Here is a 131669-nt window from a genome sequence, read left to right as displayed (position 1 = left end):
AAGGTGAGCATAATCTATACATACTAGCGGTCTTTCCACGTCCAAGCTAATGATAGCTTTCTAAGAATTCCTGCTTTATGGACAAAAAAAAAGATATTTTTTTTTGGTGACCTACTTCCACACCCACTATAGTACACTCATAGCATGAGAAAGGCGATCTCTATAGCCAAGGTCATAACGGTTTGAACGTTAAAATCGTCTCTCTGGGAATAGTCCTTTTCTTAAACAGCATTCCTAGGTTCAAACTTACAAAAAACTCCAAAATCCGTAATTTTTATAATCTCACTATTCTCACCACATTCACATACCTCCTCCTCATCCACTTTTCGCAGCCAAATTCGCAAACCACCACAAACCACAAACTACTCCCCACAAATATCAAAATCACCTCAACTTTATCGAAAAATAGCTGAACAGCCCACTCTAAAGAATCCACTTTTTCATATAGTCCCTCCCACAAACCACCAGTCCAACCCCACATTCACCTACCTACCCACCCACCTCATCAACTTTCCTGCACCCATCTCTTCACATCAACAACATCAACTACACCTTCTTTACAATAACAAAATGGCTGCCGTGCAGAGAGTAAAGCGATGCCCCGGCTGCCACCATACCAAGTTCATCCAGGACATGCTGGCCCTGCTGGGTGACCTTTCCTGTGAAAACTGTGGTATGGTCCAGGAAGAGAACCCCATTATATCCGAAGTCCAGTTTGGTGAATCCTCCACTGGTGCTGCCATGGTGCAGGGTGCCATGGTCGGTGCTGATCAGGTGAGAGCAAACTTCAGTATGAGAAATGCCATGGAGCTGAGAGAACAGACGCTTCTTAGTGCCAAGCTGAAAATCAAGAAATTGGGAAGCGCCATGAAGATTCCCGAGTACATTTTGGAGTCCGCAAGCGGCTGGTTCAAGCTTGCGTTGGTGCAGAACTTTGTCCAGGGTCGTCGTTCCCAGAACGTGATCGCCGCCTGCTTGTACGTGGCGTGTCGTCACGAAAAGACCCACCACTTGTTGATCGACTTCTCCTCGAGGCTCCAGATCTCGGTATTCTCGCTTGGTGCCACGTACCTCAAGCTCGTGAGAGCTTTGCAAATCCAGAAACTCCCGCTTGCCGACCCTTCCCTATTTATTCAACACTTTGCCGAAAGACTAGATTTTGGTGACCAGACAGCCAAAATCTGCAGAGACGCTACGAAACTTGCTCTGACGATGGCCAAGGACTGGATCTACGAGGGAAGACGGCCCGCCGGTATCGCCGGAGCGTGCCTTATGCTTGCGGCCAGAATGAACGATCAGAGAAGGTCCCACGGTGAAATCGTGGCCATTGCTCGTGTGGGCCAGGAAACCATCCAAAAGAGACTTAGCGAGTTTAGCAAAACGCAATCTGGTGCCATGACGCTTTCGCAGTTCCGTGAGTCGGAGGGCACTGAATCTTCGCTTCCACCCTCCTTCACTCAAAACCGTAGAATCGAGCTGAGAATCCTGAGCATCTTGAGCCAGCGGTCCCGTGTTGTCAAGCAGTATAAGAAACTCGCAAGCCGAAACAAGTTGTTTGACGTTTTGTTTGAGCAGGAAACCGATAAGAGGCCTGTGCCAAAGCTGGAATCTAATTCAGATATCGCAGCTCAGAAGTCTGAAGAGAGCGACAAGGAGAACACTAGGCAGGGCACGCCGAAGGACAGTGAAGAAGCAGCCGCTACAAACGAGAACAATGAGGAGGAAGGCGAAAGCGAGGTCGACAAAGATGCTAATGAAACGAATGAGAAGAGCCAAGAAGACAATGCTGAAGGAGAAGCTGATGCTTCAGCTAAAGCCAACGGCGAGAACGATGGCGAAAACAATGAAACCGCAAATGGTAATGAGGACGACGAAGATGACGAAGACGATGAGATCTTCGACCTCTTACCTGATGATGACCCTCCACCACAGCCCAAGGAGGATCAGCCCTACAAACCCACAACTAAAAGACTTTCAGGCCTTCGAACGGACTTTGGTCTCCGAAACCGCCTCCTGCGACCCACCTACGACGACAACTCCTTTGAAAAAGAGTATGATGCCTTGCCTGCAAAGCACGCTAGCCGTAGGAGACGTTCTACTACCGCCAGCGTGGTCAAGAAAGACGGTTTGTTGAGGTCAGTGTTGGCTGGAGGAGACCTCACAGAGAAAGATGTGGAAACAGCCTTGGAAATGATATGGAAGAATCAGCAAAAGACGCTTCAGCAGTCACTTTATCAAATTCCGCTGGAAAGTGAGGCCAGGAGCCTTTTCGTCCCAGAGGAGGAGGGCCCTGAATTTTCACCAACTCCTGAGGAAGTTAATAGGGATGAGGAGAGGCTAGCTAGGCAGATCGAGCTCAACAGACCCAGAAACTTGCTCAAGAACTTGCCTACCACGGATTCTCTTCTTAGCAAGGTCTCGGATGACCCTAATTTGGGTGATGACGAAGACGATGACGAAGTTGATTTCATGCTTCTCACTAAGGAGATGAGCGAAAGTAAAGAGAAGATCTGGACTTCTCTCAACTACGAGTTCTTGATCGCTCAGGAAAAGCGTGTTTTGAAACAGGCAGCTGATGAAATTGCTGGAAACACTTCGGGTCAGCAGCGCAAGAGGAGAAGAATCAAGGACACTTCAATGCATCCAGTTTTGAACGATGCTGCGGTTGCAAATGCCATTAGTCTGATAGGCGAGGACGGGAAAACCTCTACGCCTGCAGATAGTGCCAAGCAAATGTTGCAGGGTAAGGCATTTTCCAAGAAGATCAACTACGACTCTATTGGATCACTTTTCCGAAGCGCAGCTGCCGCTGAATCGTCGGTACTGCCAAAACCCAGTGTGTGAGCTTATCTGGACCAAGTTTGTGTGGTGGTGCACGGATGTTATTATCGCATCAAGGCCCCGATGAGCATCTCAGCTTTTTCACCAACATTGAAAACAACAGAAAATGGGCAAAAAGAGAAGAGCCGCTATCCTTCCGACCAACATTATTTTGTTGCAGAATGTCGTCCGCAGAGACCCTGGCTCGTACCATGAGGAGTTTCTCCAACAGTATTCCCACTATGAGTCGTTAAGAGACATTTTCTTGATGAACCCCACGCCCGACCAAGGAACAGAGTTTGGGGAGCTCATTGGCTTCGTTTCGGCGGTTTGTAACTGCTACCCTAAGGAGACAAAGGACTTTCCCGAGGAACTCAAGAATATTCTTCTCAACAATCACAGAGACTTGACTCCCGAGCTCCGAGAGAAGATCATCCAGTGTCTTACCATGCTTAGAAACAAGGGCATCATCACCGCTGAAACCTTGATTGCCACACTCTTCCCCCTCTTACGTGCATACTCCAGTTCGTCTCAGAACGCATCCACCAGTTCTCAAAACGCCAAAGCTGTCAGACGTCAGATCTACAGCACGCTTATCTCGCTTTTGAAGTCTATGAACACCGGTGCTAAGAATCAAAAGATCAACAGAACCACGCAAGCGTTGCTTTTTGAGTTGCTTGATCAAAGAGACTCCCAGGGTTTCTGGGCTACCAAACTCACTAGAGAGCTCTGGAGAAGAGGTATTTGGGACGACTCTAGAACCGTCGAAATCATGACTCAAGCTGCATTGCATCCTGACATCAAGGTCAGTACGTCCGGTGCCAAATTCTTCCTTGGTGCCGATAAGGAAAGACAGGAGAACTTTGAAAACGACCTGTCTGACGAAGAAGGGTTCGATATGGGCGCTTTGAAGCACAAGATGCAGATTAACAAGAAGTCGTCCAAGAGAAGCAAGAAGATGGAGCAGGCCATGAAGTCGATGAAGAAGAAGAACAGCAATAAGGGTTTGGCCACATACTTGAACTTTTCTGCCATTCACTTGCTTCGAGACCCCCAGGGTTTTGCTGAATCCCTCTACGACACGCACATGAGTAACAAGGCCGCCAACAAGTACGACTTGGAGCACAAGATCTTGTTCATGAACCTTGTATCGAGACTTATTGGTACGCATAAGCTTACAGTTTTGGGTATCTACTCATTCTTCCTCAAGTACTTGACGCCCAAGCAGAGAAATGTCACGCAAATCATGGCTGCCTCTGCCCAAGCCTCTCACGACTTGGTCCCCCCAGAGAACATCAACTCTGTTGTGCGCAAAATCGCCGATGAGTTCGTCAGTGACGGTGTTGCATCTGAAGTCGCTGCCGCTGGTATCAACACCATCAGAGAGATTTTGGCTCGTGCACCTCTAGCCATTGAAGCTCCTCTCTTGCAAGACTTGGTGGAGTACAAGGGCTCCAAGGCCAAGAACGTCATGATGGCTGCTAGATCACTCATCACGTTGTACAGAGAAGTTGCTCCAGAAATGTTGCAGAGGAAGGACCGTGGTAAGACCGCTTCTATGGAGCTTCAGCATGGAGAGAAGAAGGGGTTGCCGCAGTTTGGTATCGAATCCACCACCACCTCTATTCCTGGTATTGAGCTCTTGGCCAAATGGAGAAAGGAGCAAGGTTTGGAGGACGATGAGGACAAGGACGAAAACTGGGAGGTTGCCGACGAAGACAGTGATCTGGATGTCGAAGGTGACTGGGTCAACGTTGAATCTGATAAGGAGATTGATATTTCCGACTCTGAGGATGAAAAGAAGGATGAGAAGGACGACGAGGATGAGGACTCTGATCTTGAACTTTCTGATGACGAAGAAGGTGAGAAGGATGAAGCTGGTGCTCCTTTGAAGAAGAAGGCTAAGATCGCCAATGCCAAGGCAGAGGAGGCACTTGCTGCTGAAAAGGCCATGACAGAGATGCTTTCCAGCAGAATCCTTACACCTGCTGATTTCGCCAAGCTTGAAGAATTGAAGGCTCAGGCTGGTGTTGAGAAGATTCTCGGTAAGCAGCACAACGAAGAGGAGGTTGATCTGACTACGTTGGTTGGTAAGGTCAAGTACAAGCAGCTCAGAGAGGAGAGAATTGCCCATGCCAAGGAAGGAAAGGAAGACAGAGAGTTTGGTTCCAGAAGAGGCAAGAGAGAGGCACCTCATTCTACTACAAACAAGGAGAAGGCAAGAAAGAAGAACTTTATGATGATGATTCACAAGAAGGCTGTCCAGGGCAAGCAGAAGATGTCTCTCAGAGACAGACAGAAGGTGTTGAGGGCACACATCACGAAGCAGAAGAAAAAGGGACTTTAGATATGTACAATGATGAATATTCCGGTCAGCACCTGTAGCCAAACTACTCTCACAAGACTTTCAACAAATAGATTACATTGGCATTTACAATATATTACACAACAGCAGCGTGCCGAAGGATGGAAAACAGTGGATCAAAACAAAGAAGAATTGAAAGAGCGCCACAGGCAAATTACTGGCTCTGGGCCCCCTCGGGAGCCTTCTTCTTCTTCTTCTCGCCGGAGGCGTCCTTATCCTTCTTCTTCTTCTTCTTTTGCTGGGTCTGCTGGGCCTGGGACGATGGAGCGCTGGACTTGTCGCTGCTTTCTGTCTTGGCGGCTTCTTCAGCGACCTCGGCGGCAGCAGCAGCAATGGCGTTAGCGACTGTGGAGTTTTCCGCTGGAGCAGGCTTGGCCTTCTTCTTCTTTTCCTTAGGAGTGGCTGGGGTCTTCTTTTCGGCGGGCTTAGTCTCCTTCTTCTCAACGGGCTTCACCTCCTTTTTCTCCTCCTTCTTCTCAGCGGGCTTCTCCTCCTTGTCGGCGGCCTTTTCAGCAGGCTTCTCGGCCTCCTTCTTCTTGGATCCTGGCTTTGGGCCTGGTTTGGCGCCGGTCTTTCTTGGAGCGCCTGGAATTGGGATAGGAACGCCACCCTCGGCGGTCTTGGTAGCGTTGTAGGTCTCCAAGGCCTTCTTGTAGTCCTCAAACTCGCTCTCGTAGGCCTTCTGGAGGGCCTCCTTGTCCGGGCCGCTCAAATTGGCCCATCTCTCGGCGATGATCTGGTTGAGCTCGGTGGCAGGGTAGGTGGGGAGGCCGTTCTCGATGCGTTCTCTCTTCATCTGGTCACGAATGCTGAGGTTGAAGCGCAAGTAGGTGGTCAAGGGCTTCTTGGGCGCGTTGGGGTCTCTTTCGATCTTTCTCTTCTTGGGCTTTTCGGCCTTTTCTGGCTTTTCGGCCTGGGCTGGCTCGGCAGCAGACGATGGGGCGGTTTCAGCTGTGGTGGGGCTGGACGAGCCAGACTCGGCAGATTCAGTTTCCTGTTTCTCCACAGGCGCCTCGTCCTTGGGAGCCGGTCTCTTTCTCAGCTTTTTCTCGACCTTCTTGGGCTCCACAAACCCATTGGCCTTGACGTCCAGGGGCAAATCGGCCAAAGCAGCCTGGGTAGCACCTGTGATGGAGGCACTCAAAGCAGCCAATGAGGAGGCGGAATCGGAGGCATCGACGCCGGCGGCCTTGTAGAAATTGACTGTGGCGGTGGCGGCGTCCTTGGCGGCGTTGGAAAGCTCAAAAAACGACGCCACGAGGGCGTTTTTGGCCTGTTCTAGCGACATGGTGATGAAGAAAAGTGGTGGGGCAGAAAAAGGGAAAACGTCGGCGCCAGTCGCGCCAGGCTGGGTGGGATGGAAAAACGGGGATGGTCTGGGAAAGTAGGTGTTGTGGGTGGCAGGGGAGAAAAAGAGGAAGAAAAAGTGGGATATTTTGGGCTGAATTTTTGGGATCTGCTGTCCTTTTATAATTTTTTCCCGTTGGTGAGCGAGTTTACTGGGACTTTCTGTGGTGGAGGTGGGCTGGGTCCGGCACCTTCGCGGCACAACAAATAGCCTCCTGGCACCAGGCCACGGAATGGGGGCCCCATCAAACAGAGCATTAGAATGGGAATTTTTAAAATCTTTTTGGATATTTGAAATCCTAACAATCTCTACTTTTCAAATATGTAAAAATCTTCTTGAAATCCCCCCGAAAAGCCCGTTTTTACCTGCCCCTCCCCTCTCGCGTTGCGCCCGTGGCCCCGATTGTTATTTGCTCACGCCCGCGGGCTCGGGTTTCTCGCCGTCGTGGGGGCCCGCCCCTGGGCCATTTGTCGCCAATTTTTCGCCCGCCGCCGCGAAAACAAACAACTTTTGGCGCCAGTTTCTTGGAATCCGCCTGCGCTGCGGTGCCCGTGGAAAACAGATGGGCTTGTGCAAAAAAAAGTGCCAGTTGGGTGAAAAAAGTGGGAGAGGCTTTTGGGAAGAGCGATTGTAGAATTGGTGCTTTTTTGTAACTTGTTTTGTGGTTTGTGAATTAGAGTTTCGTGGTGGAGAATGGAATCTTGTGGTAGATGGTCTACGTTGGTCTAGCGAAAGTGTCTCACATTTGGTAGCCGCATCACGAAGACCTCGATTGGTGTCTGAGTTTTTCGGCTCAATATGATGAGCATTTATAGGAGGTACTTTGAGCAATGAGATGTCAAGAATGTAGAATTAGCGTTCTGGAGAAGGTGGATCACGAGCACTGGTGGTGATGGACTTAGTATGGCTGTTGGTTTCTAGGCATTGGCATTGATTGAAGAGGTGGTGAAGGATTTGATGAAATTGGAGAACCATTTGGGAATGTTGGAGGGCTATGATGTTCACGAAGCCATTGAATTTTCAGAAATCCACAGTGATACTTTCAACGCTGGACCTAGTCTTGATGCAGCTGCATAGCAATTGTTGCCTTCTTTTTTCTTTAGAATTCCATTTCCATCTTCAATGAAACTCATACGGTCAAAATTGACGAATAATTGAATATTAGGTCATCATTTTTATGCATAGTTCGGTACCTTTGATTGACGGTTTGTCACTTCCATTGTGCAACCACTGTCCATGAAAACTTGAATTTCGAGTCCAGGAACTCGATTTTGACGTAAACTCCTTTTATTTTACTCCAAAGAAATAGTATCTCTTTTCAATTGACAGGCAACCGAATATACGAAACTTATACGTACTGATAGCTTTCACATCACCATACCGTCACCACCTAGTTCCACCACCTACTCCATCCACCAATTGATGTCATCGCCAAATTCTCCTTCGTAAAATCGTCAAAATTTCCAGATATCAAACATAACAAAGTTTTACTCAATTGACTCTTCCTCAACCACCACAGTTGCAATTTCCACCACCTGGTGCGAAGTCATCTCGAAATCTGGGGTAATCTCAACTACATGTTTACACCTCTACGCCGCCTCTCCACAGGCAAACTCGCCGTGGCGTGCCCCGGCCAGGGCATCATTCCCCGAGGCTGCCTCTACAATTTCAAAAAACACGAAAATCTCATAAAGCCCTCGCTCCAGTTGGTGGATGAGGTGTTGAAGGAGAAGTTCTCCGAGAAACTCATAGAGCAACCTCCCACAGAAGCGGATCCCTGGAGCTTGAAAACATCCAGTGCCCAGCCGGCCATTCTTGCCGCCACGTACATCACGTACCAGCTTTTCCAGAAACTATACGGCATCGATTTGGTCAAAAACGACAAAACAGGCTACTTGCTAGGCCACTCTTTAGGAGAGTATTCCGCCTTGGTGCTCGGCGGAGTGCTTGATTTTGGACGAGCCGTGGAGGTGGTTCGAAAAAGAGGCCTTTTGATGGAACAATTGTTCGACAAAGGCGAGTACACCATGTTGGTGCTTGTGTTCAGACCCAAGAGCTTTGAAACGGTGGAGGCAGTGGCCAATAAACACGGTGTTCTCGCCTGTGTGAACAACTCTTCACAGATCCTGATCAGCGGTCCAATTGCGCTGGTGGAGGCTGCGTTGGCCGATATGCCCAAGGGCGCTGTTCTCAAGCTGGTGAAGCTTCCGGTGAAGATCCCGTTTCACAATTCGTTGTTGCAGAAGATAGAGCCGGAATTGGCCGAGCTAGCGCCCGAGCCGAAGACGCCGCTAAAACCGATTGTCTCGAATTTGACGGGCCAGGTGAGTGAAGGCCACTGTTTCTTGAATACGGTTCTGGACAACTCCAAGCCGGTTCTCTGGAAACAGTCCTTCGATTTTCTCAAGGAGCAGGGCGTCGAGGGTGTGGTTGGTTTGGGGCCTGGACAGGCGTTAGGTGACATGAACAAACGGTCTGGATTGGGTACTCATCCAGTGGTGAGTTTGGAGGATATGGAGGAGCTTGCAAGCAAGTGGGGGTCCCTCTAGGCGTGAGGTTGTGGGGGTCCGATGAAAGACAACTTTTGGGCAAAAAGTGAATAAGGTGCTTGGGAGGCCTTGATCTTGGTTATACTGAAGTGACGATATGAAAGAACCCTGAAGTTTGTGAACCTACATCACGTTGGTCTTTGAAAGTGCAAAAGAAGCAGATTTAGCTCCTCCATGGGTACTACGAAAGGAAGGTCGTGGTCTAGCTCCTTCATGGGTACTACGAAAGGAAGGTCGAGATCAAAAAAAGGCTTCCGATGGTGACATTCAATACTTAACAATTTACAATTTATAGAAAGCCTCGAGGACAGTACGTAGTCGAGGGCATATTTCCAGTAATCAGACAATTCAACAGTAACCTATTTCAACTCGATAGACTTAAACTTCCTAGTGTACCTGCCTCAACGGCTGTACCACGTCCGATGAAAATTCCCATATCCAGAAAGTACTTTGCATCTCGTTTATGCCTCTACATCAAAATCACGATATCCTCAAAATCTCCAAATTTTTCCAAAACGCCAATTTCCAAAAGCACGCCATTTTGACTCCTCCGTGGCAGCGATGCCATCTCATGTAATACGTCCAAAGTGTCTCCATCATAGCCGCCATGCAACCTATAAGCTATTGATTCGCAGCCAATGAACCTCGGTCATTCAGAGAGCCAAGACCGGTTGATTCATAAAAAATGAAATAAAGAACAACTCAACCAACGAATCATCAAATGAACTTTCCAAAATTGAAATAATTCCATAAATTGCCCAAAACCAAGGTACCACTTTGACTGGTCCACGAGGATCCGAGTCAGAGGCTTATCGCGTTGAGTCACCGAAAAAAGCCATCTTGAAAACGGCCACACCACAAGAAAAAGACAACCTTTTTCAGCCAAATCTAAACTTTCTCGTCTTCTCAAAAAGCCCCAATGCTCGGTTGGCGAATTGCCCCGCTGGCTGCCCCTCCTTTCGCTTATCACTTTCGTTGCATCTGCGTTGCGAGCCCTGCGTTTGACTCTGTGATTTTTCACCATCGATGGGTCAGTCCATTTAAACGACACAATGAATCCATGCTTTCAGCTCAATTGCAGTGTAGATAAACTGGGCTAGGCTTTAAATGTAGAAATAAAAAAAAGAAAAAAAGAAGAACCACAAACGACTCCCCATATTCTATACCACCGGGGGGAGTGCCGCACTGCTAATCAGCTCCAATAGACCCCCATCAAAAACCACCCCTTCCCCTCAAATCACAAAAAAAAACTATAAATACAGCAGAATCCCCCTCCCACATTCACCCAAAACCCTCCTTTCTCAAAAACCACCACGCCCGGCCCTCCCCCGCCATAACCACCGGTGGTCCGAGTCAGCGCGAAAAATAACCACTTTCTCAATCCTCCACTCCTTCGTTTCTTCTCCATACCACTTTTCTTTTCCATGCCAGCCCAGTTGATCGACGGCAAGGCCATTGCCCAGCAATTGCGGGCGCTGATCCACGAGGACATCGCTGCTTTCCAGAAAAAGCACGCTGATTTCCAGCCCTCCTTGACCATTCTCCAGGTTGGTGCCAGACCAGACTCGTCTACTTACGTGAAGATGAAGTTGAAGGCCGCCGAGGAGGCCAACATTATTTGCAACGTGGAGAACTTGCCCGAAAGCGTGACCGAGTCTGAGCTTTTGCAGAGAATCAGCGAGTTGAACGCCGACATCTCTGTGGACGGTATTTTGGTCCAGCTCCCCATTCCAGACCACTTGGACGAAACCAAGGTCACCAACGCTGTGGCCGCTTCCAAGGATGTGGATGGTTTCGGCCCCCACAACGTGGGCGAGTTGTCGAAAAAGGGCGGTTCCCCCACGTTTTTGCCTTGTACTCCCAAGGGAATCATGCAGTTGCTTGAGCAGCTGAAGGTGGACATTTCCGGCAAGAACGCCGTTGTTTTGGGCAGATCCGACATTGTGGGCCGCCCGATCGCCAACTTGTTGATCAAGGCCAACGCCAACGTGACCGTGTTGCACTCCAAGACCTCGAAAGAGCTGTTGCAGGCCCACTTGGCCCATGCCGATATCGTGGTGGTGGCCATTGGCGTGCCTGGCTTTGTCCAGGGCGACTGGCTCAAGGAGGGCTCTGTTGTGATTGACGTTGGTGCCAATTTCGTGCCTGACGAGTCCAAGAAGTCCGGTTCCAGAATGGTTGGTGATGTCGACTTTGAGTCTGCTAAGGAGAAGGCTGCTTTGCTTACGCCTGTTCCTGGCGGCGTGGGTCCCATGACCGTGGCCAACTTGTTGGACAATGTCGTGATTGCCGCCAAGGAGCACTACAGAGCCAACAACCAGACTCCTCAGTTCACTAACCCACTCAAGTTGAACTTGCAGAAGCCCGTTCCTTCCGATTTCGAGATCTCCAGAGCCCAGAAGCCCAAGAGAATCAACCAGGTGGCCGAGGAGGCCGGAATCTTGGACTCTGAGTTGGAGCCCTTTGGTTTCTACAAGGCCAAGGTCTCGTTGGACATCTTGAAGCGTTTGGAGAACAAGGTCAACGGTAAGTACGTTTTGGTGACCGGTATCACCCCTACGCCTCTTGGTGAGGGTAAATCCACCACCACCGTCGGTTTGGCCCAGGCTTTGGGTGCCCATCTCGGCAAAAACGTCTTTGCCAACGTCAGACAGCCTTCCATGGGTCCTACCTTCGGAATCAAGGGTGGTGCTGCCGGAGGCGGATACTCCCAGGTGATTCCTATGGACGAGTTCAACATGCACGTTACCGGTGATATTCACGCCATTTCCATGGCCAACAACTTGTTGGCGGCTGCCATTGACACCAGAATGTTCCACGAAAACACCCAGAAGGACGCCGCTTTGTACAGAAGATTGGTGCCTGCCAAGAAGGGCGAGAGAAAGTTCCCTGTGGGCTTTTTGGGCAGATTGAAGAAGTTGGGCATTGACAAGACCAACCCGGACGAATTGACCGAGGAGGAGGTTTCTCGTTTCGTCAGATTGGACATTGACCCCGACACCATCACCTGGAGAAGAGTGGTGGACTGCAACGACAGATTTGTCAGAGGCATCACCATCGGCGAGGCTCCTACCGAGAAGGGCATGACCAGAAAGACCGGATTTGACATTTCCGTCGCTTCCGAGTGTATGGCCATTTTGGCTCTCTCCACCTCTCTCCAGGACATGAGAGAGAGATTGGGCAAGATGGTTGTGGCTGCCTCCAAGGCCGGTGAGCCCATCACCTGTGAGGACATTGGCTGTGCCGGTGCCTTGACTGCTCTTTTGAAGGACGCCATCAAACCCAACATCATGCAGACTTTGGAAGGTACCCCTGTTTTCGTGCACGCTGGTCCTTTTGCCAACATCTCCATCGGTGCCTCTTCTGTTCTTGCCGACAAGATGGCCTTGAAATTGGCCGGTACCTCTTCCGATCTTTCTGAGGAAGAAAGAGCCGCTCAGGAAGGTTACGTTGTCACCGAGGCCGGTTTCGACTTCACCATGGGCGGAGAGAGATTCATGAACATCAAGTGCAGAGCCTCTGGTCTTGCTCCCGACGTGATTGTCATTGTGGCCACCGTCAGAGCGCTTAAGGTCCACGGAGGTGGTCCTGAGGTCAAGGCCGGTGCTCCATTGGCTGCCGAGTACACCCAGGAGAATGTTGATTTGTTGAGAGCCGGTTGCTCCAACTTGGGCAAGCACATTGAAAACGCCAGACAGTACGGTTTGCCTGTGGTGGTGGCCATCAACAAAATGTCGTCTGACTCCGACAAGGAGCACGAAGTCATTCGTGAAGAGGCCCTCAAGGCCGGCGCCGCCGATGCCATTGTCTCCAACCACTGGGAAGAAGGTGGCCAGGGTGCCGTGGACTTGGCCAGAGGTGTCATTGACGCTGCCAACTCGATCGACAAGGACTTTAAGTTTTTGTACGAGACAGAGCCCTCTGTGGCCGACAAGATCGACACCATTGCCAAAAAAATGTACGGCGCTGGCGAGGTCGAGTTCTTGCCCGAGGCCCAGAAGAAGATCGATCTTTACACCAAGCAGGGTTTCGGCAACTTGCCCATCTGTATTGCCAAAACCCAGTACTCCTTGTCGCACGACGCTGCGCTCAAGGGTGTGCCCACCGGGTTCAAGTTCCCTGTTAGAGACGTCAGAGCCTCTGTTGGAGCTGGATACTTGTATGCATTGGCTGCGGAGATCCAGACGATTCCTGGTTTGCCCACCCACTGTGGCTTCATGAACGTCGAGGTGAATGACGAGGGGGAGATTGACGGTTTGTTTTAGACGGCCACCGAGTTCAACACTAACGAGACTACGAAATAGGTTCAACACTAATGGAGTGATTACTGTAGGGAGGGGGCGATACTTTGAGTGCCCTAAGAGCGAGGGAAGCCATTGCACTGTAGACTGGGTATTCTGGGTTTGATGAGAAGCACCACTGTAAAGAGATAGATCGGTGATCCAAGAGTTGGTGAGCCATAGAAGGAGATTGGCCAAAAAGGATGAAAATCAACAGTTGAACGGTGAAACTCAGTTGAAGCTGGAAAAGTGCTTGTAAAGCTTAATTGGCGCTAGCAATGGATTCATCAGAGGCTCCATAAACTCAGCCACGAGTCTGAGAAATCCGAAATACTGACAGTCCATCAAAGTAAAGCAAGAAATGTAGAGGGGAAGTGTGACGTAAACCCACAAACCTCAAAGCTGTGACGTCTTCGGGTCTCCTCCAGCAAGTGTGGCATTTTCACTTTTGCCTTTTGACTTTGCCATTTACCGATTGGGCCGTCTCTGTCTTCTTATTAAGCAAAACCCATCGGCATGACATAATTCCGAAGACCCATCAGTAAACATTCCTTCGACAAATCCGTAAAAGCCTCGAATCGCTTCAATTGCCAGCCAACAAAAAAGCATGCAAATTCACCCTCCATCGCCTAAGCCATGTCCACCATCCACGGAATCTCTCGTATATAGATGGGGTACTTTCTGGTTGCCGTTTCTCGGATGCAATGCCGGACCCCACAGGCGTGGAAAGCAGGCTCATCTCTACGAATGGAGTAATCCACGAATAATGGAATGCACCGATTCCACGGCAAAATGATGCGGCGGTCGGTATGTTCTCATGATGTGCCGATGGGGTGACGAGATGGATTTCAAAGCAAAGCGCCCGAAACCCGTTTCTGCTGAATCGCCAAAAAAGGATCTTACCAAGATCCAATCTCGCCGTGCTTCAATAAGTCAGAAAACAATTTCTTGTGGAATCTTCGGAAGCACCTCGGAGAAATGTCCGAGAATCCGTGCTCGTGTGAAGGAATTGTTCCGACCCGCATCGAACCGACATCTCCTATTGCTTCGGGCTAGGCCCGTCAGGTGACACAATTCTGCCAAAGATAAGGCGATTTTTTGCAAAAACTCCCTGATAAGCCATTTTTCGACTAAGCCAGGTCCGCCCTAAAAAATCCAAAGCCGTGTTCCCCAGATATCTGACGTCAGAGGCCGTTTGGTCATACGGCGATTCGGCAGCACATGCAGCGCATGCAGCGCTAAACAGCGAAAAGGTCTCTTGTTCCTGCACGCAGACCCTGTCAAAACGGTGCCACTCGTCTGTGACAGAAAACGCCCTTATCTGGGATTCCCGCAAAATCGCCCCAGAAACTGCCGCTCCGCACTCCCGCTTATCTGCCTGTGTTGCGCCGCCCCCACTCCCGCAGCCGCCGATGCTTTTTTAACGCTCTTTCGCCTCGTTTTTTTTTCTTGGCCTTGAATCCGTCAGAAACCTGTCAAAATGGCTGCCAAAATCGATGAGAAAGTCGCCATTGCTGAAGAAGGCGCCGTCGGCGAGTATGTTTCCGAGCGGGACATGTCGTCTTTGGAAGGCACCGAGCCCACGGAGGACGAGATGAAGTCGCTCAGAAGGGTCGCCAGAAGAATCCCCTTGGCCTGTTGGCTTGTTGCTGTGGTGGAATTGGCAGAACGGTTTTCGTACTACGGCTTGTCGACGCCGTTCCAGAATTACATGCAATATCCCAAGCCTCGAGGCGTGTTGAACTTGAACCAGAACGGTGCCACGGCCTTGTCGTACTTCTGGCAGTTTTGGTGCTATGTCACCCCGATTTTTGGTGCCTGGGTCGCCGATACGTACTTGGGAAAGTACAACACCATCTGTATTTTCTGCGTGGTGTACATGGTTGGTATTTTGATTTTGTTCGTCACGTCGATTCCGTCCATTGCTGGTGAAAGCACCTCGCTTGGCGGTTTTGTCACTGCCGTTATCATTATCGGTCTCGGCACTGGTGGTGTGAAATCGAACGTTTCGCCCTTGATCGCCGACCAGATCCCCAAAACGAAGCCATCGGTGAAAACGTTGAAATCGGGCGAAAAGGTCATCGAGGACCCCAACCTCACCATCCAGAACGTCTTTATGTTCTTCTACCTTATGATCAATGTGGGCTCGCTTTCTGTCATTGCCACGACGGAATTGGAGAAAAACGTTGGTTTCTGGGCAGCCTACCTCTTGCCGCTTTGCTTCTTCGTCATTGCCCTTGCGGCGCTTTTCTTGGGTAAAAACGTCTACCACAAGGTGCCGGTGGGAGACAAGGTCATTGCCAGATCGTTCAAGTGTACTTTTATCGCCTTGAAAAAGTTCAACTACGACGCTGCCAGACCTTCGCTCAATCCGGAAAGAGAGTTCCCTTGGGACGACCAGTTTGTCGATGAGGTCCAGAGAGCCTTGTACGCTTGTAAGGTCTTCTGCATCTACCCGATTTACTGGTTGGTTTACGGCCAAATGACGAACAACTTCGTTTCGTCTGCCGGTCAAATGGAGCTCCACGGTCTCCCCAACGATATTCTCCAGGCCATTGACTCCATCACCATCATCATTTTCATCCCCGTGTGTGAGAGTATCGTGTATCCGTTCATCAGAAGATTCACACCCTTCAGAGCCATCACCAAGATTTTCTGGGGTTTCATGTTTGGCGCTGCTTCTATGGTTTACGCTGCCGTTTTGCAGCATTTCATCTATGCTGCTGGTCCCTGTTACGAGTTCCCCATGTCGTGTTCTCCTGAGTACGCTGACACTCCTAACAGAATCCACGTTGCGCTCCAGACCCCCGCTTATTTCTTGATTGGTATGTCTGAAATTTTGGCCTCCATTACCGGTTTGGAGTACGCTTATACTAAGGCTCCCGTGACGATGAAGTCGTTCATCATGTCGCTTTTCCTTTTGCAGAATGCCTTTGGTTCTGCTCTTGGTATCGCTCTTTCGCCTGTGTCCAAGGACCCCAAGATGGTCTGGACTTATACCGGTTTGGCCGTTTCGTGCTTTATTGCCGGCTGGGTCTTCTGGTTCCTCTTTAAGCATTACAACGACAAGGAGGACGAATGGAACGACTTGGAGTATGAGAAGGAGGGCGAGGGCTTGGAGCCTGTGGTTTCCTTGACGAAGTCTTTTAAATGAGTATAGAACACGTTAGATAATGAGCATGGGTATTGTAGGTGAGGTGGAGGAGCCACAGAGGAGGTTTTCCATAGAGGGGTTTTCATGGAGGAGGTTTTGAGGTAGTTATAAACCTCGAAGGTGATGTAGATTCCTGGCTGAAGCACCTCTTGATAGTCTCATGAACGAGTCGGTTTGAATGATTGTGGACATTGTAGTCTAGATGAGTTTTGCACCCAAATGCTCTAGATCTTTGGTGGACGTCAGTTTGCCAGTATAACTTGGCTAAGGACGTCCTCAGAATGCTGCAAGCGTTATAAGATGGGTTTAAAAATAAAACAAATAGTGGGTGTTGGTCGTTGTGAATCAGACTTGGGGTCCTGAAGACAATCCTCAAGATATTGACTGAGGGCCTTGAAGATACAGACTAATGGTCCTAAGAATATAGACCCGGGGTCCTCTGAAAAGCGGCTCCATAATCAAAATTGGCATTTACCACCGGTCCTCATAGATTTCAGCACATCCCTGGTCCAACCCAACCCTGTCCCCTACCATGCCTCACCATGAAACATTTGCACCCAATCAATTACTCGAGATCCACCTCGCCATACACCCCTAGTAATACCAATAACTCCCCTTCCATCGGCTTCCAATACCATTTTTTCTTCTTTTTCCTTCAATTCCCTCCCAATGGCTCTGTTTCATCAAACCCCCTGTAGACCTCCGCAACGCCGCAGTAACCGTTTTGCAGCCATTAAGAATCCTCCCCTTATCGGCCATCCAACCCCCGTCCGCATCGCATCAAAAAACACCATTATCTTACCATTTCGCTGCCTTTCACGATTTCCGATTTCGGCGTCTCCTCAGATCCGTTCGGCCTCGTGAGTCACAAAGCCTCGTGGTGCTTGAGCCTGCTTTTGGACCAAACCACACACCTCACAATCCGCCCAGAACCAATTCACAAACTTTTCTCAAATCTTCAAAGACGCCACCCCGAAAAACCTCCCTAACACCCCACCACTGGCTTATCTCTGTTGCTAATCTCTCCGATCATTTAGGCGCCGGCCCGGTTGCTGAACCTGCACCGTAGCGGGGGGCTAAACCGAAACCCGTACACCACGGTATCACCGGCCCCAATTCCCACAAGCTCTCCAAAGCATTTTCCAAAAATCAGTTGAATCCACCCCATTGTCTGATGCCCATGCCATGGTGGTGCTGTAACGGTGTCCTGCACACAGGCGTCTGCCTCACGACAAAGTGCGCTCTGCGTGCACTCAAAAGTCGCAGGCAAATCAAAAGCTCCAAAGTAAAAGCAGCCCTTCAAGCAACACCCTGTTTCTGCCAGACAAGCACCTGCTCTAGACACGCAAAATCGCCATGGCACACCGAATTCTCGCACGTGACGCGGCGCACATGGCCCGGAGACTTGCCGTTTCCAGAAGCATATCCGGCCTTGCCTCGGCTCCGATCAAGCCTGTTTCTGCCTCCTTCAAGGCAGCGTGGCAACCCCAGAAGATTGGGTTTTTCCAGCCCCACCGTTTCTACAGCGTTCTCTCGCTGCAGCCTGCCAAGTTGTTCAAGTACGATGACATGAAGAGAATTGTCGACGAGGCGAAGCCCGAGACCGTCATTCTCGATGTTAGAGAACCTGTTGAGTTCCAAGAAGGCCACATTCCTGGTGCCCGGAACGTCCCATTCAAGTCGTCGCCTGGCGCCTTGGACTTGTCTGAAGAAGACTTTGAGGACGCCTTTGGCTTTGAGAAGCCCTCCAAGGACCTGGAGCTTGTCTTCTACTGTTTGGGTGGCGTCAGATCCACCGCTGCCGAAGAATTGGCTCACTCCTTTGGATACAACAAGCGTGCCAACTACGTCGGCTCCTGGGAAGACTGGGTGGCCCACGAGAACCAGAGAAAGTAGTCTCCGGTGTTTGTATATACTAATTCACTAATCGATTCAGACGTTGACGAGTGGCTCTGTAGATGTGGTTTGGTTTGGAAGTTTGTGGAGTCGGTGGTAGTGGAGGAGGATGTAACAATGGTCTGTTGCAGCCTCACATGGACCCTTGCGCTTAAGGAGCATAACTTACTTGATGTGGATGGTGTTCCTCCTCCTGGCACGTTGTCAAAGTAGAGTGTAAGATTTTCTTTTGGCTTGCAAGGAAAAGACACTAGCCTGTGCTGAAATAGAGTAGATGAATTTCAGGAGTTCACCAACATCCAATGATGGCAGAATGGAATCGAATTCTCTTCCATTTTCAAGCATCTCTAACATTGATGCTGAGCCACGGATAAAAATTTCAACATGGGATCCCAATAATGTAAAAATCATGAAGTGCTTAGTAGAATCGTACTGATAGGAGTTTGCTTGGTCCATTATGCGAGTATACTAATGCGTTTCTCGGGTACTCAGTTGGGTACTTGATTAGGCCACTCACCAATAGAAAGCAGCTCTTCCTGAGGACCCGTTCTATCTTTGATTTCCTTTCTTTTCGAGATGTTATATGACAATGAGGTATATTGAGTTGTATACTTTTAAACCACCCGATGAACTACGTTTGGCAATGCAGACCACACATTGATCAAACGCGCACTTGTATCCGGGAAGAGCTCCAACCCTACTTCCTTATTGCATTTGATTGTAAGACCGGCTCTTCAGCTATAAGTATCAAGTCTGTAACTCAAAACTGCGGAATTGATCCATCATTCTTTGGATGTCGGTGCTTGACGGAATTCTATCAAAAGCTTTCAAATCTCGTAGTCGCTGACATAAAGATTGAGTGCATGCCCAATTAAGGAAATGGCCAAGATATGAGTAGCTGCTGCGGCAACCGCTATGGACTTTGGATATTGCGTTTCGAGGGGTAGAAGGTATACGATGAAGGACAAGCAGAGACATATCAAATTACCAACGGCTAAGGTCCATGCATCGAAAAACATCGGCAAATTCAAGCAAAGTTCAAGGGCAAAAGCAGTTGCTATGATTGTGAGAAACTTTTGAGTTATCGCCCATTTCTCCTGCAAACTTTCTTCGCGGCCTAGTTGGTAATTGAACCGCTGAATTGTGTAGCACGTCTGGTGTACTCTAGCCGGCCAATCTGCAATTTGAAGCTCATCCCATAGCTCTTGCAATGTATCAGGCCATTCTTGAGGCGCAATCCACATTGTGGTGGAAGGCTCGTATCTTTTCCAGATCATACGCATATGCAACTTCTTGAGATTTTCATCACGATTGCCCCATACGGCGTGTTCGTACCTTTTCCACATCTCTTCTACCTCTTCACCACAGAAGTCTTGTTCATTAGCTGGCGAACAAATTTCCTTCTCGAACGTGTGCCAGATGCTTTGTGCTGGTCCTTTACAGGCTTCGGGCTGCTTGTAACACACAAGTTCGAAGTCGCCTTTAAAAGGAGCAATGGTCTCATTGAAATAGCATCCGAGACATGCACCCAAAATAACAAAGAACAAAAGGAGTTGGGTGTAAGTTCTGAGCATGATCCACCTGTTCCTGAACTTTTGATAGGCGTCATTGTCAGAAGTATTCCTCAAGCTGTAATTTGCAAGCTCCCTCTTGTCAGTCTGAGCACCGGAGTCATTGCCGGAACTTTCCAAATCTGTAACTCTTGGAACAGGCTCAGAGTAGGGATTTTCGGCGTCAGAAGGGTGAGGCTGCTCAGGGGTTTGAGGACCAGAGGAATCGGACACCTCAACACTCTTCTCTTCCGAAGGGCCAGTGCGCTGGAGGGATTTCCATGGAGCGTCATCTAAGGGTGAATTCTCAGATGCCAGTTCAGAACTGGCTTGAGACCTGGTTGACTCCTTTCCCAGTGGTTCGGTTGGTTCCCTGTCTTTCATTTCCAAAAGGTAAGGGTGATCTGCTGCTGATATTGTGTTGATAAGATTTGCTGCCAACTACTTGAAGGTAGAAACCAGCTGAGAGGTTGAGGGTTACGTTACTCACTAGAGAAGAAAAAGTGGTATGTGGCAAAAACAAAAAGTGGGCGCTTCTTGCAGCTTTTATAGTCGCGACCACTCCGTCTATAGCCGAATACTCCGGAATCACCAGCATACTAGGGGTGTCAATCTATGCATTCAATGGTTCTAGACCCACGCTAGCGGATCGGAACGTGCCTCTTATGTATAGCTATCTGTGAACTCGCGTGCGGCTGACGTTCTAATTGTCATGCATGTCTGACGCGAGATCTCCTTCAGTGGGGCGCTTCATTTGCCTATTCATCAATTGAATGGGTTTAGTGACTTAATCATCAATATCTGGTTCATCATTGTAGGTATTTAAAGCACTATAAGGTTAAGAAAGCTCCATAGTTGAAAATAGCCTTATTCGCCATTATGTATGTTCTTAAAAGCTGCGAGTCCCTTGCATAAAAAATATTTGACTACTAAGAATTATGTGAGCCCTGTACGGACTCATAACCCAGGTACGAATAGCGGCCAAGTACTTTGCATTGTTGCCTTGGATTAAAATGATTCTTTTCTCTTTTTGTCGCCATCACCTGTCATTTTTGGTAGCGGATGCTTTCTCTTCATGCAAGTTTCTGTAAGCGAAACCCTACTTCAGTTTATATGCCGTACATCCTCAGTGGACATCCCAGTCAAACCTAACCAGGTTGCAAGCTTATCGAATCCTAAGAGAAAAGTGCAAACTAGATTAATTTTTGAACGGCGCATTGAATTACGGTTTATATGTATTGTTGAAAAGCTGCAGGGCTAAAATAATGTGATAGTGTGAACCGCAAATACCTCAATGTTAGATCATGGCCCCTGGTTTGAGCCATTACATACTCTGAAACAAGTATCTTTCATCAACAACCTGAAACGCCTGGGAGGTTTCAATCCAACATAGGTATGCCACCTGAAATGAGACCTTATCCCATGGGCTATAAAAGGACCAAGCCTTGCCATAAGTTGAGCCTCTTTAGGGAAGTATACACAAACAAGCTTATAACCTAACACTCAAGGACATATTATGCACTTCAAAAGTTGTGTGTTTGCCAGGGCAACAACCTATGGTCACAGACTTCCAAGCATATAGACGCTGGTTTCCCACTTGTAACTATGCAACGAACCATAGATGGAAAAGTGCAATTCACCCTTTAGATAGCAAAATCTCACATAGTAGGGGTCTACTTTATAGCGCTTTACGCCATGTGGAATCTTGACACCGATAATATCTCCGGGTAAAGTGGCGGCACAAGCACTCAGACTGCCGGGAACACTTTCCTTAAACTCACTCCAACATAGAGAAGCCAGTAGGTCTTCATCAAGCAAAACTGTCTCTGTCCGGTCGGCACACTCCAGCCACTGCACAAAAGTTAAATTGATATGCTTTAATTTGATTTCAATGTCACGGTCCACGCGAGCCTCATCGAACCTTTTTGCAAAAGTAAATGTTAACTTTATCAACTCTGAAACTCTCATCCCACCAGCTCCAATGACACCTCCAGTCCCCCATTTGGGCTGCCAGAAACTGTCATTGTCGGCTGATATGGCTTGAACATGGAGTAGATTACTGGGCCTCCTTAGAATGACGCAATACCCAACTCTTGCTCTGGGCTGATGAAGATTCCAAGCGATTGAAAGAACCCCAACAATACGATCGCCCAATACAAGGCATTTCGCAACATGAGGTTTGTTTGAGTTAGACCCTTGAATTTTTTTCAACAAAACCACAGGCTTTTCGGGCTCTTTTCTTTGCCATGGAAAGCGGAGCGGAAAAGGCTTATATGGAAAGAAGTCATCAACGTATAAGTTTGCTATGTATCCGGCAATGGCATAGTGTATGCAACCAAGTGAGCCGTTTCTTAGACACTGAAGCAGGTCATTGACGAAACTATATCTGCAATCGTGCATCATACGCTGGCAGTGGATCAAAAAGGGCATCAAACCTCGGGTATCCTCCAAATTCATAGCTTTAGTTTTGCAACCACGACCACGGAACGCATCAAAATATTTGACCGTGGATGAATCCACTCGCTCCAGCTGTTCTTGTGCAACATTGAGCTCAATGAATACAGACACGTTGAAATTCGGGATACTCTTGTGTGAGATTCTGACAGATACGTTCAAGCCATAGCTTCTCGTTAAGTCTTTGGTGAAAAACGTCGGGCCAATGTTTGGCAACTCGCAGGAGAACCAATCGGGCGATAACGAAAAAGAATCTCTCGAAAGCGGCAAAAATTCAAAGAGCAGTGTTCTTAGTAAATCCAGTCTGCGCACTTCTCGATAAATACGGCCTTCCTTGCGTACAGCTAGAAACTCTTGTAGTTCGAGACAGATTTCCGAAACGAAAAAGGGCTCGATCAACCTGTCATCCTTCTCGCTTTCACCGGATGCTTCAAGGTATAGTGATAAGAAATCTGAAACTGGCATACCAGGAAGCACGACACGGTGAAACGCATCTTGGTAAAACCAGGATGCTTCCTTGAACTCAACTTTGAGTTTGATAGAAGCTTCATTGGTTATCTCGTGCACAGAAGTCAAGTCCCTTTCGGAACCCACCCCGTTGAGCAGATGAGACATTGGGAATTTCGGACCAGGAAACAATCTCAACTCATCTCCATCCACGTAAAAGCACGACCCCATTGTTGGAATAGGCATCTCATGCCCTTCACGGATGTACTTTGTGTAACGAACTAAAAAAACAACCATTCTGTCGTCAAAATGAGGGCCCGCTCCGAAAGAAGTAACGCCTCTCCTTAACAACACATCATCCATTATGGACTTCAGCTCGGGGTCATGAGCCTCGTCGCTTCTCAACAATTGAAGCTCGAAAACCCGGTGAAACTTTTCCCCAATATTGTTGCCAGTTACCCGAAATGAAACGGCATTCTCCTCCATTACCTTGGTCAAATCCGCCACGAATTGGTTGAAGTCTCTCTTGTACCTGTAAAACTTGAAGACGGTATCTAGTTTCTTCGGAGGCTCTACTTCTTTGTCGGTATCACCTCGTCCGGTGAATGCTTGTAGGAGCCCCATCATTGCCCTTTGTGAAAAAGCAGCTCAACGAGCCCTGTTCGGGATCAGAGACCTTTTTATAGCTTTGGAAACGATCGGCAAATAATCTCGTGAAAAAGAAAAAAACCAGCCCTGTGACTTGGTATCGCAGACTTACCTAGCAGTCCCGAAAGCACCAGGAGTATGTTATAAACCACAGTCTAGCTTTCTTCGGCTCTAATTCAAACACGTTTGAAGTTTCCATCCTGAAACATGGCGCCGTATTCGCTGGTTATCCCCAAAGACTGCAGTAGCATGCAAAGCCATGCAACAAAAGATTTGCTTCAAATGACCAAAACCGCATCTCCCAAAAGCAACTTGCCCATCAACGGAACTCCATGGCCTTGAACTCCTTTCCCAACCGTCTCTTTCTCTTTCTCTCCATGACCTTCTCCCGCTGCGACGCCTTCAAGTTGTCAAACTTGGCCTTCTGGAGCATCTTACGCTGCTCGGATTTCTTCAAAAAATAGGGGTTCACCTGCTCGCCCTTGCGCATCTTGGCCATCTGGTCCTTCTTGTGGTCCTTGATGATCTTGTTGCCGAGGTCTCTGTTCTTCAACGTATCTAGCCTGGACTGGAGCGACTGGATCTTGAACTTGAGGTCCTCCACCTCACGCTGGGAAAGCTTTGAGCGTTCTTTCTTGTCGTTGAGAATACTCTGCATCTGCTTGATCTCGTTCTTTCTATAATCGTCCAAAAAGGCATAGTCGTTTCTGACCCTGTCCCAGTTAGCCTTGCCGTAGGCAGCATCAAAACGAACGTCCGTGTACAATGTGGTATCTTTTTTCAGCTTGAGTCCAGGGATCTCTCTGATTCTGCTTACTGGCTTTTTGGAGGAGCTTTCTGAAGGAGCATGCTTGTTTTTCTTCTTGTGCTGGTGCTTCTTCTTTCCTTTTTGGGATGTTTCTTCTTCGCTGTCAGAGTCACTCGACAGGTCCTCGCTGTCATCATCCTCCTCTTCCTCTTGTTGCTGCTGCCTTAGCTTTTTTTGAGCTGAACTGAGGGCTCCAAAGGAAAGTGATGAAAAGTCGTCGTCGCTTTCCTCGTTTCTTCTGTTTTGAATAACATCGCCAATCTCGTCTTCCGACTCGGAATCGTACTGTGGTTTGAATCTCTTGACCATGTTTTCTGGGGTGTACTTAGAAGATGGAGTAGTTGATCTCGATGCTCATCTCGCCTAGTGTGTAGGACCATGTCGATAAGAGAAAGATTGAAGTAAATCTACGGGGGATCTATTTGGTGATGAATAAAAATTGTATTGTTGGTTGATTGTTATCTGATTAGTTATTATGTGGTTTGGCTCAGGGCCTTAAGCCTTGGGTTGGTGTCAGATTGTTGAGGGTGCCAATTAGGCTGATACGACGGGACCTCGAACGTACAGTCTGTGCAGAGCAGTCCTATGACAATAAGATCGAGGAAATTTGGCTTGAAGCCTAATCGGTCGTTTTTTGGCCCTTGCGGGTGTCTGTCTTGCCACCAAGCGATTGACATGAAGGCGGATACCAGTCAGCACTTGGGGCCATCATTCTAGCGCAATCAGTGTATTCTACCAATACCAAAGTCCTCTGGCATAGGATGGAAGTGCAATTGGTTGGCCTTGTTTCGCTGTCTCAGTTCCAGAAGAGAAGTCTGCCATAGGTCCAACAACCTTCAAGCCACTGTCCAGCGGATGAAGCATTGAAGGACTTGATTGGCAGTCCACGCCATCAGCTTCAAAGGCCCCATTATGAGCATATTTTCACGGCCTAGATGCCGCTGCCTCGCTCTTCCTGGACCTTCAATACTGTGAGGCCTCCATCCAATACGGTAAATCCTTCATCCAATACGGAGAGTCCGTTCAAGCCAAAACGTCAATTGAAGCACGCCTTGGCGAAATTCAATCACTCCCCCCTTGCGCCATCAAACTAAAATCCCATGGAACTCGGCCCGCTTGTACTGGCTCGCTAGTGACTCCCATTGCACCAAGAAACGGTCACTCACGGGCAAAACCAACCGCCCCGACAAGCTCAAGCCACTCACACGAGCCAACGACTCCACGTAAACAATCCTCGTGCGGCAGAGCCCGACGAACTTCAACAAAAAGAGCACATACGCCACAGGCACACATGTTCCAGGACCGTTGATAAGCAAAACGTCAGGATACGACTCGTGGCGTAGAAGAGCACCAAAAGTCGATGCAATTGAAAACAACGTCGTCACAACCGACAGCAGCCACAGCTGGCCCACCTTACGGGCTCTTTTCAAGGTGATGTAGCTGGACTGGCTGTTCACAGAAGTCTCGAGTTTTCTAGCCTTTTCCAACGAAGTCGAGTCGCCCGACGACACAAGCCACGTTTTCTTCACCTTCTCCAACCGCAACGGCTGTAGAAGCCGTATCATCTCGCCAGTGTGGCCACCAGACCCTAGAAGGATCATAACGTGGCCTTCCAAAGGAGCCTTCTTCGACGGGTTGGAAGGATGCTGGAGAGCGGGAAGCACGTAGAGAAGACGTACTAATACAGCAAACACCGGGAGTAGCACTGCCACGGTTGCCGCCACCGCACCCAGATTCTCCAACATGGTAGTAGTAGTTGTTGAAGATGAGATGATGCGCATTAAGCGAGGCTATTTTAGGCAGCCAAGAAGAACCCGATTGTTTGACGGCGAAGAATGGAGGGGTGGAAGAATGGCGACAGAGGGGGTGATTATTGTTTGGAAGGAGAGGACGGGTTTGGGGTTTGTTTCATGGCTCTGTGGCTGAGCGCCTGCTGAGACAGGGTGAAACAGGGCCCAGCAGGCGTGAAACAGCGTGAAACACGGCGTGGAGATGGGGGAGGTGTTCACAGCGTTTTGACAACGTTGTCAAAAGGCAACGTGTTCATTGAATAAACAGTCATCTGGAGGAGTAATGGAGGAAGAGAGAAAAGCAGCACCAAGGGCGCTACCAGTAGCACAGCAGAATCAAAAGTATCAAAAGCACAAAAGAAGAATGGAGAGAAATCGATTCGTTATGGCGGACCCAGATTAGGCACGTTCAGTCGGCAAAGTCTCCCATGCTGTTATGTTAGTAACAATCCAATAGTGTGAAAGGTGTATGAATCAGGGTTAAAAAGCTCTGTAGTTGTTATTCCACATGGTGTTTCAGCTGAAGAAATTCGTTGAAAGGTCTCATCATCATACTGTTTGTGTAAACATACTTGTAGGTGTAGTTGGTGAAAAAAAATCCCATCGCTGCGCTTATTATGTGTGAGGGCAGGGTTACCCGGAACAGCCATCTCCAGGGCCGTCAGACAGAATACATATTTTGGATCGAATATACAATTTGCTTTTCTTTTTCTTTTGAATTAAAAGAGCAATTAGGTTGGATTTTGTGAGGTTGACGGTGGATCATTGTGAAGATGGTCAAGAATTCGTTCTCCTGGTAGTGTGAAGTCGTCGATTCTGCAAAAGAATGGATTCGGGTGAATACCTTGTGTTGCAGTGTTTTCCTGGAATTTGGTCATTCGAAACTTAAGTGATTTGAAGTCTCCTTTGGCGTCTTCTAGGGGCTTCAATTCAGGAATCAATGCCTCGTAGTTGGATGTACCAATTGACTACCTGAGACATCGAAAACCATAAATAATGCCTTTGAAAAGTTATTCGCTTTGTTCCTTTGTTTTTTTTTTATTTGTTTTCGGGCGATACTCCTGAGGTCTTGTTTTGGGATAATGGTGAACTTGTGGGACTTCTTGAGTGGAGTGGTTCGTAATCGAACGGGAGTATCACAGTGGTGAAGTATAAATCTTCTTATCAGCGGACTGCTTTTAAATTTGTCTAACAGACAGCTTTCTTATTAAGTGTAGACTGCAAAGTTGGTCTTACATTCTCTTGTCTCTCAATTGTATTCTGTTGAAGTGCTCAGCTTCAACTGTGGAAAGGCTGCTATATTGTGGTACAAATGTCTCCTTTAGTAGAAATAGCTATATCCACAAACTTCAAGAAAATGGAATCACTCAATTGACCTTAAATGGACGATCTCTTGGTCCTCTTCGATGCACCTCCCAAGTGTGGATCACAATCCACCAAGATCCTCTAACCACTTTCAAACAAAATAGCCCTCTAAGAACGTCATCACCCGTAAAATCCTCACACATACTCCTACAATCCCCCAAAATGACCCCCAAAATAACATTATCTCCCTGGACCACCGATGTCTCACACTAAACTCCCTCACCGACCCACGTTTCCCACAGTCAACTTTTCTGACTTCTCCCGTTTCCACCCCGTCGGAGTCAGAACATCCTACACCAACAACACCCCGTCCAAACTCTGTTTGCCCAACTTGCCCGTACTGACTTCTGGGTTGACTGCTTCGGACTCTGTAACGGTTTCGCAGCCAAACTCCACAGTAGCTCTGCAATCTTCAGACATCCACGAGGAAGTCGACAATTCCGGTGAATTTAAACTTTTACTAAATCATCAAAAGACACAGATTGACATATTTCCAGAAAAAAATAACTAGCCCACCCATTTAGCCTCACTTTGTTCAACAAGTCTTGACCTCGGCCCGGGGTATGGAGCCATGGGTTTTTCCGCGAACTCCAGGCCGGTGCGTGGGCTCCGAGTTGGGCCGGGGATCCCCACTCCAAAACCCCGCAAATGGACCCCTTTGAGCCAGGAAAAACACGAACTTGTAGCCTGAAGCTTGAGGTCTCTGAATATCAAATTAGATTTTTGCTACGACGTCTGGATGTCCAGATAATTGGGGGTTTCTCTCTGCAGGATTACGTAAGCAAGGACGATACGTGTCCGAGGGCAGTAGCGAGTTCGCGGAGCACTACTATAGGAGAAAAAAACCACCGAAAAAACAATCAGCACTTCACCAAAGCTTGCAGTCTTCTTTCCCGAAGTTCTATTCCAAGTTTGATTCCACCGAAAATTTCCACAATGTTGTCCAGAGTTTTCCGTGCTTCGAAAGTATGTATTGATTTTTGAGGAAATTGAGCGAAACGGGCCTCCTGGCTCTCCTTTACAATGATTGGTGGTTGACAAGATTGACCATGTTTTTGAACGATTGACCTAGCGGCACCGCCGGTTGTTGGTTTTTCGGTTCTGCTGGTGAAAGAGAAGCTAAAGAGAAGCAAATCCGGAGATTTTAGACTGAATTGCCGTGGTTCAGTTGATACTGATTGAGGTACCACAACGGCTTTCGGGCAATTCAGGAGTTTCAACTATGATTTGACGCTTTAAGCGCCACGGTGTCAAAGAGAAACGCTCTATCGGCTGCCTCTATCCAATTGAAAGCAATATGGAGATTTCCGTTGATTTGACCGTTGACTTCCTGGCAATCTCCGACCACCATCACAGCTCCTCCATTCAAAGGAGACTTCAAAGGAGACTTCTTTAGGAATGACTCCTGCCTCACGCTACATCCGCCCCCACACATACTAACGCCAGATCCAAAAGAGATTCCTCTCTCTTCACGAGTTCCGCTCCGCTGCCATCTTGGAGTCCTCCGGTGTTGGTGTGCCAAAGGGTTACGCCGCCACCACCCCACAGGGTGCCTTCGACGCCGCCCAGAAGTTGGGCACCAACGAGTTGGTGATCAAGGCCCAGGCTTTGACCGGTGGTAGAGGTAAGGGTCACTTTGACAACGGCTTCCAGGGCGGTGTCAAGTTGATCTCTTCTCCAGAGGAGGCCAAGGACTTGGCCGAGAAGATGTTGAACCACAAGTTGATCACCAAGCAGACCGGTGAGGCCGGTAAGGAGGTTACTGCTGTCTACATTGTCGAGAGAAGAGACGCCAAGACCGAGGCCTACTTGGCCATCTTGTTGGACAGAGCTACCCAATTGCCCATGATTGTGGCCTCCTCCCAGGGTGGTATGGACATTGAGGGTGTTGCTGCCAAGGACCCAGATGCCATCAAGACCTTCCACGTTGACTTGAACAAGGGTGTCACCGACGAGTTGGCCAAGGACGTTGCCTCTCAGTTGGGCTACTCTCAGGAGGCTATCCCAGAGGCCGCTGAGACCGTCAAGAACTTGTACAAGGTCTTCACCGAGAAGGACTGTACCCAGGTTGAGATCAACCCATTGTCCGAGACCCCAGACCACAAGGTTTTGGCCATGGACGCCAAGTTGGGCTTTGACGACAACGCTGAGTTCAGACAGAAGGAAGTTTTCTCCTGGAGAGACCCTACCCAGGAGGACGCCCAGGAGAGAGAGGCTTCCCAGTACGGCTTGAACTTCATCAAGTTGGACGGTAACATTGCCAACATTGTCAACGGTGCCGGTTTGGCCATGGCCACCATGGACATCATCAAGTTGTACGGTGGTGAGCCAGCCAACTTCTTGGACTGTGGTGGTACTGCTACTCCTCAGACCATTGAGAAGGCTTTCGAGTTGATCTTGTCTGACAAGAAGGTGAACGGTATTTTCGTGAACATCTTTGGTGGTATCGTGAGATGTGACTACGTTGCCGAGGGTTTGATTGCCGCTACCAAGAACTTCCAGTTGGACATCCCAGTTGTCGTCAGATTGCAGGGTACCAACATGCAGAAGGCTAAGGAGTTGATCAACAACTCTGGTCTCAAGTTGTACCCATTCGAGGACTTGGACCCAGCCGCCGAGAAGATTGTCTCTTTGGCCCCAAAGGCTTAAGCTAGACTTCATTAGCTACAAATACACATTAGAAGAGAGTGGGTAGGTGTAGAGCGACTGTAAGCCTCTTTTGGAGTTTATCGCCAATTGACTCAATTGATTTTATTGATTAAAACTTCCAGATCACCAAAACTCAATTGATTGAATCCAATGCTAGTAATCACGGCTCGTTCATTAAATGAGCTTCACTTAGAGGTAGAATGAGTGAGTAGTAAATGGCTTCTCAGATATACAGACAACCCGAATTTCGACGAAACCTGTCTAATGCTAACAGTTGTAATGGACTCTCTCCTTTTCACGGTCAATCAGCTCAATTGGCTCAATTGTCGTTCAAGAAACATTCAGAACATTCTTCTGATACTTTGTCGATAACTACGAGCACATATTGAATCTTCGGGTAATCCATTTTTTACTAGCTGCCAATTAATTCCACTCTATATTTCTTTCATCCAATTCCTTGCATTCCCCATAATACAATTTCTCTCCAACTCCAAAACCCAAAAACAGCATCAACCAACCTTCATCAACCTCCACTGCCATTCTCCCTCTCATAGTATACCTCACCTCAGGCTTAACCACCAAACATGTCCACCAATTTCCACACAAACACCCCAAATCACCAAAATAACCAAAAATGCCAAATCCCACCACCAAAGCAAAACAAACCCCACCTCCAAAAAAACCAAATAACCCACCAACCCCAGATCTCCCACCCCTCCACATCCCTCCATCCTGTGTCGTTTCGCAACCTGAATGTCGCGGTACGTTGCCACTATCAAAACTACATCTACAACGCCATGTTCCTCACCAGATCCGAATACGACAGAGGCGTGTCGACTTTTTCGCCGGAAGGCCGCCTTTTCCAGGTGGAGTATTCGCTTGAAGCCATCAAACTAGGGTCCACGGCGATTGGCGTGCTGACTTCGGAGGGTGTTATTTTGGGGGTGGAAAAGAGAGTCACTTCGCCGCTTTTGGAGAGCTCTTCCATCGAGAAAATCGTCGAAATCGACGCCCACATCGGCTGTGCCATGTCGGGTTTGACTGCCGACGCCAGGCTGATGATTGACCATGCTAGAGTGGCGTCCTTGAGCCATAACTTGTACTACGACGAGGACATGCAAGTGGAGAGCTTGACGCAGTCAGTTTGCGACTTGGCGTTGCGTTTTGGCGAAGGTGCTTCGGGTGAAAAGCGTTTGATGTCGAGACCGTTCGGCGTGGCGCTTTTGATCGCTGGAATTGACGAAAACGGGCCTCAGTTATACCACGCAGAACCCTCTGGTACTTTCTACCGCTACGACGCCAAGGCCATTGGCTCGGGCTCGGAGGGCGCTCAGACGGAGTTGCAGAACGAGTACCACAAGTCGTTGACGCTCAAGGAGGCCGAGCTCTTGACGCTCAAGATCTTGAAACAGGTGATGGAGGAGAAGTTGGACTGCAAGAACGCTCAATTGGCGTCTGTGACGAAGGAGGGCGGCTTCAAGGTCTACGACGACGCCAAGACCGACGAGCTCATCAAGGAGTTGAACGAGACCGTCACCGACGACACCCAGATCTAATCTAATGAGCACGATACATCAATATACATACGAAGTAGGTCGAGTGTAGGCTGGATCTAGGTGAGTGCAGTTGATTGCGGTGCCAGCAATCAGTCTTGCTACGGAATAGGAGAATGATGCTTGTCATCAGTTCTGGTAGATTCTACATCCTACTTTCATCATACTACAACCCTCGCAATCACACCATGTAATTGAATATACTACCTCCCGACGGAAGCCTCCAATTGCGTGGCAAACCCCAGCAAATGGTGATTCTCGCTGACACTGGTGCTGCGGAGAAGGAACAACATGTCACTCACCGCCTGGTTAAATGTCTCTGTGTAAGCATCCACAATCTGCTTGAACGAAGCTGCTCTCAGACCAATGAGCTCGGGGTTCACCTCCAGGTCTGCAAATCGCTCGGGCATGTCTCGTCTGAACGCAGCAAACTGTCTCTCGTCCATCAACACCAACGACTTCTTGAGCCTGCTCATGTAGTTGTTGATGTGGATAACAACATTTAACACGTTGTGTAGACTCAGTAGAAGCTTTCCGTCAGTCACCATGGCATCCCGCAACATGTTGTTGAGGTACGTGCCGACGTGGTTTTTCAAATCTTGTACGTCATCAAAGCTCTCCTCTGAATGCGTAGAGGAGCCTTGCTTGTTGCTCATGGCATTTATCTTTGCATCAAACACATCGTTGCCATTGAAGAAAGATTTGATGAAGTTCTTCTCGCTTCTAGAGCTTTGTTGGGGAACAACTTGCTGTGATGCACTGACAGAAAACTTTTCGAGGATCGAAAGTAACGTCAGGAAATTATCCTCAACGATCAGATAATTGAAATAGCTTTGAAGAAGATTCATGAATCCCTTCACGTTCGCATTAAGTGCTCTGCACTTCACCACACTGGTCTTCACGGATGGATGGAATCCTCTGTATCTCCACACAGTGGAGAAGTTAATTTCTTTCCAGGTCCTGTCCGTGGCCATGTTTGCGTATTTCAAGAGCATCTGGAGCTTGAAAAGAAGCTGGTATTCAAACACAAAGTTGTCACCAACTATGAGATTGATGGGAAATGGAAGACTCAAGTCAATGTTCACGCTTGCTACAGTGTACTGATCAATAGCGTCAACATCATGCAGCGAGCGAGTCCTCTCGGACTCAGACAGAGACGCCTGTCGTCTGGACAAAGATTGACTCACGATTCTTTTGATGGCGTTCAGTACAGAGTCTGTGTCTTTCATCTCTTTATCGGCGTCAAAGGACTCAATGGCGATGATTTCCTCTGCAAGCTCGTAGAAATTGTTAGTGTCCACGCTGAACCCCTCGCAGTGAGGAATAATGTCCGAAATAGTTGGTTCGCCATATGATGGCTCGTCAGAAGGTTTACGAACGACCTGGTCATATAGCCGCTGGACTCTGGCGGTAGGTACCGCGTGTTTATCCCTCGAAAGATCGTGAAAAGCAGCGGTGATAAACTTGTCAATTTGAAACGACTTGTTCAAAAGGTAGGTCTCGTGTAGGTTCTCAATGAGGGTCTGGAATTGGTAGCCTTCTAACAAAAGCCTCAAAAGAAGCTTATTCGCCATTTTGTAGCTGTGAATAATCTTCAAGTGAAGGTCTGGCGAAAACAAACTGTCAATTGGGTTGGAGGAGACTTGGGCAAACTCAGGAAGGTCCTTGAAGCTTATTATTCCACTGCACTGGCGGAAGATATTCAAGTATTTTCCAGTTGCCAAGATCTTCTGTTGTATGTCTTTGCTGGAGAGTTGGTCTGGGACTCCGTCGAGCTTAACGACATAAAGCTCACTCCAGTACTTCTCCATGTTTGAATAGAAGATGTTTGCCGGTAGCTCGTTCTTTTTAATGAGAAACTCGCCAAAGGGATCTTGTATGTGGCCTTCAATGAGCCATTCATTGAGCAAGGATACATAATCTGTGGATATGGCGTCGAAGAGTTGTGTTAGAAACTGAAATGCCACAGAGTCTCCTTTGTAGGAGTTGATTCTTTCAGTCACAAGCTGCAAAACGACGCCACCTTTACATACAGAGAACTTGTTTGTATCTGTTGATGAGCTAATTGAGCCGTTCATCTCGAGATCTTGTTTGACAAACTCGAGGAAGGAGTTGAAAGTGGGCGATTCCGTGCGTTCTTCGGTCCTCATGTGGATGGTGTTGGCAATCTCGTAGAGATGGGCCATTGTGTTAGCGCAACGTTGCATTATGATATTGTCCATCTCAGTGACCGAAAGCGGGGCCTGCTTGACATGGTTTTCAAACTCCAAGATGAGCTTCTGGTATTCTTTGAGGAACCCCCTGATTTCAAAACAAAGCCGCTGGTTCACTCTTCCCAAGTTTGGATGGTCATAGATCTGTACAAAGTTGTCGAGTCCCGAATACCACTTGCCGTAGGTAGCGAGCTTCTTGGTGATGCTCTTCAAAGCCACGTTCAAGTGCTTCGCTGTCTTGAACTCGGGCCCACGGATCCGATCCTGGACTCTCGTAGCGTCGTATCGTTCACTGTAGCGAACGTAATTGCCTTCGTAGCCAATCAAGACGTACAAGAGATCTCTCACCACAAGCACTTCTTGTGTTCTTGTATCGGAGATATCCAGCAAAGACCGTGGTTTGAGCGACAGGACAAATGAAGGTAGACCCACATTTTTGCTTAAGTAATTGGCAGCCAGCAGCTGTACAGAAAGTCCCTGTACCGGAGCTGAACTCATCTGTAACGTTGTGTTGTGGATGCGATAGTGTTTTGATTTCGCGAGCGCGACTCAGTAGTAGTAGTATGCAATGGCTGCGAAATATCTACGCTCACTGATGGGATGTCTGAAAATCAAAAGTCGTCACTGCTAAAATCGTCATCAAGCTCCAATTCCTCAAGCGCCTTTTCGGCGTCTGCCTGTACCTTGGCAAGACCACTGACTTCTTCCAAATAGCCCTTGTTGTTCAAACACCGCTTCACAAACTCCCACTTCTCTTTCTTGTACCCTTGAATGACTGCTGGAGAACATGCGCTACAGCAGGAGTAAGCAGGCGCCCAGAGCTTCGATTGCTGGAAGTTGTTGAGAAAACCACGGATCTGGTGGGGAACGTGGCCAAACTTGGTGCTTTCTTCAGCTGAGGCTCTCTCTTTTTCCGGATGCTGTAACACCGATACCAAAAGCTCAACAGCAATGGAAGAGGCCATAAGAGCACCTCCAGGACGCGTCACCGTGCACATCTGGTCCAAGGTTCTGTCCGAGAGTGAATCGCTTGGCGCCACAACGTCATTGCAGTAGTAGCAGCCCAAACGGTTCTCCGTCTCAAGAGAACCATGTCTCATGACAAGGTAGGAGTCGAAGCCGAGTGCAGCGTTTATCACGATTTTGTTGTGTGCTAGACCCATCACCGTAGGAAGCCAGCGTGACTCTCGTGAGTCCATAAGGAGAAACACCACATCGTGTTCATCAAAGAGCTCGGCTAGAGTTTCGTAGCTGTCTTCTAGATCGGAGCCCTCGGCCACAGGATGGCCTATCATTGGCACTGTCATGTTGAAGCCTCTGGACCTGACAGACGGGAAAATCTCTTTTAAGGCAGCACTTGCCCTCTCAGCCTTGGGTGCTCCCTGTCTGTTGATATCGCTGAAGCAGTCCTTGAACCCGAATAGCGGCTGTCTCACGGGATTAGAATAAGAAACACGGCCGTTATCAACAAACGTAATTTCTCTCACGCCCCAGCCGAGAAGAGCACGGGCTACGTAGCTTCCAAGGGTGCCAGCACCCAAAAGAAGCACCTTTTGGCTCTTCAAGATATCCAAATCGAGCTGTGGCGCCACACGCCATTTCATAAGACGCAAATTCAAATCCACCGCCTGCTCAGCAAGCTGCTGTGGGTTAATGAGCGATCCGAGGTCTGCCAATTTCGGCCCTAGTTTACCCTGGACCGTTCTTTCCCAGCCAGTCACTTTTGGCGGTTCCAGCACGTCGAAATCCGAGTCCAACGCCAACTTGAGCGTTTGGGACAGACCATTGTTGCGGTACACGAGTAGCTTGACCGATTTTCTCCCCTTGAGAGCAAGGAAGTAGAGCCAGTTTCTGAGCTGCACCAGCGGCCAGTTATCACGATTGAGGCACGCGTCCACGTACACAAAGGTCGAGGCGGCAGTGTCCAAAGCGACGATTTCCTCGTCCACGACCGAAAAGAACGCCTCCTTCGGGTTCTTCTTGAGAAACTCCTCGATCTCAAGCTCGTACTCGTTGTTGTTGCTCAGTTCCACCAACAGCCACGGCGAGTGGAGCAACGGGTACGCGAGCCAGTAGTAGTACTTGTACTTCTTGAGGTCGGCAAACGCCAAAAGGTAGAACTTCTGTGTGAACAGACCCGCCTCCATATCCTTTCTGAGTGACTCTCCCCACAGCTTGAGGCTGCTGAGCTTATCAAACAGTTTGAACTCCTCGATGGTGTTCACGTTGATGAGAGAGCCAGGCACCTTCGAGGTGGTGTGGTTCTCCTCGTACTCCTCGAAACTGGAGTAGTCCAAGTTGATGATGGGTGTATCGTTGAACTTGTTGAGATGAAGCGGCAGGGTCATGAACCCGTGGATGTCCCGAGGTCCAGCATCGAGTTTGTATTCGTTGAGCTTTCTGTCGGAGAGTTTGGTGAAGAAGGACAGCTCCACAAACAGTTGGATGGGGGTGTACTTCAAAGACATGATGTAGTTGATAAGCGCGATTATCCGGGGTACCCACGATGTAGGTGATGGGGTGGACAAGGAAGTGGTTAGTGGGCGGGGGTTTTAAATTGGGGAATTGGCTGTATTTATAGGTTTTTTGGTTTTGCGGGGTAATTGGATTTTGGCAAGTTGGTGGGTGTTTAAGTTGGTGGATGTCTGAGTTGGATGTACTTGTAAGTGCCTCATGGTGCAGACTGATAAGGCCTTAGTGGCAAGAGCACATTGAGAGTTTTATAGGTTTGTTTTTGAAAGCAAGACATCAAGAAGATCAAATTTGAGCTCTTATTAGTGAAAATGGCTCTTCTCGGTTTTTTATTTATTTTGGCTTACTGTGGCTGCAAATGGTTGTTGAGTAGTGGCTGCAAGTATGTATCAATACCTATATTCCAGTGACAGAATAATTCAATGTTCTCCCAACTGATACTGATAAATGTAACCTTCCAATATATGGAACACGGAATTCTGACTTCGACATGATTTTAATTAGTTTCACAATATCCTCCATCTCCATATTGTCCTCATATCATCGCTCCAAATACCCAACTAACCTCATCAACCAATTGATCTTTCACCACCAAATTTCTACCTCCTACAGCCTACACTCCCGCCTACACTCCCGCCGACCAGGTCCAGTCTATTATGACGAATGCCGCCCGATTATCCAATGGTCTCTGACCGTATACCCATGCTAATTACTCCAAAGTCATGCCGTCAATCTCGTCCAACAACTCGTCGATGGCAATCTCCGGCGCATCGTGATCGTCGTCGTCCATGTCGTCCTCGTGCTCTTCTGTGTGTGCTGGCTGCTCGCCCGCCTTGTACAAGTTGATGGTCTGTCTCAACTCCTGGTCCTCCTCCAACTCCTGCAAGAACAACTCGTAGTCTCTCTCGGCACGCTCCTGCTCCTGCTTGGCCTGTCTGGAGTCGTCGTTGGCCACAATGTCGTTGTGCTCTCTGGCCATTCTCTTCAACTTCCACTGTCTGTTCTTGGACTTCTTGGCCTTTCTCGTGTAGTGCTTCTTGATGAGCACCACCTCGGGCGTGTTGTCGGTGTCCAACGAGTCCCACAAGTCCGAGTTGATGTTGGTGTTGGTGAGGTAGTAGCCGAGAGCCAGGTCGCCAGGGTGGAGGATGGCTCCAAGGTGAGAACGAACATAGAAGGAGTGGTCGTTGACTCCCAAATCGGCCGCTCTGCTGACGGTGATATCGGCAAGAACGTTTTTACCCTTGACGTCGCCGGTGGGCTCCACGTCCAAGACGATAAACTCCACAAGCTGAGGAACATCCAAGAGAGATGGGAAAGGAGCTCTCCAGAACACATTCAGCAAAAGGTCCGCCGTTTGAAGCGTGTTGGGGTCCAAGAACTGGAGCGTATTCGTCACCTTGGAGCAGATCACAAGACGGGAAATGTTACCCATCTGGTGGGCAAGTTTCTTGGGAAGAACCACCAAGTCATCACGACAGATGGGTGCAATGTCAATGGAGAAAGTGAACTTGTAACTCGACAGGCCCGACTGCGTGTCTATACTGATGAGCTCCTCGGATCTCTTTGATTTGATAGGAGCCACGGCGCTCAAAAAGTCCACCATCTTCATTGCGTGATTTCTCTGCGAGTAGAAAAAGTCCAATCCGTCTTTGGTCTCCTGGATGGAAATGGTGTCAACGTGGGCGTTGTGCTTCAAAATCAACTGCTCCAAGTACAAAAACGTTCTCTTGTGGGAAACCTTCTGTCTGATCTGGACAGTGGCTCTCCAGGTATTAGCAGTAAACGACTTGGCACAGTCGGGACACTGCATGGCAATGACCACGTACTCCACCTCGAACGTCTGCTGCACAATGGTGTTTTGCAAAGCCTCGCCCTGAACGGTCAACTTGATTCTGATTCTTCTCGAGTGGGGTTCTGTCCAAATGAAGGAGGCATCGATCAACCGAACCTTGGACAAACCTTTGAGTCTCCGCAAACAGATGGCCAAAAGCTCTCGGGACTCCAACTGGGCTCTGATCCACTGGCCCGGAGGCTGCAAAAACCGCTCACAGTTTCTGCAAAAAGAGATATTTGCCTCCCTAGGAATGCCCTCGGTGATATCCACATTAAGCTTGATACAATCGTAACACATTACAAGCCCCAGCAGGCCGTCCATGGGCACACCACAGTTGCAACAGAGCACTGTGGCTACCTGGCCGTTGCCTGTTGTTTGAAGCGGGGCGTATCCTGACATGGTGAAGCAGAAATCGTAATAGGGATGATTAGAAATGGAGCAATGGGATGAGATGAGGCGAAAAAATGGCAGGACGGCACCCGTACACCAGCTTACCCCAGGTTCAACAGCCCTCCGCCAAACTCCCGAAAAGGGGTTCCAGGCGGTGGAATGTGGTGATTTTAGTAAATTTGTTGCTATAGGATCACGGAAATGTGGTTGGATTTTCAATTGAGCTTCTGGCTATGGAGCTATGGGGTGCACAGGTTTAGTCAGTAGATGCTCTTCAGAAGACCGGATTTCTCGGAAAAGAGCAAATGTTTTCTTTCAAAACCAAAGTTCATGTTTAAAATAATGGTTTGACTTATTGTATATCCCTCTAAAGCGTCTCAAATGGCCCCCCTGGTGACACCGCTTTCGCCGATTTGCAACCTCCTGCACACACCCACAGTTGATAAAAGTTCAACACTACAAACTCAACCAAACCTCATGGTGGACAGAAAACGTGGGGCGTCGTCGAGCGAAGCGCCCAGGAAAATCCGCAAGGGCGCTCATGCAGAACGACTCAAAAAGGAAGAAGAGGCGGAATCGCCGGACGTGTCGCCCAGCCCGAAGCCTGAGGATGTGAAGATCAAATCTGAAGACGAACAGGAAGAAGAGGAGGACAACGACGAGGACAACGACGAGTCTTTCACAGAAAAGGAAAACGGCGAAGCCAAAGAAGATGATGAGGAGAACGACAACGACGACGAGAATGAAAACGAAAACGACAATGAAAACGAGAACGACAACGAAAACGACAATGAACAAGAGAATGGCGACGAGGACGAAGACGAAGACGAAAAGAGGCGAATAACCACCTTCAACTTTGATGGCGTCGAGTACTCCTTCAAGGAGAGACCTTCGGTGCTCGAGGAACGCGACGGTAAGATCGAGTTCCGTGTGGTAAACAACGACAACACGCGAGAGAACCTAATAGTGCTTACCGGGCTCAAAAACATCTTCCAGAAACAATTGCCCAAGATGCCTAGAGAGTACATTCTGCGTTTGGTGTACGACAGATCCCATTTATCCATGGCGGTGGTGCGTAAACCGCTCACTGTGGTTGGAGGAATCACTTATAGACCGTTCGACAAGCGGGGTTTTGCCGAAATCGTGTTCTGTGCCATTTCTTCCACAGAGCAGGTCCGTGGTTACGGTGCCCACTTGATGAACCACCTCAAGGACTACGTCAGAGCAACCTCTCCCGTCAAATACTTCCTCACCTACGCCGATAACTACGCCATCGGGTACTTCAAGAAGCAGGGCTTCACCAAAGAAATCACCCTAGACAAGCTGGTGTGGATGGGATACATCAAGGACTACGAAGGCGGTACGCTTATGCAGTGTGCTATGCTACCTAGCCGGTTGCGTTATCTAGATCTGGGGAAGATTCTCCTTCTTCAGAAAGCGGCGATCGAGAAAAAGATCAAAATGCGGTCCAAGTCCCACATTGTCCGTACCGGTCTCCGTGTTTTCAAAAATGCCGGACCAAACTTCAAGCTTCTGGCGAAAGACATCCCTGGTCTTCTAGAAAGTGGATGGCTGGAAGAAATGGACAAGATAGCACAGAAGCCCAAGCGTGGGCCCCACTACAATTTCATGATGACTCTTCTCCAGGAGCTCACAAACCATCCATCTGCCTGGCCATTCGCTGTTCCCGTCAACAAGGAAGAAGTGGGTGATTACTATGATGTAATCAAGGAACCCATGGATCTCAGTACCATGGAGCTGAAGCTTGAAAACGATAAGTACGAGTCGTTTGAGCAGTTCATCTACGACTGCCGTCTAATTTTCAACAACTGCAGGTCGTACAACGCCGAAACGACCACATACTACAAAAACGCCACAAAGCTTGAAAAGTTCCTCAATAAGAAGATCAAGGAGAGTGCTGATTATTCGCACTACTTGGACTAAGACCGTTGGGTGTGCATACACGCTTAACATCCATACCCAGTGGGCGAGACCAAGGAACCATTATCATCAATTGCTTCCTAGCTTTTATTCACAATGGTCTCTTTATACTCACACAAGGAATCGTCTGACGTTGCTAAGGCCGTGGGTGCTTACATAATCAAGATCCAGGACGAGGCTGTCAGCAAGGCTGGTGTTTTCAAGGTTGCGGTGTCCGGTGGATCACTCGGCAAGGTGTTGAAGGCTGCCTTGATTGACGACTCTGAGCTCTCCCAGAAGGTCAAGTGGGACAAGTGGGAGGTTTTCTTCAGTGACGAGAGAATTGTGCCATTGGACCACGCCGAGTCCAACTACGGTCTTTTCAACGAAAAAGTGCTCCTGAGCTTGCCAGCCGGCTCTCCCAAGCCCAAGGTTCACGCCATTGACGCTTCCTTGATCACTGGCTCTGACGGCCAGCTTGAAGGTGCCGACAGCGGCAAGGACGAGGCCATTGCACAGGCTTACGAGAAGCTTTTCGCCAGCGACGCCCATCTTGACTTGGTTCTCTTGGGCTGTGGCCCCGATGGCCACACCTGCTCCTTGTTCCCAGGCCATGCTTTGCTCCAGGAGAAGAACAGCCTTGTTTCGTTGATCAGAGACTCGCCCAAGCCTCCACCAAGAAGAATCACCATCACCTTCCCCGTTTTGGCCCAGGCAAGCAACATTGCGTTTGTTGCCGAGGGCGAGGGCAAGGCTCCAGTGATTGACGAGATTTTCAACAAGCCCGAGTCGCAGTTGCCATGCAAGTACGTGAACGACCTCAGTGTGCCAGTGTCGTGGTTCGTCAACGACGCCGCTCTCACCAACATCAACGTCACTCCTTCCAAGTACTGAAGGCGTGCGTCTCGCCTATGAGGTGTCTGCTGGTCAATTGGCGGTGATGCCCAAGTGCCGTTCAATGGTGATATTGGCATGTGATGAAGCCATCAGACAATAAACCCACCACTCAATTCCGTGTAGAGCCAGATAGCAAAGAACGGCAGTGCAAGTATTGCTTTCCCTTCAAATAATAAACTCTTTCACTGCACCCCACTCGTGCCCAGTGATCGTTCTGATAAAGTCCTCCGTGTCGGTATCAATGCGCACAGTGAATATTCATCAACAAGTACCAATGGGTAAGTCCAAGCTGAACATCCACACCCCACACATACTGACCGCAGGTTTAGGCGTTGCATTGTGGCTATGTCCCAAGAAGAACCTGGGTGTCCAGGACAAATTGCAAACCGTCATGGGCCTGCTTAACACTGTGTTTCCAGGACTGCCCCCACGGTTCGAGCCTCACATTACCGTATCCACCAACTTGGCGGTGGACATGAAAAACCCCAAAGACGATGTCAATCGCATTCTCTCTCTGTGTGCTGCGGCACTCCTGCTGCTTCCGAAATCGGACACTCCGTGGATCCGTTTGGGTAAGGTGACCAGCCAAAGAAAGTACTTCCAGAAACTCTACTTCCAGGTTTTGGCCGAGCCCACGCTCTACCTGTTTGCACGTATCGTTCAGGAGCTTTTCGTCTTGCTACCAGCCAAGACAGAGGCAGAGCACCAGCAAAAGAACCCCCACTTGTACCATAAGGACCACAGCGGGAACCTCGTAAGAAGGAAGCTGACAAAAGAGGCCAAGGAAGTGGATGTCGATACCGGCAAGCTTCAACGTGAGCTGGCCAGCGAGGCTGCCGCTTGGGCTGTGGGTGAATATAATCCTCATCTCTCGCTTGTGTATAGCGACCTTCATCCGATCGATACTGCCTTGTGGCACACCATTCGTCTGCGGGTTCTGGACTATTTGGGCATCGACGGGTGTGACTCTGACTCGTGGAATGTGCTGGGCAATGGGCTTTCCTGGGAAGGCGGCGTGTTGAAGTTAGTTCTTTGTGAGGGTGATGTTAATGAGTGGGTTGTGCTTGGATCCGTTGATGTTTAGGTGGATGGAAGCTTCCTTTGGCTGACTTTGAAGCTTAATGAAAAGGATGTAATTGAGGCCCCACTCTTCAGATCAATATCATATCAATAGCAAGTGGGCCACTTCGGCAGGACGTTTGCAGAGCCGGCCACATGGAAAGTTCGAGAGCTGCCGGCTCCATCTGTATAATTACCATAGATGACTGTATCGATGTATCGCTGGAGGAGTGTAGTGTGTCGGTTCTTTCTGTGGATATTGTGGTGACATTGGTACCCCGGGTTAATTGGAATTTGAGGCTATAAGAATTCTAACGCTTGGATCTCTCGCTTGGATCTCTAAACTTTGAGATCTGAAATTTAATGGAATTAAGATCTGAAATCAAGGTATAAGCTGGGTCCTTCAATGGGTTTATTTCTCCATAAGGCAGTGGCACCATTTGTAGATAAGCTTCAATGATTCAGGGCCCTAGAGGTCAATTAAGCTGCAAATTTGCATAACTCTTTCTAGAATAGCTGATTGATGAAAAATTGAAAATTCGCTTCACTCTATATTTCTAGGTCATTGAGTGTACCCTGTGAATTATAGTGAGCACTAGACGTGTATTGCAGCCAAACAACGAAGTATCCATATTTACCCAACATAACCAGAAAAATGTGAAAAGCAATACTCAATTAGTAAATTTCAATCAAATAATTATATCAATCAATTCCCAAGAAAAATTATGGAACCCCCGATTTTTGAAACCTGATCGTATCTTTCCTGTCCTACACGCATCTCACTGAGTATTTACTTTTCCATGATATCTACCTTGAAATTGCGAAACACCTACTTCAACAGAAACTACACACGCTTTTCAAAAATCCAAAACACCATCTTATACTCCAGATCAAAGCGATTATTACAGAGACAGTCACAAAGATCCCATCGCATCCACTTCAACTGCATTTCCCCGTCATTTATCACATCCTGTTTACATGACAGTTGCACCATCAAAACTAGCCCTCAAGGGCTCCTCCAAAGTCGTGGTGGATTTCTTTGAATTCGCCGTACACAGCATTCTTTTCCAACGTGGCATATACCCCCCTGAAGATTTTGTCACTGTCCGAAAATATGACTTACCCATGCTTATGAGCAGTGATAACGATGTTAAAGACTACATTGGCAACATCATGCAGCAGCTCCGCAAATGGATATACGGCGGACGCTTGCTGAAACTTGTTGTCGTGATAATAAACAAAGCTACTACCGAAACCGTGGAAAGGTGGGTCTTTTCAATTGATATACAGAAGGAAGGCGAGGAGAACGATGAAAAACCCAAGGCACAGATCCAAAGGGAGATCCAGGCGATCTTCCGCCAGATCACCGCTTCAGTGTCGTACTTGCCGTTTTTGCAGGACGATGAGTACACGTTTAATGTGTTGGTTTACACAGATCCGAGCTACGATAGCAGAAGGATACCCAGTGAATGGGCAGATACCCATGGTGACGGGAAGATGATTACAGGAGAGGCGGATCAGGTGGACTTCTCCACGTTCAGTACGAATAATCACCTGGTTGGCACTTCAGTAAGCTACAAGCTTGGTTAATGACTTGTCTATAGAATACACAGCTACGCCTGGACGTTGCGTTGATTTTCCTCACGGACCTCTTCGTTTTTCATCTCCTCTTTCTTGATCTCTCCTTGCTCGCCGTTCTCCTCTGTGGTCTTTTCCTTTTCATCGGAAACCTCCTGGTTCTTAAGCTTGGACTCCCAGAACTCACCCTCTCTACGAGCCTCAGGCTGCTCACGGCCATCTTCTCTATCCTGCTTTTGTTCCTTTTGGTCCTTCTGTTGCTGCTGTTTTTGCTGCTTGTTTTGTGGACGTATCACTGCAAGCTCCTTGTCGAACCGCCTTCTTTTGTTACTTATGATGAAACGAGCAGCACCTCTTGAGGCTACCAGATAGTCCCATTTGCGCAAGTACATGTCCTGTTTGAGCAATTGTGGCGCCAGCACGCTCTGCTCACTAAGAACCTTCAAGTCATTGAAACGCAGCTTCAAGTCCATGAATTTGAAAATTTGTTCCTTGCCAGTGTCGGGGTCGGTTGGGGGGATGTACTCGTTCAAAATGGAGAACTTCATCTGATGCACATAGTAGTCTAGAATGTAGACAATGCCCTCGTTGACAAGGGTTTCAGGACAGCGGAATTGAGCCATGGAGTCTATGTTTTCAAGGATTTCGCTGGTCTTTGTGGATCCAGGCTCACCGTGCTTGGAGATTATACCCTTAGGGTCCAAATTAAGCGACACAATGACGATAGCCAAAGCAATACAGTGAGGTGGGATTACCAAGCAAAGCGGCGTGGACATTATGTCAAAAGCCACGAGCCAGCCGAAAAGCGTTAGACTGTAATCGAGACCAAGCTCTTTGGAAAACAGCGTCACCAAGTAATCCACAGATGGCACATTGGCGGCACCGTTGAGGAAATCAAACTTGAGGACCTGAAGAAGCTTGAATTCCAAACTCATGATGATTTTGCGCTGCATCTCGATAAGAGGCAACAGGGTGCCCGTGCTCTTGTTCACCACTTTGACGTCCTGGTCCACCTCTCGAAGCTTGTTAGCCACCAGCTGCATGTCTCTAAGTTTTTTGATACAATCTTCGTGTTTGGTGGCCAAGAAAAGAGCGGTGTAGGCGACCAAGTAAGGGTCTTTTTCGAGTTCAGTAAGGGACTCGTTTTCTGGGTTCTGGTCCAGAGGCTCTTCAAACGGATTGAAGAGATAAAACCGCAGGTAGTAGTTCATGGCGGTGGCGAGAACACGAAGCGGAAACTTCATGATCTTGACCACCTGGAAAAGAAGCTGGAAGATCTGGTGTTTTCGCTGGTTGTAAGCTAGCTTCTTGTTTTCTGGGATGGTGTTTGAATGAAGGTATGAAAGCTCGGCCAAAGTGAAAAAAGGTCTGGAGACCTGTAGCACAGTAGGCACATCAGCACCGTTCTTGGGATTTGGAGCACCAGGCTCCTTTCTTTTGTAGACCATGCTGGTTGGTAAACTGGAGCATCTTTAGTGAGCTTTAGGCTTTGAGATGGGTGGTGTACGGGTGTGATTTTGGAGGCCCCGGTAGTTTCGGTGGAATCGACCCATTGGCAGCCATTGAGCTACGGGTTAGTAAAGAGAGGTTTATTCAAACATACTACGGACTTAAGCGGTGAAGGACAAGGAGACACCCAACTTGTGGACAGGCTCGGCCAACTTCAAGGCGTCGAAGGAGGCACCCAAGCCCAATCTCACGCCGGGTCTCAACTCCTGGGAGTAGGCCAAGGCGGTCAAACCGGAGTCGGCGACCTTAGCCTTGACGAAAGCGGTGGAGTCCAACTTGTACTTGGTGGCGAACTCAACGTTGACGTTGGAGGACTTGACGGAGTCCCAGGTGGCCTTGGCACCGGCCTCAACCAAAGGAGAAACCTTGTGGTAGTAGGCGGCGGTGAAGACAGACAAGTTGGAGGTGGAGGTCACGGCAACGGTGTACAATGGGTTGGCGTAGCCGACACCGACGGAGTACTTGTTGAGCTTGGCGGAGGCAATGTCGTAACCCAACTCGGCACCGGCGGTGAAGCCGTCGTGGGCCACGGTCAAGTCGGCGGTGGCAACAGGGCCCTTGAGCAAGTCGAAGAACAAGCGGGCGTTGACGGCGGACTGCTGGTAGAAGAAGTTCAACTTGGCGTTCTTGGAGCCGTTGGGCACCACGGAGGTGTCCAACTCACCCTTGAGACCGGGAGTCAACAACTCGGACAACTCAAACTTGGTGCTCAAGGTGTTGGCGTTGTTCCAGCCCTGGGTCAAGGTCAAGCCGGTGGCCTTGTCGGCGTACTTGGCCTCCACAGAGGCAGCAATGGCATTGTCCTTTGCGGTCTTACCCTTGACGGTGAAAGCGACACCGTTGGGAGCGGTGGACTTGACGTCCACGGCAGCGGAGCTCAAGTGGAAGAAGTCCTTGGAAAGCAAGTCGTTGGAAGACTTCTGAATGTCGGAGAAAGCAACAGGGGCCATGGTTAACAGAAAAAGGTGCTTGTTGTGGGTGCGGTGCGAAAAACGTGGATGAGGAATGGGCTCGAATTTATATGTTGAGCGGCTGCCCCACCGTTGGGGAAACGAGGCCCCATACTAGCGCGATTTCTGGTGCGAACGTGAGCTCTGGTTGGGCAGTAGCTGGGGGGTTGTTTGGTGGGATTTTTTTTGATTTGATGGGTGGATTTTGATGATTTGTGGGATTAGGGGGATTTTGGTGGATTTTGGTCAATTGGGGCGTGGGTCGGTGTAGGATGGCCGGGTGTGGTAGAGCCGATCTGATAGGCCAGACCCCCAGGGCAACAATTTCTATATTAGAGGAGGAATTGATGTGTGGAGGGGGAAGAAACTATAAAAGGGATGCAAAAGGGATGCAGAAATATCGATAAATCGTGTGTGGATGGACGTGTCTGGCGGGTTTGACTGGATCTGGCTTGGAGTGATTTGACAGATGCCCCGGTGAATCTGCCTGATTTGCCAGAACTTCGTGAAGTTTATAAAGAGGGGCATTTGTGTTCAATCAAAGAAAGCATACTTTGAGCTTTGGTCGTCAATTGGCTGAATTGGCGGTTCGGTCGGATCCCTCTGTTTCCACGCTACACCAGCCTACTACAAGCCACACCCCTACAATTCCCCAGTAACCCATGAAATCAACCAAGAGTACCACCACAGAAACCAATCAAAACACTTAACATTCAAAATCGCCTGGTTTTTAACTTAATCACTCAGACACCATGGTCTCGGCGTTAGGCGCACGTGCTGTGGCGGCGTGACGATAGATCTGGCCTTGCACAAGCAGTAAAAGAAGGATCCGGAGAATCTACAAAAAACCCGTCTTTCTATATTTTTTTGCCTTTTGGTGGGCTCCTACCCCGAACGTTGTGGCTTTTCGCAGCCATCCGGGTGCTAAAGCACACGCTAATTTTAGTGCTTTTAGGCCCATTGTGTTTTCGGTAGAAAGTCGTCCAGGCCAATTCTGCCCTGAAAACCCGATATCACCAATTCTCTTCAAAATCCAATCATCTCTTCTGTTGGGAAAGCTAACCCCGGCTGATGACCTCTGTTTACGTTCGGTCACGTACGTGCTATTGTTCTCCCCGCTGAAACCCACATTTCTCAAGCCCTGCTTCCACAAGCCATACGGGCGAGAATGGGCGATTTTGGTCACATTTCGAGAAATCAGCATTTCCCTTGAGGTGCTGGATTGACCAATCAGGACGTTGTTGCAGGCTCTGTTAGCACATGCGTTCCGCCCTGACTCTGTCTCAGTTTCAGCCACAACGCGGGCTTCCTTCTTTGTTCCTGGATCTGACCGTGAATTCGAATGTAGCCTAATGGGGCCACTTTCCGAGTGATTTGGGTTTGACGTCTGCCAAGCTTGACAGCGAAGAAGCAGTTTTGATGGTGGTGGTATTTTGGAATTGGGAGATATGGGGAGTTGGATTGTGTTGATTTGGGAAATTTGATTGGTTATTTTTGAAAGATGGTTTGTGCTTCGATGGGGGATATCCTCATGGTCAGTTTCGCAGCCAGTGACAGCTGATAGATTGGACATGGAAGGTGACATCTTGAGGTGACATAGAGTCAATTCCAGAGTTGTCGGTGATTCTGTATGATCCTTGCTTTTTCACTTATTCTACAAACTTGTGTGTATTTCGTGGATTACATTAGGATGTACACTGATGCTTATACCGCTAGGGTGCACCCTAGATCTCCATATCAACAGATCTCCATATCCACACTATATCGAAGTTATTCCCAAAGCCAACCATTCACCAACAATCAGCAAAAACCACCCTTCTTTTTTACGTTCATTCCACCAACAATTGCACACCCTTACTTCTTTGTTTCACCTGGATCTGACTGACTCAGTTTCGCAGCCATTATCATCACACCATTTAAGCTCCACTACATAACCGACCACCGCTTTCTCCACACCCAATTGATCGCCAGCCAATTGAGCAAAACCTCACCTATACAAGGCAAACAGCATTGAATCGCCCTGTTGCTCCATCTACCCGCTCCATGAAATTCTACTTTGTCAACACCACACCAATCCTAGTGAAATGCCTCGAGGATGCCATAGCAGAGGTGGCTCCGTACCTTCCGAACCAGATCAAAATGTCCGTGGTCAACCGCCCACTTCGTGACTTTGTGACCTCCAAGAATCCCGAGAACACGGCCATTGTGACACCAGCAAACTCCTTCTCGTTCATGGGAGGTGGATTCGACAAGGCAGTGCTTTCGTTGATCGCCGAAGACCACAGAAAGGAACGTGACGTCGAAACAGCCATTCAAAACTACAGCTTGCTGCAGAACCACGGCTTTCTTATTCCCGGTTCAGCCCACCTGGTCAGACTATCTGAGATCCCCCACACGTCAGGCTCAATAGCTGTCGACAAGGGCGTTCTGACGCTAATCCAGGTTCCTACTATGGAAGTTCCAGCCCCAATTCTACACGAAAAGGCTTTCTACAGCACCTGGGCGGCACTTACATTTCTTGCTTCACTTCCAGACATTGAAGCTGCCGTTTTTCCAGCTTTTGGAGCAGGTTTCGGCGGTATTCCTCCAGGAACATGTGCTAGGCTTATGGTGGGTGCTTTGGCCCTCTGGTACATGCCAGCGCCGTCTCCATTGGCCCGTTCAGCTGGTGTTCTCTTGTACCTCCGCAAAGACTATAGAAAGCTAGGAAAACCCAGCGATTTGGCTGCCATTGAGCAATTCTACACGGAGCACGGGAAAAGCTCGTTTACCCAAACTGGAAAAGAAGCACAACATTGGCCACTTCCATGGCACCGTATGGTCAAGGGTCTCAATTGGGTGCAAAATCAGTCACCCTAATATGCTACTACATCAACAGTCGCGCATACGCGTATGACTACTACTCGCTATAAGTACACCTTAGGGTTTATCTACTGCCCGGAAACGGAGCAGGTGCTATTTTTGAACAGGCAGAAGCTGCCATGGATGGGCCGCTGGAACGGCGTCGGAGGCAAGCTTGATCCTGAAGAATCTCCTTTGGAATGCATTATTCGGGAAACTGAAGAGGAAACCGGGTTGAAGGTTTCTCTGTATAAAGATAAGGGCGTGTTGCGCTGGGCACGCGACGGAGCCGATCTAGGCGGTGTTCATTTATTTGTTGCCGAAGTGCCGCTGCTGTTTGTGGCCGATTACAAGACCCCTCGGTGTTTCTGCCATGAAGGCGTGCTTGATTGGAAGAAGCTTGATTGGTTGTTGCACAAGGAGAACACCGGGGTGGTGGACAATATCCAGATTCTACTTCTGGACTTGATTTTCAAGGATGATCGGAAGGTGTGGATCGCCGAATACACCGACGGGGCCCTATCCCGCTGTGAGGTTATTGACACTTTATAAGAGGGAAGATTTTTGAAGCTATTTTGACGATATCAAGGCCGTCATGGCCACTTTGAAGACACCTCCCTTGCATTTGGTAAGTACACCTGTAGTAATACTAACGGCATGCTCCTACATCAATCTCAATACCCATTCTATTACTATGAGGCAAGCGCCTATGACCGAATCATAACTACGTCGTCCAGAGCCTGGCGGTACCGTCAGCACCGGCACTGAACAACCATGCTTCCTTGGGGTGCCACACCAAGTCCAACACTCCAATGCTCGACACAATCTTGTGTCCCGTCAACTTCTTCAATGGCACCAACAACGGATTGGTCATGAAATCGTCGTACACAGTGCTGTGGAAAACATGAATGGTGCCGTCGTCAGAGGCCGAGGCAAACAATGGCATCTTGCCCTTGTGGAACTTGATCGAACGAACGGCCTTCTCGTGGTACCGAAGCGTCTTGTACGGCGTGGCAGACAAGTCCAAGTCGTGCCACAAGACACGCTTGTCGTAGGAAGATGCTAGAAGATGGTCACCTCTGGGGTGGATATCGATGCTGGAAAGCATACGGGCACCAGGCATCAACTTCTTGACAAGCTGCTGCTGTGCCAAGTCGTACACACGGATGGTTCGTTGCGACGACACGAAAAGCTGTGGCTTGAATGGATGGAAACGGGCGTCCATGATGGTGCCCTTGGATTTGCGGAATGGCGATTGGGAAAGGTGCTTGGACAACTGGTGGATAAGCACGGCGGTGTTCTTGGCTTCGGGAGCGACAGTGACAAAGTAGTCACCCTTTCTGTGCCACGAGAGCTTCTTGATTGGTTTCTTGCACTCGACAATGGCAGCAACACCGTCCTGGGTCTGGGTAGCGTTTGGAGTGTACCACTTGGCAACCTCCTTCTTGGGCTCCAGGTCGTTCTTGGAGGTTTCGTCATCGTCATTGACGTTGATCTCTGTGTCCTTACGCTTGTTACCGAAAGTGTCGTAACCCCAACCGGCCTCGATCTTGACTCTGGCGCTGTTTTCGAAATCGAAACCGAAAACTGGTGGCACTAGGAGGAAGATTTTCTCTGCAGCAGCAACAGCCAAAATGGCCATGCCAGGCTCAGGATGCCACTCCAAAGCGTCGATCTTGTCTTCTGGGTTCTCCTCGGTGTCGATGGCCTGGAACTTGTAAACCAGTCTGCCTGTGAGCACCTCCCACACTCTGACGGAACCGTCATCGGAACCAGTGGCCAACCAAAGACCTTGAGGGTCAATGGAAAGCGTTCTGATTCTACCGGTGTGGCCATTGTACACTGTGGAACAACGGATAGGGAAAGGTCTCAAGTCCTTTGGCGAAGGAAGCTCGGGAATCAACGACTCGGGGTCGATGTTCAATTTGGCATGACGCACACGGGGAGCCAAGTACAAGTCCAAACATCTCTCGAAACGCTCTCTGATGGACTCGGAGTAGCCTGGCACCTTACGCAAGGCAGAGTACTTCTGGGGCATGAAGTTGGTATCTCTTTCAGAAGGATTGGCCTCGAGCCACTTCTTCTTCTCCTCCTCGTCAAAGAGGTACTCCTCTGGTGGGTTATAAGACTCGTCGTTCGTTGGTGGAGGCAATTTGGGTGCCCTCATATTCATGTAATGGTTGTTTTCAGGGTCCTCGTGCTCCCACAAGTCGAAGTTGTTCTGGTTCTCCTCGGCCTTGGCCTTGGCAGCTTCTGGAGACAAGATCTTGCCCAGACGAATAGCACGGACAATCTTCATAATTCTCTTAGCTTCGTGCTGAGAAGGTTGGAAACGAGATTTAGGCTCTGGGGCAGCAGTAAGAGGCATAACCTCCGTTTTCAGTGTGAACCATTCGATCGTTGGCTCGTAAGGGTTGATGGACTCGTCGGTCTGCTCCTGGTTCTGGATCTTGCGGATCAACTCCAACTCATCCTCCGTGAGCTTGAGAGACTGACCTGTGTTCTGGTCCAAAAGACCGGTCCAGCCTTCGGGAAGTTCAATCTGCTCCAAGAGCTGGTCCAATGCAGAGCCTCTAGCGGGTCTCATGATACGCTTACCGTTGATGTCGTAACCGATATGAGGCATCTCTTCGTATGCTGCGATGGGGATGTTGCCGATGGTGTTGAAGTTTTCAGCGTCCGAGTCGTCCGATTCGTAAACAGGCTCGATCTCAGGCTTGATGATACGGGTACGGCCATCGGAGTATTTTCCCAAAATCTCACCGTTGTCCTCGTCTTCCAATGTCTGAAGTTGCACTCCACTGAGTTTGTCTGTCACAGCAGAAGAAGCAGAGGCAGCATCCAGCTCGTCGTCAGACTCCTCCTCCTCATCGTCATCTTCATCTTCATCGCTGGAATCATCTTCGTCTTCATCCTCAGCCTCAGGTTCCTGCTCAGCAAGAAGTTGGTTGAGCTCAGCTTCACTATCATCGTCCTCCTCATCGGAACCCTCCATGGTCAAAACTCCCTCAACGTCGAGCTCGGGCTCATTCTCGGGCTCCTCTTCAGATTTTCTCTTTTTTCCAGCAGCTCCAGCCTTTTCGGCACCCTTCAGCCTGGCCATCGTGTTCTGCTTTCTTGGTGATACTGAAAAAATCATCTCATCGCGCTACACCTTCCCCAAGTACAATCAGGCCTCATTTCTGCATGAACTCGATACACCGCATAAACGCCATCAATGAAAAGGAACTAGAGTCCAATGTTTCTGATGCTGCTTCATGGCACCAGGATTACGCCGACACCTCATATATATATGTGGGCAACCTCCACGAGAAGATTCAGGAAATCGATCTCGTGAAGATATTCTCCCAATGGGGAAACCCTACTCATGTTAACTTGATAAAGGACAGAGACAGCGGGAAATCTAGAGGCTTTGCCTATTTGAAATACGAGGACCAGCGGTCATGTGTTCTAGCGGTGGATAACTTCAATGGTGTGCTAATATACGAGCGCCCACTAAAGGTTGACCACACATACTACCAGCTACGGGATGGTCAGGAGGAGGACGATTTTGCTGTTGATTATCTGGAAGCAAGACCCGCTCAAATTGAGGCTCCAAAAAGCCCGAAAAGGGAAGAGAAGCAGACCAAGAGAGTGGAGCATGTGGAAGAATCCAAGACCATCGAGGTGGGCTCTTCAGGAGTCGCGGAAATGGCAGTCTCAGAAGCATTTGTTGCTGATGACGATGATTTCAATGACCCAATGGCCAATTTGGTCAAGGTAGAGGCCCCCAAGTCTGAGAAGAAACACCGGAAGCGGAGACACAGGGACAAGGAGGGACACAGAGACGAGGAGAGGAAACACAGAAGGAAGGACGAAAAGAACGACGAAAAAGAGACTACAACCAGTTGATTGCTGATTTACTCTATGACTATTTGTGTGGCTGCAAATTACCCAATATTACATTGTGACAGACTAACCCTTGGTGACCTGGGACAAAGCATAGCCCTTATAGTATGCAAAGAACTTTGTTTTCTCCTTGACGTTCATCTCGTCACCGACCAATGACAAGCCGTTGTCTGGGAACACCTCCCTGGCAGCCTTGATGGAGAAAGGTTTCAGATCCACATGTGGCACGATTTTGGCTTTTACAAAGACCTTGCCCACAGTCAACAACTTGCACAAATATTGAAACAGTGTCACGTTGGGAACTGGCAATGTGATGAGGTTGGGGTACACTCTGAGGACGATGGTCAGATACGAGAAGCCAGGAAGCTGGAGCAACTTGGGGTCAATGCTTTTGTGGAAAGGAAGCACGGCCTTATTGTTGGAAGGCGTGCCCTCTGGAAACAAAATGACAAACTTGTTCTTGAGAGCAGCATAGTCTGTGAGTTCTTTTCCAGGCAAAGGAGCATCTGGCTCCAAGAAGGGAACCTTGGAAAATTGCCAGAAACTCAATGCATGCAATTTTCCGTCTTGAGGAAGCACCACAACGACAGAATTGATTGAACTGGCGGCCGAGATCACGTACAAGAGCAACACATCAATGGGTGAGATGTAATTTGCAACCACCAAGTGGTTGAGACCAGGTCTTTTCCTGTCGATCTCAGCCGTCTTCAGTTTCCTCACTCCTTCCACCAGCAAGTCAATATCTGTAACGCCGAAAATGTGCTTGAGTATCACCAGAAGCACAGGTTTTGGTGCTATCAAGGTGAAGGCATACAAAATGTACAACAAGGGCAATTTGACGGCCACAAGCACAGGGTTAACAAGAATCTTCTTGATTGGTTGCTGTGGGTTGTCCACGGGCATGAAGGGCGAAATGCCCGTGCCTTTGTCTCTCCAATTGGAAAACTTCTCCATGGTGGTTGGTGATGGTGAGGGAACAGTTGATGAGCCGGTTCAGGCACGTGACACACCCAAAACCAACTCCATCGAATTTTTACTTCTTTTGTTTTTATTTGAGAGAAAAACCGAAAATGCCGGTCATATTCGGAATGTGTGGCGTTGGAGATGGTGGTTTGAGCTCGAAGGTCTGCGCACCCATGGAAGCACACACTGAGTGAAGGACAAGGAGGGTCAGGCTAGAGGAGAAAAATTGTCGGTGGCAAACAAAATAACTCAAATAGGGGTCAGTGCCATTCCACGATTTACCCTGGCGATTTTCCCCTGTTTTGTCATGTGGATGGCGTGCTCTGATTGGTCCGTTCGCAAAACAGCACAACAATTGAAACACACAGCCAGCGGGCCGGGCCCACGGGGCGAGGCAAGGTGCTTCAGGTGGCGTTGAAGTAGACGGAGGGCATTCCTGAGGCATTTTATTCTCTGACGGTGCATTCTGATTGGCTGCAAATCGAGGGATCAGAATGTGGATTGGTCTAGAATTACATGACCTGGAGGAGATTAGAGCTGGGAGGAGGTGTCTCTGAGATTGCTTGCTACCTAATATGGGAATTTGGCAAGTGAGTTCTGGATTTGATGTTTGAGTTGGGTGCATCGTTGGTGCTAAGGCATTAACAGGAACAACAGACGAAAGCAGTGTTCAAAGAATGAAGATTTCCACAGGCTTTATTGTAAAGAATGCTTTTCAATCTAATTTGGGTTTTATTCATTCAAAAATAACCCATCCCTAAGAATAACCCACTCGTTCAGCGCTTCAGCAGGACACCCCGATCTGGAAAGATGGAGGATATCAACAAAACAGTACCCCACGGAGAGGACCCTGCAAGGCCGAAAGCCTCCACCAAATCTAATATTTACTCAATTGAGTCAGACTCATCTACAAAACAGTTTCATGTAACATTATTGACCACATACTAATATACACAGCAAGGCAGCCCGTGCTGCTTGCGATATAATACTTTCACAAGAAAAATCAATTTTCGAGCAATTACAACTCCTGAGAAGCCTTGGCGTTGGCCTTCTTGGAGGGCAACAAGGACTGGTGGATGTTTGGCAAGACACCACCCTGGGCAATGGTGACGTGACCCAACAACTTGTTCAACTCCTCATCGTTTCTGATGGCCAACTGCAAGTGTCTTGGGATGATTCTGGACTTCTTGTTGTCTCTGGCAGCGTTACCAGCCAACTCCAAGATCTCAGCAGCCAAGTACTCCAACACAGAGGTCAAGTACACGGGGGCACCGGAACCGACTCTCTGGGCGTAGTTACCCTTTCTCAACAATCTGTGGACACGACCGACTGGGAAAGTCAAGCCAGCCTTGGCGGATCTAGAAGTGGATGCTTTCTCAGAGGAACCTGCTTTACCTTTACCACCGGACATTTTTAATAATTTGTGTTTTTGATGATGGGAAAAAACGAGCAAGTGTCTTGCTTATATACGCAGCGGTCTGTCAGCCCCACGCACCGCGCTGGGATACAAAGTGCACAGGAGAGGAGCAGGAGACATTTCGGGAGAGTGCGCGAGGACGGGATGCGATTTACGCCAGCAGGGTGTAAAAACGGGCATAATTCGCACGCCTGCCACCGCCGCCGCTACCAGGCCCCAGTGGCGGCCGTTGGCGCCAGATCTGGCTCCGAACACTAGCCTGGCGGTAGGCGTTGGAAATTGAAGTGGTTGGACGGTCCAAGTATTTGGGGCAATTGTTCATAAAAAAACAAAAACAAAGTAGAATTGAATACGCTGGGCGCTGCATGCACACCCGTTCACCTCACCGCGCCGTCACCGTCACCGTGGCGTTGTTTGTTATGGGGTAGTTCCTCAGTTGCAGCCATTCCAGAGAATCCTCAAGTGCTCTCCAGGTGTTTGTTTGTATCCGCGAGTGCGTGCTGTTTTTTACACCAGACACCGCGCTCTCCTCGCCTGCGGCTTTCTGCAGGACACCTACCCCCCCGCCAGGCTCACTATATATGGAGCCCGTTCGCAATCAAAGTGACTTTTTCCCATCATCCCTTTGAACAGACATCATGGCCCCTAAAGCAGAGAAGAAGCCCGCCTCCAAGGCCCCAGCCGAGAAGAAGCCAGCCGCCAAGAAGACCGCCTCTTCCGGTGAGCCAAAGAGAAAGACCAAGACCAGAAAGGAGACTTACTCTTCTTACATCTACAAGGTCTTGAAGCAGACCCACCCAGACACTGGTATCTCCCAGAAGGCCATGTCCATCATGAACTCTTTCGTGAACGACATCTTCGAGAGAGTCGCCTCCGAGGCCTCCAAGTTGGCTGCTTACAACAAGAAGTCCACCATCTCCGCCAGAGAGATCCAGACCGCCGTCAGATTGATCTTGCCAGGTGAATTGGCTAAGCACGCCGTCTCCGAAGGTACCAGAGCTGTCACCAAGTACTCCTCTGCTGCCAACTAAGTTATGCCGCTGACTTGCTTCACTGTGTGATAGCACTTGCACATGACTGGCTGCTTTCAGTGTAATGTATTTGTATATTAGTAATGGAATTGTATTGGACTCCGCTGTACAGTAGCTTGACGCCTGGCCACAACGATACTAATACTATGCTATTTGTTGCCTTGTTTATTTTCAAAACACTCCACGCGCCATCACCCCATTACCCTCTCACTACATTGCCCTATCCATAATGTCTATTTTCTTATCACAGAATGTCTAATGTATATGCTATGGAGCCTTAGTCAAGACTCGTGACCATGTCGGCCCACAATTGATGGCGAAATCGCCACTGCAAAACAACGAGCTTCAAAACAACGAGCTTCAAAACAACGAGCTTCAAAACACAACGCCACCAGGGTCAATTCAGTGACCCCATTTTCTCCGTATTAATCGTGCTTTCTTGAATTCTTCCTCAAGCGCCACCGGTGGCGTGCGTCGGCTAGTCACAACATCATCTTCTCTCCAAACCCTAGCAAAAGCAAGCCACACGAAAAGTTAAACAAGTGATGTAGCCAGTACGTGTGACGAACGCCGTAAACCATACAGTAAAAGACAGTGTACACTAGAACCGCCATAACGACACGGAAGTAAATGTTTTTACCTTCTCCCTTGCGTGGAATTGGAACCCATTCGCTGTATTGGCTCTGAAGCTGTGCCAAAGCAACGATAGGCGCCACAGCCAAGAAGTTGTGGTGTGACGAGAATGGCGAGGTCCAATTGATGCTGAAGTTGTGGACAAACACAATGAAAACCGGAATATTAATGGGTAAAACCCAGAGCATCAACAACATCAAGCTGATATTGTAGTTGCAGGCTGTCTTAGCGTTACGGTGGGCCATGAGCTTGATAACAGTAACGATTTGCAATGCCAATGCGGTCAAGTAAGCGAATTGGTATGGCAAGTAGAACGACACAAGAACAACAAGAAGCGCTAACACACCCAACCTGGTCTTGTTCCATTCAACAAGAGGTGCCTCTTTTTCTTCAAAGCTTCTTGGGAACATTTTCGTCAACCTTCCAACGTAAACTATAAGCTGACCGGTGTAAATTAGGAAGTGGTAGATGAACCAGTTGATGCCAATGGCCATAAGGAAAAATAATGGGCCAAAATACCAAAGACAGTCCTCCTCGAGACCAAGGTAGAACGTATTAAGGGTATAGTCAGGATGCAAGCTCATGTTGATCTCGTTTCTGCGGTGCCAGACTACCGGGTCAGCGAAATTAAGAATAGCCTGGATGGTCTTGTTTTTGACAATTACCGAAAGCGATCCAAATAGGACCACCAAAATCGAGAAGAGCTTGCGCTCGCAAACACACCCAAGACCATACAACTGGTCAGGGAACTTGCCTGTGTCGAAATATCTCAAACACTGGAAGACAAACACCAACAACGAGACTGCAAGGCAGTGAGCCACAACAGCTAGTCTGTAACGAAGCACCAAGAGTCTCAAACTGCCCCAAACGTCAACAGAGAAAATGACCTTGACGTCTTCCAAAGGCTTGTCTGACTTTGGATTCTCAGGATCCACCCAAAGTTCAAGGTTCACACCCTGTTGCTCTCTGGTTCTGTCAAATGGTGTAAATGGAGCAATTGCGTGGACACTGATATGAGTCTCAGCACCGTTTTTGACGTTGATGTGCCACTTGGTCTCGTATGGCTCGTCTCTCCATTGGCGGATGAAAGGAGAGAAATCCTGGCCCTTCTTCTCCAAGTTCTTGAAGCGAACCTTGTAGGCGAGAATGCTGGACCAAGCTCCGGGAACGTAGATGTTCAATGCCATGGGTCTGTCAGCAGGAAGTTTAGCCTCGACGTTCGACACCAAGAGACTGCTTAAGTCCGACTCAAGAGTGACATTTGTCTTGCTGGATGATATAAGATGGGCCACGGAAAAGTGCGAGTCGGATGTCTTCAACGGCTCGTGAATGATGATCATATCGAAGTTGTCCAAGATCTGAGGCCCAATCTTACAGCCGTAGAAAGACTCCTTGTCGCCATCGAAGGAGGAGTCCATCAACTTGCGCACATCGTTGCTGGAACGAGGCACCTGGTGGATGTGAGTGAACAAATCAATACATTCGAGTCCGGCAAAAGAATTGTCTGGATCGGCGTTTTCCTTCTTGGCCTTCTTACACATAAGAGCACTGGCCGTTTGGGATTCGGCAATCATGGCATCCTCCCAGTATGTCAAGACGTCCAGAGAAAGGAACTGAAGGGTCTGTCCGGGCTCCGTCATGATGATGTTGACCTTACGAGGACTGTGGCGCCTGTTGGTCAATTTAAGGAGTGAATTGGGGCCGAGAAAGTTCACGGTGCTCTTGTCCAAGGTGACTCTCACAAAGTCTTTGGTCAAATCAAAGTCCTGATCAGTGTACTTTTCAAAGCCAGTCATGAACAACTGGCGCAGGAGCTCCATGCGGCGCTCCAAGGGGTACGTTCTGTGAGGCGATGTTATATCAGCGATGCTCAAGAGCCACTTGGCAATCAGTCTTCGGAGCTGGCGGCACCACACTATGGCCAAATGGTCTGAGGGAGTCCAGACATCCTGAATACCGGTGGTAAACATGGTGAAACCGTTGGAGGGCGGCACCAAGTAGCCCAAGGTGGTGTAGTCGGCAGGCAAAATGGAATCGAGGAGACCGCCTGTGAGAGAAACCACCGAGACGTTGTGGAGTCTCTGCTGAGCCAAGGAGGGCTCTTTCAGGGTCAGGTGGAAGCCGTCGTACCAAAAACGGTCGATAGCGGAGTACACCCGCAAGAGATCACCGTCAAAAGTGAGTGGAGGTGCCGAGTGGGGCGACGAAAGAGTGAGGATGGTGTTGACGGATCCTGGCACGTAATTGGGCAAAGTGAGCATGAGTCTTGCGACGATGCCGCCCATGGAGTGGCCCATCAAAATGAGAGACGTGGGCGGGTTTTCGTTGTGGGAGTAAAGCAGGAGAATGAAGGCCACGGCGTCGTTCAAGTACTCGGCCTGGTCCAAGATGGTACGGCCATGGAAGGCCAGGAAGTCCTCGTTGAAGTCGGCGGCAAAGAAGTCGTAGTTTTTCTGCTTGGGGTTGTCGACCACGTTGATGTTTGGATCGAACCACAACACGGACGTCTCGGCAGCTATGGATCTGACCTGACGGTACGATCCGGCGTTTCCAGGAATGAACAAGATGGGGATACCATCGAGCGCCTGGAAACCCTCTCCTTCCTTCTTGGGAATGGTGTCCTTGCCCTGCTCCCTGTAAAGCCACAAGGAGTACTTGGAAGCGAAACGGGTATGCGTTTTATCAAAAGACCGTATTCGAGCGTACGATGGGTACATTGAAACGGTTCGACATTCGGGAGCATCGGCGCCGGTGTGGTTGCCGTAAAGGTACGACTGGGCAATAAGCGAAAAAAAGAAAAGCCCTAGTAGGGCCACGAGGAGGACCGGTCGCCTGGTGTCCATGTGTGGAGGAAAACGAAGAAGGTGGAGGTGGAATTATGGAGAATGAGGTTCGCGCTGTTGATGGTGGAGGCTCAGTGGGGTAGGCCGAAAGAGGAAGGACGACGATATGGTGGAACGCGAGGAATTTGGGGATTCACGAGAATTCACCGATTCTGGAATTTGAGTAAGATTCTTTGATTTTTGTTTTTTTCAAGTGTAACTCTTCGTGGAGCGTACGGCTGATGGCTGCGAAATGAGACTTTTCGGTTAAGCACGATGGACAAACGCTCAACGGCTACAGGACGATTTGCGAGCGGGTGCAAAAAAGCTTCGAAATATGGGGAGTTTTTGAAATCACGGATAACGGGGATTTGACAAAATGGCACATTTCTCGAACCACGGCTCGGGCCTCGGTGCTTCCGCGTGCCGAGGATGCCCAGACGAGCTTCATTGTTGAGCCTGTACGTGAAAGAAGGATCCGTTTAGTCAGTTTTGGAGATTGTCCAATTGTAGTGTGGAGCGGTGAGGTGCACGAATGGAGGCAGTCAAAGGGTGCACGATCCTGTTAACGTCAATTAACACTGAATGTGGGACATCATTAATAGAATGAATTTGAGGAATTCGGCAGATTTCCTTGATGACCAGGGATCGGTGGGTGCTGATCTTGGCGAAGGAGCAGTGGGTGGAACTCCGCTTCGCTTAGTTATAGGGCACATACAGCGGTGGACCCGTACCACGAGGAACAACAACCAAGTCGTTTCCAGGGCATTCGTCATTTTCGTGGTTTTCCGAAACCCATCAAAACGTCGAGAAGCCACCACAAAATCACCCAAACCCCTAAAACCACCCCTGATCCAAAAGGGAAGGGGTCCACCCTCTGTCCCATTTAGACTCTGGAGATGCATGGACATGCCTCGGTGAGACATGGGTGTGGCGCTGCACCCGATCACATGTCAGCCGAGACCGGCGCCGATTCAACCGAAACAAACGAAGCTACGTGTTTGTCGGCGGTCCCTCCCCATTTCGTTTTTAAAAAATCCCAGAATCCATTTCGTGGTGGCAGAATTGCCCGGCTTTATAGAGATAAGACACGCGACCTGCACACAAGCAAGCGATAGCCAGTGCATGTCCCCCAGTCTGTATGACATCATAAGCAACTTTTGTTTTCGACAATTCTCTTCCTCAAACACGTCCACAACACCAATTAACCATGGGCAGAATCGAACTAGTCACGCAGCCTTCGAAAGAGAACCTCAACGAGGAAGCACTCAGGGAGGCTACTTTGAACAAGCTACATAAGTTGGTGAATGAGAATATAGATGACGACGACAACGAAGGCACCAAGAAAGAGAAGGAAGGCCAAGTTCACGGCCGCAAGTCCGAATCTCCCGTTTCCTCTCCCTCACGAACTCCATCGCCTGAACTCGACTACGACGGTTTCGAGGTTCCTTCTGGAAAGATCCCCATTGACGGCAACTTCTCCACCAGTGAGGTCAGGGAGCTCATAGAATTGGCCAGAGAAGACGGCGTTTTGGGCGCAGACATTGACGTTAAAGTTTTGGAGCGCAATGCTTTGGGCAACAGGGTCGTGGTGAGTGAGAAGGAGCAGCAGGAGAGAGAGAGGAAGGAGAAGGAGGCCAAGGAGGGTACCCAGACTTCTAAGTCTCAGGAGGAGTCTAAGAATGACGAGTCCAATAAAGAACCCAACGACGAGTCCAAGGAGGAGTCTAAGAAGGCCGATTCCAGTGAAGAGAAGCCCAAGGAGCAGACAGAACAGGAGAGCTGATAGACGGCCATATTTATCGAATCAAGGAACATTGAAGCTCAGCGTAGGTCCAGTAGAACCCATTGACCCAATCTTCATAATTGAAACCTTAATTCCCATGGTGGACCAAAAGTGACCGGTTTAGAGCCAGAGGCTAGCTTAAGCGAACAGCATACTGATGCGCATCTACAGTAAATCAACCAAAACCATATTATTAACAAGAAGCTCAATCCAGGAAGTTTTTCCCGTCCAGCTCGCTATCGTAGCTCTGTTTCTTCTTTCCGCCGCCAAACATCTGGTGGAACCCAGCCACTCCAACCTTGATCATCCACACCCACGCTACAAAAAGCGTTCCAACACTCAACCACATGCAAATGAACATCGGCGTGCCCAACAGCGCCAGAAAGCCTGCTTTCTTGAACGCATTGACGCCTTTCACGTGTGCAGCCGTTTGCAACGAACAAGCCAAAATATCAAGGAATAGAGCTCCCCCAATGACGAAAGATGCAAAGAAGCCGGTAAGGAAGCCAGTGCATGCACAGCACAGGATGGTCACGGGCAACAAGGACAAAATGGAGCACAAGAGGGCAAGCAAAAACATCAGATAGGCAATTTTCGACAAGTAGAAGTATGTTTTCTGGTTCTTGTCGAATTCTTCAGGAACATAGCTTGCACCCAAATTCAGGCTAGGATCGTAGGGGTAAGCCGGCAGTTTCTTGGTGCACTGGACCTGACCGTCGCCATAAGGCGTACACATGGCGTACATGGTCCAGCGTCTTTCGAATTTAACGGTGGCCTTGGAAAAGTAGAATTTGTTGAGGAACACCAGCTTGTCCAGGGTACCACTGAGGTTGATGAAGAGGAGCATCACCGTGGAGCCGGCGATGAGCACAAAGGGGATGAAGGTGGCGAAGCGATGAAGCATTTTTCTGTGGATCTGTAAAGAAGGGGAATTTCTGGTCTATTTATACTGTTTGACGGGGTACTGATAGCTCTGCTACTGGCTGCGAAAAAGGCCATGCAGCCTCCTTCAGGGCCTCCTGCAAGATTTCCGAAATTGCAGAATAGTGGTACAAAAATGGTACCGTTAGAATGGTGAGAATTCAAGGATTCCAGTTGTGCCATTTATTTTGCCATATGACTAACAGGTCCAGAATTAACGGGGACCCTCTGGCTGCTGGACCTGCGCACACCGCCTTTCGTGCTTGCTCGCCTGCCTGATTTGGACAGACGGCTTGTGATGCACACCAAAATGACCTATAGTGACAGAGAACGTGCCTTTCTTTACGACGCACAATCGTGCTGGATCATGGGGTAGTCCATTTTTGGATTTCACCGTCAAAAAGCTCAGAATCCCATTTTCTTGATTTTGGCAAGTGTGACATCTTTTAGTGATTGGGCCAACGCTATGGATTATGAACCTGCCAGTACTCATCCCTACCTAAGCCTTGCAATTCGGGAAATTAAATTTAACATTTAGTAATTAAAGATTTGGCCGAACGGCTGGCTTATTTCAGGCTTTTGTAGGGGAATGCTGTGGTAGTGATCCTCCAGTGCAGATCCCACGTTGGCCCTTTCGAATAAACCAGCTCAAAGTAGGCTATTCGAGAGAATTAGACTAAAAAAATGACTTGACTCTGAATTTCTATATTTTACACTTTGCCTGACACTTCTTGTTCCAGCCGTCTTATCGTGTCTCCTGCACCTGTGCACATCAGCCAGCGTAACAAAGCACTCTTCTTATCATAACAAACCATGTCTGTGGAAGAACTCAACAAAAGAGTCGATGAGCTCTCTGCTCTTGTTCAAAAACAGAGCGAGGTGATTGCCAAAACCGGAAAACAGATGATGGAGTACCAGGTCAAGGACGTCAAATCTAGAATGGCCTCTTTGAACACGGAACAGCCACAACAGAAGATCGATACGGATGAGTTCGCCACCAACGACGACTTAGTCCAGTTGGTCACGGAATTGCAAAGCCAGCTTGATTTCTTGGAGGACAGAAACGTCAAGAGAGTGTACAATTCTCATATTGCCCAGGACGCCGAAGCTTCTACACAAATCGCCCCATTGACCAATAAAGACGGCGAACACCCTCCTGAATTCTACCCCAAGACGCTAGGAGAATTGAAGAACTTGGACGCTGCGTCGCTTTTGCAATTGTGTGAGTTCTTCGAGCTTATTGTGGAAAACAACAACCCTGAGGAGGTGGCTGAGCTTTTGAAGCTGGAGACACTCAGCGCCGAGGATGCCGAGAAGCTCTTCAACCCTAAGCCCAAGTCGCTTGAGGAGAAATTGAAGGGTTTGAAGAAAGAGGACGAGGTTGAGTTGTTTGACGAATTGGCCCGTTTCATCGGCGTTCGTGTCCGCAGAGGATCTGGATGGTGATCGCCATCAAGGGAGAGATGAAGATGACGAAGAAATCTACAAAATTGAAGGAACAGCCGAGACGTGTTAGATAGGTTCTGATTCTTTGCTTGGGTGTGGAGAGGTGAGAGGCTGGGAGTGCCAGCAACGTGGGAAAGGTAGGATGCTCACATGGCCCTACTATGGAGGCTTCAGAACATAGCAATACTAGCGTTGAATGAGCCTAGGGGGGCATAAACCTGCCAATTCTGCTACTTCAACCTCAAGTCACGTGCTCATACCATCCCGTTAGGGCTCCAGCCCGGTGCGCAGTGATGAACGCCTGGGTGCAGGCCCCCTCCAGGAAAAAATCTTCTCACCTCCACCCAGTGAAAAACTCTTTTGAAGGTTTTTAACCAGTTATCGCCAATCACTAACAATGGGTATGTGACCACCAACGTCCTAAAACACGGCTCTAGAGACCTCCCAGCGTCTCTATCGAACCCGCCGGTATCAAATTCCCCAAAAATAATACTAACATGTCCAGGTAGAGTTATTCGTAACCAGAGAAAGGGTGCTGGCTCCATCTTCACCGCTCACACCAGATTGAGAAAGGGTGCTGCCAAGTTGAGAACCTTGGACTATGCTGAACGTCACGGTTACATTCGTGGTGTTGTCAAGTCTATCATCCACGACTCCGGTAGAGGTGCTCCTTTGGCCAAGGTTGTCTTCAGAGACCCATACAGATACAAGTTGAGAGAGGAGACTTTCGTTGCCAACGAGGGTCTTTACACTGGTCAGTTCATCTACTGTGGTAAGAAGGCCTCTTTGAACGTCGGTAACGTTTTGCCTTTGGGCTCTTGTCCTGAGGGTACCATCGTCTCCAACGTTGAGGAGAAGGTTGGTGACAGAGGTGCCTTGGGCAGAACCTCCGGTAACTACGTCATCATCATTGGCCACAACCACGACGAGGGTAAGACCAGAGTCAAGTTGCCATCCGGTGCCAAGAAGATCATCAACTCTGACGCCAGAGGTGTCATTGGTGTTGTTGCCGGTGGTGGTAGAATCGACAAGCCATTGTTGAAGGCCGGTAGAGCTTTCCACAAGTACAAGGCCAAGAGAAACTCCTGGCCAAGAACTAGAGGTGTGGCCATGAACCCAGTTGATCACCCTCACGGTGGTGGTAACCACCAGCACATTGGTAAGGCTTCTACCATCTCCAGAGGTGCCGTCCCAGGTCAGAAGGCTGGTTTGATTGCCGCCAGAAGAACTGGTTTGTTGAGAGGTACCCAGAAGACTCAGGACTAAGTGTGTTGCTCACTCTGATGTATAGTAATGAAGCACAAAACATAATCGACATACGCTATACTGTAGATGTATTCTAGAAAGAAGGATCATGCGGTGGATTCGACCTTGGCAGGCTCTACCGGTGCTTCCACTGGCTTAGACTCGGCTGTATCCTTCACCTCGGTCTTCTCCACTGGTTCAGCTTCTACTTCTTTCACTTCCTTGCCGGTTTCCTCCTTACCCAACTCTAAGGCTTCCGCGATAGTTGGAGAGCTGGAATCAATCTGTGCCTCCTTTGGCAGTGCCGATTTCTCTGAGATTGCCGAGGATGGTGTCAATGCTGATTTACGAACGTAGGCCTTGTCGACATGGAACGGGTTTCCATCGAACAAGCAGTTTTGACACTCCTCCATCACCCGATCAATGGTGTTACCATCCTTGAAATCAAACTTGATGAGAACATTACTGCGGCTGCTCCATCCTTTTGCAAACCTCTTGGCTTTTGTAATCTTGACCTTGACTGGGTTGTACGCTTTAAAGTACTCCATGATCGCGTCTCGAGTAGCCTTGCCCTTCAAACCACGGATGAAGATGGTGTCGTTAGAGTAAGCATCTTCTTCTGGCTCCAGCATAGAAGAAGTGATTTGCTCTCCTGGTGATTCTGGGGATGCAGAGCTCTTCGTCTTCCTAGATGGTTTGGCGCCGTTGTAAGTAGACAGGCGTCTCAATGATCCCGGAGGAGCAGTTGGGTTAGCAGCAACCAGCCCGTTCTGAGCCTGAGAAGCATTAGAAGTACTTTTGGTTTCCTGAACATCCAGCTTCAAATCATGGTTCTGGGTAGAAGTTACGGCATGGGCAGCTTCTGACTTGGCCTTCAACCCGTTGAGGATCTTAGTGCTAAGGCCATTGGCAGCGCCGTCTTCCTCGTTATTCTTGCCAGTACTTGGTTGAGCTGCAATTTCAGGCGACCCAGATCCGAGTTTACTGAACCCTCTTATGGTTCCAATCCTCTCTCCAGGAACATACGGGACGTGATAGCGAACGGTCAAGGTTCTCGATTTGAACTCCGTCGTGTGCAATGTTTCAACGGCAACATTGGCGTCAGCAAGAGTATCGAAAAACGCGTACCCCAAACCCATTGGCTTACTTTTTGAGTGTCTCAAGGGATAGGGCGACAACGGAATCAATACCTCCTTACTGAAGGGTGTTAGTAGATAATGGCGAACCCCAGGAGGTGCCACTTACCAGTTGAAGGGAGCGAGGAGCGAAGACAATTCTTCCTCGGAAGTGTGGAAGTTGAGATTAAGAATCTGGATTTTATGGAACATTGCGTCAGACGTGTTGGTCAAAAAAGTGGCGGATTTCACGTCTACTTATACTCGGGGAAGCACTTTTTTGCAGCCATGGGGTCCGTACAGTCCACCCCCTTCAGATTTGCATTACATACATAGACGGGTCTTTCGTAAATGATTTAGATGAATGGTTTATGACTCTTTTAATAAAGCAGAGAACAATTGGTTATGTTTGTGTATGTCTCGTTAGTTATAGGGCTGGACTCGGTATGAAGTGGTGGTGTTAGGTAGTCTAGTCAGTGTGAGACAAGACAACCAGATCTAATGGCAAGGGGTCTTATAGTTTTTCTGTAATTAGTGCTCTTATGCATTGAATTCTAAATGAACTGCAATTGGGATGATAACTTAACTAATGATGGTAGTCAAGAGGCGATATCTGTCATAAGCCGTAAGTGGTACACAGATACTGGCTGATTCAAACCAGTTTAACATACCCAATCAGTTGAAATGAAGAAACCAGCTAGCATAGATGTGAAGATTTTCTTCAGGTTAGTTTCTGGAGCATGAATCAGAGGTTATGTGGAAGTCCCGTAGCTCTCAAACCAGAGGCTAGTACTAAGAGAACCACCTAGTACTAAGAGAACCACCAGCATGAAACCAATATCGTTACCGAAGTCAATGGAGTGAAGTAAAAGATTCCAGAAGTATTATAGTATACTTTGAATATATTTCCCTCCTTAACATTGAGTATACCATAGTACCGCAAGTACAGCATTGAGCAGCATGATCTACAAAGAAGAGCTTCAACAACATTCGATACTATAGGATTCCCGCTGAGACAGCCCTCTACGTGCTGCTCATTCCAATCATCATCAAAAAGTTGTTCACTTCCGGTTTTCCAGTCTCGAACACATGATCCGCCTGCTACACTGATGGACATTATTTTATACCATTTGAGTACTTACGAACACCACTTAGTTGCTCTCCTTCTCGGCAGCCAACACTCTGGCGGTACCACGCAAAGCGTATCTGTGGTTTCTTCTGAACTTGGCGTCCACGTTTCTCAAAGATCTGTATCTGTGAGTCTTAGGCTTCTTGATACCGTTCTTGTGGGCCTTCTTGTTCTGGTTGTGGTTGGTGTGGTTCTTAGACTTAGCCATTTTCTGACGGTTAGTACGGGGTTTGGAAGGATTCGAAGTGGTTATGGTCAAAACAACGTTAGATCTTGATGGAGGGATGGGAACATTCTGGGGAGTTCTAAACAAACGGAGGTTCAAGATTTTCAATAATATAGCATTTGGGACGCTAACAGCACTTCGATATTGGCCCTGGACGAGTTTCTGGGGCGGATGGAGACATACCGATTTCTATGTGGTGGAAGAAAGGGAAACTTCTTAATGCGACAGGCTCTTTTTTGCTAGAGTGGGAGCGAAAATTTTGAGGACGGTGTGCAGGGTGAGAGCAGTCACCGCGGTCACGTGACGCAAGTATAAGCACGACACTTCTAGGGAGAAATTATGAAATCGGCACAAATGAAGCGTTAATGAAGTATAAATGAAATGAGGATGGAAAGCAGTTTGTTGAAATAGAGCTGGGGTGCTATCTGAGTGAGTTCGTTCAGATTAATATGATGTTAGGTGGGTACTATACTGTCTGAAAAATGGCTGCGAAAACGATACCAGACAGTAGTCCAACATATGGGAAGATAATTTGTAAATCTAGCTCGAAGGATGAAATTTAATCTGGATGAGAATGAAGGTTAATTCTCTCGGAAGATGATGAGCATTCAGCATCAATTTCCCTTCCAAAGTACACTACTAGAAGAGTCTGACTCTACGACTGCCACTCTCTATTTCCGTAACATTCCTAAAACTAAGTGTCTTCCGATTAAGCCTGACCGGAGGCCTGGGCAACTTCCAAAGCCTTGGCCTTCTTAGCAGCCTTGTCGTTGTGCTTCTTACCCATGATACCACCACCCCAGTGCTTTCTGTGCTCCTCGTACTTCTCAATGAAGTTAGCGTTGATAGTAGACACCAACTTGGACAACTCGGCCTCGTCCTCGGCAGAAACCTCGGTCAAGGCAGCCACAGAGGAGGCCTTCTTGTGCACCAAAGTGCCCAATCTAGCCTTACCCTTGACGATGGCGTATGGAACGCCCATCTTTCTACACAAGGCAGGCAAGAAGATGACCAACTCGATGGGGTCGACGTCGTTGGCAATCAAAACCAACTTGGCCTTCTTGTTCTCAATGAGGGACACAACGTGGTTCAAACCGTACTTCACCACAACTGGCTTAGGAGAAACGTCGTGGGCCTTCTTGCCGTCAGCAATGGCAGCAGCCTCCTTGGTCAATCTCTCCTTCTTCTCAGCAGCAGTCTCGGGTCTGTACTTGTTGAACAACTTGAAAGTCTGGGCAGCGGTGTTCTTGTCCAAGACGTTCTGGAACTGGGCAATGGCTGGAGGAACCTTCAATCTCATGGACAAGATCTTCTTCTGTCTCTGCAATCTGACGTACTGGGGCCATTTCACAAATCTAGACAAGTTTCTCTTGGGTTGAATGTCCTGGCCAATGCCGTAGTTTCTCTTTCTCGTCTCGACAAGGGGGTTAGCGGTTGGGGCCTGAACGGCCTGGCTTTTAGCAGCCAATGGGAGGGGAGCAACTTTCTTGGCGGGCTGTGTCATTGAGATCAGTTAGTCTGTTGTTCTCCAATAAAACTTTCAACGAACAGTCATTCCAACAAATCTCTACAGTATCCAGAGGATACTCAGCCTTTGCACCAAGAAGTGGAAACACATTCTTGTTACAAACTGTCTGCCCGGCTCTGCCGAAGTCGGTTAGCGGTTTTTGGCTTCCTTAACATCGGTTAGCCTGACGACACGTTTCTGTCAGTGAGTTGGCAAAGTTGGCTTTCTACGAGCCTTGCTTGTGCCAAAGAAAGGAATCCACTTCCTGGTGCCGTAGAGGCGTGTTCGGAAGATCGTCTTAGTTTAGCGAATGAAACGTACCATAATGTGAAAAAGAAGTGGTTTGTGGATGGAAAATTTTTCCAGCGCTCTGAGAAGTAGATGTAGTCTGTGCACTCCTGGGACAGGGTACGAATCGGCTACCAGGATTTGAATATTTGATTGAATGGAGACGTTTTGGCAGTGGAAGGTCAATAAATATTGGCGGATATTTTGTGGTATAGGGTTTGATTTTTTTAGAAAAGCGTAGAATGTGATGTGTTGGTGGCATCACTGGAAAGGTGCTCCGTATAGCTGAACTGAGGCTGTAGTACCGTTAACGAAACAAGTAACGTTGAAGAAACAAGAAATTGTAAGGAGTTTTGATATTCATCTACATTTCAGTCCCCCTGATTTTATTTTGCATATTCAAAGATGATTTTCCCTGTCCTGGTGTCATCCATCTATGACTAGCAGTAGAGATGCGATTTGGCTGCAAATAGGCCACAAATATGCTTCCCAGTATACACACATAAGCGAGATACAATCGATATACACGTAATTCAGTGGGATTCTTTTGTGCTTCAAGTATACAGAGCTCAAGAACAAAGCCTAAACAAGCCTTTTTTTAAGTATAAGCATCAGATGAATCCAGCATTGGACACAGCTCTTCATGCTAGAGATTCTCACCCAACACCACAGTCACCACAACGACACCACAACGTTACATTTCAAATATTCCAGCCGAACCACCAATTGAATAGCCCTCATACATATTCCAAGCTAACTGGACCCTCGATTCGGGCATTGTTCGGAGTGTGGCCTATCTACCCGTCTGCCCTGCAGGTCCGAACACCCAGGGGTCTATCCTTCCATTCCCCAAACACAAAACCATTTTAATTGAATCCTTCAAAAGTTGTTCTATTTCTTTCCACCTTCAACTCATTATATATTCAATTAGAATGATTGCGCCGACACCTCCCGGAACTACACGTGCGGTAGGGCCTAAACCATCCTGATCCCCATCGCCAGTCCCTACCCACCCCCCCTTAAGCCACCCCTTCGACATCCCCAAAATCCCAATATAAATAGTCCGATCCCCCTTCCAAACTCTATTTTTCTCTTTTTTTCGCTCCTCGCCAGATCGCTAGTGCCCATTTGGGAAAGCGGTTCCGGCTTCTACTCTATCGCGGAAAACAAATCCATCATCACCACCATGCTTCACTACTCCCAGTTGGCCCCACTAGCCGAGACGGTCGCCACGTGGCGCACCAACGTCTCTGGCATCATGGGCTCCACATCGTATGTTTCTGCTCTTTTTATAACCAGCTTTTGCTAACGTCAGCCTTGCGTGTTGGATCGTTTTACTCATGCCACAGCTCATTGAGCAGTGGAGAATGAAGTCTGCTGAGGGCATTGCCATTGGCTTTATCACCATCTGGTTTTTGGGCGACGTGCTCAACTTGGTGGGTGCCTTGTGGGCCGGCTTGCTCCCTGAGGTCATCTTCTTGGCCGTGTGGTTCTGTATTGCAGACTTCTTAATGATCGCTTCCTACTTCTACTACACAAAGGTGTACCCCAAACACCACAAGAAGCCAAAAAGAGCCAGCAGCAGAGGCAGCAGAGGCAGTCACGGCTCCCATGAAAACGCCCCCTTGTTGAGAAGAAGATCTTCTACTTTGACCGATATCGCATTGGAACCAGAGTACCACAGCATCGTGACCCGCTACGTGTTGCCCATTATTTTCGTTGTTGCTGCCGGCGTTTTGGGATTCTTGTTTTCAGACACTGCAGCCGACGACGGCAAGAGCCCAAGCAAGATTGACGCTGGTCCACAAATCGTGGGCTACTTGTCTGCCCTCTTGTACTTGGGAGCCAGAATCCCCCAAATCCTCCAAAACCACAGAAGACGCTCCGTGGAGGGCTTGAGCTTGCTTTTCTTTTTGTTCTCCAGTTTGGGTAACCTCACCTACGCGGGCCAGATTTTGTTCTACCGCTCGGACTCTCAGTACATTGTGTTGAACTTGAGTTGGTTGTTGGGTTCCTTGGGCACCATTCTCGAGGATGGCATCATCTTCGTGCAATTCTACATCTACAAGGGACATCACCAGCATTTGGAGGCCGTTGTCTCCCCATGAGCATTCATTTCTACGCTTAATCGTTAAAACTGTTATAGTACAATATACCCATATTCATTTGCGTCTTTAGTCATATCATTCGTAGTGTTGCAACGGACAGAAGTCCTCGATTGTCCAGTCCGTGCTGAAAAGGTTGAAATCTAACAATTCGTTAGGCGTCACACCAAAGAGTGGTGGTTGAGGCTGTTGCTCTACCGGAGTGGGGGTCACCAAAGTAGGCTTGGCATCCTTCGGGCTTGGAGCAACATTTTCGTTAAAAGACAGCGTTGTCTCAGACCGTGGAGTGACAGGTCTAGTAGCATCTCGGTGAGCATTTTTGAAAGGGAACGAATCAATCGCCACTCGCTTGGGGAAATTGGTCGAGTATGGATCCACATCTATAAGGTAGTTGAAGTTGATCCACAAATTATCTGTCTGGACGGTTTTCGCAAGGTCTATGCCTCGGAGATCAGCATCGTCAATCGACCGATTACTATAGTAACACAAGTGACCGATGTCGCCAGCATTCGCAAGTTCTGGTGGGACATCGGTAGGTATAATATTTTCAAGCTCGTATTGCTGACGTTCAGTCCAGGTGACATTGGCCTTTTTGAGCAAATCGATATCGGCATTATAAAGCTTGTTTTGGTACACCATGTTGTAGCCGAAGCTATTAGATTTTGTCGTCTTCCAAGCGTAGAAGTACCGCTCGCCAAGTAACTTGTTAAGCTTGAGCTTTCTCAAAACAAAGAATTCGTTTTTGGTTTCGAGACTCTTGAGAGAACTGACCATGGAACTGTTGGTCTCTCCTGAGCTCTCCAACACAATTAAGCTGCAGTTGAGTCGAATTGCAAAACCCAAACATGCAACAGCAATGATGTGAGTGTAAAATAGGATCAATGGGGACATAATCATGGTGAACGTGTCGTCAAAGAACCTGTCGCAAATAAAGAACAATTCTGAACAGAAGTAGTTCATCTCGCTGAATACAATGAGCACCATCTTCCTAAAGAAGAAAAAGTCATAACTGTGGTCACCCTTGTACTTGTAGAACATGTGCAAGAAGTAATAAATAGTGGCGATGAAGAGTCTCAACGTGACGAGGATTCGTAGGTTGAGAATCTTGATCGACGGGTGGACATTCGCTGTTTTATCGTTGAAGTAGTCAGGTACCACACCGAATGCCTGTCCAAGCTTATACTCAAAATCATTAAGACATTGTACCAAGTCCGAACTCTTATGTAAGTTTTGAAGATCGACGCATATTTCAAGAAGAGCGAGGCCGGCTAGCTGTGTTTGGTAGATTTTTGCTAACGATGCGATGGTCTGTTTCTCAAACTGCTCGTCCGCAATGTTGGAAATGCCGTTCGTATACTCCGGTAATTTAGTATCGTACAGGTTGGGCCGGATGGTGAGCGGACAGAAGAATTGATAGGAGGTGTTGAAGTCCAAAGTGACCAAAAAGTACCAGACTTTACGGCGTAGGAGCTTCGTTTTGTCGTCCATTGGGTCCCACAAGGAATCGGGGTCTCTGTCGAGGGCCAATGAAATAGCCATCTGCGTCAAACTACCACAATTTTCAATGGTGGCCATTGTGTTGCAGCCAGCCTCACTCTCCAAGGCGACCGAGCGGTATACACACATGAAGATGGAGGCCTGGAGCACGACAAAGGAGGTTTTAAGCGGCAGTCGAGCTTTTTGCAAGAAGCTGGCAGCCAACTCAATGGCATCCATGGTGATTGGGAATTGCATGGAGAAGTGCTCCTCGTCGGCAAATGTGCCCATCATGCGAAGCTTGGCCTCATTGTGATCCTTGACGTTGGAGAACTGACTCATGTATGAGAGACGTAAAATAATAAGCACGTACGCTAGCACGGCGAGGTCCTCTCTATTCTGGATGTTAACGTTTTCAACCACCTGGCCGTCGGGCGAGTACTGGATGATGCGGTCGATCTGGGCGTAAGTCCAGCTTTCGTCGATGATGGGGTAATGGGCGTAGAGCTTGCGGAAAAAGCGTCTCATCAAGGCAACCACCAGGAGCTTTGGCGGGAGCACTTTGCGGAGAGACACGGGGATCGGGTCGGACTCGTGGAAGTCTTTTGTGAATGTGATAGCCAACGGAAAGCCGTACTGGGAGATAAGGTTTCGGGTCCGTTTGGTCAAAGAGCCGCCTGCGGCGGCTATTTCCTGGTAGCTGGGGATGTAGCGATCGGCAAAGACCTGCTTGACGTTGTCGACGGTGGACTGTTGCACGGGTTTGGCGAAAGTCGACACCGTGATGAGCTTCATGGAGCTGGACTCCTCGTAGTCCCAGAACAAACGAGCGCCTGGTTCCTGCTGGGACAAGACAATGAACATGAGCGGTCTGGCGGTGCGCTTGAGCCCCGTGAACCGCTTGAGCGTGTAGTTCATGCCTTGCAGTAGCACCAGGAAGTCCATGTGGAAGTTGAGCACATCGCCCGTGCCGACGATGGGATTGACGCCGATCAAGTACTCGTTTTCCTCTAGCACGACGGTGGGCAATGGCGTAGGAGGCGAATTGTGGGATGTGGAGATCAGGCCCTGGGTATGGGCTCTGCTTCGGGCACTGAGGTGTCTCTGGATATTGGCATTCAAGTCATTGGGCAGCAGTTTTTCAAGCAGATCGGACCCGTTGGACGCGCCCAGCACCACCGACGACGTTCTCAGCATGGGCGCTTCCTTCTTCACCGGAGGCCCATACTCACACTCATCCGGGCAACCTCTCTTGATACATTGGGAGCAGGGCTGCTGGAGATCGCACTTTGACTTCTTCGCCCGACACCGGCGGCAGACCTTGGTCAGTCTGTTCCGCTTACGGGGACGAGGTTGGTCGGACATGGCAAAGTAACGAAGGTGTTTTGGGGGAAACAAGTGCCTTAGTAAGAGCTGAGGCTGGTGCGAAAAGTGCAGTGCAGCGTGAAAGAGCGTGAACGTGATATGAATACGCACTGGTGGGGTTTTTGCGGGGGCCGAGGAACAGAGACGTTTTACTGTCAGGGAGATGAGGATTCTGCGGGTATTTTGCCCCCTGTGCGTTTTGGGACGACGATTGAGTTTGGGGGTTCCTGGAATACGACGAAAGTTCCATTGGTGGGTAGCGCCGCGGAGCCGCTTTCGGACTTTTCAAGCTTGTTTCCTGGTCCCCTGAGCGGCGCATGAGAAGCGGTGCTTTTTTTTTTTTTATTTTTCTTCCACGATTACACGCACCTTCCGCATGGCCCAGAGATGGTCAAGTACAGTGTGCTGTTTGTGGAAGATCCTTTTTTTCGCTCGTAAACGACGCCGTTGCCAGATGTAACCAAAGTCCGTCTCCGAGGCCGATCGAGAACTAAGGCAGCAGGCCGAGGCTGGCGGGCGGGGTTGAGCTTTTTTTTTCTTTGGCTCTGATTTTTGCAATTGAGGCGTTGATTTTTTCAGTGGACAGTTCGGATTCCGTTCCATCGTAGATCCCGAGGACTGAGATTATGTCATCACTGGCGCCGCTGATTGTAGGCCAGTGGCAAAACTGTTGGGCCCCTCCTCTGACGGGAAATTGTAGGAAAAATCAGATGAAAATAGTGATCTTTGTGTCTGTTCCGTGGCTAGTGTAACACCATGTGGTGCAATGCAGATCCTATTCAACGTGCTTGGCCTTCATCCAAACCCCACCTTGATCTGGGAGTTATGAGCTGCCGTTGTGTCAATTTTCTTGACGTTCCGATGGCTTTGCATGGTGAGTACAATAGACGCCGAATCACAAGAACCAAAAGCCAACGGGCCATTGTGAAGCTTCGCCACAGACCGTATCTCCGGGTCTTTTCACAGGCATCACTTCCAATGCCGTTGCCTGTCCACTCAATCCACTTCCACTAGAACTCCGCTCCGTAGTTGCGTAACCGTATGGCAAGCTCGCCAGAATTGTCTATCTCAATCAAGTTGTTCCGATGCATAAGCTGAACAAGCTGCTCCTCGGGACTACCAGCAGTGATGGGGACCCATTTCTCTGAATCTTGCACCAACCGCAGCACAAGCTGCTGGAGAAGCTGCATGGACTGCTTGATCCTTCTCTTGAACGTGTCTTCATCGACCATGCCGGTGTTTTCCCAGTCCAACATGGCATGGAGCTTGGTCACTACCCTGGCCATATGCTGCTGAAGCTTATCTTCCACCTTCTTGATCCTCGCCGTGGCCTCCCGAACTTGCTCTGTTTTCTCGGAAAGCTCGTCGTCCACGTGCTGGGCATTGTGTAGCTTTTGCTCCATGGCCTTGACTCTGCTGGGGTGTCCAGCTATACGTTTCTCTAAAAGCGCCAGCATGCTCTTGTAATCCGCCAACGTGGCTCTCAAACCCTCCAATTCACGTTCAAGCTCGGCATTGATATCGCCGAATTCCTCGGTGGCGGCTGTCTGCTGAACCACAGCTTCTCCAGTGAGATGAGCTGCTGTAGCCGTGCCTAACAGGTCGTTTTTCATCACCGTGTAGGGAAGTTTCAGGTACACTTCGTAGAGGGCTAGCGTGTGTGCCTTTTGACGCGTCTCCTCCGTCCACAGCTCGTGTTCATTGGTTGGTTCGTCTAGCTTTTCTAGAGCCTGTTCTGCCTGACGTAGGAACTTCTGCGTTCTGTCGATGTCCTTGTTGAGTTTTTTCTCGTAGGCTTCCTGGATGGGGTTGGAGATGGCGACGTCTTTTTTCACGTGCTCCTGGAGGAGCTTTTTGATCCTGTCTCCTCTGTTTTGGGAGGGTGTTTCCATGTTGTTGTAGTAAGAGCGCGATGTTGATGTCGATGTTGATAATGATGCAATGAGGTGGAGAAGTGGGTTAATTGGGGAGAGGTATTCAAAAAGGCAAAATCGTTTGATTTGTGTTTTCACTGTGCCAGTTTAAATTGTAATTGTAAATTTTCACTTTTCTGAACCAGGAGCCACCTTGCATTCTGCTCTATTAACATATTTCGCAGCCATTCTACAAAACACTCTTCTTCAACAACGCCGTTTAAAATCGAATACCAACTCTACAGGCCCAATTGAGCCATATGTCATAAATTTCGTTCCATTATTCCCCGCACCACGTCATAATTCTATAAACCACCGATTCCTACTTCAAAAGATCATCCCATGTTGGTAGAGTCCCCGGACTCAGTTCCAACGCTGCCTCGTAGTCCTGCTGGAGCTCAGGCCCCACAATGTGTGAAAGTCCCCTGATATTCTCCACAATAACGTCTTTCGTAGATTTTGTTCCCACCTTGAACTTCTCCACTCGCCGAAGAAGCACAATCCAAGACCCAAGAAGATCATACTTATGGGACCCAAAAAGCTCCTTTCCCTGTTGGTCTTCAACGTCCTTGAAAGCCTCCACACTGGCACTTTGCACAAAAAGAGCCAGGTCCACGACCTCAGCTCCGCCATCGGCATCAATCAAAAACGGATTCGTGATTAACTGACAAAGCATGTAGTTGAGTCTCAGGAAGCCGCTTAGAACAGCTCCCTCAAGACGCTGCCGTATTAGACTTTCAGCCTGATTGAGCAAAAACGTCAAAACACGGTTGGCGCCCTTTTCGCTCTCCCTTCCTTGAACGTGTGAAATCGAACTGAGGATGTTCTTCTCGAGAACAGCAGTGTAAGACGAAATCGGCCTCTCACGAAGCTCCATCAACCGGTAAAGTAGCGGGTACGCTGCACTCAAAAGATGCAACGACACATCTGCTGGCGTGAGGCTCGGCAAATAGTGAAGACACGATTCTGTGGATTCTAGGAAGAGGTCCACATGCCCTGACCTGATCAACACCTTCTCATGGCCAGTATTCAAGACCTGCTCGACCAAATGGCAGCCCTGTGCACGAAACACGGGGTCTGAGTCATCAAGAACATTGAGAATGAAGGTAATGGCTATTGGCCAGTTTGCCTGGAAATCTATACTGTCATCAGACACAGCAAGAAATCCATACACTGTGGATAAGGCGGTGACGTTTTGCAGCGTTTTCCACTCTTTCCGCTTATCGTCTTCAAAAATGCTGCTTCCGATACCTGAAAAGCCAAGTGACGGACGAAGTCCACTGGCACCTAGACCTGTTCTTCTGTATCCACTCAGGGAGACCTTGACGTTAGGTATCGATAGGAGGGAGGGTCTGATTTTGTCCAAAAACGGAAGCACTTGTTTTTCGTATTCTGGTTGTAGTTTTGCAGCTTCGGCAGCTAATTCAACGTTGCTCCATGGAACCCATGGGTTCAAGTACTGGGAAACAAGCACGAGGATATCGAGCCTGTCCTCTTCGGTCAATTGGTCAAAGACCAAAACAGCTAACTGGAGAAACGGAAGTTTCTGAGAATCTGCAGAGCCTTTAAGGAAATCGTAGCCCTGGTTGGTCCATTGTAGACCGTGTCTGAGGCCCTTCAACACGGTGGTACACTGTTCTGGAGAAAGGCCATTTTGGGCGATGTAGTTTCTCAATTCTTCATTTGAGCCGCCTCCAAGGAAGGCTTTATGTAGTTCATCAAAGGAATTAGGCTGGGAGCCTTTCCCCAATTCGTCCAGGGAGCTCATCTCTGGTTGTAGTAGTAAGCGTTGATGTGTGAATCTGCAGGAGGCATCGAGTCCGTAGAGAAGACAGTTGAAGAACCAAGAGGCGAATGTTCATTTTTGTGATTTATAAAGATAAGGTACATCAGAATTCTCGATTATCTGGAAATTCACCGAAATCGGCAAAACTTTCTCCAACCTCGACGGTCTCATCGTATGATGGTCCACCGTTTGCAGCCACCAGAACCATACATCCAGTTCACCGCCTGAAAACCTATAAATACGCCAAAAGCCCCCTTCCAAAACCCAAATCCGCCAAATCCAACCCAATTCCCCAAAAATCCCCAAAACCTCCCCGCCCCATCCTCACTTCCACAAACACCCCCTCTGACCTAAATTTTCATCGGATTCCGCGATCCTACCCCAGATCTCAAACCAACCACTCATGAGAATCCTCAGATTCACCAGAACCCTCCTGAAGTCCGCCGTGACCATCAGCGAGGAGATCCGCCTGGCACTAGCTGAAAAATCCAAACCGGTCGTCGCCTTGGAATCCACAATTATCACCCATGGCTTTCCTTACCCTGCCAATCTCGAGATGGCCAGAAAGGTCGAGGAAGCAGTCCGCCATTCAGGTGCTGTTCCAGCCACGTGTGCTTTTATCGAAGGAAAACCGCATGTGGGGCTTTCAGACACCCACTTGGAGCAGATGGCCACGCTGAAGGCCGTCAACAAGGTCTCCAGAAGAGACATTGGCGTCACTATGGCCAAGGGCCTCAATGGCGGTACTACAATCGCTGGAACGATGATCTTGTCACATTTGGCGGGAATCAAGGTTTTTGCCACGGGAGGACTAGGTGGCGTTCACAAGGACGGACACATCACCATGGACGTTAGCGCTGATTTGACGGAATTGGCCAGAACCCCAGTCAGTGTGGTGTGTTCAGGCCCCAAGCTGATTCTCGACATTGCACGGACCATGGAGTACTTAGAGACGCAGGGCGTGTTTGTGGCGACACTCAATGACGATAAACGCAGCAGGGTCGAGATTCCAGGCTTCTTTTGCAGAGACCTGGGTGTATTATCACCATATGAGGTTTCTTCATGGAAAGAGGCAGCGTCCATTGTGCACCAGGCCAACAACGTCATGGGCCTTACTTCTTCGAGCTTGTTCTGTGTGCCTCCTCCAGCAGACGTAGCGCTTTCCAGCGACTTTATCGATAAGGTGATTGAGGAGGCTACAGCCAAAGCAGCTGAACAAAGAATTCTGGGAAAACACTTGACGCCGTTTTTGTTGAAGAGCGTCGCCGAGGCCCTGGAAGGCAAATCCGTCCAGTGCAACAAGGACTTTGTCATAAACAATGCCATCGCAGCCAGCCATTTGGCCAAAGAGCTTCTCGATCTCGAGAACGGTTCAGTAAGTAACATTTAGCATTTTCTGCGGTTTGTACTAATAACAGACGAGCTTTGTCCCCTCGACCAGCATCAAGCCAGTTAATGAGGAAAGAGTGGAGAAGACTCCCTCAACGACTTCGAGGAGCTTTCCAGATAAAGTGGAGACCCTCATCATCGGCCTGGTTGCTCAGGACACCATCAGTGTTCTAGACAAAAAAGCGTCCATGGGTGATTCTAACCCCGGAAAGCTGCGTTCTTCAATTGGCGGAGTGGGTTTCAACGTTTCTTTGGCACACAAATACGCATCGAACTCAACCTATAGGTTTGTTTCCGTAGTAGGAGACGACTTTGCTGGAAAACTGCTTCTCAACGAATTGGAGAAAACACACGGCGATGTAAGCGGCATCAAGGTGGAGCCTTCATCCTTGACAGCACAGTACACTGCCATGCTTGATCCGCAGGGAGAGCTTCTTTTGGCTTGTGCCGATATGTCTATTTTTGAAGAAACAGCGGTTCTGTCGTTTTTGAAAGAGCAGGTCTTAAGGGCCCAGCCGGAGACCATAGTGGTTGACTGCAACCTCTCATCGGAAGTTTTGAGTCTGTTGCTTGAAGTTGTCAAAAAGGACTTGGGATACCAGCCTAAGCTTATAGTTGAACCAACCTCAGGACCCAAACTGGGCCGAATTGCACAGGTGAACACACGGAATTTGGGCATTTTCCCAAAAAACACTATATCCATGATCACGCCGACCGTTGCTGAACTCGAAAACATCCATTCGAACTTCAGCCGTCGGGAGTTGTTTGACGATTACGATGAATGGTTTCCAGCACTCGACTCCCTCGGCATCAACTCCCAGTTCAGAGAAAAACTAGCAGTCCAGGCCAACAAGCACGATGTTCTCAAGCTTCTTATGGAAAAAGGCGTGGTCCAGCAGTGTCTCCAGCTTGTGCCCTACATCCCCAATATTGCCGTGAAGCTAGGCAAGAAGGGCGTGGTTTTGGTCAAATTGAGCACCGATGTGGATAGCTACAAATCGATTCCTACTACTTCCCCACACGCTCCAGCTTTTATTTACACATCCCAAGGACAGGTGGTGGAGGATCAGAGGGTCGGCGTGGTTATAGAGTACTTCCCCATTCCACCAGAAAACGAGAACCTCAAAGTGGTCAATGTGACCGGCGCTGGAGACACCTTTCTTGGAGTTCTTTCGTCCTACATTTCCAAAAACGACTGGCTCGGTTCCGAGGTAAAAAATATCGAACAGGAGTGGGCCATGTGGGAGAGCTTCTACAATGCTCAGGTAGCCAGTGGACTCAGCATCCAGTCCCACGAGGCCATCAGCCCGCAAATCAAGCAGCTCCAGCAAAAAGAAAATTGAAACTACGGCTTTCTTTATTTTTTTCTTATTTTTATACAATTTTTGGGGAGCACGGGGGAGCAGTCAGGCCACCTCGGTCGAGTGTCTCGAAGGAATGTACTTGTGGCTTTCCATCTCCTTCGCAAACCGGACCTTCTTGGCTGGGGAATCGCCAAGCTCCATGGTGCCGAGTCTGTTGATCATTACCTCGTCGATAACGGCGTGACCAGCAGAAGGCAGCTGCCTAGGCGTACACAAGCCCGATTCACACTCGACCACCGCCTGCTTGGGGCCGTTTCGAAGAATCGACTTTGGTGGAGCCCGCTGGAGATAAAGGCTCAGAAACTCCATTTCTGAAGCGTTCCAGCCTCGTGCCATGAGCTTGTTCTTGAACCTGCGGAGCACTTCGCTCTTGGGCAGCTTGTGAGAACGGCTCATAATGGAGGCAGCGTTTTCCTCGTGCTCTGTGCCGAAATCCCACTCGGGGTACTCGGACGACGCTGGAGCTTCGGAAGGTCCAGTGCAGAAGCTGCTGAAAACGGTAGCTCCATTTTGGGAAGGTGCAACCTCCGGTGAGGATTCCGTGGTCACCTCCTCTTCAGAGGCATTTTCAAAATCAGGCAGTTGGAGGTAGTTCAAGATTTCGAAGGCCCCGTCAAAGAAAGACGCCGTATCTTCCTCGTTCTCCGTGATGATGCATCTCACCGGCTGTGGAGCCGACCATTCATGTTCAGGAACAAAGTGCTGGAGAGCAGTCATGATCTGGCGATTCTGAACTTCTGAAAGCTGCTCCACGGGCGAAAGAAGCTCTGGCGTTGGGCTCTCAAACTCATCGTCAGACTCCATATCGTCGGTGGGAACCAGAAGCGGTGGTTGGAAGTTTTGAGGAAACGACCTTGCAATTGCCAATCCCAGCGAACAGGGTTGGGGCTGCGAAGCTGGCTCGAATTGCCTATTTGGAGCCAATTGGGCTGGAGCCAATTGAGCTGGATCCAATTGGGCTGGAGCCAATTGGGCTGGAATAACTTCCACAGCTTCCTGCTGAAAAGCAGTTGCCATGACCTGAGTCTGGGGAACGTGCTGTGGGAAGTCGGGGAATGCTGGGGGACAGGGGGCTTGAGTAACTGGAGGCAAGCGCTTGAATTTGCCCAAAACCTCGATGGGAACCAAGTACTGGTATCCCAAGCGGTCAGTGAGGATTTCAAACTCTGGCTGTGCTTCTTGCTGAAGTTCCTGCTGAAGCAAATCGCTGCAATAGTGCAAAAGACGCTTGGCGTTCTTCTTCGTGGCAATCCGCATGTTGCTCATTCTGTCTTGGTTAGTCGAGGTGTTCTTGTTCACCTTGATCGAGGTAAAGCTTTGTGGGTTAATCTTTGCATCGTTGGCTGGGGCGTAGCGCCCGAGGATGCGCTGCAAGGAGGTCTTGCTGTTCTTTTCTCTGAGAAATCTTCTGCTGTGCTGGGGAAGAGTCATTGCTGTGGTGGATGGAGAGAAAACTACAGAGGCCTTTTCGGCGGATTCTTATAGTTCGAGGGATGTTGTGGTCATTCCTGGGGTGGTAGAAGCGGAAGGTGGAGGCAGAGGAGTATAGAGGTAATAAATAGTAGGTGTGACTTTGGGAGGGATTTGGTCTTTCGGGAAGTTCGAGGTGGTTGGAGTTGCGTAATTGGGAAAAGTGTTGATAATTTTTGGGAGGTCCACGGAAGGTCACACGGAGAGTTGGTGGGTTTCTGGGGTAATGAATTTTTCCTGATTAAATTTTAATTTTTGAAATTTTGAAAAATCAAGACAGGGCTAGGGCTTAGCAGCCACAGGGGAAAGACTCAGTCCACAGGTGTGGTCAAGCGGAGCTACTCTGGAAGCTGATAAGATGGGATTTTCTCTATGTAAAACTAATAAGGGTTTTTCATTAAATTAGATTAATAAAAAAAAAATAATAATAAAAAGAAGACAATTGGGTTGGGTGTTTGGAAGCTGGTGGCTGCAAACCTCGAGGTGGGTACTTGTCAAACAGCGATATCATGAAAAGGCGCCAACTCCAGCATTTCTAGAGAAGTCTGTGAATTCAATGAAGTCACAAAAAGAGCCTACTCTTCATCTTTTCAATGGAAGCCACTCCTCTGTATTACGAATTGGTGGATTGCGATAGGGTAGAGAGGTATCTCCATCACAATGCAACACGCCATCGAGAAACGTCAAATAAATAAATACGATGGCCTAAATCACTAATGCAATGGAAAGCTACGATCTTCAACAGTCCATAACTCAGCTCCTCGAAAAACGTCACCTCCATTACCCACTCCATGTACATATGTCCCCTGCAGCCTGTCAAACCCACCCTACCTTGTCCCACACCCAATTCACTCCTCGACTCTTTGAAATCCCCCAAAACCCCAAAATCACCTTTCTCTAACCAAAACCCAAATCAATCCCAAATCACTTCAAACCTCCATGCAACTTCACCAAATCACCATCCATCCATCCACCACTCATCCCACTTCGCGATGGCCCCACATTTTCCACCTAATACTCACTCCTCCTACCTTAACCCTCTCTTTCCCCCAAAATCCCCACAACATGTTCCGTTTTGCCAGCCTCGCAAGACCGCTTGCAAGAACAGCGCCTCTAGCGCTCGCAGGCTTCTCCCTAAACTTCATTGCCAACGATACAGCAAAAGCTGGAATCGACGGGGTGGACGTGGATTCGGGAATTGATCCTTTTCCCACACAGCTCTCCAAATCCAACTGCTCCGTCGTCAACAACGTGCAAAAGTTGATCGCCACAGGCGTGCGTTCCGTCACCTTCATCAGCTTCAAGGTGTATGCCGTGGGGCTCTATGTTCCCAAGAACTACGAAAGCCAGATCGGCAAGACCGTCGGGCTCTGGCTGAAGGAAACAGGGAAATCGCCAGCGGAGCTTTTGGAGGATAAGCAAACGTCGCAGGACATGTTGGCGGCCATGTCGGAGAAACTCAACTACACCATCCGAATCACGCCGGTGAGAAATACGGACTTTGGGCATTTGCGTGACGGCTTCGTCAAGACGATTTTGGCGTGTCCAATGGCCAAGACGAAAAGAGAAGAAGTGGCTGTGGGCGTGGAGCAGCTCAGAGACGCATTCAAGGGGTTCAAAGGATCGGTGCCCAAGAACCACTCGTTATACTTGGTGAGCGAAAACAGCACCATCACAATGCACTACGAGGGCAAGAACGGCGACGTCAAGACGCTCGGCAAGATCACCGAGCCCAGCATATCACAGGTGCTCTTTGTGCTGTACTTCAGCTCGGTGAAGCCCATCAGCGAGCCGCTTCGCAAGAGCTTCGTCGGCTACGTCACCGCCACGGTATAATTAGGGGTATGTATTGTCATTGAAAGCGAGCGTAACTACATAGGGCGGGCCTTACATAATGATGGCCTCGTGCTCCACATTGTTGGAGATGGACTTGTGAGGCAACACCTTGGCTCCGTTCACGTAGATCTCGTTCTTCACCTCCACATCGTCACCCAACACGGTAACACCCTCGGTTCTGGCCCACTTACCGATTCTGGAGTTCCAGCCCACAATGGTGGACTTGACCCATGCGTGGTCCTTGACCTCGGAGTTGGCCAAGAGCACCGATCTCTGGATTCTGGCACCCTCACCAATGACAACGTTAGGACCAATCACCACGTTAGGGCCGATCAAGGCAGTAGGGTGGATCTTGGCAGTTGGGTCCACGAGCACATTGCCCTGGTGCACCCACTTCTCGTTAGACAACTTCTCGGGGGATCTCTTGGACAAGGAGGTCAAGTAGAGACACGTGCCGGACAAGAAGTCCTTTGGCTGACCAACGTCCATCCAGTAACCCTCCAAGTCGAAGGAGTACAACTGCTTCTTCTCGACCAACTGTGGGAAGGTCTCCTTCTCGATGGAAGTAGGCTTCATCTCAATCAAGTCAATCACCTCAGGGTTCAAGATGTACAAACCAGCGTTGATTCTGTTACCGACAAACTCAACTGGTTTCTCAACGAAACGGTCAATCAAGTTAGGGGTGTTTCTGTCGTGCACAATGACACCGTACTTGGAAGGCTCGTCGACCTTGGTGGCCACAATGGTACCGGCAGCACCGTGGTTCTTGTGGAACTCGGCCAACTCCTTGAATGGGTATTCGCAGATAACGTCGGAGTTCAACACGAAGAAAGGAGAGTCGTCCTTCTTCAAGACCTTCTCGGCAAGCTTCAAAGGACCAGCGGTGCCCAAAGGCTCCTCCTCGACAGAGAAGGTGATGGAAACACCGTACTCAGCCTCGTACTTCTTCAAAGTGGAGACCATGACCTCGGGTCTGTAGTTGACAGCCAACACGATGTCGGTGACACCAGCAGCAGCAAGGGCCTCGATCTGATGCAAGATCATGGGTCTGTTACCAAACTCCACGAGGGGCTTTGGCAAAGTCAAAGTCAAGGGTCTCAAACGAGTACCGTAACCGCCGACAAGAATAAGGCCTTTCATTGTAATGGTGTGTTTGTTTTTGTTATACGCTTTGGCGTCAGGGAAAAAAAGGGAAAAGCGTTGGAACTGGCCACGGTGGGTATATATATGGCGAGGCGCGAATGGGAAAAAAAAGATGCAAAATGCGAACAAAAATAGGACCGCGCCCAGGGGCCATTAGCGCTCCACGTTGGGAGAGATCTTGGTGAACGACTTTTAATTCTTTTTAAGTCAATTCTTGACAATTTAAATCTTTATCAAATTCCACAAAAACCTCCCCTATGAGTTCTCTTGACTGTGGCGCAACACGTACTCCGAACCCCGTGTGCACACCGCCGTGGACATGGGACCACGAGCCCTGAGAGCCAGCCCATGAGGACAGGTTTGGTCTGCTGGATTATTTTGTTTTGATTTGTTCAATGCTGGACGCTGGTTCCTGATGATCCTGTGTTTTTCAACCCGGCTGTGCACGTATCTGTGGGATTGACAGCCGCGAGCCGCTCATGCTGGCTGGTTGGTTGACCAGCCGCCAAAGCTTAATTTTCAGATTTCGAAATTTGCACTTCGCCGTTGGAGAAAATCAATGGATTCGTTTTCATGGAAATTCGGTAACGCCCGGCTTTTTGCAGCCAGCATTCCGGCCTCCTCCGGCCCATAGTGGTCCGTCAAACCAGCCCACGTCAACACTCGATCTGCATTTTCCAGCTCGGCTTCGCTGCTTCGAACAATAAGTGCCCAGCTTCCGATCGTCCCCTGGCCGCTGCGAAGCCATTGTCATTGGCTGCTTGAAAGGCGATTTTTTTCGATATTCAGCTTTGTTTCTGATTCGCCAGATCCCGTTTTTTGCAACCATCACCTTTGCTTTTCCAAACACGTCCTACATCCTCGTGGGCTGACAGCTGCACGCTAGCGCCGTGCATGGCCTGTTCAGGAACCACATCGCGCCTGGTGGTGAAAAACGCCCAAACGGCGATGTGGATTGTTGGGATGAGGTGTTGTCTTTTTAGATTTTGAAGGTTTTAGCGAAATAAGGTATTGATTTTTGGTTTGGAGGTTGGACTTTTGGGATCCCGGAGGCATAGCGCGTCTCGTGTTCTGTAAGAGAATGCTTAGATCCACCATTTGCACCCGTGTCTTTCTTGGCTCCACGGTGTACCGAAAATTAGGAATTTGACATTTTGAGTGTGGCTGAGACAAATCAACGGGATTGACGTAAGATCGATGTATGGTTTCCCGTCATTGTGGGCATCTCGTGCTCAGGTCAGTCGATGGCCTGTTCAGTATTTTTCACCGCAGCAGCTTTGTGTCATTTTCTTTTAGACTTTATGGTTATCTCGCCGATTCGGCGTATGGTGATGTTCCTCGGGCAATCCATCTTGTGTGGTTGATGGAGGTATGCTTCTTTCTGTTATGGACTCAATTGTGGGAGTTCTGTCCATCCTCAAATCGGGCAGACTAGTAGCCAAGTAGACTTCGATGCAAATATCACCTCCTCTTTACGTTCAATCTTGGGCAAGGGCCTCAGAACACCTTGAGTCAACGACGGTACCAGAAGACCCTCCACGCTACAACCACAAACACCAAGCTCAAAAACAAACTCACGCCGGTGGTGATGAAGTAATGCACCAAACAGCCGTCCGTGCCGTGGTCGTAGTTGCCTCTGTTTTTGCAACTGTCCATTTCCTCACCGTGCAAAAGCGAGTACAGAATGCTTCCGATAGCTGGAGCCACCATGAACAGACCCCACGTCGAACCCATGAGATCAACGCCCCACACGGAAGCAATCACGGTCGGGTAAATTGTGAATAGGCCGCCGTAGCAAATACCGCTGAGTACGGAAATTGTCGTAAAGCTGAAGCCGTAAATTACCGCAATCTGAGCTATGATGCCCACCACAATAAAGCCCACCATGAGCCAGACTTTGCAGACTGGGTAGCGGCGCTTGGAGCTCAGAATATAGTCTGCAACCACTCCCACCACAAGCCTTACAGTGGTGGACAGAAGCGCAATCACTGATACCTGGTCTGCCAATACACCTTCTCCGCCAGTGGTGGACTCGATAATCAGGCCCAAATTATTCTGGAAACTCTCCATGGGTCCTATGTTGAGCAAAAGCGAAATGAGCAACGCCCAGGCCGACTTGTCCTTGAGAAAGCGAATATAACGGGCCTTGTGGTCCACAGGTTCAATGTGTGATCTTTGCGGAAGAAGCGCCGTTTCTTCGTCGCCGTTTTCCATGATGCTGTCTGCGGGAGTGCCTGTTTCCGAGTCTGGAATCTGTGGCTCCTCATTGCCAAAAACGATATCTGTCTCGATGCTCACGATGGAGTTGGAAACGAAGTTCAAGGCGCCCATGAACAAGTACAAAACGGCGAAAAACATAAACACCTTCTCGAGGTCAAGCTCCCGTCCGTCTTTTACATGAAAATAGGGCACCTTCATTAGCTGGGCGCCAATAAGCGAGGACACACCATAACACGAAACAGGCAACGAAATCGCCAACGCCTTGTGGTCCGGGTAGATCTTAGCACACGTAAGCAAACTGGAAAAGTACAACGACGACGTGGCCAAGCCTATAAAGCAGAAACTGAACGCCATCACGAGCACACCCATCTTGTTCAATTCCGCAAAAGGCTCCTCCAAGTGACTCAGTCTGACCTGGTTCACCAACAACGCATTCACAAAGTACGCTGGACAAAACGCCCAAATCGAAATAAGCAGTAGCAATGCTGGACCGTAGCAGTCAGCCAAATAGCCCAATACCGGTAAGCAGAGGTACATACCCACAGCAGAAAGCAGGACTATCACATTGATCTCGGTGTAACTCAACCCCACGGTATTGTGAAGCGACAGGGCATAAAGCGAAAAAAGCATAATCAGCCCCAGCAGGAGACAGGTGGCCAAGGCTATGGCAAAGGCGATTTTCTTGAGGTGTTCAAGATCATATCGTTTAGAGAGACCTCGGCGGATCCGTCGGGTCCATCTTTGTAAATGGTATTTCATGGTCTATAGTCTATTATTTCGTTAAAAAGGATGCAAAAGGAGAAAGCCAGGGGGGTTTTTGACTCGGTCTTCTTCCTAAGTGGTAGTAGTTTAATGTGTAATTCAATGTATGAAGAGACTCTGTCGCAGTGATGCATATGACTCTGCGCCATGACATAATATCGGTTACTGATGACTACAACGGAATAATATCAAGGGGCCATATCTCGTGGAAATGCTATATACCTGTAGGGCTCTATGGAATGCGGGCTCCAGCGTTGCGGACTAGGGGGGCTCATGGAATGTACTTCAAGAAACGGTCAATCTCGCCCTTGGATCCCAACCAAATGCCAGATTTGTCGTGGATGCCCTTGGGCAAGATGTCCAAGATACGCTCACCCTTGTCGTTCACAGCAGAGCCGCCGGCCTGCTCCATCAACATCGCCATGGGGAAACACTCATACAACACTCTCAACTTACCGTTCTTCGACTTGGAGTCGGCGGGGTAGGCGAAAATACCACCGTACAAGAGCGTTCTGTGGATATCGGCCACCATGGAACCAATGTAACGGGCAGAGTAAGGCTTACCCTTCAACTCCTCCTGGGGCTCCTTCAATTCGGCAATGTACTTTTGCACGTACTCGGGCCAGTAGAACGAGTTACCCTCGTTGACCGAGTAGATGGCTCTGGAAGGAGGAATCTTCAAGTCAGGCTGGGTCAAGATGAACTCGCCCAACTGGGTGTCCAAGGTGAAACCGTGGACGCCTCTGCCGGTGGTCAACATGAGGTGGGCGGAAGCACCGTACATGGTGTAGCCGGCGGCAACCATGTCAGTACCCTTTCTCAAGACGTCCTTGATGGAGCCGGTGGAGTCGTCTCTCAAACGGTAGACGCCGAAAATAGTACCGACAGAAACACCAGCGTCAATGTTGGAGGAACCGTCAATTGGGTCAGTGCAGACGGCGTAACGGCCACCGCCCTCGAACACAATGAGGTCTTCTTGCTCCTCAGAGACAAGAACCTTGACGTTACCACTGGACTTCATGGCGTTGATGAAGATCTCGTCACCAATAACATCCAATTTCTTCTGCACGTCACCGGTGGTGTTGGCGGTACCGGAAATACCAATGAGGTTGACCAACTCAGCTCTTCTGATGTTGTGGGCAATGAACTTGAATGCAAACTGGAGCGAGTTCAAAAGGAGAGACAATTCGCCCGTGGCGTTGGGAGCGAACTTTTGCTGCTCCTCGAGAATAAAACGAGTCAAGGTGATGATGTCGGTTTCGACATTCATCTGCTGGGAGACGGTCTGGACCATGTTGCTAGCTTGTTGTGTGTGTGGAAAAGGAAGGGTGCAAAAACAAGTGTTTGGGGATCAAAGCACATGGGTTACCCCAGGTTCTTATAGAAACCCGGAGGTGCGTACGGAAAGGTTGCGGTGGCCTGCATGTAACCGGGTCTGGAGGCCGTGCTTCACCGGGGTGCTCGGCTCAAAGGCCCACTACTGAGACACTTGTCGCGTGGGATTTAGGTCCCACAGCGCCCGGGGTCCGGTGGTATATGTCCGCAACCAGCCTCGTCTAATATTAGACGAAGCGTGGGGCTGTTTTGATAAAACGCTAGATTTTTCCGTCGACTTTCAATGGCGATTAGTATGGCAATTTCACTCGCTTCGGGGTTTGGGTCTGGCCACGCTTCTATCGCATGATGACACTTGCGGCGCCGAGTCAGTGGAACAAACAAATTAATAAGGTTTGACTCACGCCTTTGGCTGTAGATTTTAAGTGCTGGGGCCGCCCGTGGGGGAGTCATTTTCGTGGATTTGTCCGTCCGGCCCGGTTTGCACGTGCTGGACGCGACAGGAATAACGGTTTTGTTAGTCAGGCTGGAAACGGCCTGGCCTGGCTGGTGTAGTATACTTTTGATGGTGCGGCTCTGGATCGCTTACTCAGTGAAGCCGCAAGCGATTGACCATCCATTGGTTTGTGGCTGTGGGGAGGTTTTGGTGTTTTGTAATGATTGGCCAGGCTGGGGTTCTTGGAAATCTTTGGTGGTTCTAGTCTGTTTGGGTGGGTTGACTGGGTTGGCACTATGGACTTGTTGTTTGGTCCTCGAAAGACACAATATCCAAAGGAACATTCAGCAACAACTGAAGCTCCGGGAATTGCTCAATTGCGTTGCTTCCAAAAGCCCAAAACCCTATGTCACCAAAACCCACAAATCGCCCGTTGTAGTCTATCTCTCTATCATCGGTTCCTGCCTCTATAATTTACAGCAGTTGCATCCATTGCATTTCCAATCTTCACCAAAAGTATCCCCTCAAAACCTCATTCTGAAACACCCTTTACCCTTTGTGCCTCGACGTTTGCCGTGCTGCCTCGAATTGCTATTGCTATCGCACTGCCTAATACCCAGCTTCTTCAACCTCTCCACACCAATCTAAATCCTCTAGAAATGCTCTATTTTCACTTTTTTCTTTGTGCTGTGAGCTGCCGGGAAACCTCCGTCACAACGTTCACGTGGCGGTCCTCCTTCTTGTTTCCCACTGCTCTGGTCCATCCAGATGGACTCTCCAAGGATTGGTAGATTCTGACTTTTTCACCGGCTTTGTCCTTTTTGGCTTCTTCTAGCACTGCTGTGTACGCCGCATGGAGAAAAGCAGCAACTTCTTCGCCGTTGAACTCCACAAACTCTGGTTTAGTCACGGGTTTCTTATCAGTCGGTGTAGTGTTGATCTGTCCGTCGGACGGAACTGCCTCTTTGGGAGCTTCTTTGGTAGTGGGAGCGGCACGTGACTTTTCTTTGGATCCTTCTTTTGCAGAATCCTTTCGTTGTAGCTTGCTGGCCCAGTCAGACATGATCTGTGGTGGAATTGGTGGAGCCTTTAGTATGGGGAGCCGCGACATCCACCTCTTTTTTGTCAACGATCGCGACAATGTCGTCGCTACCTCAGCAGATACACCCCATCAAAAACCATCCTGATTCGAGAAATTCCCCATTTGAACATTGTTTTTGAAATACATGAAGTTTTTTAGTCCAGAAACATTGAGCGCTTTTCCAATTGAGGGAGTATGGCGATATCTAGACAGGGTCGTGCCGGACTCATAAATCCTACTACGAAATGGCGACTTTCTTCAAATCGCCTTCAAAAGCTTCCAAATTTCCCCAAAAATGAAGCCAGACCCAAGACCCACCCCTTTCCGTCTCCCCCGCCCCCATTCCGTGCGCTTTCCATCACAATGGACGTTGGCAACACGCTGAACGTGTGTTGGTCACGTGACCCAAATCCAACGACACGTCAACGACCGCACAACATTTTTCAAAACCACCTCCACTTTCAAACCACATCATGAGTTTCCGTGTTTTGGATCTCGTCAAGCCGTTCGAGCCCCTCGTGCCCGAGGTCATCGCGCCCGAGAGAAAAGTCTCGTTCAACCAGAGAGTCATGTGGACCGGTGTCACCTTGTTGATTTTCCTCGTTATGAGTGAAATCCCACTTTACGGTATCAACTCGTCAGACGGCCTGGACCCGTTGATCTGGCTCAGAATGATGCTCGCGTCCAACCGAGGCACGCTTATGGAGCTTGGTGTCACCCCGATTGTCACTGCTTCCATGGTTTTCCAGTTGTTGCAGGGAACCAAGATGATCCAGGTGGACATGAACAACAAGCAGGACAGAGAGCAGTTCCAGAATGCTCAGAAGCTTTTGGCCATCATGTTGGCGTGTGGTCAGGCCACCGTGTACGTGTTGACCGGCATGTACGGTCCTCCCAAGGGCTTGGGTATGGGCATTATCTTGTTGTTGATCTTGCAGTTGGTTTTCGCTGGTATCATTGTTATCTTGTTGGACGAGTTGTTGCAGAAGGGCTACGGTCTTGGTTCTGGTATCTCCTTGTTCACCGCCACCAACGTGTGTGAGAAGATCATGTGGAAGGCTTTTGCTCCTACCACCTCCTCCGCTGGTAAGGGTGCCGAGTTTGACGGTGCTGTGATTGCCCTCTTCCACCTCTTGGGCTCTAGATCCGACAAGAAGAGAGCCATCTTGGAGGCTTTCTACAGACAGAACTTGCCCAACATGCTCCAGGTCTTGGCCACCGTCTTCATGTTCTTGACTGTCGTGTACTTGCAGGGTTTCAGAGTCGAGTTGCCAATCAAGAGCACCAGACAGAGAGGCCCATACGCCTTGTACCCTATTCGTTTGTTCTACACCTCCAACATGCCCATCATGTTGCAGCTGGCCTTGTCGCTGAACATCTTCATTGCCTCGCAGATTGTGTTCATGAGATGGCCAAACAACATGTTTGTCAAGCTCTTGGGACAGTGGGGCCAGAAGGGTGGCTCTTCTCAGTTGTACGCCGTCAGCGGTTTGGCTTACTACATTCAGCCTCCTCTTTCCGTCACTGAAGCCATGTTGGACCCTATCAAGACCGTGATCTACGTCACCTACGTCTTGGGTGCTTGCGCTCTCTTCTCCACCACCTGGATTGAGATTTCCGGTACTGCTCCAAGAAACATTGCCAAGCAGTTCAAGGACCAGGGCTTGGTTATCGCTGGTCACAGAGACACCAGTGCCTACAGGGAGTTGAAGAAGATTATTCCAACCGCCGCTGCATTCGGTGGTGCTGCTATTGGAGCTTTGTCCGTTGCCAGCGATATGCTCGGCTGTTTGGAGAGTGGTACGTCCATCTTAATGAGTGTGACTACCATCTACGGCTACTACGAGTTGGCCGTCAAGGAGGGTGGTCTTTCAAAATCGGTCGTTAGCGGCTTCTCCGACGGCATCTAAGCTCACACTACAGCGTATACATTATTATTAAAAATGCATTATCCATACGATAGGCTCCATGTAAAGAACAGTATCTTTCGATGGATGAAGGTAAGGCACATATGTAGCTTGTGCTTGCCTGGTTATGCTCCCGAGGATCCGAACTGGGCGGCCCACTTCTCGTATTCGCCTAAACCCTCGCTCGAGACACTCGGTCTGATGTATTTCAAACTCTCAACGAAATCGGAGAGCTGGATAGGACGGATTTCTTCCGTGGGCGTGCTCAAAAGCTTATCGCCCAATGAACGAAGCGGACCCATGGCACTGTCTTTAGCAAGCAACGTGATATCACTTCCACTGAAGCTCTTTGTGAGGTCAACAAGTTTTTCAAAGTCCTCGTCCAGAAGCGTGTGCTTCTGATATTGCAAAAGCTTGGAAATTTGCAACTTCCTCGTTTCGTCTTCAGGAAGCGGAATGTACACACGTTTGGCAAATCTTCTTCTGGCAGCGTCATCAATGCCCCATGGCAAGTTCGTAGCACCCAAAATAAGCACTCGACTCACATCGCCAGCGCTGGAGTCCCTGCCTGCGGCAGCAGATGACAATTCGGACCATTGGACCAAAAACTCGTTCTTGATTCTTCTCATGCTCTCCACTTCGCCCTCTGTTCTTGTGCCGAGAAGCGAGTCAATTTCATCGATAAAGACGATGGAGGGACTCAATTTCCTGGCTAGAAGGAACAATGCCTTCACGAGCTTTTCACTCTCACCGAGGTATTTAGACGTCAAAGAGGATGAGCTGATGGAGAAGAATGTACTCTTCGATTCGGTTGCCACGGCTCTAGCAAGCATTGTCTTACCAGTACCAGGAGGGCCAAAGAGAAGCATACCTCTTGTAGGTTCTCGAAGACCACGGAACAAGTCCGGACGCAAGAATGGATAGACAACCGCTTCCTTAAGTGAGTTCTTTGCACTTTCGAGACCAACAATGTCGTCCCAGTAAACCTCATCACCTCTCACGACAATATCGTTCAAGATCTGGTTTGCAGCGATTTCGTCAATGCCTCTGATCGACTTGATCAAGGCTTCCTGCTCCGAAGGGTTCATGCCATCGGTTTCACCTCCATTAGCAAATTCATCATCGTCGTCGTAACCACCAAGAATATCATCCATTGTGGGAGACATGGGCAAGTCGTCAGTGGCAGCTTTGGCAGCTTGAGGCCGGGCTTTAGGAGCAGCTGCAGCCGCTGGTTTGGTGCCCGGTTTCGTCGCTGGAACGTAATTGTATGTGATGTTGGAGCTCTTCTGGCCTGGTCTGGCGACCTTGGCAGCGGTTTTCTGAGGAGGTGCTGAGCGGGTCTTTTGCAATGGTTTCGTCGTGGCGCTCTTGGCTGCGGCTGTCTTTGCCTGGGATTGTTTGGCCTTGGAGCTGCTTGCAGCCATCATCTTCTTGACGTCGATACGGGCCGGCTGCTGGTAAACGTACTTCTTTGGCGGTGCCGCCACAGGCACGTCGGAGGTGGACTTGGAGTTGTGTGTGATTGCAGGCTTGTCTAGCGAAGCCAGTGGTCTAGGAGGAGATTCAGTGGGTACTGGGGGTGGTTTGGCAGACACCTGTCTGGATCTGGGAGGAGGCGGCGGTGGAGGCAGCTTCTTTAACGTCAAGTCGTTGACCAGCTTGCTGAGGCCGTCATCAAAGAAATGAAGCTCATCGCCGTTCTCATCCTCCAAGTCAATGAGGTTGCTTGTGTTGGAGTTGAACAGGCCATTGGACGTGGACGCCAGATCGTGGGAGTTGAGCCGCTCCCAGTTGCCGTTGCCAGCGTACTCTGTCTGGTCAAAGTCGTCAAACATCACCTCTTCCAGTTTCGCAGGTTGTGGTTTGGCAGGCTTGCTCCACAGCTTCGCCACAGCCGCCTGGACAGTGTCTCTGTTTTTCTGCGATAGCTTGTACGACGCCGGCTGCGGTCTGAGCGACTTCATCATCTGCCTCTGGTTGTTGCTGTTGAGTGATCGGCTGGACGGATTGCTGTTTCTTAGGGAAGGTATGGTCATCTTGTGGTTGGAGGCACCAGAACCGTGCAGCAGCTGGGCCACAGGCTCCGTGGAGCGTTTGCGGCGGCGGTTCTCTTCGTCTAGGCGGAGCTGGATCCTGACCAAGTGTTTGACGTTCTCGTCTCTAATGCCCTTGAGCTCCAGAAGAATGGTCTGCTCGTCCATGCCGATTTTGGACGACTTTTCAAAAATGTCGATCTTGTAGAGCAACAGCGTGTGAAGCGACTTCCAGCCCTTGAGGGCGTCGGCAAAGTGGCCTGTTTCCTCCAAGTGGAGGTTCTTGACAGACAGGTTGCACACATCGTTGTAGGTTTGCTGAAGCTCCTCGAGAACCAGTAGCTGGGGCGGTTTCCTTCTCAGGAACATATGCAATGGATGGTAAAGGAGTGGGTTTTTGGAGGAATGCTGACAATGCTACGGACGGGTGGAGGATGGCCCAGGAGCTGGGGGTGGTACAGATGGATAGCTATTTCTGGCGAGGAGTGTAGTGAATGTATGGAAGCACGCTATGTGCCGGAGTTGTGTTCCAACGGTGGACCAGATGGTTGCTGGGAGGGAGGCAATGGGGAGTTTGTGGTGATTTGAGAAGTGTGATGTGGGAAAGGGGTTTTGTTGTTTTTTTTCCTTTGCAGCTGCTTTGGGCGGTAGGTATTGCTCGTCCGACGCCTGGAGGCACACGAGCGACAAGAAAAACAGCCGAGGCTGAGAGCAAGAGATGAGGTAGAGGTGTCTTGGACGGAAGTCTGCTGGACAAGGAATTCAAGCGATGCAAGAGGGGGGCCCGCCACGGCTATGAGGCCAAAGCGGCGGCCCAGATAGCAGGGCCACATGTGCATGGCAGCACGTCGTACGACAGTCAGCCGTGCCACACATAAAATGTAGTGATATAACGGGATACACGGCGGTTTCCAACCCGCCGCATATTCTGTATAACCACGTTCTTCTGACCGGACAGTTTCAACTACAAGCACATTGCCCATGGCCAAGGCGCCCGCTTCCTCTCTGACAAGTGGGCCTATAGCGTGCCTCCCTAAGTGAATAGGCGAAACACAGGCGTCACGAGCTTCCAGCCGAGGCTGGGCGAGTGGAGGAGGACGCCGAGGTCTGGGCGTGCAACTAGCCGTAATTCTGCAAAAGCCCGGTGTCAACTTTCTGAAGAGCAAAAAAAGTGGGCGCGATGGCTGGTTATATATGTGCGTGTGTGTAGGGCGGGTAACCCAGGGTGAGGGCTGGGGTGGTAGTTAAGGTTGGATTTGCTTTTGATTTAGGTGGGTTGGTTTTTGTGGTTTTTTGATGTGGTTTAGTTTGTAGATTTGGGGTTTGGGGGTATTTTGGGTGGGTTTATTGGATGGTTGTGGGATGGTTGGTGGTGTGAAAGCTACAGTACCGTTTTTGAAGGAAGGAGGGCTGGTAGAGCCGTGGGACAAAGCGTCAGGGTCAATTACGTTTTGAGGAATCTAAAAATATTGCTTTTAGCCAATTTTTTGGGGATTTCGATTTTTGGGGGGAACTCTATTTTGACAGCTATTGTTGGATCTCGGCTAAGTACGCGAAAAGTCAGAAACCAAGGTGGGTTGTGGATGCAACAATGACAAGTTTTTCGACAATGAAGAGCGATTTTGGAGATGAGATGAAAGGTGGGGTCAGCGATTGAAAAGTCTAAATATCATGGAAGAAAGCTGGCGGGGGTTTCAGAAGTATCGTGCTTTAGGATGGTAGAGCCGTGGAAATGGAAAGTAACACATTCAATGGTTTTTACTCTGTCAAGTGAAACGACATAAAAAAAAAAAAAAAAAATAAAAACCACACTCCGATTGAAGTGTAATACAACATCAATGAAGAAACAAGTCCTCTCCAGTACCCCAAGTAGTGCTATTGTGTACCACCATAATGGCCGCAAACTACCAACACTATACTCCACCTACACCATCACCAAACAGCGTTCCCATACCATCTGCCTAAACCAACCCAACTCCTCTTTATCAATCTCCCTCTACATCGCTCTTCCAATTTTATTTATTTTTTTCTATTTTTTTTATCTTTTTAGTTTTTTTTTTTTAACTTTTTTAGTTTTTTATATATTCTTTTTTTTTCTCCTTCGACCACCCTACTTTGGCTGGGTGTGCTCGTAGAGCTCGATGAAGGCCACCTTCACCAGGTAAAGAAGCTCCTCCTGGTGGCTAAAGGCATTGGTCAAGTCTCCGTAGTGGCGGCCGAGCTCGGTCTTGGCGGAGTCCATGTTCAAGTTCCTGAAGCAGAAGACCCTCTCCATAAACTCGTCACGGCCCAATTGCATCGAGAGGTTCTTGCGGCCCTCGGCGTCCAAAGAACGACAGTGTCTTCTCAAAAACTGGGTGAAGGCGGAGCTGATCTTCTTGACGAAGTACTCCATCTGCTTCAGCTCAGACTGGAACTTGTCCAGGTTGACCTTGAAGGTCAGAGCTAAAGAGTCAATGAGCTGTCTGACATCTTCTTCGGCGGCATCAAGAGCATAAAGGCGCTTGCCAAAGTCGAAAAGACGGAGGTTCTGGCTCAAGGGAAGGTAGCCTTCGGTGAGCTCCAGACTCAAAGAGTCCAACTCCGCAGCCATACCTTTTGCTACCGCCAAATGACGGCTGATTTCGCCGCCGATGCTGAGATATTGCTGGAAATAAGCAAGATAATCGTTCATTACCGGCTGGGTGAAGGAGTTGGTGAGGAAACGGAACGCCTCGCCAAACTGGCCCAAGGCTCTGCTGACGTCTGCCTTGTACTTTTGCGTATTGACAGCGGGGAATTTAGTGTCCTTGAGCAAAGCATCAAGCCTGGCGTTGGCCTCAGCGTAGTTGAAGAACTCGTTGTCTTCGGTGGGGGAAGTGTGCTGAGGAGGATCCAGCTTGAGCTTGTGTGAAAGGATACTCTGGACCACCTTAGGGCGTTTGGGTGGTGAAGTGCCGAGAGCCGCTGGAGCGTCGTCTGAATTAAAAACAATAATTTCAGGTGTCTCAGCGAAGGAGACCCGGGAGACCTGGGAGTTTGCAGCCAAGGCCTTGGGGTGCTGTCTCACGAACTCCCGGGTTCTGGCAGTGTACTCCATATCGCCGACGCCCACAAGCGGTCTTATTTTTTTGGAGGCCAAGGCGGTCAATTCGGAAAGATCGACGTCGATGCCTGGCTCGGGGGTGACCAGAAGAACTGGTGTGGTATCCAGAAGAGCTGGTGTGGATGGGTTCTGGTTTCTGAGCGGAACCACAGCACTAGAGGCCGTTTGCTGGGAAGCGACTCTGGCCAAGTGGAAAGCAAAAATTTTGTAAGTGCTTCTGGGGAAATTTGGCCAGATGGTGAGGCCCGTGGGCTTTCCAGTAATGAGGTTCCTCAAGGCATCCAATGCGAGAAGGGTCCTGCTGGTTCTGGCGCCAGGAAGGCTCCGAGACCGGGACAAGGCGGTGAAGCATTTTTTCAAATTTCCTGAAACGTGGGAAAAGTGGAAATTTTCCAGGGTCACGCCGGAAGCTGGTTGAACGAGGTCCTCGTCGTTTTGGGAAACTGCAGCACCGGGGCTGTGGGCAGAGTCCACATAGAACTTCTCCAAAAGGCCGTCGTCTGGATGAAGCGTAAGAGACACAAACTGGACGGCAGCAGGCTCTGTTCCAGCGTTTTGCTGCATGGGCATCTTCTCGTTTCTGGACATTCTGGAGTATCTGCGTCTGGAACCCCAACGATGGGGAAAGGAGAAACGCAGAGACAAATAGAATTTTTGTGCGGTCGATTTAAAAGCATTTTTGATCTTCCTGAAGAAGGAAGGGTTGGCTGGAGGCTCCGAAGGGAGACCTCTCTCGCGGAGTCTGTGAGCAGTTTGCAACTTGTCGAAGAAGCTTGGGGAGGCTGCGTGGTGGCGAGAAAAAAGCATTGTGATGTGGTGGGATGGAGAAGAAAAATCGGTCGGGGGAGGGCCCGTATTTATGTTGTTTTGGCGATGTTGGAGTTGCCCATTGGGGTGGTGGTTCGTGGAAGGTGGTGGATGATGCGGTGGGTCAGGCGTGGTGGTGGAGGGCGAGAGGGGAAGGTGGAAAAAGGGGAGTTTTGGTTTTTGGAAGGTGTAGATGGTGGAGGGAGGCTGGAGTTGCCGTGTTGGTAGGAGTAGTCATGGATCATCACCAGGGCGAGGAGAGAGTCATTTAGAGGGTACTTTATTTTTTTGGAAGAAGGGCAGGGAAGATTCGAGAGGAGGTAGAGGAATGGTGGAGAAGAAGGGGTTATTTTGGTTTCCGGAGAAATTTTAGTTTTGGTGGGTTTTTGGTGCTATCTTGGGTGGTAGGTCTTTTTCGCAGCCATTACCAGAGTGGTCAAGATGGTGAATATACGAGTTGCAGGGAATATCTCGAAAAGTAGACAAAATGGTGAATTATGTAGAATTTTTGTACATTGTTAGCCTATCATTATTTGTTTACCATCTTTTTCTGTAGTTTTTATAAAGTTGAGTCGACATGTGTAATTACATTAACCAATGTAACGAGTACGCCATGTCTTGGGTTTATAGAGCGAGACGTTTCACAGACGAACTCGCTATGTAGATTCGGAGCTTTATCGATCAGAATTAAGATACTATTGAATTTCAAGCACTCAAGTAAGTTTTTGAATATTACTACATCTTCACCGCACAACTTCTGGAGAGTACCACTACATCAAAATTGCTTAAGTCAGCGATTTCACAATGCTATGATTTTTTTAACCTTTAATCGGAATTTAAGAGAAATGAAAACGGTATATGGAAAGTATCTACGAATTTTACCGACCAATATATGTGGACCAAACTGAGAGTCTTTAGGCACCTTAACACACATACATTACACACCACCCAACCAGAAAAGCAGCCCAATAACGAAACCCACACAACAAAACCTACACATCCAAACCCACAACAAAACTCCTCTTTAAATCTCCCAAATAACATAAATCCATGGTATTACCGCCACCTCCCACGTGACTATCACACGACCAGACCGATTACCCAGATAGGCAGTCTCCACATTTCAACTACTCCATCACCATGAGCTTGACCATCTACGATACGCTTGAATACGCTGGACTGCGGCTTCTCGACATAATAGCCTTTGTTTTAAGCAACATCATCGTTGCCACCGGCTATGCTTTTGTCAACTATCCAAACGCCTCCACCCTTGTGCTCTCGGTGTTGACATTGTACATCTTCTACAAGATGATCCGAAGAATCGTGCGTTTCTGGTTGAACATGATGGTCGCCATGATAAAGTTCACTGTGATCATGCTCTTTTTGACCGTGCTTGCTGCTGTGTACGTGCGTGGCTTCAACAGGTTCTTCACCAAGGATATCTACTTCCTCAAGGAGCTTTTCACCAGCCAGGCCGAGGCGTCTGATTTCCTGTTCAAGCAGTATGCTTACAATTTGATGGACGACGACAGATTTGAGTTTTTGCACGGCGCCAGGGACTTTTTCGAAGGAAGCAGTTTTCTGATTGACGATTCATACGAATACGGCGAAACCTACGACCAGTTCAAAAACGTTCTCAACGACGCTATTGGCGAGGACGGCTTCCAGCAGCTCAACGCCCTCTTCAACAACCGCAACCACTAGACCCGAGGTTGCCCGGGCGTTTCTGAAATGTGTATATTTATTCGATGCATGGGTACTCCAGGGAGTTTCTATTAATCTTTGAGTTCTTCTGATGATTACTCCTTCTTTTCGGTGACCGACTCGGCTTCCTTGTCCTTCTTCTTTTCCGGCTGCTGGTCAAGACACTGGAGGCCTCTGTCCTTGACCAAACACAGTAGAATGAGACAAATGGCAAGCAAGGGAATCGTGAAGTAAAAAACGTTTCTGATCGACGTCATGTACATGCTCCTGACGGTGTCCTTCTGAGCTTCCGTGAGCCCGCTAAGATCGGCCTTGGTGTAAATGTTCGCCTTCAAGTTGATCAAAAACAGACTAGGCACATTCAGACTGCCGAGCTCCAGGTTAATTTCGTTGATCAACGAATTGGAGATGATCAAGGTGGCACAGGCAACGCCCAAAGCACCTCCAAAAGCTCTCAAGACGTTTCTGGTGCCGATAACAACGGCTCTTTGCGCCATAGTGGCATTGGCCTGGACTGCAACCATGGTGGGCTGGAAAATGAAACCCACACCGACGCCCATGACTAAAAGAGAGCCGATAATCATGCCGCTGCCTGTGTTTTCCTTCCATGCTATCGTCATGCCGGCTCCTGTAAGCCAGAACAGGTATCCGCCAATCAAAACGTGGATCCAGTGGCCAGAATAGGATATGATGGTTCCAGCGGTGATGGACATGATGGCTTGCATGAGCACCAAGGGAAGCAAGTAGTAGGCCGAGTGCAAGGCGTCCTGGCCCATGACCAACTGGAAGTAGTAGGAGACGATGAACAAGAAGCCAAAGTACGCAATGCCGTACAAGAAGGTGGACAAGAGCAAGACGCTCAAGGACCAGTTTTTGAAGATGTACACCGGGATCATGGGCAATTCGGGCACCTTCCACTCCACGATGAGGAACACAATGCAGCACACTCCGCCAACGACGAACATGGCAATCACCAAGTCGCTATCCCAGGCGTATGTGGAGCCTCCTCCGCTGATGGGGATCAAAAGAAGCGTCAAGCCGGCGGTTGCAAAAAAAATCCCAATATAGTCGATTTTCTTCCACTTCTCTCTCATGGAGAGCACCAGCTGACCCTTTCTGTTGTCCTCGGTGACAAAGTACACAATGACAAGCACAACAAACATGATTGGGGGAAGCGTTCTGTAGAAGTTTCTCCAGGTGGAGTGCTCCACATAAAGCGCCATGATGATAGGACCCACGGCGTTTCCAATACCCACAGCACTTCCCATGATTCCTTGAAACTTGCCCCTCTGTTTGAGCGTCACCACGTCACTCAAAATCACCATTCCCATGGACTGCGTTCCGCCAACGCCAATACCTGCAAAAGCACGAAATACGTAGTACTGGGGTCCCGTTTGTGCAAATCCACAGAGCATATTGGCCACAAGAAGCATCCCGAGGGAGCCCATGAGCATGTTTTTTCTGCCGAAGATGTCGGCAAAACGGCCGAATAACACCTGGCAAACACAGTTGGCCAAAAGCGACGAGGTACCAGCCCAGTTGATGGAATTTTCAGCTCCTAAGTCACTGGCGATCGCTGGAAGAGCCACCGTGGGGGAGGTCTGGTCCAAAAAGCACACAAACAAGCAGAAAGCGTTCACTAGTAGGCAAATCACAAGTTTCTTTCTGGGAAGGAGGTTGACGTGAGAATTGCCGAGTCTGTCTTCGAGGTCTCTCTTGAGAGGCATCTTCTCCGAGGGTTCTTCGCTGGAACACCTCTCGTGGTTTGAGGATTCATGATTTGGCAAATCCTTGATGTTTGACATTTTGCTTGACCAGCAAGCCACACGGGAAAACAAGGAGTATATATATTTCCCTGAGTTGCGTTGATGGTGGAGTTCGGAGTATGCTCGGTGATGCGCGTGGTATAGCCGAGCGTGGTTTGAGTTAGAGGGAGGGCAAAGCGGGCTGTATAGAGAGAATCGGAAAAAATTAATACCATATTTGAAATCACGGAGGCCCCCGGATCAAAATGGTATTTTTAAATTCTCTAAATCACCGTTTCGGTGAATTTTTCAGGTGGGGCAGGGAAGTGCGAGCGTCGGCTCCGAAACGATCGCTCCATTGTAATGTGGGGCGGGAATCTAGTGCCCCTCTCCGAGAAGCCAATGAATGCCGTGCAAAATGAAAGCAGGTCATTGACGAAGTGTGACTCAGGCGAGGTGGAATTGAAGGAGGAAGAAAGAAAGAATGTGAAATTTGGGTAGAATGGTGATGTACTGGATGGTTGGTGAAGTGCTTGTGGTGAAGGTGAGGAAGGTTCAAGGAAGAGCATGTAGAGGGTGATTGAGATTCACCGATTTTGCTGATCTAGATTAACTGATTTGGGATATTTACAATTTGATCAGATTTATAGGTTTGAAGAATGTCATGGAGAATTTGAGAGTATTTGTAAGGAACTTAGAGCCTAGAGCCTCGAGCCTAGGTCTCAAAGATTGATAAGCCAAAATCCGGATAAACCTTGAGAAATGTTGACAATTCCAAAACGCTAGGGTCATTGATCTCCTTTAAGCAAATGTGGGTCTGAAGGGGAATGGGCCGAGATGGGATTACAAATATACGCTGTGCATCTGAGCAAAGATAAGCAGCACAATGGATATTGAGGAACTGAATGACTTTTAGATGCACACGACAGAAGAGGGATTTGAAAAATTCACCCGAGCTATTTGCTTCACTTTTAGATTTTTGAATGAATTCACATTTCGACTTTATAGCCCATATCAATAACCCACTTGTCTAACATGCTCTCACTAGAATCGCAATTATATATGGGTCCACAATCGTCACACTAAAAGTCCCAACAATACCAGAAACCGTCTCTACTCTTCCCTTCTCGTTTATTAGAACGAACTTTCCACTATGCCTTAATCGAATTTCGTCAAACAGCCACTTGTCTGACCTATCTCAAACCATCCAAATGCGAAACACCATATCCATACGAGCCTACCGGGATATTCGGAACACCAACCAGTCTACACCAATACGGTCATTTTTCCCAATTAGCCCCGATTTCCTGTAGAAGCCAATTTTTCCAAAATCACCGCCAAACCACATCACCGCAATCAGCCCCACGGAAACACGCCATTTCGCAGCCATGTTTCAGATGCATCTAGCCGAGGTACAGCATTTAGATCCACCCAGTGGAGGGTCAGTTGAACAAGGAGCCAGAGTTTTCGAAAGTATAGCACAACTCAACTTCTAAACTAATTATATAAAAAAAATTGAATCACACTCTCCCTTTAGAATATCTACCCAATAGACCCCCTCTTCATTGCTCATCGCACATACCCACCTCTTCAAAAACCCACTGAACACACCCCAAACACCCCAATCAGGCCAATTCCGTGCCGCTATCACCGTCAACCAACAATATCCTCCACCAAAACAAAATAAAAATACAATGGTGCCTTGGCAGCCACGTTGAATCACGTGCGCACATCAGCACTATATGTGTAGCATCTTCAGCGTCAAGCAACAAGCACTCTTCTTTCAGCAATGGTCAAAGACACACAGTACTACGACATTTTGGGCGTCGAGGTGACCGCCACAGAGGTCGAATTGAAGAAGGCATACAGGAAACAGGCCATCAAGCTCCATCCTGACAAGAATGGCAACGATCCTGAAGCAGCAGCCAAGTTTCAAGAATTGGGCGAAGCGTATGGCATTTTGCAGAATCCCGACCTGAGAGCTGCTTATGATGAATTGGGAGTTGAAGGCATGAAGGAGACCAAGGCCGGTGCCGAGGCTGCCGACATTGATCCTGCTGAGTTCTTCAAGATGATCTTTGGAGGCGACAGTTTCAAGGACTGGATTGGCGAATTGTCCATGTTGAACGACATGGCCAAAACAGCCGACATTATGGGCGAAGGCGAGGAGGAGACCGAGGAGACAGAGAAGCAGGCCGAGGAAGCAGGCCAGAAAATGCAAGATTTGTCTGTCAATGAGAAACAGCAGGATCTGGCTGTAGGGGCTCATACTGGCGAGGGCCGCTACACCGAGTTGAACAACGAGATAGAGCAGAAGAAGAAGCACAAGGCCAAGCTCAGAAAGGAGCAGCGTGAGAAGCTCGAGCAGTTCTACAAGGAGTCGCAGGAGGCCAAGGAGAAGCGTGTTTCCGAGTTGTCCGAGAACTTGTTGAACAGAATTGAGAAGTACAGGGTGGCGGCTGGAAACGAGGACGCCTTGAGACAGTACACGTCCAAGCTTCGAGAGGAGCTCGAGGACTTGAAGGTGGAGTCCTTTGGTATCCAGCTTTTGCACTTGATCGGTAAGACCTACACGGCGCAGGCCAAGGCCACGATTTCGGCTTCCAAGACGTTTGGCATCACCAAGATCTACACGTCCATGAAGACCAAAACCAACAGAATGAAGTCGGGTTTCTCGATCATCAAGACGGCTCTTGACGCTCAGGCTTCTGCCGAGGAAATGGTCCAGGAACAGGCCAAGTTGGAGCAGGCAGGCGTCGAGCTCACCGACGAGGACAAGTACAAGCGTATGGAGCAGGAGAGAATCATGACCGGCAAGTTTTTGAAGACGGCATGGGCCTCTACGAAGTTTGAGCTCACGGGCGTTTTGAACAAGGTCTCCCACCGTGTTTTGAACGACAAGAGCCTCCCCAAGAAGGAGCGTGTGGCACGTGCCGAGGCGGTGCTTTTCATTGCCAAACAGATGTTGCAGACGGAGAGAACTCCCGAGGAGGACGAGGAGGCCCAGATTTTCGAGGAGATGATGGCCGACGCCTCCGCCAAGAAGTCACGTGGCCAGCACGCCAACATGAGCGAGAGAGACTTTGAGCAGTACTTCCAGCATTACGACCCGGAGGAGGAGCTGCCTGAGAAGAAGTGAGCTTCTTGCTTGAAATTGGCTGCGAAATAGTATGAAGCAAGCGGTGTGGCCTGCATACAGCGTGCGCTCAGTCTTTCGCAGGCCAAAAGTGAGAAAGACTTTATCGCTGACTAACTTGATTCTCCTCAACTAGACTTACATATCATGGCGCCAAATTCAAGACAGGTACTTGGCCTCTACAAGAAGATGCTAGAGAAGGCGTACAAGTTCGACAACTACAACTTCAGAGAACACGCCAAGCGCAGAATCCACGACTCGTTCAAGGCGAACAAGAACGTGACCAAGGAGGAGGAGATCACCTCCTTCTACAACGAGGCGATCAACGAGTTGGCCATGTTGGAGAGACAGTCGACGATCTCGCAGATGTTCACGTTGGACAAGCTCGTTGTTGAGCCTTTGAAGAAGCACCACTGAGCCGGGAAAGGCAGAAACTGAGCCGGAGTGCTGGCGACTTGTACAAAGATAATGGGACGATTACACGAATCTAGCGCTGCCATTGCAGAAACGACGACACGGAGTTAATAAACACTTGGTTGATATACACTGGTATGATGACTTACTGTAGACCCTACTAACCCTGATTCTACTAACCGCGAGGCATGTCCCATGCTTCCCTGAGCTTGGCTCCTGCCTCAGCATACTCCTGGACTTCCGCCTCGGTGATTTCCGGGAACTCTCTTCCCACGGGCTCCTGCCCTTTCAAAGTGCCTAGAGCCGTGAGAGTTCTCATATACTCAAGAGCATCTGTGGCTCCGATGGTGTGGTATGCTCTGCGTTCTCCTTTCTCCTGGAGCCGTTTTTCCGCCCACAGAAGCTGTTCTTTTCTTTCAGGCAAGCTGACTCTGCTGGCAAGGTAGCGGGCGGCCAAAATAGCCTGGTACTCGAAAGCCCGGAACGAAATGGCGTCGGTGGGTACACCCAAAATGACCAAAAGCGGCTCGTTGATGAAGAAAGTGTGCTGGTACAACGAGGGCAACACCAAGCCGTTGCGGGCAATGTCGCCGTATTCTCGCCGGAGAAAGGGGAACAGAAACTGGTAGCCTGTGGCGTAGACGATGTGGTCTGGGTTTTGCACCTCGGAGCCGTCCTCGAAAACCACGGAAAAACCGCCGTCTTTGAGCTCGATTCCACGGATTCCGGGCTTGATCTCCACATTGGGCCGCCTCGTCTTGCGCTGCTGCATCGTCACTTCTCGAATCAGCTGGTACACCTTGGAAGCGGTGTCTGCAGCGTATTTTGTCAAATCGGCACCCAGCGCTCTGGCACCCACCACCACGACCGTCTTGTCTTTATAAGGCGCCAGGTTACGGTAGTACTTGGCGTGCTGGACGACGCTGGGCCATTGTTCTTGCACTTTTTCAAGACCTGGTGTGGCTGGAATAAACGGTACATGGTAGTGTCCCGTGGCAACCACCACAGCGTCGAATTTCTCCTGGTACCACTCCTCGGTGCTGTCCTGGAGCAGATGGCGCAACGTGAGCAAAAACTCGTACGGGATCTGCTTGTCCTGGTTCAAGACTCGCTGCACATCCTCCACTGCGGTGTTGGTGACAAGCTTGACGGTGGAATTCTGCAGATGACGGCCGATGTACCGGTCGATATAGTTTCTGACGTCGCCCCGGTCCGCGTACTTCTTCTGTTGGCCCGGCAACCACGCCTTTTCGTCGCTGTACGTCATCATGTTCTCGATGATGTTGGTGAGCATGCCGTTGTAGCAGGGCGTGTGGACGAAACGCTCCTGGTTTTCGGAAAAACGGCGTATTTTGGCGCTTCCGAGTGGCTCCTCGTTAAAAGGATTCTGCAATGGCGGATCAAGCACCTCTGTCAGAGCTCCAGCCTTGATAAGCTCATGGGCTGCATTGGGGCTTTCGTCAAGCACCCAAATCCCGCCGTACGTGTCTCTTCTTTCGAAAAGCACGATCTCGTCAAACTTTTGCTCCTTGACCAAGGTGTCCAAGGCTATAGCGCCCGAGGCTCCTCCGCCAATGATGGCGATTCGTTTGATCTGACCATCGGGTACCGCTACTGGAGTATGCAAGTCCTGGAGAAAATCAGGCACTACGGTCGAGGGCATGAGAAACGGGTGGGATGAAAATTTTCATACATTGGCCTCGCTTATCTATATACCTTGGTTTGTGTAATAATGAGGTGATCCGGGGGCCGAACTGTGGTTCGCAGCCACACATGCTAATCTAAGTGCATAATAATACGTCAAAGCCGGGGTGCAGCGTGCATGCATCTAGAGAGAGGTCTAAAGAGAATAGACGAGCAGATGTCATGATGAATGAGTTTGAATAAATAAGTGGGGTGTCTAAAGCCGGCGGTAAAAGTCGGCGATGTTATAGCTCTGGCGGAGCTGCCGTCCACGGAGCTTGAGATAGAGAAGCATGAGTCCACACACAGAGATCACTCCGGCGATGATGGAGAACAATACGCCTGTTCCGAGAGCTTCGGTGAGAGGCACAGTGACAAACGTCGCGATGGCAGCGAGAACCTGACGCACCAAGTTGTTGAGAGCTACGCCCGTGGCTCCCTTGCCTGGAAGCACGTCCACCACATACGTGAAGGTGACACCCACTAAAAGCATATAGGAGAAGCCGAAAAGCGCCGTTCCCACGAGTGGCGTCACCCAGTGCTCTCCATAGTGGATACACCAGCCGAAAATGAGGCAGGAGATCGGATAGCCAATGACGCCGATAACGCAGTTCCACGAGATCCTGGCTTCTCCCGCCAAATCTCCATCGTGCATTGCCGCATACCGCTTGAGGCGCTTATCGTGCCATTTCCCGCCAAAAAGCGACGCTATCACGTACGTCACCGACATCGGAATGTACATGAGACCCACCACCACCAGGCTATAGTTGTACGGGTCCCTGCTGTACCCGTACGTCAAGGAGGCATTGAAAAAGTACATGCCGCCGAAAAGAATGGACGAGTACATGATCGACAAGAGCGCCGGCGGGTAGCCCAAAAGCACCACCGAGTGAAGCGGCCGAATCAAGTAGTCATAGAGCTGTGTGGACCAGCTGGCGTGGGTTTCCACCAAGGAGGCCTGTTTGGCGAGTTCCTGGAGCCGTGCAGAGTGCTCTGAGTTGTTGGTGAGGTACCTTTCCGGCGCTATAGAAACGTCAGCACCAGACATCAGGTGGATCGAGCGTTCCCGGGTCAAAACGGCACCGATAGCGGCGGGGTCCTTCTCGTTGTTGGCCTCGAGCTGCTCCTGGAGCCGCTGCATGACAAGCGTCATATTGTCGTCCTTTCTGAGCGTTTCTGGCAAGAGAAAAACCACCAAAACGAGAATAAGGCCACACGCAATGACCATGACCCACATGGTGGCTCTCCAGCCCCAGGCCTCGGAAACGGCACCGCCAATGACGGGCGCCAAAAAGATCGAAACGAGGTTGCCGAGGTAGAAAAGGCCTAGCGCAAAACCCCGTTCTTCCTGGACGTACAAGTCGGCCACAGTAGCGGCACCACAAGCTTGAACGGACGAAGCACCAGCTCCCGACAAGAACCGAAGCGCTATAAGCACGCCGATGGACGGCGCCAAAGCAGAGCCGATGCAAAAGGCCAAAAACCACGTGAACGAGATGATGTATATGGTCCTTCGGCCGTGTCGTTCAGAGAAGTTCAGCCACCAGAGCGGGAAGATACCAAGGGACAAAATGTACGTTCCGACGGAGATGTTCACCACACTCTCGGACGTCCCCAAGCTCTGGGCCACGTCAGGCGACGCCGGATACAAAATGGACGTGCCCATGGGTCCCAGAAAGCACGCAAGCACCACGATGAAAAGAAGCACATATTTGATGCCACGGCCGTAGCACCGGGCATCTTCAATCTCCGCTATAAGCGTAATCTGGGCCAAAAGCCCCCGGCGGGCGCCACTAGCGACCTTTTCGTCTCCCAGAGGCCCACCGTCACTGGCACCACTTTTCGCCTGTTCAAGGTCGTCCAGGTCCCGCTGGAGAGCTCTAGCCGCATGCTCCAGGCGAAGCGAGGCCAGGTCGAGCGACGGCTCAGAGGCAGAAATCAGCAGAGGCATGTTTTGTGTGGATGTTCATGGGCAGCAGCAGCATGGAGGAGTAAAAAGGCGTTTTGAGTCATCAAGTCACGATACCTGGGGGGCATTTGGCGAGGGGCAGCCGGGGATAAAGGCGGGGCGCAAAAAAGGCCCGGGACCTGACGCGGCGAGGTGGAAGGTGGTATGCGTTATTTTTTTCGCTTTGACGTATGGCGTTGGCGTGGTGGCGTGGAGTGACGTTTTCGGACTTCTGGGGAGTTCTCCGTCGGCCCGGGGGAGGTCGGGCGGGGTGGGTGGGTTTCACTAAAAAATGTAATTTACTGATTTTTGATGAGGTGGTGGACTACGGAAGGCTGGTTTTTTTTTTTTTTTTTTGTGAATCGGGGTTTTTTCGCTGCTGGGTGGGTGGTTTGCGCTGCTGGGCTGGAGGTATGTATGTCGTCGAATGCTCAGAAACCGTCCCTGCGTCAGACGGCATGGTCGAGAAAACGGCTAACGGGCGGTGTTTTTGGACGAATTCAGCAGCTTCCATTGTGGATTACGTAATTTCTGATCGGCTCCGTTGATTCGATTTTGCGGAGTCGGTGACGAGACCGTTGAAAGCACCAATGGTGAGAGCGACGTTTGGTGAATCTCCTATTGCCTGGCACTTGAGATGGGAAATCTATAGAGTGATTGTCCGTGGAAGGATTAACCGCTGTTTTGCTCCTTTTTCGCTGCTTTGCTCCTTTTCATGAAACTACGTACCTTGTCGTTTGCGCACTGGCTCTGGAAACGCATTCCCTTCAATTGCGTCTTGGTGAGGTCGATCATGGTCGAGCAGGGTGGGTCTGGAAGACAAACAGGCGGCCTGTTGGACTTGGCTGTTTCATTGGTTGATGAAATTAGGGGATACAGCGTAATTGGCACCGTGGTGGGTCCCCTGGGACTGTGAGATGTGGCTGGTTTGCGTGGTGTTACCACGTTCTATCCATGCCACTCTTATCCGTTTGTTATGGGTAACTTGAGGCTTGATAGTAAATGTCTCCTTGATGGTCCAGTGTAATTGGGAGTTGTTTATCCAGCATGGGCACCGTTGTTGGTTGATAGTATACCATGAAAGAACTTCAATGCCAAGTGAACCCTGTGGTTGGTAATGCGATCTTCTATGTCGTAGATTCTCTGGAGTCACAAAATTACTTTTTGCTTCATTCTATTTTCCTGTTCTCTTCAGTCTGTTTGAGCTTTGGGAACCCTCGAGCCACAGCATGTCTTCAAGTTATCAGTCTCAGAGGTCATGCGATGCTTCAAATATCACAAGGCCATTTAGTGTCAAAGAAGGAAGAAGAAAGGGAAGAGAAAAGAGGAGTTTTGAAGGCTGTTTCAATTGAACTATGAGACTACGAGGATGGACGAAATTGTAGAGACGGTAGTGGAAGTTAGACTAGCTCTCGCAGTTACTAGGTATAGTAGTATGATCAAAGGCAAATAAATATACAAAAAAAAAAAAAAAAAAAAACGGGGCTGATAAAAGCTAAAATATAATTGTGGGTGTAAAAACTAAGCTCTGAGGCCCTTCTTGGGTACCCTAGAAGCATACTTGACGTTTGCAGAAATTGCACTGTTGAAGGTTGTGCCACTATCGTGAGACCATGACTCCAAGTTCCAGATATAGACGGGTGTTGAAGACATAGAGGAAGCATTTAGAGTTGCACCAATCTCTAATTCCAATTTTCATACCAATTGCCAGTATTTGCCCAAAACTACAATGGGTCGGACTGGCTCACTGCGAGAACCACTACTCCACAACCCACTCAAGCTTCACGGATCTACACAAAATGGTCGATAATTTTAATTAAAACTATACACTGCAAACAGACCTAGAGCCAGAACAAAACCACACTCAAAGAAAGAGTGGAGATCAACAACATCACCTGCACCAGGCTGACTCCATTTCCTGAAGCTGCGTTTCCAAGCTTTGCCTTCTCAAAAGACTGGTTTCTTGCACATTGAAAAAGCTGATTTGCAGCATCCCAGTCGAGGCTTGTGTATTCTGTGTAAGATGAAGATCCACAGTACGAGGCTTGTAATTCAGACAAGGAGGATGCGTCAGTGTTCGACATGGTGAATTTTGGGTAAGTCTGGATGGTCTAGTAAATCATGGGTCTTATAGAAACGGATCCTTCCGATACCCGGGCATCTTGGCTGCAAGACTTTCAACATAATAGGCTAAACATTGTCCTGTGGATTCCTGGATAGTTGCATAACCCTAGGGCTTGTTTCCGGGTCGGAGAAGCCAGCATACTTTCTGCTAACGTTAATGCAATTTGGTGTCTGTGCAAAATTCCACCTTCGAGGGTTTCGCCAAGCCATGAAAGGGCTCTTACGCATATGGGGTTCAGTTTCGAGGTGATTGAGAATTCCGTTGTTTAGTTGGGGGAGGAGAACGAAAGCAGGGATTTTTTGACACTGAAAGGTTTTTGATTTATTAGTTTATTGTGGGATTTGGGAATCACAAGCTGTTTTTTCTGTGTGCTGTGTTAGGAGCCCAAGTCACAGGGTGATGGCGACCGATGAAGAGAATGCCGAAAATCGACCGTACTAAGTTTGAAAAAATTATTTCAAAAAATTGGGAGGAGAAGAGAAATGTTTAATTGATGGTTAGACATACATATTGAGCTCAATTAATCAAAGCGTACAATTTGATGGCGGTACTTTCCAGATCTATGCGATGGTCTGACCCCAGATTTTAGAGTCCTGCGTCATAGATAGATACTGATCCATACTTCCATAAAACTAAATTGACAAAATCAAAAGAACTAAGGTTTGTTACATTGGAATAGGAAAAAAATTGATTAAAGTATATAGAGTTCACAACAGGAGGTCAATAGATCACATCAAAATTGCCAAATTAAGCAAAAGCGTACCGACCAATAACATCTGAAACATGCCAGCCCTGGTCGCTCCGTTGGTAATGACCTCGTCAATGTCTCTCTGGGCACAGTCGAAAATTCTCTCAGCACTTTTCCAGTCAAGCTGGTCCTCAAGAATCAAAGTAGTATCACCACAAGGGTACGCATAATGGACAATCTCAGGACCCACAGAAGGTGTAGCGGTGTACAGCGAAGGAGCTGCAAAATTGGTTGGAGTCATTTTGGTGAGCTTTTTGTTTCACTGAAATCTAGACAATATATATGAGCCCGATGAAATGGATACCACCGAGATACGGATTTCATTTGAGCCAAGGAGGGTTCGTTATGCCCCACGGAATTTCCAGTCTCGCTTGTGTTATGAGCCTTTTTAGTTTTTATGATAGCCGTTTTAGTTTTGTGGAGGAGGTTGAGTTTAGGATTTTGAAAAGGAGAGTTACCATCATGACTGGTATTGCTCAAACTTTAAAAAGATTGTCTTTCCAGGAATGAAACCTAAATTATGTCTTCAAGTGTAAGTCTCAAAGCACGAGTAATCGGGACCATTTTTCATTCGTACTGACTATAAGAAGTAGGTCCAGAAGACGTCAAACAAGACAGTGCCCAGCCCTTGGCAAACCAGGCACTTCAGGGCTCTTCATCGTTTTTATCGTGTGTTTTATGAGAAGGGGCCTTTATTTCAACATATCAAAGATGCACCCTTTTAAGATTTATTTGTTGCAAGAATCAACTGGAGCACACAAATTGGTGGACTTGAGCGGTTTATAAAGTGCGTGGGTGCATTTCGGTAAAGAGGTGGGTTTTGCGTGTACAATAATTTGACGTCTTGAAGCCCTGTCAAAATAGAAGCCCTGTCAAAAAAGAAGCCCTGGTTTGTTCACTCAATACAAAAATTTGAGGCATTAGAATAAAACCGGTCAATGGAGCATTCAACGTATTATCACTATTCGATTAGGGAATCGCTTTTCATGCTAGAGTATGAATGTCAGAGTGTACCAGTTTCTTGATGTTACCCTTATGAATCAGATCAATCGAACATCAAACTTCCCATAGAATAGGGGCTTAGAGGTGTCAAACCCTTCAAACCTGCGTAAAATGGTCCTGACGTTTATTGGATAACCGAACAATACGGTTTGGAGACTCGCTCCTTTTGAGAGGGTGTTTGCCAAGAGAAGCTTCTCATGACGTGTTTTACGTTTTGAGCCAAGGTGAGTCAAAATAACCTAGCAAAATCGAAACCTTGTAGGTTATTCTGGACATGGGCGTATGGTGAGTTTTTTGTATCTCGTTTCTATAGAAAGTAGGTTATCAAGATGTTATTGAGTGATTACCATTAGTCAAACTGTCATTATGAGCATCATATCTGTAATTAGAGAAGAAAAGATAAATACGATCAATTGCTGAGATAAGCTCCATATATAACTTACCTCTAAAGCCGTTTTACACAAGCAACAGTATTATTCATTCATTTCTAGCTATTTCATGTCAATTCACTAACTAAAGCCAGAACAAAGTTACACTTACGGAAAGTGTAGCTATCAAGATGACCACATGAATCAGTGCCATACTTTTACCGACGGCACCCAGAAACCTGACATGTTGGAGAGAGGCGTTTCTGCCACATTCGTATATCTTATCCGCAGCATCCCAATCAAGACTCAGGTAGCCTAAGTAGGAAGTGTTACCCTGACAGTAATAGGCCATTAAGTTATTTTCTGTGGATGTAAATGTTGAGTTTGCTGGAGATGTAAATGTTGAATTATCTGGAGATAAAGCGGATACACTCGGAGACTCGGTTATCTTTGACATTTTGATTTCTGGCCCTTTTTCCTCATTGCAGCTCAACTGAGTATTTGTAGGTTTCAGGTGTCGGCAACTCCGTTTATCGGATTTGTCCTCGACAAATCTCTTGACTTTTGATTACTTTTTTCCGGTAAAAGATTCCAATTAGAGGTGAGTTACGGACGCTTTTGGCTCAAGGCGTTATGAGAAAAAGGCACTTTTCTTAGCGTCCTGCCTTATGTTATGTGATCTCTGCAAGTCTTACAATGCCTTTACAGCAGCAGTCTTTGGAAGCCGTGCAGATTCTTAAGAGCACTTACGAAGTAAGACCGAGTTGAAGAACATAGCTTGAGGAATACGAGAACACCAAGACTTAAAGAAAAGCATTGTTAGGAGCGCCGCAGGATATCAGAGGTTGATAACCTTTGGATCTTGGTCGAAAGCGGCGATATATATGTTTTGGTCCCAGTACGCTGTGTGTGTACAGCCTTGTGACGAGAACAGTAATCGGCCTAGTAATCTATACATTCGAGCATGCTCTGGAGTGACACGAGTGGGTTGAACATCAAGAGGAATTTCGCTGCTTTCAAATATGTGCTGCGGGAATTTAAAAGCTTTGGCAGATCCATAACAGATGGTTTCATCAAAGCAGCTCCAGGTCACGACTGGAAGGCATTTGGTATCAAGCAAAAGCGTCTCTTTAGTTGTTTGCTCCATCTTTTTGAAATTCTTCTCTTCAAGAACTATTTCGAGCCTCTCAAATTGAATCTCAAAATCTTCAGCCAGAACATGTTCTTGGACCCTATCACTGTAGCTTTTTGCAACTATGGCGTACACATAAACAAGTTTTGCAAGCTTTGTACCCGGCTTCACTTTTACAACAGCACCAATCTTCTGTAAATGGCAAATTCCGCCATAGTTATCGACTTTAGCATCAATTATCAAGGGCACTTTCTCGGCACCCATAGAAAAAGTCTGAATCGGGTACAGTTTGCGGTGTTCTGAAGTAAACCGCCTAGAAGTTTCTCTCTCGACCCGGCCGGCCGAAACAATACACTGTAAAATCGAGGCTTCTGATCCTAGAGCCGAGCTCCAAGTTGAAGAACTTTTCGAAACATGTGACGTACCAGTACTAGAAAAGCTTTTTGATGAGCTTGACAGAGGATTTCGACGAGCTAACCAGTTTCGAGCCTTTGAGGCTACTCTTTTGAACAGTCTGGGACGAGAGATTATCTCCTCGTCCAGACTGGAAGATATCTCTCTTTCCAATACATGCTCGGAGGTTTTCGGGGTGTTCTTCCCAGACAGATGGGAGACCTCATCAAAGGAGCCCTTGCTCTCTTTTGCAAGGACATTGCAAGTCACAACTTCTTTGCTTTCACACAGAATGATGTATCGCTGGAAGCTATCTTGTGAACTATATCGGGGACTTTTGAGAGATGGAACTTCGTGAGCCAACCTGAGAGCTGGTGAGTCTTCAAGAAAAAGCTCAAAGGTCCCTTGTTTAAAAATACACCCAGGAAAGCTTTGAGGCATAAGAGGCTTGTCCTTTTGTTTGATGTACTCCTTCAGTATTGATGCAATATTGAACTCCATAAATGCAGATACGTTCGTGTCCGGAAATTCCTTATGTGCTACTGTGAATGAAACTTTCAAGGCGTAGCTTCTGATGAAATCATGAGTGTAAAAGGTGGGGCCAAGGTCTGGTAAATCACAGTCCCACACTTCAGAAGGAATGCTAGACGGCCATGTTGATAGACACATTGCCTTGTACGCCTTTTTATCGAAAAGAACAACGGAGCGAACGTCACTGATAACAGCGTCGAAACTTGGTATAATACTGAATTCTAGTAACTCGACTCGTCCCCTTGTGATGATGAAAGTTTCCTCGGAGGTGCTCTCAAAGCCATCGCGATCAAGGAAACTTAAATCTAGATCAAACTTGGCAGGGACCCACAGACTAGATTCCATGAGTCGATAAGGGTGTTCGTCTGCAGCAAAGAGATCTTTTCGATATTTCACACTCAACATGATTGATTTTTTTATCGGTGAGGTGATAGATCGAGTCAGTGTCCAAGTCTGGGGTGAACCCTTTGTTGAGGTAGGTAACGGGGAAACACGAAACAGGAAATGTCACCTTCTCTTTACCATCAGCAAGAAAACAATTCTCTTCTACATGTAAGGGCATCGTGAGGTCAGTCCAGTCGTATGTGAGTATTGTTGTTCGGGTTTCAAAAGCAAGCATTGTGCTACCAGGACTTGGTCCCTCCCCCAATGAAAAAACGCCGTACCGTAATCTCGCTGTTTCAATAAGAGGCTTCGTATAAGGATTTCTGACCAACCGAGAAGCTTTAAGAAGGACTTCTGTGATTTGGTGGTGCTCTCCCAGAATCCACACTCCTACCGTACGAAATGAGAAGAGCCTTTCACCTAAAGCCCCAACCTCTTCAGGAATCAGACGCTGGAGATTTGTGCCCAATTTTCGAAATAGAAAAATCGTACTCACCTTCTCAGAGGACGTCTTTTTCAGAGTCTCGGGCTTATGTTTGCATGTGCTCATCAAAGTATCTTGTAGAACTCACTATTAAAAAAAAAGGATGGTTTAGGGAGCGGGAATGTCATTTATGTGGCTTTTCATATTTTCCACGGCAATAGTGAAGAGTCAGCAAAAACGGAGACTTGTCTGTTTGCCGCATTTGTTCATGAATAATTTATCATGACGGTAGGAAAGTATTCCTACTCCATTGAAAAATACAGACACTTACTTTTGGATGCACATGGAATACGCTTCTTATAACAGTGTATGTTATATGAATCGACAGGAGAGTCTTACACAGCTTGTGGCAAAAATCGTCGTATTATTCAAAGATCGATAAAAGTAAGGAAGGTAAACTAAAGTTGTACCCAAAAGGTCAAAAGCAGTGGCCCTCACAACCAGAGAGCCACATTGATCAAAACTGAAGCTAGAAAAATCATCCCCAAGAGTCCTGTGCTCTTGATGGATGCCTCTGACGTTTTTTTGAACCATAGAGACTGGTCACCTTTGGCTGTATTAGTATCGGACACAGCACAAGCGAAAACCTCGCCGGCTTTATCGAAGTCATCCCAAGCCATGTCACCGTAGAACACCGAGGATGACAGGCCACAAGGATATGCATGAGCCACCACACTGGGGTTTGTAGAAACCGATGTGATGTACAGCGTTGGACTTGGTAGGTCGGTTGGAGTCATTGGGTCTAATGGATAGAGGGAGTCATTGCGAGGTATTTATGCAAATGTAATTTTTAAATCAGTGGCAGAAGGGGCGTTATACGAACTGGTGAAGGCATTGGATGTGATCGTTATGAGCGTTTAGTCGATTGAGCCGTGGATGGTTTGAAGAGTTCGTGTTTGATCAGTTTTACGGCATTTAGAGCTATTGCAGTTGATTCGAGGGAGGTTTCAACAATTTACCCGAAATCAGCCTCCCTTGCCTTCTCGAGAGTTTCCCGTATTTCGAAGTCAATATCAAGGTGTCAAACCATGGGTATTCGTGGAACAGACTATATTGACATGGTGCTTCTTGGCTAACCAGGTCAGCTCCAGGGCTCATATATCCACGGGACAGTTGAGGCATAATATGAGATGGCTGAAGAGGCGGAAGCCGTTCAAAGTTGCACAATGGCTGAACCGCATTGAAGAGTTGTTTCCGGATTTTTCAGGGCCTTTTGTGGATTGTCACAAGCCCATGAATCGTCCTTGAAATACCGAACATTATTTAGTGGATCAGCTCACTTCTCTAAATTACTGATAGCTCGGGTGGCAAACTTACAGTACCATTCCAATACTTCTGAACCCTCCATATCTTCGTCTTCTTCATCACTTTCAATGAAAGTGCCATCCGAGACGAACATTGCCGTGCTCACAGATTGTTCCCTTAAACAATCTAACCAGGTAGAAGAATCGTACTCTAAGTTAAATCTAGGTACGACAGTGTACCTACCGAACAGCGACTTCAATATTCTTATCTCACTATTGCTAGTGTTTAAGCATTGGGCAAACTGAGTTAAATTGAAGGAAGTGAATTGTGTGTAAACTGACTTGGACATATATAGTTGATTGTAGTAATTTGTGTCGATATCAGAGGTGTTAGAACACGATGATATAGTGAAGAAGGCTAGGGCCATTATATGATTTGATGCAAACATGTTGTGTGTGTATCACAAGGTAATTCGTGTACGGTAAATGATAAAAGATGATTTGCCTTCAAGAGAGTGTTGAAGAGAAATGCGACTTGCATTATCGGTACTGGAGGTGCTGATCAGGCTTCACACGGAGAAGGCTGTTTTCTGTAGGCTTAAATTTTTTCGTTAAATCGCTGGAAAAGACTGCCAGAAAATGATAGTTCTAAGCAAAAATCCTTATAAAGGCCTCGGAAAGCCCCAGAAATCCCAAAACGTGATGACTTCTCAGATGAGAACTACAATGTACTTGGAACACCCACATTTATTTCATAACCTGCTTCAAGCCAACACCAGAGTATAAAGAAAACCATGAGCGATTCAACCAAATAACCCTCAATTCCCATACTCATCTCCACAACCACCTCCACAATCACCTCATCACCTCACCGATATGCACAAATTAGCGCTAGCCGATAAGACCCATCCACCCACCCCAAACTACTCCACTCCAACCAACCCAAAAAACCAAATTAACAAAAATCGACACGCCCACCCAAAACGACTAAAACGCCCCTTCAACAAAAAAAAAAAAAAAGCCAACTCTTCCACCTGTCCAATCTCGGAAACACCCCACGTGCAGCTTATACGCCTACGTCTCATGCATGCACTAATGTGTCATCTCTCGCTTACGAACCTCAGCTGCCACTTTCCAACTACACAATGGTCTACCACCCCGACTTGGATCTCCACAAACCCTTGGACAGAGAGGTTCCCGCGACCATCCGCAGAAGCCCGTTGCGTCCCCGTTTGGCCCTCTCCGCCTTGACCTTACACGGTGACTTCTACAGACAGCTCCAGTCAAAGACAAATGCCCGGATCTTCTGGCACCCAGCCACCCAGATCTTCATGGTTCTGGTGCTTACCGTCACCGTGGTGTACCAGTTCCACGACTTGTGGGCCGTGCTGGACACGTGGGCCGAGTTTGGCGACCTAGTGTTGCACAATAAGTACTTGGTTACTGCGGTGTTTCCGTCGCTCATTTTCGTGGCGGGAACGGTGGGACTCACGAGTTTTCTTCTCACAGACGAGATCAGGGAGATCAGCGACAAGTTGGGCGGCGACGCGTACCAGCAGCGGCTTTTTCTGTTTCCGTTGAAGGTGTATGCCAACTCGTCACCCAAGGACTTGGAAAACAAGGCCAGTGCTGAATTTTTGGAAACGGCCTCGGCAACAACGGAGCTCATAGAATACAGAGAGTCGCCCATTGCCGTCGTCACGGTGGTGCTGGTTCCGGAAAAGTCCTCCAAAGACACCTTCTACGCTCAAATCACCGGTTTTCACGTTAGAAAAGCGTACAAGGAGGCCGGCTTGCAGAGCGATCTTTTGGACATTGCCGTGGAGAAAACACGGGTTTTGGCGGCGGCGTACGTCAAGAAAAACAAGCTCAAAAAGAAGGCTCCTCGCACAGTGCTTCTGTGTGATGCATATTCGGTGGACGAGCTCAACCGGCCTGTTCTCGAGAAAAGAGGCTTTGAGCTCAAGCTGGCCACCACACAGCTTGATCCTTTTGCCGAGGGCGACGTCAAGGGCGAGAAGTTCTTGAGCTTGATTCCGGATAGTGTGGTGAAGCGGTTTTTCGGCGTCTACAGACAGACGTACGAGCTTGAGCTTGATGGGGAGGGGGAAGTGGAGGCCAGCGGCGCCGAGGTGGCCAGCTCTACGGTCAAGTCGAGAAAGAGGTAGGCCAGGCAGCTAATTAGGGAACTGATTGGGGAACTAAAAGAACAAGGCCATTTTACTGAAGGATTAGCCAATATCAAATAGTTTATAAAGGAGCCTACCACATACTGCTTGAACTAGCGGGTTATTGAAATGACTTGGAAATTGCTGCTGAAAGGCTGCTTATCGATAAATCGCAGAGACTCGCAACTAATGGTAATTCAATAGATCACTGATACAGTAATTTTGTTGATAAATTCATTAATCTAGCAAACCGTACATCAACAAATCAGTGATCTAGCGGATGTTTAACAAAGCTTTTCACACTCTAGCAAAAGGGGTATTCGCAAATTGATCTAGTAAACGATTGACTCACACTCACTGATCAAGCACACCGTAAATCAATAAGCCGCTGATTCGACGAACTTCAATACTCTAGTAATCCGGATTCCATCAATTCACTGGCCTTGCAAACCGACAATTCTAAATCACGAAAAACGGCTTTTCTCCGCCACCTTTAATCTAACAACCCCGTTGCCTTGGAGCGGCGTGTTTGCTTCCGAGTACGATAAACATTATACCCAATGTAGGAGAACACACCAAGGAAGAAAACGACAAACGCCCACTTCATGATGGTAAGCGACATGCGGCCGATGCGGACCATAAGCGTGGCATCCGGATCGCCGTACTTTTCCTGTCGAAGCCTGCGCTCCTTTTCCTTGATTCTGCGCTCGGCCGCCTTGAGTCTTCTCAACGACTTTCTGGCGTTTCTCGTCTTTTTGTTTTTGGTGGTTTTGTCGTTGACCTCCTGCTGCGTCTCGATCATGTTCTGGAAGTCCTTGATGGACGCCACGAAATCGTTCGACTCCGGGTGGTACAACGCAAACACCTTGTTTTCGATGATATCCACAGAATGGGAAAGCTCGCCCGTTTCGGCACTGAACCCGAGGTATTTCACCACAGGAAGCTTGACGTCCGAAACGGTAAAGCAGTTTCGCCATTTCTTGTCGTTATCCGGCTCGTAGTTCAAGTCCAACGACAAGTAGCCGTCCTTCAAATACACAATTCTCATACGAACACTGCCGGACTCCGGATTGACGGCTTTCCTGGCCCGGCAGGACGCCAACATGGTATCGAAGCCATCGGCCATTTTCGAGTATTCCGTGCGTCCGTCGCCCACCATCGCCACAATATGAGGAAACAGGTTCTGCTTGCCGTTGCGATACGTGTCCACAAAAATGCCCAATCCAGTGAAGTAGTTCTTAGCGCCAAACACATCGCCCAACGGAGAAGGCTCATCCAAGAACCACACCGCCATTCCGTCCGCGTACAAATTCCGGGTGTTCTTGCTCTGAATATGAAAAGTAAGCTCCATCTCAAAGGACTGCGCCTGGATGGGCATTTTGGTGAACATGTTGGCCACCTGTTGCTGAGAATCGGAAACCAAACGCACCAGGTCCTCTTGGATCTGGTAATTCCCAGCCAAGTTCCAATTGGGCGACCGGAGCGTCTCGGCATCGATGTACGGCCGCCAGAGCCCCTGTTCACGAAGCTCCACCTTGCGGACGTGCACTAGCGAAGACTGTTTATCCTGAAACATGTCGTTGATCTGTTCTGGCGTATACGAGTCCAGCGGTCTGTGGAAGGCTCTGACGATCAAGAAAATGAGCGCTAGGCCGAGCGCCGGGAGCCAGAGCTTGGAGCGCACGTTGAGTTTGCCCATTGGGTGTTTTTGTGTGGTGTTTTTTGGGGGTGGGTTGTTTTATGGATGTGGTAGTAGATGAAAAAGATGATGGCTGCGAAACCTACAGGGTCCAGTGTGGAGGTGTATTGTGGAGATGGATTTATGTGGAGGTTTTTTTGGGGGTATTGTGTGGGGTGGTATGGGTGAAGGGGCGGTAAGGATGGTGTTTTTCTTTTTATTTTTGGTGGTTTTGTGGTTTTGGGATATGGATTTTGGCACTTGTGGGGTCTAGGGTGGTGCCGAGGAAAGGTCTCGCATGGAGATGTATAGACAATGAGAGACGGTGAAAATTTTCGCCAAGCTGCAGAGAAAGGCGGGTTGGGGTGGGATGGATTTTGGAGAGGATTGGAGTTTGGTGGAATTGTGGATTGAAGGGTATGGTGGTTTTACATTTTGATGGGACATGATCGATGAAGAGTCGATGTGGTGGAGGGTTGAGGGGGGATTTCTAGTTGTGTGGATGGTGATTCATGAACGGTCAAGGGGATTATATTTTGAATGTTGCTAGTAGCCGATAGAAAGTTCTGGGAGAGTGAATTGTTAATATTATTATATCTCTTCCAATGTAATAATCCTATTAATAAGAAGATATTTTCCGAATAGTCACCCGGAAGGATATATTGAAAGGAATAAAGATTTATGACAGAATGAAGCAGAGAATTCTCATTTATGTGCTGCTCAACCTATTAATGTAGAAGTTAGTAGTACATCTCTTTTTCTATATTCTCTGCGTGGGCACGTTTGCACCCATTAGAGGTCGATTGCTTGTACATCGAAAGCTCCTCAGTCGTCTCCTTGAATTCATATTAGCCTGAGGGAGCAATTGTTGAATATTAGTTGGTGAATTAGGAAAGTAGGATTTCAAGCAATTCGAAGGGCTTCAGGATTCAGGGTGTGTTTGGTTCGAACACAGGTAGACAAGGGACCGACCCAGACAGGCCATGTTCCGTCACGATTTGACTAAATAATATTTGCTCCAAAGCTGAATGTTCACTTTTTATGGAAGTTCACACTTCCACTCTCATTCACTTACCAGGTGTGCCATCATGTATCAGTTGTTGGTTGTAGTAAATGATAAGACTGTCATCTTAGCGGTCCAAAAAGCACCATTTTGACGATGTTCTTGATCATAAGCTGAAGCGCTTCTTCAAGAATGTTTCTCTAAAAAGCTAAGCAGAGTCCTTCATTGCAAGAATCCAATCAATTCTGACATCTTAAAGACTTTGAACCTAGAGGGCACCTGAAAATACCGTACCAACCCAGAAAGCAACATCCTGTTACCCACGAGACCAGCCTCTGTTCAAAAAGAGCCACAATTCAGCAAGAGTAGGTATTCAAACCCCCCTATCCTCAATTATAAATCACCCACCCAGCACCCCATCTACCCCATCTTCACCTTACACGAGCTTCAAGCCCACTTCCTGTAATGTTCCTTACTATTTACAATCGAAGATCCATTTTCATCTCCCATGCAACAACCATCAAAACCCACTTATTTACCGTACCACACGGTTCTGATGGCATCTCCCCAGGTCTCCTTCTTCTCTCCCTTGATCTCAGAGAGAATACGGTCGTAGTAACGTGGGTTGCCCTTGGGCTTCAAAAGCTTATCGTCAAGCTTGTACAAGTTCTTGTACTTGTCGTTGACCAAGTCCCGGAGCGAGACATACTGCAACTTCAAGTCTTGTTCGGAGATTTTGGCGATTTTTTCAGGATTCAGAAACCGCTCGATCTGCACGTCCTTGAAGGAGGCGTAGTGGTTGATTCTGTCCTTGGGGAGCGTCCTTAGAAGCGAGAGGATCTTATCGGTGATTTCTTTTTTGGCCAGCATTTGGAGTAGTAGGATGTTTTATCAGTGCATCGATGGGCATAAATGGCAGAGGTGCACCCGTACACCAGGTAGTTGGAGATAGGTGGATTTCACATTTTGGGCCGTTAACGGGGAAATCCTAGGTCTTTTGGGATTAAAGGTGTATTAAGAGCTGTGTTAGTGTTAAAGAAGTAGCGGGATTTCACTTAGTCTGCTACAGTTTGGTCGAGTTGCTAGCAAAAGTGTATGAAGTGGGTAGTCTAGTGAAATGAGGCACACTGATCGACGTTCTGATTCTCTGGGCGGCGATAAGAGAGGCAGTAAACTATTTAAAAGCTCCATTGTATTATTCAAATACACTTTTTGTTCACATAGTGACTAGAAATCCGCCTTTCTGGTAATACGCCTTTCTGTAGTACGCCTATCTGGTAGTGCTTCAAATTTCGCAGCCATTTCGACCTGTCAGTCTGGATTCTGATACTGGTATATCGATAGCAAGTATGGGAAAACAAATGAAATAGTATTTTCATCAAAAGTAGTTCCAGAATCTGAATACGAAAAAGTAGTTCCCTGAATTTTTAAAAAGCACAACTAGAACACCCAGGTACCATACTTAACTATGAACATCCTTCCGAGCCTTCCGCTTACATCAAAGAGCCCATAGTGAAGCACACTCCATCGTTCAAAATCAAAACCATCCAGTTACGGCGATTCCAGAAAGTTCAGAAAAAAAGAAAAAAAAGCGGAGAAATCCACCACCCCTCCTCCCCATACTCTACCTCTCCAGATACCATACTTCACCGCATCTCACTTACCCGACCAACCACCCCACAACCGATACCCACAATTCTCCACTAAAAACCCCCAAAAGACAAAATACCCATAAAAGCCCACCACCACAGCAACCCATAATTTAAAAAACCCCCAAACCCAAAAGTCAATCACCCTCCACGTGCATGGCACGCTTTTCGCTACTCACCTCCACCAACTACTCTTCTTCATGAAAGCCCCAACCCCCAGAGTCATTTTCGTCCGCCACGGCCAGACAGAGTGGTCCAAATCGGGCCAGCACACCTCCGTCACCGACATTGACCTCACGCCCTTCGGCGTCAAGCAGATGGAGAGAACAGGTCACCAGTTGATCGGACCGGAAAACTACCAGATGATCAAGCCCGACAGCTTGAAGTTGGTGATCTCGTCGCCCCGCTTGCGGGCCCAGCACACCGTCAAGCTTTTGCTTCAAGGGTTGTCGGAGAAACAGAGAGAAGCTGTTTCTGTTGATATTGACCAGAACATCAGAGAATGGGAGTACGGTGACTACGAGGGCTTGCTTACTAAGGAGATCCACGCCTTGCGCCACGAAAGGGGTCTCGATAAGGATTTGGCGCCCGGCGACAAATGGAACATCTGGCGTGACGGCTGTGAAAACGGTGAAGAGTACCTTCAAGTCACCGAGAGAGTCGATAAGGTGATCCAGAAGATCCGGGAGATCCACAGAAAGGCGCTTGACAACGAGGAGGCGTGTGACATTTTGGTGGTGGGCCACGGCCACATTTTGCGTTGTTTTGCCGCCCGCTGGGTCAACCAGCCCATCAACACGAACCCCAACTACATGTTGGACGCCGGCGGCGTGGGAGTTTTGAGCTACCAGCACCACAACATCGACGAGCCTGCGTTGTACTTGGCGGGCGCCTTCACGGTGCCTGTGGAGGAGGAGGGAGCCGATCTTTAGGGGGTGAATTTAGACAGACAATAGAGCAGAGGAGGTTGAAAGTTGTAGTGGGGCCAAACCGTCATTGGAGGCGGGCATTGGAGGCGAGCAATAGAGCGCAAGCGAGGAATTTCAAATATGGCGATGATGCCAAATTAACTTTCGGATCCGGAATTCACGGGTACTGGAATCGTAGAAAGAACGGGAGGTGTGGTAGAGAGGGGCCTGAAAATGTATCAGAACAGCATTCTGAGCTTGGATTTTTTTCGGGATTCGAAGTGACCATTTCAAAAATTCACTGCCTTTCAAATTGAGCTCTTCAGGCTACCTTGCTTATCATACAATCGTGCACAAAGCTAGCACATAAGCTTTTTGAGTACGTGGCATTGGATTCATGTACGTGGCGCTGAAGCCCTGATCCTGCAAAATCCTAGTAATATATGGTATGGAACCTTCACTTCTTAGAGGTTTCAGAATATTCACTACATGCCAAGAAGACCGCACATTGTGTTCTGTCAGCTGGTCAAACAAGGAAGGAGGGTCCGAAGGCTCACAAGTCCGAGACTTGCGGCTAATTGAGCAAAATGCAACTAAACAGAAGAATTTATGGAAAATAGGTATGAGACGAAATGGACCACCCATATCTATACAAACTGCTATCTTTCACTTTCCAGACCTCCCCGTCCACTGCTTACCAATATTTCCAATCATACCCCGAAAGTGCTTTAAAACTGCATTGCAATCCAACTCAACCTCTAATTCTCTAATTCTCCAAATCATCCACCTCACCGTCACTGCAGGGTCCTGGGGTGCAGATGGCATCTCGAGAGGGGCACTTATTCCGTCCGGAGGGGCATTTTTCACGACAAGCGAAAAAACCCTACAAAGCCAAATCCAAAAAAAGAAAAGAAAAAGAACCTTCCTTCCAAAGCCTCCTCGGAATCAAGCGACATCGCCCCGCGTTGACACTTCCGTATGCGCTAACACGGCAAACGGTGCCCATTTCCCACCAACACCCGGATTCCGAAAAAATCACCAACCCAAAAAGAAACTGCAACAAAGAAAAACCACGGAAATACCGCCCACCTCGCCGCCCCGAGACCAAAACACTCGGCACCACGGAATTGCCAGGCGTACCCCGCGAAAAGCCTTATAAACGGCTTTTTTTCTGCGCAGATCGCCAATTTTCATCCTCCCTTTCTTCTCCAACAATGCAATACAAATCGGTCACCGGCTCCGACGATAAGGCTCCCACTGTGCCCGTGTGGCTTGACTGCGATCCAGGCAACGACGACGCGTTTGCAATTCTTCTTGCTGCCGTTCATCCAAACTTCCGTCTTTTGGGTATCTCCACGGTTCATGGAAATGCATCCTTGGACAAAACAACCACCAACGCGTTGGCCTTGCTTGAGCTTATGGCGTTCAAGCAGGACGAAATCAAGGTTTACGCTGGTGCCGCCAAGCCGCTTGTGTGTGAACCACAGCATGCTCCAGAGGTCCATGGAGAGTCTGGTCTTGGAGGTGCTGGATTGGCTCCTCCTACGTTGAAGGCCTCCGAGGATAAAGGTTATTTGGAGGCCATGAGGGACGCCATTTTGGCAAACAAGGGTGAGATCGTGCTTGTGGTGACGGGCGCCATGACAAACTACCACCAGCTTGTGGAAAAGTACCCTGAGGTGAAGCAGCACATTCGTTACGTTTCGATCATGGGCGGCTCTGTCCACTGCGGCAACGTGACGCCGTACGCCGAATTCAACATGTACTGTGACCCACACGCCGCTGCCTCTGTGTTGGAGGATGCCGAGTTGTCCGAAAAGACCGTCTTGAGCAGTTTGAACATCACCCACTCTGTGTTGGCCACGGACCGTGTGATCAAGGCCATCTACGACGCCGACGGGCCCAACAACTCGAGAATCCGCAAGTGCTACTACGACCTCATCAACTTCTACCACGAGCTGTACATTAGACGTTTTGGCAAAATCAGGGGACCTGCGGTGCACGACCCATTGGCCATGTTTTTGGCCTTGACCATGGCTGCAAGAGACAGCGACGAATTTAGAGACTTCCACGACGCCTGTGACTTCAACTTTTACAGGAGAAAGACCAAGGTGACTATAGACGGAGAGCGCAGAGGAGAGACCAGCTTGACGAACGGCGACATGGACCCATTGAAGCAAGAAAAGGGCGGTGCTTTCTTTGGCCAGTCGGTGAACATGCACTTGTTCTGGCACTACATGTTGCGTGCGTTGGAGCTTGCCGATGAGCAGATTGCCGCTCGTTCATAGATATGTAGTGATGGAGATTGCAGATGTGCAGTGGCACAATAAAAGTATTTTTTTTTTTAAAATGTGGTAGGCAATTGCGTGGTGTATGTAGCGCGGGGATATAGTTGATTGGGGTGTGGGTTCTATAAGAGTTGAAAAACTGGTGACCAGAGATATGGCTCATAATGGTATCTATAATTGATGGGCTTGAAAAAGAGAAATGGAATTGCCAATCGTAACAAAGAAAATAGAACACAGTACATGCAATTGAGTCTTATTTATTGGATCAGTGAAGCACAATCTATCCTCAGGTAAGTTCAATAAAGCTAGTTGAACACCACGATGGTACCACCAATCCCACTGAACACCACATTCATTGATTTCCACATTCATTAATTTCCTTAACGAGCGACATCGCCAGTGGAGTTGTACCAAAATAACCCAGAATCAAAGGTTTTTACTTATTAATGCTATTCGTAATGCTATTTCAAGTGCCGCTAGGGTGCAGTTATTAGTAATTAACGGTATCATTAAGTGGTAGGCCAACGCACTTTTTCAAGAATTCAATCATGCTCCAGCTCAAGCCGGTGCTTCAATGGGTACCTTTGCTGGATCCAAAACAGACTCGTACGGCTCCTGGATCTTCTCCTCTGACTCTCCAGGCACCTCAGGCTCAATGTCTCTCGCTTCCTCATCCTTCTTTATCTCCTTGGCCACCTCAATGCCAATCTCGCCAATACAGTCTTGCGCCCAGATCACATCGAGATGGTTGTACGTGGGCAAGTTGTAGACCTTGAGGTTCTGGCCCTCTTTGTAGAGTCTGCGTTCGTAATGCGTCATATGAGAAGCCAACCGGCGGCCATCCACAAGGTAGTCTTCGCCGCAGATGAAGATGGTCATGGGCGTGACGTCCTCGGGCTTTTTGTTGAACGCAAACCACTCAAACTTGTATGGGAAGAAGGTCTTTTCGTCGGAAACGGGAATATCCTGCTGCTCCTGGGTTCGGGAGTAGCTTCTATCGAGATTCGGCAGGAGCGTGCCGATCTGCTTTTCTTCGTCGTCGTCGATGGTAGAAACAGGCGTGAATGCGTAGTTGTCGCCGTTGGCGTAGGCTTCTTTCGTTTGAAGCTGGTTCAGGAAACCCTCCTCAACAGAGTACGAAAGCCACCACGACATGAGCTTGGCGGAAATGTACGACACGTTCATCACAAACTGGATGTGCTGCACCTTCTTGTCCTTGTAGTTGTTGCGGATGTTCCAGCCAAACAAGTACTTGAACATCTGGTACGAGAGAATGGAGTAGAGCTTGGTGGTGCCGATGTAGCGTCTGCTCCAGCCGAGGAAGCCAATAAAAACGCCTTTGCCGAAAATGAGCTTGTACGCTGTGGGCGAGCGGTTGTGAATAAACTTAATGAACGAACGGTCGTGGAACAACAGACCAGGAAAGATGGCGGGAGCCAAAGCGAAGAAATGGATGATTTTCCGGTGGTACTCCGCCAAAGCCGGGTTCCGGAACAAAAGAAACGACTGTGTGCATCCCTGGGAGTGGCCCACAAGGTACAATTGCTCGTGGTTGGGCTTTCTGGAAAGCACATTGTCGATGATGCACGGGAGGTCAAACGCAGCGAAAACCCGGATATCCCAGTCCCAGAACTCCTCGTTGTGCATGAGATTGCCCTTGAGCGTGGCGTGGCGGGGTTTAAATTCACACCGGTTGTTGCCCAACCACACATCGAAGCCCTGGTGGATAAAGTAGTACGGAAGCGAGTTTCGTCCTGGAGCGAGCCAGGCGCCCGAGGCCGATAGAAGCCCGTGCTGGAGCAAAATGGGCGTTTTCCGTTCCCGCTCCGCCTCCGACTCCGCCGGGTCCACGAGCCGGTGCAATGGCAAAATGTACCCGTCTTCTGTGGTGATGTCGTACTCCTCCAAATCGAGCCCTAGCTGCTGGGCGTAGTAGCGCAAGTCCCGCGTGACTTTAAGCTTCTTCATGTCCGGGTACGGCTGCTGCGGTCTGTACTTTTCCGAGCCGTTGTTGTCCTTGGGAACGTTGTTCTTTTCTCTTCCGGAAAACACGTCTCGGAGATGCCATATGTTGGCTCCGGTGGTGAGAACCAAGACGAAGATGAAGGAGAGGAGGCCCGAGGTGACGAGCACCACGTGGCGCATGAACACGCCGTGGGCGGCCTTCTTTTCCGGGGGTTCGAACATGAGGAAGAAGGAGGAGGTGAGTGTTGATGTCTCTCATGAAATTGAGAGGGCGCATAGATGCAGCTAAAACACGCTGGCCTGCATTAAGCCGGGTAGTCAACACGGACCGGGAAAATGTGGGGATGTCGTGGGGTGGTTTTGGAAATTAAGGGTTTTGAGAATTGATTTGGAGAATTCGTGGATTGGAGGTTTTGGATTGGAATTTGTGGATTGAAATTTGTGGATTGGAGAGTTTCGTTGTTTGGAATGTTTGAGACACTGTGAGGCGGTTGGTAGAAGAGTGGTAATGTGGAGAGCGGAGAATTTTGAGGTTCCTGTTTTCATGCTTCTAATGGAGAGTTCTTGAAATTGTGAAGTCCTGGAAATAACGTCATAGAGATGGTAGAGAAACCTGGCTCATTGCTCATGCAGCGAAGGTATGCGTGATGAGGAACAATGGGTCTCCAAGCGGCGCTGGGTGGTTTTGATTGTTCAGGCACGTCAGCGAAGCTTTGGCGATGAGGCGTGACGTGGATTGTATGAGCACTGGCATGGTCATTTATTTCGTGGGCTGGCGTTGGAAATGGAAATGTGTCGATGGAATGCTGCAGTTGCCACAATGACTGATGGTGTAGTTGCCATAATGAGGCACCATAAGCATGGAGGACAGTAATCAGGAAGGTGTATAGGGTGGAACAGAGGCGACCCGGTGGTTGCTTCAATTGCATTCAGGCGTTTATTGGGTGTAATAGTTGGTAGGGGAATAAGGTGTCTGACTTGGCTATAGACACCACACTAACCTTCAATGCAGCTGGGGAATCAAAGTGGAAATTATCTTCAAATCCGGACTGTCTGGGCAATTTGTGCTTCACTTCTCTTTTGGGCCAATAAGAAGCATGTATGAATAACTCATGATACTGTAGACACAATGGTTTAACTAGACGGTATCATTCTATATGTTATAGAGACTACCAGAGTACCGTGGTCCCCAGCATAGATGAAAAATTTCAGGAACCTCCAGTAAACTCAAATTAACCTGGTCCTTAGCCGACTTTAAAGAACTTCTGACCAGTTGAGAAAGAAAGCTCCAGTTCTCACTTTAAGACCTTGATGTCCACTCACTTGTCTAGCATACACCTCCAACATCACCAACATCAACACTTCCAACTACCACCACTCCTACTGCTCTACGCCCCATTCAAGAAGAAAACCTCATTCACGTACACACGGCAAGGTCAAAAAACTTCAGCCGGGACCCACGGTCCAGAGAAACTGTCTGGAAGACACAAGACAATTTCTCAACAACAGATGGTCGTCACCGCAACTGATACACCATGCCAGCAAGGTCGTCACCCGCCAGCAGAAACCACAACATCTTCTTCTCCCTCTCCTCCGCTTCGTCTCTTTTTTTTTTTTTTCTTTTTTTTTTTTTTTTTTTTTTTTTTTTTTTTTTTTTTTTTTTTTTTTTTTTTTTTTTTTTTTTTTTTTTTTTTTTT

At 48.7% G+C, this 131669-nt stretch overlaps 60 protein-coding genes across 60 annotated transcripts; 26 read left to right on the top strand and 34 right to left on the bottom strand.

The window, feature by feature from the left end:
- Positions 1 to 570: 570 nt before the first annotated feature.
- On the top strand, positions 571 to 5167 carry SDA1 (Sda1p; the record flags this gene model as incomplete). Its single annotated transcript, XM_024860406.1, has 2 exons — positions 571 to 2820; positions 2945 to 5167. The coding sequence occupies 2 exons, from the start codon at positions 571 to 573 to the stop codon at positions 5165 to 5167; spliced, it is 4473 nt and encodes a 1490-aa protein (XP_024711468.1).
- A 172-nt stretch (positions 5168 to 5339) lies between these two features.
- On the bottom strand, positions 5340 to 6473 carry HMO1 (Hmo1p; the record flags this gene model as incomplete). Its single annotated transcript, XM_024860405.1, has 1 exon — positions 5340 to 6473. The coding sequence occupies one exon, from the start codon at positions 6471 to 6473 to the stop codon at positions 5340 to 5342; it is 1134 nt and encodes a 377-aa protein (XP_024711467.1).
- Positions 6474 to 8110: 1637 nt separating this feature from the next.
- Positions 8111 to 9082, top strand: MCT1 ([acyl-carrier-protein] S-malonyltransferase; the record flags this gene model as incomplete). The annotated part of the gene is made up of 1 exon (XM_024860404.1): positions 8111 to 9082. The coding sequence occupies one exon, from the start codon at positions 8111 to 8113 to the stop codon at positions 9080 to 9082; it is 972 nt and encodes a 323-aa protein (XP_024711466.1).
- A 1424-nt stretch (positions 9083 to 10506) lies between these two features.
- On the top strand, positions 10507 to 13347 carry MIS11 (trifunctional formate-tetrahydrofolate ligase/methenyltetrahydrofolate cyclohydrolase/methylenetetrahydrofolate dehydrogenase; the record flags this gene model as incomplete). The annotated part of the gene is made up of 1 exon (XM_024860403.1): positions 10507 to 13347. One exon carries the CDS (start codon positions 10507 to 10509, stop codon positions 13345 to 13347), a length of 2841 nt encoding a protein of 946 aa, XP_024711465.1.
- A 1495-nt stretch (positions 13348 to 14842) lies between these two features.
- On the top strand, positions 14843 to 16516 carry C7M61_005090 (uncharacterized protein; the record flags this gene model as incomplete). The annotated part of the gene is made up of 1 exon (XM_024860402.1): positions 14843 to 16516. The coding sequence occupies one exon, from the start codon at positions 14843 to 14845 to the stop codon at positions 16514 to 16516; it is 1674 nt and encodes a 557-aa protein (XP_024711464.1).
- A 1392-nt stretch (positions 16517 to 17908) lies between these two features.
- On the top strand, positions 17909 to 18412 carry C7M61_005089 (thiosulfate sulfurtransferase; the record flags this gene model as incomplete). The annotated part of the gene is made up of 1 exon (XM_024860401.1): positions 17909 to 18412. One exon carries the CDS (start codon positions 17909 to 17911, stop codon positions 18410 to 18412), a length of 504 nt encoding a protein of 167 aa, XP_024711463.1.
- Positions 18413 to 19239: 827 nt separating this feature from the next.
- On the bottom strand, positions 19240 to 23490 carry C7M61_005088 (uncharacterized protein; the record flags this gene model as incomplete). The annotated part of the gene is made up of 2 exons (XM_024860400.1): positions 19240 to 20366; positions 22368 to 23490. 2 exons carry the CDS (start codon positions 23488 to 23490, stop codon positions 19240 to 19242), a joined length of 2250 nt encoding a protein of 749 aa, XP_024711462.1.
- Positions 23491 to 23830: 340 nt separating this feature from the next.
- On the bottom strand, positions 23831 to 24628 carry C7M61_005087 (rRNA-processing protein; the record flags this gene model as incomplete). The annotated part of the gene is made up of 1 exon (XM_024860399.1): positions 23831 to 24628. The coding sequence occupies one exon, from the start codon at positions 24626 to 24628 to the stop codon at positions 23831 to 23833; it is 798 nt and encodes a 265-aa protein (XP_024711461.1).
- A 776-nt stretch (positions 24629 to 25404) lies between these two features.
- Positions 25405 to 26064, bottom strand: C7M61_005086 (N-acetylglucosaminyldiphosphodolichol N-acetylglucosaminyltransferase anchoring subunit; the record flags this gene model as incomplete). Its single annotated transcript, XM_024860398.1, has 1 exon — positions 25405 to 26064. The coding sequence occupies one exon, from the start codon at positions 26062 to 26064 to the stop codon at positions 25405 to 25407; it is 660 nt and encodes a 219-aa protein (XP_024711460.1).
- A 2346-nt stretch (positions 26065 to 28410) lies between these two features.
- LSC2 (succinate--CoA ligase (GDP-forming) subunit beta) lies at positions 28411 to 30123 on the top strand (the record flags this gene model as incomplete). The annotated part of the gene is made up of 2 exons (XM_024860397.1): positions 28411 to 28440; positions 28921 to 30123. 2 exons carry the CDS (start codon positions 28411 to 28413, stop codon positions 30121 to 30123), a joined length of 1233 nt encoding a protein of 410 aa, XP_024711459.1.
- Positions 30124 to 30920: 797 nt separating this feature from the next.
- Positions 30921 to 31679, top strand: PUP2 (proteasome core particle subunit alpha 5; the record flags this gene model as incomplete). Its single annotated transcript, XM_024860396.1, has 1 exon — positions 30921 to 31679. The coding sequence occupies one exon, from the start codon at positions 30921 to 30923 to the stop codon at positions 31677 to 31679; it is 759 nt and encodes a 252-aa protein (XP_024711458.1).
- A 200-nt stretch (positions 31680 to 31879) lies between these two features.
- On the bottom strand, positions 31880 to 34387 carry C7M61_005083 (uncharacterized protein; the record flags this gene model as incomplete). The annotated part of the gene is made up of 1 exon (XM_024860395.1): positions 31880 to 34387. One exon carries the CDS (start codon positions 34385 to 34387, stop codon positions 31880 to 31882), a length of 2508 nt encoding a protein of 835 aa, XP_024711457.1.
- Positions 34388 to 34500: 113 nt separating this feature from the next.
- Positions 34501 to 36357, bottom strand: APG7 (Apg7p; the record flags this gene model as incomplete). The annotated part of the gene is made up of 1 exon (XM_024860394.1): positions 34501 to 36357. One exon carries the CDS (start codon positions 36355 to 36357, stop codon positions 34501 to 34503), a length of 1857 nt encoding a protein of 618 aa, XP_024711456.1.
- Positions 36358 to 37070: 713 nt separating this feature from the next.
- On the bottom strand, positions 37071 to 38597 carry NMD3 (ribosome-binding protein; the record flags this gene model as incomplete). Its single annotated transcript, XM_024860393.1, has 1 exon — positions 37071 to 38597. The coding sequence occupies one exon, from the start codon at positions 38595 to 38597 to the stop codon at positions 37071 to 37073; it is 1527 nt and encodes a 508-aa protein (XP_024711455.1).
- A 468-nt stretch (positions 38598 to 39065) lies between these two features.
- Positions 39066 to 40532, top strand: GCN5 (histone acetyltransferase; the record flags this gene model as incomplete). The annotated part of the gene is made up of 1 exon (XM_024860392.1): positions 39066 to 40532. The coding sequence occupies one exon, from the start codon at positions 39066 to 39068 to the stop codon at positions 40530 to 40532; it is 1467 nt and encodes a 488-aa protein (XP_024711454.1).
- Positions 40533 to 40625: 93 nt separating this feature from the next.
- On the top strand, positions 40626 to 41402 carry SOL3 (6-phosphogluconolactonase; the record flags this gene model as incomplete). Its single annotated transcript, XM_024860391.1, has 1 exon — positions 40626 to 41402. The coding sequence occupies one exon, from the start codon at positions 40626 to 40628 to the stop codon at positions 41400 to 41402; it is 777 nt and encodes a 258-aa protein (XP_024711453.1).
- A 277-nt stretch (positions 41403 to 41679) lies between these two features.
- On the top strand, positions 41680 to 42489 carry C7M61_005078 (2',3'-cyclic-nucleotide 3'-phosphodiesterase; the record flags this gene model as incomplete). Its single annotated transcript, XM_024860390.1, has 1 exon — positions 41680 to 42489. One exon carries the CDS (start codon positions 41680 to 41682, stop codon positions 42487 to 42489), a length of 810 nt encoding a protein of 269 aa, XP_024711452.1.
- A 1100-nt stretch (positions 42490 to 43589) lies between these two features.
- Positions 43590 to 44054, top strand: MAD2 (spindle checkpoint protein; the record flags this gene model as incomplete). Its single annotated transcript, XM_024860389.1, has 1 exon — positions 43590 to 44054. One exon carries the CDS (start codon positions 43590 to 43592, stop codon positions 44052 to 44054), a length of 465 nt encoding a protein of 154 aa, XP_024711451.1.
- Positions 44055 to 44077: 23 nt separating this feature from the next.
- On the bottom strand, positions 44078 to 45490 carry C7M61_005076 (uncharacterized protein; the record flags this gene model as incomplete). The annotated part of the gene is made up of 1 exon (XM_024860388.1): positions 44078 to 45490. The coding sequence occupies one exon, from the start codon at positions 45488 to 45490 to the stop codon at positions 44078 to 44080; it is 1413 nt and encodes a 470-aa protein (XP_024711450.1).
- A 162-nt stretch (positions 45491 to 45652) lies between these two features.
- On the bottom strand, positions 45653 to 46501 carry POR1 (porin; the record flags this gene model as incomplete). Its single annotated transcript, XM_024860387.1, has 1 exon — positions 45653 to 46501. One exon carries the CDS (start codon positions 46499 to 46501, stop codon positions 45653 to 45655), a length of 849 nt encoding a protein of 282 aa, XP_024711449.1.
- Positions 46502 to 48544: 2043 nt separating this feature from the next.
- Positions 48545 to 49360, top strand: C7M61_005074 (putative ADP-ribose 1''-phosphate phosphatase; the record flags this gene model as incomplete). Its single annotated transcript, XM_024860386.1, has 1 exon — positions 48545 to 49360. One exon carries the CDS (start codon positions 48545 to 48547, stop codon positions 49358 to 49360), a length of 816 nt encoding a protein of 271 aa, XP_024711448.1.
- A 33-nt stretch (positions 49361 to 49393) lies between these two features.
- C7M61_005073 (uncharacterized protein) lies at positions 49394 to 49894 on the top strand (the record flags this gene model as incomplete). The annotated part of the gene is made up of 1 exon (XM_024860385.1): positions 49394 to 49894. The coding sequence occupies one exon, from the start codon at positions 49394 to 49396 to the stop codon at positions 49892 to 49894; it is 501 nt and encodes a 166-aa protein (XP_024711447.1).
- A 172-nt stretch (positions 49895 to 50066) lies between these two features.
- ERB1 (Erb1p) lies at positions 50067 to 52445 on the bottom strand (the record flags this gene model as incomplete). Its single annotated transcript, XM_024860384.1, has 1 exon — positions 50067 to 52445. The coding sequence occupies one exon, from the start codon at positions 52443 to 52445 to the stop codon at positions 50067 to 50069; it is 2379 nt and encodes a 792-aa protein (XP_024711446.1).
- Positions 52446 to 52528: 83 nt separating this feature from the next.
- On the top strand, positions 52529 to 53233 carry C7M61_005071 (U2 snRNP complex subunit; the record flags this gene model as incomplete). The annotated part of the gene is made up of 1 exon (XM_024860383.1): positions 52529 to 53233. The coding sequence occupies one exon, from the start codon at positions 52529 to 52531 to the stop codon at positions 53231 to 53233; it is 705 nt and encodes a 234-aa protein (XP_024711445.1).
- A 63-nt stretch (positions 53234 to 53296) lies between these two features.
- Positions 53297 to 54184, bottom strand: C7M61_005070 (lysophosphatidic acid acyltransferase; the record flags this gene model as incomplete). The annotated part of the gene is made up of 1 exon (XM_024860382.1): positions 53297 to 54184. The coding sequence occupies one exon, from the start codon at positions 54182 to 54184 to the stop codon at positions 53297 to 53299; it is 888 nt and encodes a 295-aa protein (XP_024711444.1).
- Positions 54185 to 55211: 1027 nt separating this feature from the next.
- On the bottom strand, positions 55212 to 55604 carry HTA2 (histone H2A; the record flags this gene model as incomplete). Its single annotated transcript, XM_024860381.1, has 1 exon — positions 55212 to 55604. One exon carries the CDS (start codon positions 55602 to 55604, stop codon positions 55212 to 55214), a length of 393 nt encoding a protein of 130 aa, XP_024711443.1.
- Positions 55605 to 56248: 644 nt separating this feature from the next.
- C7M61_005068 (uncharacterized protein) lies at positions 56249 to 56641 on the top strand (the record flags this gene model as incomplete). Its single annotated transcript, XM_024860380.1, has 1 exon — positions 56249 to 56641. The coding sequence occupies one exon, from the start codon at positions 56249 to 56251 to the stop codon at positions 56639 to 56641; it is 393 nt and encodes a 130-aa protein (XP_024711442.1).
- A 482-nt stretch (positions 56642 to 57123) lies between these two features.
- Positions 57124 to 60117, bottom strand: C7M61_005067 (uncharacterized protein; the record flags this gene model as incomplete). The annotated part of the gene is made up of 1 exon (XM_024860379.1): positions 57124 to 60117. The coding sequence occupies one exon, from the start codon at positions 60115 to 60117 to the stop codon at positions 57124 to 57126; it is 2994 nt and encodes a 997-aa protein (XP_024711441.1).
- Positions 60118 to 61306: 1189 nt separating this feature from the next.
- Positions 61307 to 61882, top strand: C7M61_005066 (uncharacterized protein; the record flags this gene model as incomplete). Its single annotated transcript, XM_024860378.1, has 1 exon — positions 61307 to 61882. The coding sequence occupies one exon, from the start codon at positions 61307 to 61309 to the stop codon at positions 61880 to 61882; it is 576 nt and encodes a 191-aa protein (XP_024711440.1).
- A 205-nt stretch (positions 61883 to 62087) lies between these two features.
- On the bottom strand, positions 62088 to 62786 carry C7M61_005065 (SUR7/PalI family protein; the record flags this gene model as incomplete). Its single annotated transcript, XM_024860377.1, has 1 exon — positions 62088 to 62786. One exon carries the CDS (start codon positions 62784 to 62786, stop codon positions 62088 to 62090), a length of 699 nt encoding a protein of 232 aa, XP_024711439.1.
- An 830-nt stretch (positions 62787 to 63616) lies between these two features.
- Positions 63617 to 65515, top strand: C7M61_005064 (60S ribosomal uL2 domain-containing protein; the record flags this gene model as incomplete). The annotated part of the gene is made up of 2 exons (XM_024860376.1): positions 63617 to 64223; positions 64755 to 65515. The coding sequence occupies 2 exons, from the start codon at positions 63617 to 63619 to the stop codon at positions 65513 to 65515; spliced, it is 1368 nt and encodes a 455-aa protein (XP_024711438.1).
- Positions 65516 to 65601: 86 nt separating this feature from the next.
- C7M61_005063 (uncharacterized protein) lies at positions 65602 to 66633 on the bottom strand (the record flags this gene model as incomplete). The annotated part of the gene is made up of 1 exon (XM_024860375.1): positions 65602 to 66633. One exon carries the CDS (start codon positions 66631 to 66633, stop codon positions 65602 to 65604), a length of 1032 nt encoding a protein of 343 aa, XP_024711437.1.
- A 2040-nt stretch (positions 66634 to 68673) lies between these two features.
- C7M61_005062 (60S ribosomal protein eL8) lies at positions 68674 to 69468 on the bottom strand (the record flags this gene model as incomplete). The annotated part of the gene is made up of 1 exon (XM_024860374.1): positions 68674 to 69468. The coding sequence occupies one exon, from the start codon at positions 69466 to 69468 to the stop codon at positions 68674 to 68676; it is 795 nt and encodes a 264-aa protein (XP_024711436.1).
- Positions 69469 to 71099: 1631 nt separating this feature from the next.
- Positions 71100 to 71867, top strand: C7M61_005061 (uncharacterized protein; the record flags this gene model as incomplete). The annotated part of the gene is made up of 1 exon (XM_024860373.1): positions 71100 to 71867. The coding sequence occupies one exon, from the start codon at positions 71100 to 71102 to the stop codon at positions 71865 to 71867; it is 768 nt and encodes a 255-aa protein (XP_024711435.1).
- Positions 71868 to 71942: 75 nt separating this feature from the next.
- Positions 71943 to 74705, bottom strand: MRR2 (Mrr2p; the record flags this gene model as incomplete). Its single annotated transcript, XM_024860372.1, has 1 exon — positions 71943 to 74705. One exon carries the CDS (start codon positions 74703 to 74705, stop codon positions 71943 to 71945), a length of 2763 nt encoding a protein of 920 aa, XP_024711434.1.
- Positions 74706 to 75715: 1010 nt separating this feature from the next.
- On the bottom strand, positions 75716 to 76597 carry C7M61_005059 (uncharacterized protein; the record flags this gene model as incomplete). Its single annotated transcript, XM_024860371.1, has 1 exon — positions 75716 to 76597. One exon carries the CDS (start codon positions 76595 to 76597, stop codon positions 75716 to 75718), a length of 882 nt encoding a protein of 293 aa, XP_024711433.1.
- A 343-nt stretch (positions 76598 to 76940) lies between these two features.
- On the bottom strand, positions 76941 to 78386 carry C7M61_005058 (Tti2 family protein; the record flags this gene model as incomplete). The annotated part of the gene is made up of 1 exon (XM_024860370.1): positions 76941 to 78386. One exon carries the CDS (start codon positions 78384 to 78386, stop codon positions 76941 to 76943), a length of 1446 nt encoding a protein of 481 aa, XP_024711432.1.
- Positions 78387 to 78807: 421 nt separating this feature from the next.
- C7M61_005057 (pseudouridine-5'-phosphate glycosidase family protein) lies at positions 78808 to 81136 on the top strand (the record flags this gene model as incomplete). Its single annotated transcript, XM_024860369.1, has 2 exons — positions 78808 to 79779; positions 79823 to 81136. The coding sequence occupies 2 exons, from the start codon at positions 78808 to 78810 to the stop codon at positions 81134 to 81136; spliced, it is 2286 nt and encodes a 761-aa protein (XP_024711431.1).
- A 63-nt stretch (positions 81137 to 81199) lies between these two features.
- Positions 81200 to 82588, bottom strand: C7M61_005056 (uncharacterized protein; the record flags this gene model as incomplete). Its single annotated transcript, XM_024860368.1, has 1 exon — positions 81200 to 82588. The coding sequence occupies one exon, from the start codon at positions 82586 to 82588 to the stop codon at positions 81200 to 81202; it is 1389 nt and encodes a 462-aa protein (XP_024711430.1).
- A 1104-nt stretch (positions 82589 to 83692) lies between these two features.
- Positions 83693 to 84463, top strand: C7M61_005055 (uncharacterized protein; the record flags this gene model as incomplete). Its single annotated transcript, XM_024860367.1, has 1 exon — positions 83693 to 84463. One exon carries the CDS (start codon positions 83693 to 83695, stop codon positions 84461 to 84463), a length of 771 nt encoding a protein of 256 aa, XP_024711429.1.
- A 51-nt stretch (positions 84464 to 84514) lies between these two features.
- SRB1 (mannose-1-phosphate guanylyltransferase) lies at positions 84515 to 85603 on the bottom strand (the record flags this gene model as incomplete). Its single annotated transcript, XM_024860366.1, has 1 exon — positions 84515 to 85603. One exon carries the CDS (start codon positions 85601 to 85603, stop codon positions 84515 to 84517), a length of 1089 nt encoding a protein of 362 aa, XP_024711428.1.
- A 1515-nt stretch (positions 85604 to 87118) lies between these two features.
- C7M61_005053 (uncharacterized protein) lies at positions 87119 to 88585 on the bottom strand (the record flags this gene model as incomplete). Its single annotated transcript, XM_024860365.1, has 1 exon — positions 87119 to 88585. The coding sequence occupies one exon, from the start codon at positions 88583 to 88585 to the stop codon at positions 87119 to 87121; it is 1467 nt and encodes a 488-aa protein (XP_024711427.1).
- Positions 88586 to 88859: 274 nt separating this feature from the next.
- On the bottom strand, positions 88860 to 89882 carry FBP1 (fructose 1,6-bisphosphate 1-phosphatase; the record flags this gene model as incomplete). The annotated part of the gene is made up of 1 exon (XM_024860364.1): positions 88860 to 89882. The coding sequence occupies one exon, from the start codon at positions 89880 to 89882 to the stop codon at positions 88860 to 88862; it is 1023 nt and encodes a 340-aa protein (XP_024711426.1).
- Positions 89883 to 91029: 1147 nt separating this feature from the next.
- C7M61_005051 (uncharacterized protein) lies at positions 91030 to 91422 on the bottom strand (the record flags this gene model as incomplete). Its single annotated transcript, XM_024860363.1, has 1 exon — positions 91030 to 91422. One exon carries the CDS (start codon positions 91420 to 91422, stop codon positions 91030 to 91032), a length of 393 nt encoding a protein of 130 aa, XP_024711425.1.
- A 491-nt stretch (positions 91423 to 91913) lies between these two features.
- SEC61 (translocon subunit) lies at positions 91914 to 93350 on the top strand (the record flags this gene model as incomplete). The annotated part of the gene is made up of 1 exon (XM_024860362.1): positions 91914 to 93350. The coding sequence occupies one exon, from the start codon at positions 91914 to 91916 to the stop codon at positions 93348 to 93350; it is 1437 nt and encodes a 478-aa protein (XP_024711424.1).
- Positions 93351 to 93472: 122 nt separating this feature from the next.
- YTA6 (putative AAA family ATPase) lies at positions 93473 to 95749 on the bottom strand (the record flags this gene model as incomplete). The annotated part of the gene is made up of 1 exon (XM_024860361.1): positions 93473 to 95749. One exon carries the CDS (start codon positions 95747 to 95749, stop codon positions 93473 to 93475), a length of 2277 nt encoding a protein of 758 aa, XP_024711423.1.
- Positions 95750 to 97490: 1741 nt separating this feature from the next.
- C7M61_005048 (uncharacterized protein) lies at positions 97491 to 99272 on the bottom strand (the record flags this gene model as incomplete). The annotated part of the gene is made up of 1 exon (XM_024860360.1): positions 97491 to 99272. One exon carries the CDS (start codon positions 99270 to 99272, stop codon positions 97491 to 97493), a length of 1782 nt encoding a protein of 593 aa, XP_024711422.1.
- A 1140-nt stretch (positions 99273 to 100412) lies between these two features.
- Positions 100413 to 100976, top strand: C7M61_005047 (uncharacterized protein; the record flags this gene model as incomplete). Its single annotated transcript, XM_024860359.1, has 1 exon — positions 100413 to 100976. One exon carries the CDS (start codon positions 100413 to 100415, stop codon positions 100974 to 100976), a length of 564 nt encoding a protein of 187 aa, XP_024711421.1.
- A 95-nt stretch (positions 100977 to 101071) lies between these two features.
- Positions 101072 to 102781, bottom strand: C7M61_005046 (uncharacterized protein; the record flags this gene model as incomplete). Its single annotated transcript, XM_024860358.1, has 1 exon — positions 101072 to 102781. One exon carries the CDS (start codon positions 102779 to 102781, stop codon positions 101072 to 101074), a length of 1710 nt encoding a protein of 569 aa, XP_024711420.1.
- Positions 102782 to 104510: 1729 nt separating this feature from the next.
- C7M61_005045 (uncharacterized protein) lies at positions 104511 to 106274 on the top strand (the record flags this gene model as incomplete). The annotated part of the gene is made up of 2 exons (XM_024860357.1): positions 104511 to 105856; positions 106022 to 106274. 2 exons carry the CDS (start codon positions 104511 to 104513, stop codon positions 106272 to 106274), a joined length of 1599 nt encoding a protein of 532 aa, XP_024711419.1.
- Positions 106275 to 106446: 172 nt separating this feature from the next.
- On the bottom strand, positions 106447 to 107934 carry C7M61_005044 (uncharacterized protein; the record flags this gene model as incomplete). Its single annotated transcript, XM_024860356.1, has 1 exon — positions 106447 to 107934. The coding sequence occupies one exon, from the start codon at positions 107932 to 107934 to the stop codon at positions 106447 to 106449; it is 1488 nt and encodes a 495-aa protein (XP_024711418.1).
- A 237-nt stretch (positions 107935 to 108171) lies between these two features.
- C7M61_005043 (MFS transporter) lies at positions 108172 to 109905 on the bottom strand (the record flags this gene model as incomplete). Its single annotated transcript, XM_024860355.1, has 1 exon — positions 108172 to 109905. The coding sequence occupies one exon, from the start codon at positions 109903 to 109905 to the stop codon at positions 108172 to 108174; it is 1734 nt and encodes a 577-aa protein (XP_024711417.1).
- A 2850-nt stretch (positions 109906 to 112755) lies between these two features.
- C7M61_005042 (uncharacterized protein) lies at positions 112756 to 116606 on the bottom strand (the record flags this gene model as incomplete). Its single annotated transcript, XM_024860354.1, has 2 exons — positions 112756 to 113025; positions 115779 to 116606. 2 exons carry the CDS (start codon positions 116604 to 116606, stop codon positions 112756 to 112758), a joined length of 1098 nt encoding a protein of 365 aa, XP_024711416.1.
- An 897-nt stretch (positions 116607 to 117503) lies between these two features.
- Positions 117504 to 117806, bottom strand: C7M61_005041 (uncharacterized protein; the record flags this gene model as incomplete). Its single annotated transcript, XM_024860353.1, has 1 exon — positions 117504 to 117806. One exon carries the CDS (start codon positions 117804 to 117806, stop codon positions 117504 to 117506), a length of 303 nt encoding a protein of 100 aa, XP_024711415.1.
- A 1652-nt stretch (positions 117807 to 119458) lies between these two features.
- Positions 119459 to 120481, top strand: PHO86 (Pho86p; the record flags this gene model as incomplete). Its single annotated transcript, XM_024860352.1, has 1 exon — positions 119459 to 120481. One exon carries the CDS (start codon positions 119459 to 119461, stop codon positions 120479 to 120481), a length of 1023 nt encoding a protein of 340 aa, XP_024711414.1.
- A 493-nt stretch (positions 120482 to 120974) lies between these two features.
- Positions 120975 to 122180, bottom strand: C7M61_005039 (uncharacterized protein; the record flags this gene model as incomplete). The annotated part of the gene is made up of 1 exon (XM_024860351.1): positions 120975 to 122180. The coding sequence occupies one exon, from the start codon at positions 122178 to 122180 to the stop codon at positions 120975 to 120977; it is 1206 nt and encodes a 401-aa protein (XP_024711413.1).
- Positions 122181 to 123693: 1513 nt separating this feature from the next.
- On the bottom strand, positions 123694 to 124032 carry C7M61_005038 (uncharacterized protein; the record flags this gene model as incomplete). The annotated part of the gene is made up of 1 exon (XM_024860350.1): positions 123694 to 124032. One exon carries the CDS (start codon positions 124030 to 124032, stop codon positions 123694 to 123696), a length of 339 nt encoding a protein of 112 aa, XP_024711412.1.
- A 979-nt stretch (positions 124033 to 125011) lies between these two features.
- C7M61_005037 (uncharacterized protein) lies at positions 125012 to 125743 on the top strand (the record flags this gene model as incomplete). Its single annotated transcript, XM_024860349.1, has 1 exon — positions 125012 to 125743. One exon carries the CDS (start codon positions 125012 to 125014, stop codon positions 125741 to 125743), a length of 732 nt encoding a protein of 243 aa, XP_024711411.1.
- Positions 125744 to 126933: 1190 nt separating this feature from the next.
- C7M61_005036 (trifunctional uridine nucleosidase/nicotinamide riboside hydrolase/nicotinic acid riboside hydrolase) lies at positions 126934 to 128007 on the top strand (the record flags this gene model as incomplete). Its single annotated transcript, XM_024860348.1, has 1 exon — positions 126934 to 128007. The coding sequence occupies one exon, from the start codon at positions 126934 to 126936 to the stop codon at positions 128005 to 128007; it is 1074 nt and encodes a 357-aa protein (XP_024711410.1).
- Positions 128008 to 128565: 558 nt separating this feature from the next.
- Positions 128566 to 130194, bottom strand: C7M61_005035 (sterol esterase; the record flags this gene model as incomplete). The annotated part of the gene is made up of 1 exon (XM_024860347.1): positions 128566 to 130194. One exon carries the CDS (start codon positions 130192 to 130194, stop codon positions 128566 to 128568), a length of 1629 nt encoding a protein of 542 aa, XP_024711409.1.
- Positions 130195 to 131669: the final 1475 nt, after the last annotated feature.

The sequence above is a fragment of the Candidozyma pseudohaemuli genome, assembly GCF_003013735.1.
Source record: "Candidozyma pseudohaemuli strain B12108 chromosome Unknown scaffold00021, whole genome shotgun sequence".
In the NCBI taxonomy this organism is placed as follows: Eukaryota; Fungi; Ascomycota; class Pichiomycetes; order Serinales; family Metschnikowiaceae; genus Candidozyma; species Candidozyma pseudohaemuli.
Note: the sequence above shows the minus strand (reverse complement) of the source record. Positions and strands in the feature narration are given on the sequence as shown.